The sequence below is a fragment of the Hyperolius riggenbachi genome, chromosome 12 (assembly GCF_040937935.1).
Source record: "Hyperolius riggenbachi isolate aHypRig1 chromosome 12, aHypRig1.pri, whole genome shotgun sequence".
NCBI classification, from domain to species: domain Eukaryota; kingdom Metazoa; phylum Chordata; class Amphibia; order Anura; family Hyperoliidae; genus Hyperolius; species Hyperolius riggenbachi.
This window is the reverse complement of record NC_090657.1, coordinates 17,531,163-17,648,073: the sequence shown is the minus strand read 5'-3', so window position 1 is coordinate 17,648,073 and position 116,911 is coordinate 17,531,163. Positions and strand designations below refer to the sequence as shown.

General features: G+C 46.5%; 1 protein-coding gene across 6 annotated transcripts; it reads left to right on the top strand.

Annotated features, from left to right (window-relative positions):
* The first annotated feature begins 1,829 nt into the window (after nt 1-1,829).
* BPTF (bromodomain PHD finger transcription factor) lies at nt 1,830-110,423 on the top strand. 6 transcript variants are annotated; one of them, XM_068263076.1, is made up of 32 exons: nt 1,830-2,359; nt 33,898-34,720; nt 42,874-43,097; nt 43,468-43,644; nt 44,487-44,666; nt 47,608-47,748; nt 52,014-52,123; nt 55,384-55,739; nt 55,817-55,948; nt 56,681-56,810; nt 56,891-57,023; nt 57,924-58,118; nt 61,734-63,867; nt 66,573-66,697; nt 68,901-69,029; nt 69,135-69,285; nt 70,206-70,323; nt 72,253-72,526; nt 74,664-74,825; nt 74,905-75,056; nt 78,932-79,061; nt 80,711-80,925; nt 82,401-82,617; nt 83,465-84,426; nt 85,406-85,488; nt 85,566-85,791; nt 85,871-86,223; nt 93,468-93,641; nt 94,103-94,295; nt 99,114-99,198; nt 105,572-105,758; nt 109,506-110,423. In XM_068263076.1, the coding sequence occupies exons 1-32, from the start codon at nt 1,945-1,947 to the stop codon at nt 109,537-109,539; spliced, it is 9,120 nt and encodes a 3,039-aa protein (XP_068119177.1). In that variant the 5' UTR covers nt 1,830-1,944; the 3' UTR covers nt 109,540-110,423. The 6 variants fall into 6 exon arrangements, with proteins under 6 accessions (XP_068119177.1, XP_068119175.1, XP_068119176.1 ...); XM_068263074.1 differs by having other exon boundaries at nt 52,014-52,198; XM_068263075.1 differs by having other exon boundaries at nt 52,014-52,198; nt 108,934-110,423.
* Nucleotides 110,424-116,911: the final 6,488 nt, after the last annotated feature.

Sequence of the window (116,911 nt, the reverse complement as noted above, 5' to 3'; positions counted from 1 at the left end):
TAAAAGAGAGTTTAAAGATAGGATATATGAACACCTATATGACACGGGGAAAAAAGGTGAAAAATCTGCGATAGCCAAACATCTTATAGAAACCCACGGTGGTAATAAGAAATTTATCAGATTCACTGTATTAGATAGGATCCACCCCAGCATTAGGGGAGGGGATCTAGATAGGAAACTATATCAGATAGAAGCTAGGTGGATATGGAAACTAGGAGCAGAAGAAAAAACGGGCCTTAATGATTTTATTAGCTATAAAATGTTTTTGTAATATATGATTACTGACTGGTCTTATTTATGTACAGAATATGTGCTTGGTAGGGAGAGGACTACTTTTTTTTCTTTTTTTTGGTATTATTATCAATATATGACCTTCTACTGAGGTAATGTTACTCTTTCACTTATACACTTTTAAAAGATTGGAGATATATACTGTATGTACTTATATTACACTTAGGCACGATTGGAGGAATATGTATTTTTGCTTATATTCACTATATGGGCTTGATGGCATGTATGTAGAAATGATGCTATAGGATAAACTTTGACTATCTATGGATATGCATGTATGTGTGTGTATATATATATATATATATAGATAGATATATGTGTGCTGATCTGCATATGTCATTATGGTGGTGATGGGCTTGTATCCTCTCTTTCTGGACACTATTAGGTTTGACTTCAGGGACATATATATATATATATACATCCCTATCTGTGTATAGATTATGGGTCTGCACTATGAGGACTTATCATATGGTCTTTTGAGCAGTATTGCACTTTATTATGGTGATGAGGGTCTGTAGTGGCTATTGTGGCCTGATATGGATGTGTATATGTATATATATACATATACCTATATAGGTATAGCTACTGTATATACTAAAAAGATTTTCTTAAAAACTTTTTTAGACTACGTACTGGCACATTTTGAGGGTCCATATTGGGTAAGATCGAATTTTGTATTTGAGTCCTCTAGTCTGGCATGCATATAGATCTTCAATGGTATGTAACTATTTGTATATTATATATTGTGTTTTTTAATAGATGTGTACATATACGGTGTGCCTCTGAGGAAGCGGCCTTGGGCCGTGAAACACGTGTCAGGCAATCTATGTGCGATATTGGAATCCGTTGTTATTGAATGCCGGTCTTATGATCTTGAAGAAATTGATATGGAAGAGAATTAAAGACAAAATGTTCATTTAAAACCCTGTGATTATTTTTGGAACCCATTCACACTACACTAGCTTTTTAATATTTAATGAAACCCTATGTGCCTGTTCTTACTTGGGCGATTTGCGCTAATCGCCGCAAATCGGCCGAAAATGCAAATGAGTCGCCTGCACCATTTTCAGGCGATTTCTTGGCGATCGCGTTTCAGTGCTATAGAAGCGCTAAACGCGATCGCGGCAAAATCGCCGCAGTGTTCAGTGGTTTTCCCATGTGAAATCACAGAAAAATCACTCCTGCAAAAACGCTGGCAAAAATCGCCAGCGTATTGCAAGTGTAAATGGGGAATTATGGAGTATTTTTGTCTTTTCACTTACTGTGCCTAAGAGGAGCTCACAATCTATTGTCTTGTCTATAGGTCCCAGACTGTCTCAAAATGCAGTGCAGGTACCACAAGTGCCCTTTGTGTTGAGTTCAGGGGGTGAAATATATATATATCTCAGACATGTTATAATGTTATATAGACTTTTTACTATACTGAGATATCCCCTGCACACAACACCGGCTTCGGCCGCTAGGGAGCAACATTGCGCCTCTCTGCTGCACTTCCAGCAGATCCGCCGCCAGGGGCCGCTGCTGCGCAGGTCACGTGACTGAGGCCTGGGTCCGGCAGCGTCTGGTAAGATGGCGGCCGCGGTGTCTCCGGAGCGAGGCGCCGCCAGGCGGGAGTGAAGCGCTCGGTGTGTGTCCGCAGTGACTGGGCAGAGGATGCGGGGGCGGCGGGGAAGGCCTCCCAAGAGGCCGGCGGCGGCTGTGGCGGTAGAGCCCCCCTCCCTCTCCGGCCCCCCCGGCCTCCGCTCCCGAGTGCGGGGAAGCAGCCGCGGCCGCTGGTCCAGGAAGGCGCCCTCTCCCCCACCGGCCATCGCTCCGCCGGCCTCCCGCAAGAGGAGAAGGGGGAGGGGCCGCGGAAGCCGGAGCCGGGCCGCCAGCACCACCCGCATCGTCTATGATGACAGCAGCGAGGAGGAGGAGCGCGCCCGGGAGACCGAGGAGGAAGAAGAGGAGGAGCCGCCGCCGTACGAGGACCCCCTGCAGCTGCTGGACGACCTGAACGACGAGGACTACCGGGAGGACGACGCGGCCACTTACTGTAGCGACTCAAGTGGCTACAGCGCCACCCCAGGTACGTGCGCGCCCCCTGCCGGTGGTTTGGGGTACCGCACCCTCTCATACTGTACATCCACTGTCCAGCATTGCGAGCCTACTCTCTGATGCTGTGCTAGCTACTGTCCCTTCCATTATTACCACCTTACTGTACATCACTGTTTATCCAGCTATTACAGCTCCCACCCCGGGTACTGGAGCGCCCCCTGCTGACTGAGAGATATGGGTACATCCCCCCCCCCTCCTCCTATGTATATGTACTGTCCATCAGCTCTGTCCCATATACTATACATCACCATTCATTCAGCCACTACAGCACCTCCTCCAGGTACTGGAGCGCCCCCTGCTGACTGAGGGATCTGGGTAATCCTCCCACCCCCATACACTGTGTTTATATACTGTCCATCAGCTCTATCTGATATACTTTGCATAACTATTCATCCTGCTACTACAGCACCTCCCCTGGGTACTGGAGCGCTCCCTGCTGACAGGGATCTGGGTACGTTAGCTCCCCCCCCTATACTGTGTGTGTATATATACTGTCCATCAGCTCTGTCCTGTATACTGTATATCACCATTTATCCAGCTACTACAGCACTTCCCCTGGGTACTGGAGCGCCCCCTGCTGACTGAGGGATCTGGGTACTTCCCTCTCCCCTTTGTACTGTGTGTAGATATACTGTCCATGTGCTCTGTCTAATATACTGTATAAGTGTACATCTCTGTTCAGCCAGCTACTACAGCACTTCCCCTGGGTACTGGAGCGACCCCTGCTGACTGAGGGATCTGGGTACTTCCCTCTCCCCTTTATACTGTGTGTGTGTAGATATACTGTCCATGTGCTCTGTCTAATATACTGTACAAGTGTACATCTCTATTCAGCCAGCTACTACAGCACTTCCCCCGGGTACTGGAGCACCCCCTGCTGACTGAGAGACCTGGGTACCCCCCCCCCCCCATATATAGAGTAAATATAGTGTCCATCAGTGCTGTCCTATATACTGTACATCACTTCATCCCAGGCCTGTGGAGTCGGTGCAATAATCACCAGACTTCTCATTTTATGAAACCACAGACTCTGACTCCACGTATCTAAATTTGCTCCTAGTCCTGAATGTCTACTCGACTCCACATCACTTGCATTGCTATGGAGTGGGTACAAAAATCATCTGACTCCTCAGTTTATGGATCCACCGACTCCAGGTACCCAAAATTGCTCGGACTCCACAGCCCTTATCCATCCAGCTCATGGATCTCCCCAATAACCTGTGCATCAGTGTTGTCCCATATACTGTACATCACTATTCTAGCTACTACAGCGCCTCCCCTGGGTAGATGTGTGCCACTTTGGGTGGGGGTTAATCTGGCAGCTGTACCCACTATACTGTATGATCACTGCCCTCATTACTATCTATTCATCTACTACTATGACGCTTATTGTCCCAGTCTGTATCACGGCTATTCTGTGCATAACTATCCATCCAGTGACTACAGAGTCACTCAAGGTACACAGCTGCCCCTGCTGAGGGATCAGGGTTCTGTAATCTGTCCTATATACAAATATTTACCGGTAATATACATTGTCCATCATATCTATTGCAATACCTGCTGGCCCTTCCTATGTGACTACCATACTGTACATCAGTATCCATCCATTAGGTACACTACACCCCGGGGCTCACGTGTGTGCATTGCTGAGGGACAGAGTTCAGATTTAGCACTTGTTGCAGTGTACATACAGTGCCGATCATTGTTATTTCTGTTTATTTCTGTACTGCTTACCTTCCTCAACTGTTTAACTACTATACTGTACATCACTATCTGTCCATTGTTGTCTACAACTGCCACTGTGGGTGCATGGACACCCTGTACCTAGAGATACGGGTACTGCCTCTACATAAGCTGGCCATCATCACTATCCATTTACTGTCATAGCTACTGTCTATTGTATTAAGTCTTGTCTGTATGACTTGTACTGTATATAACTTTACATGCAAAAGCAAAGACAAACACTTATATCACGCTTTTCTCCCGGCGGACTCAAAGCGCCAGAGCTGCAGCCACTAGGACGTGCTCTATAGGCAGTAGCAGTGTTAGGGAGACTTGCCTGAGGTCTCCTACTGAATAGGTGCTGGCTTACTGAACAGGCAGAGCTTTGCAGCACATACAGTGCCAACTAGAGTATGGGTGTTCCTCCTCTGGAGGGGATCTGGATACTACACCAACTTTAGTGTATAAACATTGCCTACCATTATCCATCCAGCTACTACAGTCCCTTCCTGAATCACTGCTATACTGTACATCACTATCCAGCCAACCTGAGCACAAGAGTGGCCTCTGTAGGGGGGTCCAAGTACTGCACCTGCACTGCTCATCCACCTACTAATGTAGCGGCTATTGCACCTGCCTGAATCACTACCGTATTGTACATCACCATACATGCAAGTCACTAAAACACTTTCCTGGGTATGTCTCCTCACAGGTGATTGGTACTGCACCTTCTGTATATTGTATTTACATTTCCTACATTGCTATCTATCTTCTGCATGTCCCCTACCTGTATCACTGCAGTACTGTACATTATTATCTATGCTGCAGCAATGCGAGTGCCCCCTAGAGGACTGCTCCCATTCTCATAAGCCATCCATCTACTTGTCTTGTGATTACAGTGGGGTGCGAAGGTTTGGGCAACATTGTTAATCGGCATGAATTTCTTATATAAATCATTGGTTGTTATGATAAAGGTCAGTTAACTATATCATATAGGAGAGACACACAGTGATATTTGAGAAGTGAAATTAAGTTTATTGGATTTACAGAAAGTGTGCAATAATTGAACCACTTGAGGACTACAGTGCTAAACCCCCCTAAAGACCAGGCCATTTTTTGCTTAATAGGCCACTACAGGTTTAAGGCCAAGCTGCAGGGCCGCACAACTCTTTTCTCCCCACGGTGGGTCTGATCGCCCCCCAGATGTTTGTTTGTTTTTTAATAAATACTTTTGTTATTATTTTTCTAATAAATATGCCTTTTAAAAAATTTTTGTTACTGTCCATCCCTCCCTCCCCCTGCCATCCAATCAGCGTGATCAGCTGTCATAGGCTTCAGCCTATGACAGCCAATCACTCCCCAGCCTATGGAGGGGACAGCCTTGTCACACGGCTGTCCCCAGTACAGCGCTGCCTTAGATCGCAGCACTGTACTAAGTAAAGAGATGGCTGTTTTGCCATCTAACAGTCTCCCAAGTGGCAAGCGCCGATGGGAGACTGAAGGCGAGACAGAGCTTCGCCTCCCAAGGGGTGGCGCGCGCAATCTCCTGCAGTAGCCGGCCCCAGGACTTGACGCCAATTGGCGTTAGGTGGTCCTGGGGCTGCCACTGCGGTCACTCCTATTGGCGTGAGGCGGTCGTTAGGTAGTTAACCTCCTTGCCGGTTATCCCGAGCTCAGCTCGGGGTAACCTGCGCAGGAGGATATCTCAGGCCCCGCTGGGCTGATTTGCATAATTTTTTTTCCCTACACGCAGCTAGCACTTTGCTAGCTGCGTGTAGGTCGCGATCGCCGCCGATTCGCCGCTACCCGCCGCGCCGAGCCGCCCCCCCCCCGCCCCAGACCCCTGCGCAGCCTGGCCAATCAGTGCCAGGCAGCGCTAAGGGGCGGATCGGAGTTCCCTCTGACGTCACGACGCCGCCCGGTCGCCATGGCGACCGGGGAAGCCCTGCAGGAAATCCCGTTCTCAACGGGATTCCCTGCATACTCTGATCGCCGAAGGCGATCGGAGTGGGTTTTCGGATGCCGCCGCTTAGCGGCTATCATGTAGCGAGCCCTGGGCTCGCTACATGATTTAAAAAAATAAATAAATAAAAAAAAAAGTGCGGCGCTGCCTCCTTGCCGGATTTTTTAGTCCGGCAAGGAGGTTAAACAAACTTAGACAGGTGCATAGATTTGGGCACCACAAAAAAGAAATGAAATCAATATTTAGTAGATCCTCCTTTTGCAGAAATTACAGCCTCTAAACACTTCCTGTAAGTTCCAATGAGAGTCTGGTTTCTGGTTGAAGGTATTTTGGACCATTCCTCTTCACAAAACATCTCTAGTACATTCAGGTTTGATGGCTTCCGAGCATGGACAGCTCTCGTTAACTCACACACCACAGATTTTCAATTTAATTCAGGTCTGGGGACTGAGATGGCCATTCCAGAACGTTGTTCTTGTTCCTCTGCATGAATGCTTTAGTGGCTTTTGAGCAGTGTTTAGGATCGTTGTCTTGTTGAAAGATCCAGCCCCGCTGCAGCTTCAGCTTTGTCACTGATTCTTCGACATTGGTCACCAGAATCTGCTGATACTGAGTGGAATCCGTGTCCCTTAACTTTGACAAGATTCCCAGTGCCTGCAATGGCCACACAGCCCCACAGCATGATGAAACCAGCACCATATTTTACTGTATGGAGCAGGTGTTTTTCTTGGAATGCTGTGTTCTTTTTCCTCTATGCATAACGCCCCCTTGTTATGCCCAAATAACCTAATTTTAGTTTCATCAGTCCACAGCACCTTATTCCAAAATGAAGCTGGCTTGTCCAAATGTGCTTTAGCATACCTCAAGCGGCTCTGTTTATGCTGTGGGCAGAGAAAAGGCTTCCTCTACATCACACTTGCATATATCATCCTTGTGTAAAGTGCGCCGAATTGTTCAACGATGCACAGTGACTCAATATGTAGCAAGATGATGTTGTAGGTCTTTGCTGCTGCTCTGTGGGTTGACTCTGACAGTTCTTCATCGCTTCTGTTAATCCGATTTTTCTTGGTCTGCCACTTCTAGCCTTAACTTGATCTGAGCCTGTGGTCTTCCATTTTCTCAGTATGTTCCTAAGGCCACATACAGACATCAGACCATAGTCTTTGGAAAATGAAAGATCACAGACCAATCTTACCACCCTTCTTGTAGTATAAGAGCCATACTCTACACAGTCTTTTCTATGGAGCTGAACTCCACATCAGGAAAAAATCTTGGCAAGATGCTGCACACACAGATGCTGTACAGACACAAAAGATCAGTATCTGCAAAAGATCTGTTCCTGCCAAAAATCCATTCCTGCAAATTGCAATGATAGTCTATGAGATCTGCAGATCATCATACACACATGATTTAACTGACATTCATCTGCAGATCTGCAGATCTGAAAATCCATACTGGTGGATCTGATCTGCAGATGAATGTCAGTTAAATCATGTGTGTATGATGATCTGCAGATCTCATAGACTATCATTGCAATTTGCAGGAATGGATTTTTGGCAGGAACAGATCTTTTGCAGATACTGATCTTTTGTGTCTGTACAGCATCTGTGTGTGCAGCATCTTGCCAAGATTTTTTCCTGATGTGGATTTCAGCTCCATAGAAAAGACTGTGTAGAGTATGGCTCTTATACTACAGGAAGGGTGGTAAGATTGGTCTGTGATCTTTCATTTTCCAAAGACTATGGTCTGATGTCTGTATGTGGCCTTACTGTGGAAACAGCTGAAATCTCTGAGACAACTTTCTGTATTCTTCCTCTAAACCATGATGGTGAACAATCTTTGTCTTCAGGTCATTTGAGAGTTGTTTTGAGACCCTTTTGTTGCTACTCTTCAGAGAAAATTAAAAGTGGAGGGAAACTTACAATTGACCCCCTTAAATACTTTTTCTCATAATTAGATTCACCTGTGTATGTAGGTCAGGGGTCACTGAGCTTACCAAGCCAATTTGAGTTCCAATAATTAGTTTGGGTTTTGGAATCAACAAAATGACAACAATGCCCAAATGTATGCACCTGCCTAATTTTATTTAAACAATTATTGCGCACTTTCTGTAAATCTAATAAACTTCATTTTACTTTTCAAATATCACTGTGTGTGTCTCCTATATGATAAATTTAACTTTACGTTTTTTATCATAACAACCAACGATTTATATTAAAAATCATGACGATTAACAAGGTTGCCCAAACGTTAGCATCCCACTGTACTTTCCTTATGTATATCACTCCTATGCTGTACATCATTTTACAACCACTTTTTTCAGTGACCACAGCAACACCCCAGGTACTTTAGCACCCTCTGCTTGGGGATATACTGTAAGTACTGCACCCCCTATGTACTGCGCGTACAGCGTCTGTCATTATACATCTACTACAGTATTTCCACTTTATCTCTCTGCTTGTATCATTTCTGTACGGTATATACCCCATTATCCAAACAGTGGTTATAGCACTCCTTACACACACACGCACGCACGTAAGTAGGTACGTACGTAGGGAACGGGTCAAGGGATGATCACTATATCTACCATTCCTTGCGCTTGCCATTGGGTCTCTAGTCTTCTTTTGTAACAATATTTTATTAAGTCAAAAATCAGTGTACAAACTTTGGTATCCAAAAAAGAAAAAAAAAAAAAGAGAAAAAGTACAACACCACAGGATCCAGCGGGGTCCGAGACCATTCCATAATTGTAGAAGAGGAAATACAGGCATCTTATAAACATATACAACATATCAAGTGCTAGAGGATAGAGGGCAGTAGAAGGATGGCCTATGGAAAACGATGTCATTGCATTAGGCTTATAGTAAAAGGGCAAGTAACAGATAAGCCTACGTCTCACTTTTGAACCAGAAGACTGCCCGAAATGTCATTTGTATCTCGTCCCACCATGGTGTTATTATATAACTGCATCAGGGAGAAAGAACAAGAAAAAAAACAACAACCAAAAAGTGTAGTTTGAAACACTCAAGCCTCTATAAAGGGTGGGTGTGTTTCATATATTTGACATATTTGACAAGGGTGACTATGAATCATATCTCCCCATGGCACAGAGGGAGCTTCTTGTTTGTCAGAGCAAGAATTAGTAAAACCTAATGGCTCTAGAATGGTAAAAGACCACTATCTTTTGAGGTGTCTAGCCAATTGGTTGTCCAGTTGGTTGTCCAGTTGAGGGCCCCTTGTCTATATAATGAAGAGACATGTGGAGAAAAGGGGAACAGCACCTCCAGGGTATCTAAACAATCCGTAGTTAATCAGTTTCTCATGATATCCTTATAGATTTCCTTGTCCGTGAAATCATACCATAGCGCCCATGTTCTAGTAAATTTATCAGGTTTTTCCTGTTTTAAGGATATTAATTCTTCTATATCTGCTATCCTCTGGACCCTTTCTAGCCACATCTTAACAGAGGGTGGATTTGATGATCTCCACAAGGCTGGTATGCAGGCCTTTGCTGCATTAAGGAGGTGGCAAGGGAGGGACCCTTTGTAACCTTTACCTGTACCAGGCATGAGATGGAAAAAGAAAGCTTCCGGGGCCCAGGGCACGTCAAATTCTGCAATGGTTTTCACCCATTTTTGTATGGCCTTCCAAAAAGTGATTATAGGGGGGCAAGACCACCATATGTGGAGAATGTCTCCGGGGTGGGTATTGCATCTCCAACACAGTGGTGATTGGGAGTTAAAGATTTTATTGAGGAGAACAGGAGTACGGTACCAGCAAGATAGGAGTTTAAAGTTGCATTCCTGTGTCGTCACGTTCATGGAGCTTTTATGGGCTAGGTTACATACTTTCATCCATTCCTCTCCATCAATTGATCTACCTAAAATGTTTTCCAATTTTTCTAAGAAAAGAAAGGGAGGTGAGGCATTTCCTAATATTAAGTCTAGGTACAGTTTGGACAGTAAATGTCTCTGGGGATTTGCCTGTATGCACATGGATTCTAAAGGTGTAAGAGTTCTAGTGTAGATATCTTTGGAGACAAGCGTACCTATGTAACTGCGAATTTGCAGGTAGGCCCAGAAAGGTATTGGCTCATCCAGGTCAGCATTAAGGACAGCAAGAGGTTTCATTAGAGGAACCTGTACCCCGGTTAGGAAGTCTTTTATAAACAAATCTGGAAGGGAGGGATGATTCTTGAGGAAATTCCGCTGCTCACCAGGAGGAAATGCTTTGTTCATTCTAATTGAGGATAATGGACCTGGTACTGAGGAAAGTTTTGAGGTAGAAAGTATTGAGTGAAATTTTTGAAAAATTGGAGCTAGTATAGGGTGGTTAGATAGATCTAATAATAGCGTTTTAGATATGTCTGAGGGTTTTGTCCACGGTAGCCATTTGAGAGAAACATTGAGGCTTTCATTCTCTAATGTGACCCAGTCTTTTGAGTCAGCATTACAGTGCCAGTCTACTACTCTGGAGAGGAGGGAGGCATGATGGTAGTGTGTCAAGTCTGGCAGGCCTAATCCACCTTTAGGTTTAGGGTATGTGAGTTTGTGATGATGAAGTCTAGGGGGTTTGCCCGCCCAAACAAATTTCACTAATAATTTCTGCATTTGCCGAAGCCAAGCTGTAGGGAGTGAAATAGGTACTGTCTGAAAGACATAAAGTATACGTGGCAAAGCTGTCATCTTTAAGCTTGCTATACGGCCGAACCATGACAATGGCCTCTCTCCCCACTCACCCACGCTCGTAAGGAGTTGCGTTGCTAGGGGTTGATAATTATACTTAAAGAGATCTTTGAGATGTCTTGTGACCTGTATTCCCAAATATCTGAAGGATATTGAGGTCCATGTAAAAGGAAAATTATTTTTGCAAATCTCAACAATTCTCTCTTGGAGGGAAACATTCATGGCAATTGACTTTTGGAAGTTAATCTTTAAATTGGAGAGTTCTCCAAAGATTTTGAATTCCTTAAGAAGGTTGGGAATCGAGATCAGAGGCTGTGTTATATAAAAGATCATATCGTCCGCAAAGGCGGCCACTTTATATTCTTTAGTTCCAATGCATACTCCATGAATGTTAGGGTTTTTGCGTACGGCATTCAAAAAGGGTTCTAAGGAAAGAATGAAGATGAGTGGGGAGAGGGGACACCCCTGTCTCGTACCGTTGTGGAGAGTGAACCTGTCAGACAGAGTGCAGTTTACCTTCACCCTGGCATTAGGATCTGAGTAAAGGAGAGAGATCCATCCCTTCATGCTCTGGCCCAGGCCAATTGCATCCAACAGAGCAGCTATGTAGTCCCACGAGACCCGATCAAAGGCCTTCTCGGCATCGGTGGAGAGAAGCAAACCCCCCACCGAATGCCGAGAAAGCCACCACTGAATATCAAGCGTTTTGATGGTGTTGTCCCTGGCTTCACGCCCAGGGACAAAACCAGTTTGGTCCCGTGATATCAGGTATGGGATATGTATGGCAAGACGGTTTGCAAGAATTTTTGCAAACAGTTTCAGGTCGTTATTTAGAAGCGAGATTGGCCTGTAGCCAGAGCAGTCTTGGGGGTCTTTGCCCTCTTTATGAATTACTGTGATATGTGCTTCTAGGAGTTCTAAGGAATGTTTATCATCTTTTGGGACTGAGTTAAAGGCCTCCAAGAAATAGGGAGACAACACATCGCGGAACTGTTTATAGTACTGAATGGTTAGCCCATCAGGACCTGGGCTTTTGCCTGTTGCTGATTGCTTCAGCGCCAAAGTTAGTTCATCACTGCTTATGTTGTCCTCCATCTCCTCCAGAGCCTGTTCACTCAGCTTCGGAAGGTCATTAGCAAGTAAGAAAGCCTGGATAGCTTCTTTAGAGGTTTCCTGAGATGCAGAATCTAGATTAATATTGTAAAGGTTGCTATAAAACTGTCTAAACCTCTCAGCGATATCTTTTACGTGTAGGGTTGTGGTACCGTCGGCTTTCTTAATAGCGTTGACTTGGAGAGCCATCTTTCTTTGTCTTAAGGTGCGGGCCAATAATTTGCCTGGTTTGTTTCCCTCTTCGTAAAATAGTTTTTTCCTGTATAAAAAGGCCCTTTCTGCTTTTCTATTTAGGGTTACTAACAAAGCCTGTCTGGCCAATTTCAGTTCCTCAGCAGTAGAGTCAAGTGGTGACTTTTTATGCTGGAGTTCTAGGGTCCGTATTTTCTGGATGTGTGTGTCTAGCATAGCTTCTAGTTCTCTTTTTTTTTTGGGCCCCCAACTGGACAAACAACCCCCTAATTACTGGCTTGTGAGCCTCCCAGAGCGTCATGGGATTAATATCATTGGTGTTATTCAAATGGAAGTATTCTCTCAATGCCTGCTCCACTTTATCTTTATTTCCCTCATAAGTCAACAGAGAGGGGTTTAACCTCCAGATCCACTGCTTATGTGAATGTTGAGGTTCATGGAGAACTATGGTAACAGGTGCATGATCAGATATAGAGAGAATACCTATATCTGCTGAGATTAAACGATATAAGTCTCGCTGCATCAGAAAAATTGTATCTATACGTGAGTATTTCTTGTGTAGTGAGGAAAAGTAGGTATAATCTCTGCCTGAAGGGTTTGCTAAACGCCAGGCATCTAGTAGTTGGAGAGAGGTAAGGGACTTTTTAATTTGAGCTATAGATTGAAATGGTAAGGAGGATTTTCCATTGGAGGTGTCTAAAGCCGGTTCCAGCGGGACATTTATGTCACTGCCAATAAGTAATGTACCTTCACAAAACCCCTTTAACTTATAGGTGATAGAGCTCCAAAAACGTGATTGCTTAGTATTAGGTGAGTATACTGAAGCTATTGTGTACATCTCATTATCAATTTTGCCCTTAACAAAGAGAAACCTTCCATTAACATCTTTAAGCTGATCTATTAAACTAAAATTCAATTTTTTGTGAAAGATAATTGACACCCCCTTGGTCTTGCCCACTGGAGCTGTTGCATGGAAAACCTGCGTATAGTATTTATCTCTTAAAGCAGGAATGTGGTCCCGTTTGAAGTGGGTCTCCTGTAATATACCTACATCTGAATTTAGCTTGTGGAGTTCTCTTAGGAGTGAATGCCTCTTATTGGGGTTGTTGAGTCCTTTCAAATTGTATGTTGTGACACGCAGGGGTCCCATGATGGTGCCCAAATTGGCAAGAGCAAGTAAAAATAATGCAATTTTTAATAGAGCTAGCCTATGCTGAAGGAATACAGTTTTTAGCCATCTGTTGTGTGCCATGGGGAGAACACCACCCCTTATCTGTAATACAGTACTGGCTCTAGGCTGCAATGCTCCGCCAGGCCTCCGCAAGGCGAGATCTAAGGCGGGGATCACAGAGCCAAGAAATTACGAACAGTAATCCCTGAGGGGTCTCCAAAATATATATAGGAGGTCCCTCACTAATTGCGCTCGGGATAAAGTTGGGGCTCCTCACCACCGGTCCACTCCCTCAAACAATGAGAGGAGCGAGCCAGCCCGAGTCAGCCCCAGACGGGGAAAAATAGCCCGACCAGCAAGTGCGAGACTTTGGGAGAAGGTAATAGAGAACTGAGGCTTTAAAATGAATCGCCTCGAAATCAGCAGGTGAATAATTTTAACAACTATGACTTATTTTTAGTAAAAACAAAAGTTATATCAACCAAAAAGTGTCAGCTTGCCCCTATAGGCTTCTCTCAGTGCAGGCAGTCAATTACTCATCTTTATATTGTAGATAGGCTAAGGGAAATCGATGCTATGATATCAGAAAATATCGTAAGCAATATGCTAATCATACGCCAACCATCCAAAACAGAGTAGGGATAATGCAGCAAAAAGCGAAGAGGGGGAAAGGGTTAAGGAGCAGGGAGGTTGGGTAGGTGGGGGAGGGGGGGGGAAGAGGGGGAGGTAAGGGGGGGTTTGGGGTGAAATGGGTAGTAGGATGAGGATTAGCATAATAAAGTAGCTGAACATCTGCATTTCTCAATAAGGTGGTTGACAGTCAAATCCCAACCCATGAAACTAAAAACACAGAAAATAATGACCCAACATTGCTCTCAGAACAAAGAAAAGGAAAAGAGGGTGGATATATCTCACTGATCTAGTTTGCCCCATATTAAGCTTGCATAAAACATATACATGTTGGGGCGATTGTGAAGTAGTTACGCTTTAATGTCCGCGAGGCTATAGGAGGAGAAAAACAGGGGAAATTAACCACCTCTAATGTTTAGTACATAGATTTCCGAGCGTTACCCGAAAACAGAACGTCATAGGAGTCAGTCACCAGTGGGTTCCGTGGATGATTCGCTCTCTCCTTGCGAGGCATGTCTCTCTCTATCCTGGTTGCGAGAGGTGCCATATGGAGCACCTCGCTTTGGCCTCATGCCTCTGCCTCGGTATCTGCGTGGCAAGTTGGTAGAGAAGCTTCTCAGGGGTATGATCGCACCTTCATCATGCATTTGACCCAGCACTTCTGGTAAGCGGAATTCCTGGTACCACTCCGGGACTTCCGTATACGGAATCTTTAGATCATCGCAAAACTTCTCCAAGTCTTCCGGAGTGCGTAGTAGGCCTGAACACCCCTCTTTGAAAGCATAAAGAGCAAAAGGAAATCTCCATTGATAGGTAACGTTCGCCCTTCGTAGTTCATCTAGTAACGGCCTTAATGCTCGTCTGTTCTGTAAGGTGATCGGGGAAAGATCTTGGAACAGCTTGACTTCCTCAGAGTTAAAAAGTATGGCATCCTGCAGTCTGGCCTGTTTCATTATCTCCTCCTTGATAGTGAAATCGACTAGGTGACAGACAACATCTCGTGGTGTAGATCCCTCTTTTCCCTTCGGCCGCAAGGCCCGATGTGCTCTGTCCATGACTATGGTGCTTTCCTTCGGTCTGTCTAATAGACCATTAAAGATGGATTCTAGGGCCGAGTGTATGTCTTCTGGACCCACCGACTCCGGTATGCCTTTAACCCTTATATTGTGTCTCCGGCCTCTGTTATCGAGGTCTTCCATCTGCCTGTTTAGTTCAATAAGCTGGGTGTTGTGAGTGACCGCCGCTAGTTGCAGCTCCTCGATAGCGGCGTCTCTGCTATCTCCCGCCTTTTCTATCTCCCCTATTCTGGAGACTAGGCCCTGGAGATCCTCTCTCATCTCATGAACAGCGCCCATCATGCTGTTTTTAATGTCAGCTGCTAGAGACATCATGTCGTGCATTGTGGGAAGCTGCTTCATGTACTGGAACATGTCTGCCGTGCTTACCGGAGGGTTAGGTTGTTCGTCATGGAGGTCGAGTGGGTCCGGGCCTCGTGAAGGAACCGGCGCCATGTTGGCCGCTGCAGCGCCAGCCGAAGTAGTCTTCTGCTGCCTAAAGATAGCAGGTATGTTGCGGCTAGCTTGGGGTCCTTCTTCTCCCTGGGGTTTAGGGATGGGATTCGGCTTGTTATTTTTCCCCGCCATTGCTTCAGAACGCTGACTGCGGTGCACTGAGAGCAGTTCAGGAGCGGAGCTCTCTCTTCACGCCGCCATCTCGCTCGCCGGCCAAGCCACGCCCCTGGGTCTCTAGTCTTCACTCAGCCTTTGCCAGTTGATGTATTCTCCAATGTAAAGCCTCACTGTGGTCATGTGACTTCATGTCTACAACCAGGCTGGAGGATACTTTGCTAGGAAGTGGTTTAGTGAAGAAGGCTATTCTATGAAACAAGAAAATGTAGCTATGCCCTGTATTACCCCTGGTATGATCTGTATGTATGCTCATTTCGGGTGGTCATTAGCAGTGGCAGATAACTCTAATATAAACCAAATCTATACCATAAGCAGCTAGATGTTTTTCCACAATTCCGAGTCATGTTTTCCATCTATTTTGCTGCGTTGTTATAAATAGGCAGTTGTTCTTGGCCTGTCCTACTGGTGTTTAGTGCTGTCTGACTCTCTGATTTGGCTTTGTGCTCAGGTGTTATACTGTAAGGTGTACCTAGTAATTAAGTGATTTTATTCTTGCTGGGTGAATGTTCTATTGTGATGGGATAACTTCTCCTTCCTTTCCCATAGTCCTTGAAGCTGGGTGAGCAGGCAGACACGTATGTGCGACCGCTGGCGTCCTATACTGCCATTCTACTCTGTGTGTGTCACCTGTAGGGGATAAAGGCCACATAGTTGCAGTCCTACTGTCACTTGTTAGCCTTTTCCATGGAGCTCAATAAAAATAAACTGAGATAAACAATTGTATCTATCCTCCTCCTAAAAAATGACTTTATTAGCTATCCCCAGTTTTATTTTATATTTAAATCTACTTTTTAAGTTTTTACTGTTTCATGACCTATTCTCAATGACACCTTCATTGAAGTATGCCAGAGCTAAAATCTATGAACTATTGACTTTTTTTTTAATCTCTTTCCTGCTCTCTAAAGCCATTTTCTGTCAGGAAAGTGTTTTATGGCTGTAATTCCTTATTTGTGAGGGTTATGCTATAGTCCGACCCGGGCATAAACTGCCACTTGCATAGCTGATTTGTATCTTTCAGGCAGAGAAAAAAAAAGGAACACAGCATAGTTATTTGTGCGCTTGGCACTGTACATACACGTCTATCTCATAATGTCACTTGTCACCTCGGATGCCCTTAAACAAACTTTCTTTAGCAGTTACTTAATTGGTTGCTATAAGCTACAGAATATTCCACTTTTCTTCACTGTTGTTTTATGCTGCAGAACTGTTTTGTTTGCCATTTTTTCAAATTTACATCTTCAGTCACATACTCAAATAGCTTTCAGTATGGCTAGGCCATAATCAAATAATTCATTTTTATGTTCAGTTGTCTAAAAAGTGCTGCAGACATCATGGATGCTCTGATAGTGATTTTCAGTCTGCACATCTGCTGAAAGAGCGGATCAGAAAATTCCTCTGTCACTGCACGTGTGTTTGTTCACATTGTTCTGCAGAGTAGAGGGAGGAGCCTCTGGAGGAGAGTTGGGGTGACGCCCACACACGCGCATACACGCTGCTTATGGAGCTGGGGGGACTCCTCAGTGACACGATCCGAAGGAGTTTGGAAGTGAACATGATCAGTGATGGCTATACAGTTTCGTCCCAGCAATTTTCATCTGCAGCTCCTGCGCTGAGACACTTACGTTGCGTGGAGATGTATAATATACATTTTCCCATGCATAGTTGTCAGGGAAAGTGTTGTAAAACATCCCTGTGTTTCCTTTCTCCTAGTATGAGTTTTGAGTTATAGTGACCAATATGATCCATAAAATAGGAGGATAGAAAAGGCCACAGCAGCCGACAGCTGCCACTGTCCGATCACACGGCAGCCGACAGCCACCACAGCATGGTCACACAGCAGACGACAGCCACCACAGCCCGATCCACTGCCCGATCACACAGCAGCCGACAGACGCCACTGCCCGATCACACAGCAGCCGACAGACGCCACTGCCCGATCACACGGCAGCCGACAGCCACCACAGCATGGTCACACAGCAGACGACAGCCACCACAGCCCGATCCACAGGCCAATCACACAGCAGCCGACAGACGCCACTGCCTGATCACACAGCAGCCGACAGCCACCACAGCATGGTCACACAGCAGCCGACAGCCACCACAGCATGGTCACACAGCAGCCGACAGCCACCACAGCATGGTCACACAGCAGCCGACAGCCACCACAGCCTGATCCACACAGCAGCCGACAGCCACCACAGCCTGATCCACACAGCAGCCGACAGCCACCACAGCCCGATCCACACAGCAGCCGACAGCCACCACAGCCCGATCCACACAGCAGCCGACAGCCACCACAGCCCGATCCACACAGCAGCCGACAGCCACCACAGCATGGTCACACAGCAGCCGACAGCCACCACAGCATGGTCACACAGCAGCCGACAGCCACCACAGCCCGATCCACACAGCAGCCGACAGCCACCACAGCCCGATCCACACAGCAGCCGACAGCCACCACAGCATGGTCACACAGCAGCCGACAGCCACCACAGCATGGTCACACAGCAGCCGACAGCCACCACAGCATGGTCACACAGCAGCCGACAGCTACCACAGCATGGTCACACAGCAGCCAACAGCCACCACAGCATGGTCACACAGCAGCCGACAGCCACCACAGCATGGTCACACAGCAGCCGACAGCCACTACAGCCTGATCCACACAGCAGCCGACAGCCACCACAGCCCGATCACACAGCAGCCGACAGCCACCACAGCATGGTCACACAGCAGCCGACAGCCACCACAGCATGGTCACACAGCAGCCGACAGCCACCACAGCATGGTCACACAGCAGCCGACAGCCACCACAGCCCGATCACACAGCAGTCGACAGCCACCACAGCCCGATCACACAGCAGCCGACAGCCACCACAGCCCGATCACACAGCAGCCGACAGCCACCACAGCCCGATCACACAGCAGCCGACAGCCACCACAGCCCGATCACACAGGTCACACAGCAGCCGACAGCCACCACAGCATGGTCACACAGCAGCCGACAGCCACCACAGCATGGTCACACAGCAGCCGACAGCCACCACAGCATGGTCACACAGCAGCCGACAGCCACCACAGCATGATCACACAGCAGCCGACAGCCACCACAGCATGGTCACACAGCAGCCGACAGCCACCACAGCATGGTCACACAGCAGCCGACAGCCACCACAGCATGGTCACACAGCAGCCGACAGCCACCACAGCATGGTCACACAGCAGCCGACAGCCACCACAGCATGGTCACACAGCAGCCGACAGCCACCACAGCATGGTCACACAGCAGCCGACAGCCACCACAGCATGGTCACACAGCAGCCGACAGCCACCACAGCATGGTCACACAGCAGCCGACAGCCACCACAGCATAATCACACAGGAGCCGACAGTCACTACAGCCTGATCCACACAGCAGCCGACAGCCACCACCGCCCGATCACACAGCAGCCGACAGCCACCACAACATGGTCAAACAGCAGCCGACAGCCACCACAGCATGGTCACACAGCAGCCGACAGCCACCACAGCATGGTCACACAGCAGCCGACAGCCACCACAGCATGGTCACACAGCAGCCGACAGCCACCACAGCATGGTCACACAGCAGCCGACAGCCACCACAGCATGGTCACACAGCAGCCGACAGCCACCACAGCATGGTCACACAGCAGCCGACAGCCACCACAGCATGGTCACACAGCAGCCGACAGCCACCACAGCATGGTCACACAGCAGCCGACAGCCACCACAGCATGGTCACACAGCAGCCGACAGCCACCACAACATGGTCACACAGCAGCCGACAGCCACCACAGCATGGTCACACAGCAGCCGACAGCCACCACAGCATAATCACACAGGAGCCGACAGTCACTACAGCCTGATCCACACAGCAGCCGACAGCCACCACCGCCCGATCCACACAGCAGCCGACAGCCACCACAGCATGGTCACACAGCAGCCGACAGCCACCACAGCATGGTCACACAGCAGCCGACAGCCACCACAGCATGGTCACACAGCAGCCGACAGCCACCACAGCATGGTCACACAGCAGCCGACAGCCACCACAGCATGGTCACACAGCAGCCGACAGCCACCACAGCATGGTCACACAGCAGCCGACAGCCACCACAGCATGGTCACACAGCAGCCGACAGCCACCACAGCATGGTCACACAGCAGCCGACAGCCACCACAGCATGGTCACACAGCAGCCGACAGCCACCACAGCATGGTCACACAGCAGCCGACAGCCACTACAGCCTGATCCACACAGCAGCCGACAGCCACCACAGCCCGATCACACAGCAGCCGACAGCCACCACGGCATGGTCACACAGCAGCCGACAGCCACCACGGCATGGTCACACAGCAGCCGACAGCCACCACAGCATGGTCACACAGCAGCCGACAGCCACCACAGCATGGTCACACAGCAGCCGAAAGCCACCACAGCATGGTCACACAGCAGCCGAAAGCCACCACAGCATGGTCACACAGCAGCCGACAGCCACCACAGCATGGTCACACAGCAGCCGAAAGCCACCACAGCATGGTCACACAGCAGCCGAAAGCCACCACAGCATGGTCACACAGCAGCCGACAGCCACCACAGCATGGTCACACAGCAGCCGACAGCCACCACAGCATGGTCACACAGCAGCCGACAGCCACCACAGCATGGTCACACAGCAGTCGATAGCCACCACAGCCTGGTCACACAGCAGTCGACAGCCACCACAGCCTGATCACACAGCAGCCGACAGCCACCACCGCCCAGTGTTCTCCCCAGAATTATTTTCCAGCCGGGTGGCATGAAATAGTAGCCGGGTGGCATGAAAAAGTAGCCGGGTGGGGCGGGATGAGAGAATGCAGGGCATCTCTACTTACAGCATAGGAGGAGGTGAGCCGATGACAGCCGGGTGGTCACCAAATCTAGCTGGGTGGAGCACCCGGCTAAAAGAGCCTGGGGAGAACACTGCCGCCCGGTCACACAGCAGCCGACAGCCACCACAGCATGGTCACACAGCAGCTGACAGCTACCACAGCATGGTCACACAGCAGCCGACATCCGCCACAACCTGATCACACAGCAGCCGACAGCCACCACCGCCCGGTCACACAGCAGCCGACAGCTACCACAGCCTGATCACACAGCAGCCGACAGCCACCACCGCCCGGTCACACAGCAGCCGACAGCCACCACCGCCCGGTCACACAGCAGCCGACAGCCACCACAGCATGGTCACACAGCAGCCGACAGCCACCACAGCATGGTCACACAGCAGCCGACAGCCACCACAGCATGGTCACACAGCAGCCGACAGCTACCACAGCCTGATCACACAGCAGCCGACAGCCACCACAGCCTGATCACACAGCAGCCGACAGCCACCACAGCCTGATCACACAGCAGCCGACAGCCGCCACAGCCCGATCACACAGCAGCCGACAGCCACCACCGCCTGATCACACAGCAGCCGACAGCCGCCACCGCCTGATCACACAGCAGCCGACAGCCGCCACCGCCTGATCACACAGCAGCCGACAGCCGCCACCGCCTGATCACACAGCAGCCGACAGCCACCACCGCCTGATCACACAGCAGCCGACAGCCACCACCGCCTGATCACACAGCAGCCGACAGCCACCACCGCCTGATCACACAGCAGCCGACAGCCACCACAGCATGGTCACACAGCAGCCGACAGCCGCCACAGCCCGATCACACAGCAGCCGACAGCCACCACAGCATGGTCACACAGCAGCCAACAGCCGCCACAGCCTGATCACACAGCAGCCGACAGCCGCCACAGCCCGATCGCACAGCAGCCGACAGCCACCACAGCATGGTCACACAGCAGCCGACAGCTGCCACAGCCCGATCACACAGCAGCCGACAGTCACCACCGCCTGATCACACAGCAGCCGACAGCCACCACCGCCTGATCACACAGCAGCCGACAGCCACCACTGCCTGATCACACAGCAGCCGACAGCCACCACCGCCTGATCACACAGCAGCCGACAGCCACCACCGCCTGATCACACAGCAGCCGACAGCCACCACCGCCTGATCACACAGCAGCCGACAGCCACCACCGCCTGATCACACAGCAGCCGACAGCCACCACCGCCTGATCACTCAGCAGCCGACAGCCACCACCGCCTGATCACACAGCAGCTGACAGCGACCACCGCCTTATCACACAGCACTCGACAGCCACCACAGCCCGATCCACACGACAGCCGACACAACCTGATCACACAGCAGCCGCCACAGCCCGATCACACAGCAGCCCGATCACACAGCAGCCGATAGCGACCTTAGCCCGATCACACAGCAGCCAACAGCCGCCACAGCCCGATCACACAGCAGCCGCCACAGCCCGATCACACAGCAGCCGACAGCCACCACAGCCCGATCACACAGCAGCCGACAGCTACCACAGCCCGATAACACAGCAGCCGACAGCCACCGCAGCCTGATCACACAGCAGCCGACAGCCACCACAGCCCGATCACACAGCAGCCGACAGCTACCACAGCCTGATCACACAGCAGCCGACAGCCAACACAGCATGGTCACACAGCAGCCGATAGCTACCACAGCCCGATCACACAGCAGCCGACAGCTACCACAGCCCGATCACACAGCAGCCGACAGCCAACACAGCATGGTCACACAGCAGCCGATAGCTACCACAGCCCGATCACACAGCAGCCGACAGCTGCCACAGCCCGATCACACAGCAGCCGACAGCCGCCACAGCCCGATCACACAGCAGCCGACAGCCGCCACAGCCCGATCACACAGCAGCCGACAGCCACCACAGCCCGATCACACAGCAGCCGACAGCTACCACAGCCCGATCACACAGCAGCCGACAGCTACCACAGCATGGTCACACAGCAGCCGACAGCTGCCACAGCCTGATCACACAGCAGCCGACAGCTGCCACAGCCTGATCACAGAGCAGCCGACAGCCGCCGCAGCCCGATCACACAGCAGCCGACAACCGCCGCAGCCCAATCACACAGCAGCCGACAGCCGCCGCAGCCCGATCACACAGCAGCCGACAGCCGCCGCAGCCTGATCACACAGCAGCCGTCAGCCACCACAGCCCGATCACACAGCAGCCGACAGCCGCCACAGCCTGATCACACAGCAGCCGACAGCCACCACCACCCGATCACACAGCAGCCGACAGCGACCACCGCCTTATCACACAGCACTCGACAGCCACCACAGCCCGATCCACACGACAGCCGACACAACCTGATCACACAGCAGCCGCCACAGCCCGATCACACAGCAGCCCGATCACACAGCAGCCGATAGCGACCTTAGCCCGATCACACAGCAGCCAACAGCCGCCACAGCCCGATCACACAGCAGCCGCCACAGCCCGATCACACAGCAGCCGACAGCCACCACAGCCCGATCACACAGCAGCCGACAGCTACCACAGCCCGATAACACAGCAGCCGACAGCCACCGCAGCCTGATCACACAGCAGCCGACAGCCACCACAGCCCGATCACACAGCAGCCGACAGCTACCACAGCCTGATCACACAGCAGCCGACAGCCAACACAGCATGGTCACACAGCAGCCGATAGCTACCACAGCCCGATCACACAGCAGCCGACAGCTACCACAGCCCGATCACACAGCAGCCGACAGCCAACACAGCATGGTCACACAGCAGCCGATAGCTACCACAGCCCGATCACACAGCAGCCGACAGCTGCCACAGCCCGATCACACAGCAGCCGACAGCCGCCACAGCCCGATCACACAGCAGCCGACAGCCGCCACAGCCCGATCACACAGCAGCCGACAGCCACCACAGCCCGATCACACAGCAGCCGACAGCTACCACAGCCCGATCACACAGCAGCCGACAGCTACCACAGCATGGTCACACAGCAGCCGACAGCTGCCACAGCCTGATCACACAGCAGCCGACAGCTGCCACAGCCTGATCACAGAGCAGCCGACAGCCGCCGCAGCCCGATCACACAGCAGCCGACAGCCGCCGCAGCCCAATCACACAGCAGCCGACAGCCGCCGCAGCCCGATCACACAGCAGCCGACAGCCGCCGCAGCCTGATCACACAGCAGCCGTCAGCCACCACAGCCCGATCACACAGCAGCCGACAGCCGCCACAGCCTGATCACACAGCAGCCGACAGCCACCACCACCCGATCACACAGCAGCCGACAGCCGCCGCAGCCTGATCACACAGCAGCCGACAGCCACCACAGCTGGTCACACAGCAGCCGACAGCCGCCACAGCCCGATCACACAGCAGCCGACAGCCGCCGCAGCCTGATCACACAGCAGCCGACAGCCACCACCGCCCGATCACACAGCAGCCGCCGCAGCCCGATCACACAGCAGCCGACAGCCGCCACAGCCTGATCACACAGCAGCCGACAGCCACCACAGCATGGTCACACAGCTGCCGACAGCCGCCACAGCCCGATCACGCAGCAGCCGACAGCCGCCACAGCATGGTCACACAGCAGCCGACAGCCGCCACAGCCCGATCACACAGCAGCCGACAGCCGCCACAGCCTGGTCACACAGCAGCCGACAGCCGCCACAGCATGGTCACACAGCAGCCGACAGCCACCACCGCCTGGTCACACAGCAGCCGACAGCCACCACAGCCTGATCACACAGCAGCCGACAGCCACCACCGCCCGATCACACAGCAGCCGCCGCAGCCCGATCACACAGCAGCCGACAGCCGCCACAGCCCGGTCACACAGCAGCCGACAGCCGCCGCAGCCTGATCACACAGCAGCCGACAGCCACCACAGCATGGTCACACAGCAGCCGACAGCCACCACAGCATGGTCACACAGCAGCCGACAGCCGCCACAGCCTGATCACACAGCAGCCGACAGCCACCACAGCATGGTCACACAGCAGCCGCCACAGCCCGATCACACAGCAGCCGACAGCCGCCACAGCCTGGTCACACAGCAGCCGACAGCCGCCACAGCCTGGTCACACAGCAGCCGACAGCCGCCACAGCCTGGTCACACAGCAGCCGACAGCCGCCACAGCCTGGTCACACAGCAGCCGACAGCTGCCACAGCCTGGTCACACAGCAGCCGACAGCCGCCACCGCCTGGTCACACAGCAGCCGACAGCCGCCACCGCCTGGTCACACAGCAGCCGACAGCCACCACCGCCTGGTCACACAGCAGCCGACAGCCACCACCGCATGGTCACACAACAGCCACCACTGCCCGATCGCACAGCAGTCGACAGGCACCACAGCATGGTCACACAGCAGCCGACAGCCGCCACAGCATGGTCACACAGCAGCTGACAGCGACCACCGCCTGATCACACAGCAGCTGACAGCGACCACCGCCTGATCACACAGCAGCTGACAGCGACCACCGCCTGATCACACAGCAGCCGACAGCGACCACCGCCTTATCACACAGCAGCCGACAGCCACCACAGCCCGATCCACACAGCAGCCGCCACAGCCCGATCACACAGCAGCCCGATCACACAGCAGCCGACAGCGACCTTAGCCTGATCACACAGCAGCCAACAGCCACCACAGCCCGATCACACAGCAGCCGACAGCCGCCACAGCCCGATCACACAGCAGCCGACAGCCACCACAGCCCGATCACACAGCAGCCGACAGCTACCACAGCCCGATCACACAGCAGCCGACAGCCACCACAGCCCGATCACACAGCAGCCGACAGCCACCGCAGCCTGATCACACAGCAGCCGACAGCCACCACAGCCCGATCACACAGCCGCCGCAGCCCGATCACACAGCAGCCGACAGCCGCCACAGCCTGATCACACAGCAGCCGACAGCTACCACTGCCCGATCACACAGCAGCCGACAGCTTCCCTCAGCCCGATCACACAGCAGCCGACAGCCGCCGCAGCCCGATCACACAGCAGCCGACAGCCGCCGCAGCCCGATCACACAGCAGCCGACAGCCGCCACAGCCTGATCACACAGCAGCCGACAGCCACCACCGCCCGATCACACGACAGCCGCCGCAGCCTGATCACACAGCAGCCGACAGCCACCGCAGCCTGATCACACAGCAGCCGACAGCCACCACAGCCCGGTCACACAGCAGCCGACAGCCGCCACAGCCCGATCACACAGCAGCCGACAGCCGCCGCAGCCTGATCACACAGCAGCCGACAGCCACCACCGCCCGATCACACAGCAGCCTCCGTAGCCCGATCACACAGCAGCCGACAGCCGCCACAGCCCGGTCACACAGCAGCCGACAGCCGCCGCAGCCTGATCACACAGCAGCCGACAGCCACCACAGCATGGTCACACAGCAGCCGCCACAGCCTGATCACACAGCAGCCGATAGCCACCACAGCATGGTCACACAGCAGCCGCCACAGCCTGATCACACAGCAGCCGACAGCCACCACAGCATGGTCACACAGCAGCCGACAGCCGCCACAGCCCGATCACACAGCAGCCGACAGCCGCCACAGCCTGGTCACACAGCAGCCGACAGCCGCCACAGCCTGGTCACACAGCAGCCGACAGCCGCCACAGCCTGGTCACACAGCAGCCGACAGCCGCCACAGCCTGGTCACACAGCAGCCGACAGCCGCCACAGCATGGTCACACAGCAGCCGACAGCCACCACCGCCTGGTCACACAGCAGCCGACAGCCACCACAGCATGGTCACACAGCAGCCGACAGCCACCACCGCATGGTCACACAACAGCCACCACTGCCCGATCGCAAAGCAGTCGACAGGCACCACAGCATGGTCACACAGCAGCCGACAGCCGCCACAGCATGGTCACACAGCAGCCGACAGCGACCACCGCCTGATCACACAGCAGCTGACAGCGACCACCGCCTTATCACACAGCAGCCGACAGCCACCACAGCCCGATCCACACAGCAGCCGACAGCCGACACAACCTGATCACACAGCAGCCGCCACAGCCCGATCACACAGCAGCCTGATCACACAGCAGCCGACAGCCACCACAGCCCGATCACACAGCAGCCGACAGCCGCCACAGCCCGATCACACAGCAGCCGACAGCCACCACAGCCCGATCACACAGCAGCCGACAGCTACCACAGCCCGATCACACAGCAGCCGACAGCCACCGCAGCCCGATCACACAGCAGCCGACAGCCACCACAGCCCGATCACACAGCAGCCGACAGCTTCCCTCAGCCCGATCACACAGCAGCCGACAGCCAACACAGCATGGTCACACAGCAGCCGATAGCTACCACAGCCCGATCACACAGCAGCCGACAGCTACCACAGCCCGATCACACAGCAGCCGACAGCCAACACAGCATGGTCACACAGCAGCCGATAGCTACCACAGCCCGATCACACAGCAGCCGACAGCTGCCACAGCCCGATCACACAGCAGCCGACAGCTACCACAGCCCGATCACACAGCAGCCGACAGCTACCACAGCATGGTCACACAGCAGCCGACAGCCGCCACAGCCCGATCACACAGCAGCCGACAGCCACCACAGCCTAATCACAGAGCAGCCGACAACTGCCACAGCCTGATCACACAGCAGCCGACAGCCACCACTGCCCGATCACACAGCAGTCGCCACTGCCCGGTCACACAGCAGCCGACAGCCACCACAGCCCGATCACACAGCAGCAGACAGCCGCCACAGCCCGATCACACAGCAGCCGACAGCCGCTGCAGCCCAATCACACAGCAGCCGCCGCAGCCCGATCACACAGCAGCCGACAGCCACCACAGCATGGTCACACAGCAGCCGACAGCCGCCACAGCCCGATCACACAGCAGCCGACAGCCGCCACAGCCTGGTCACACAGCAGCCGACAGCCGCCACAGCATGGTCACACAGCAGCCGACAGCCACCACCGCCTGGTCACACAGCAGCCGACAGCCGCCACAGCCCGGTCACACAGCAGCCGACAGCCGCCACAGCCCGGTCACACAGCAGCCGACAGCTGCCGCAGGCCGATCACACGGCAGCCGCCAGAGGCCGATCACACGGCAGCCGACAGCCGCTGCAGCCCGATCACACAGCACCATAGAGACTTTCCTAGCATGATTACACAACAGCATAGAGACCTATGATCATAGGTCAACAGCATAGAGAACAGCCTGATCATGCAGCAAACTGGCAGCCACCAACGCCTGATCACACCACAGCTGGGAGATCCCCATAGACTGATCCTACTGCAGCTTCCATACCCTTGAGAGCCTGATTACACAGCAGCGGGTAGACCTTTATATTCTGATCATGCAGCATGTGGCAGCCCTGTAGCCTGATCACACAGCAGATTGTAGTCCCATCAGCTGACAGCAGTAGTTGTTTGTAACGTCCGGTCATCCTGTGTGTGACGCCTTGTCTTCTCAGCATTAAGCCATGACACATTATCTCATTATGTGATTTCTATCCGCTTTGTGTCTGTCAGTGAGTAAATGATGGGTGGAGGTCAGTTATCAGGGCCAGTTATATATTCATAAGGCGTTGCTGTTGGTGGCGCTCACCTGTGCCATTATAATCTGTTATTAGAGAGAGTGAACACTCGGTGATAATCACTGCATACCGCGCTCATTACAACTGCAGCTTTTGAGTTTTGTACAGTTCCGGAATACTAGTGACTCATTTGTTCTCCTTTACAAATTTAGGGGAAAAATGAGTGGAAGTGGCTGAATTTAGAACAATTTTTCTTTGGCAAACTAGTTTGAAAGGTGTACAAAAAAGAGGTACCATGGCATGGATGCCCCGAAATGGAGAAATTAAGCTTTAGTGGAGCGTTTTTAAATATCAAAAAAGTAGTGAGCCAAGTAGTGTAGAAAAAAATCCCCATTAAAGCAGTAGGATCAGCCATACTATGCCAGGGAAAAACACATATATAAGTAGATAAATACTTGATCTACTTACATAGCACATGCATTGTACTGTCCACATTTTGATTTCAGTGAATGTTATATAGTAAATGACAAGAATTCTGTTTGTGGTGGGGGCCATGTCTTTTGCCCACAGTTTGAGGCTAAATACTGATGTAATTCCCTTAACTTTCTTTTCTCCTCCAATCGCTGAGTCACCTCAGGCTTGCTTGTAAACACAAGTGAGCAGAGGATCATGTTTCAGCTAGATAGGGAAATAAAGGGAAGAGGAGGAATATATTACAGATAGAGAACCCCCAGCATGCAACTGAATGGCAATGGCTATTAAAGGACCAGTGCACCTAAAGTATGTGATAACTCCACACCAAGACACCAGAAAAAGTCTTGAATGTAGGATTAGCATCTTTATCACTTAATACACTCAGACCAGTTGCTGTTGAAATTTGATTTTTATGGTGACAATCCCGATTTAAAGTGAACCAGAGATGAAGCACCATTGTGTATTTTACCATATGTATCAGTGGGGACTTTAGAGAAAACACCTACCCTGCTCTCTGTTTCATTCTTCACTGCTCAGCCTTCTTCTAATTAGCCCTGATAAAATCCCAGACTGAGCATTCAGTCTGGCTTTGCTCAGGAATCATTATAGCGGAGTCATTATAGCAGAGCCAGAAGGGGGCAGGCTTGGGCTTGAAAAGACATCAGAGAAGACAGACTCAGCTATAATGATTCCTGAGCAAAACCAGACTGAATGCTCAGTTGGGAATTTTATAAGGGCTGTTAAGAAGCAGGCTGAGCAGTGAAGAATGAAACTGAGAGCAGGGTAGGTGTTTTCTCTAATGTCCCCACTGATATCAATGGTAAACTACATGAGGGTGCTTCGCCTCTGGTTCACTTTAAATAGCCCTCGTTGTTTGCTTTCAGTTGCCCTACTAAGCACTGGAATGCCACAGGAATAGGGATGGTCATGTCAAGTAGAACTCATTGAGAAGCATGTGATTTGTTTGATCAGCTGATAGATTTGCAAAGCTCTGATTTGCTGTGATCCCATCCTGCTTTAGCACATAATCATGGCTAGCAAATCAGAGACTTGCATGTCTATCACCTGACCAAACTGATCACATGCTTCCCCATGAGTTCTCCTAGACATAACCATCACTACCCAGGAATAGATATTTTCTGCTAAACTCATCCAAATGATTACAGCTGATCCAAGGTGGAAGCTAGTTAGTCTGTTGTATATCGGAAAGGGCGATTACTTACACCTGGTTAAGTTTACAACTGCTGCTGTTACATCTTTCACTTGACTATAAGTGTGTGTGTGTGTGTGTGTGTGTGTGTGTGTGTGTGTGTGTGTAGTGTATGTAGTGTGTGTGTAGTGTGTAGTGTATGTAGTGTGTGTGTGTGTGTGTGTGTGTGTGTTCGTTTCAGGTTGCAAAACAACAACATGGCAGCATTATCAAAGGGATTGTTATAGAGAAGGATACTGCTGTTGTGCAGAGATCTAACTACTGACATACCTGAGCTATAGGCCAGGGAACTCCAGGAGGAGGCAGGGGAGCCCTGATGATGGGTGTGGCAGAAGGTGTGCAGAGCTGGGATTTCAGGCGCACAGGGATCTCCCCACTGGAGTTTTTAAGACCTAGAAGAATCCATCAGGGGGTTGGAAGACTCCCCAGTGTTGACAACCACACAGCCTGCTGTAGATGAGACTCTGGTTGGCTGCTTGGCATTCTGGTGGTTCTAGTTCCTTATCAGCTGGACAGACTCACAGTGGCAGTAAGGATGTGGCATGTGTACAGAGATGAGAAATGTAGGGGATAGATTGGTCTGATATTTCAGGAAACACTCGGTGGTGTTGCACCTGCCATGTTGAATATTATCATTGAGCAACATCCTGCAGCATGGCTTCATAACAGCCTAGACAGGGCAGCAGCCCTACCAAATGTTACCGCTGCTGAACGTGGGTATTACAAAGCAGTACATCGAATATTAGTAAGATAAAACAAGCACAATTAGATATTTAGAATGTTTTGTTAGAAGCAGAACAGTAGTGGTGTTCTGAAGCCCGAATAAATACAAAAATGTTAAATATGCGTATTTCCTTTGGACCTGTACTTTTTGAAGTTGAAAAAAGAAACCCGTTGTGTAGTTGAGCTTGCCTGCAACTGCGGACGTACCCATGCAGATTTAAACTGAGAGGAATATGGTGGCTGTCATATTTATTTCCTTTTAAAGAGAACCCGAGGTGGGTTTGTGACATCCATATAAGGACACAGAGGCACATTCTTCATACAATCACGAGCCTCTGTGTCCTTACAGTGTGCCCCCAGGCTCCCCCACGTGCTCTGCTGTCCCCCATTATAAAAACCGCTAAGCTAGAGGCACGCAGATTGTCGCTAGTCTGCTGTTTACCTTATGGCTGCCACTGACCGCCGCTCCCCCTCCTCCTGTATAGCGCGGCTCCCCGCCTCCATGAGCTTCCTCCTATTGGCTTACAGAGGCGGGGAGGGAAGCGACACAGGCGGGGGGAGCCCGCGGTATACGGGAGGCGGGGGAGCGGCGCTGAGTGGCAGACTGAAGGTAAACAGCAGACTAGTGACAATCTGCGTGCCGCTAGCCTGGCGGCTTTTATAATGGGGAACAGCAGATTTAGTGGGGAGCCTGGGGGCACATTGTAAGGACACAGAAGCTGGTGATAGTATGCAGAATGTTCCTCTGTATCCTAATATTGATGTCACAAATCCACCGCGGGTTCTCTTTAAGCAATGCAAGTTGCCTTGCATCCTGCTGATCTCTTTGGCTGCCGTAGTGTCTGAATCACACACCTGAAACAAGCATGAAGCTAATCCAGTCTGACTCCAGTCAGAGCACCTGATCTGCTTGCTTGTTCTGGGTCTGTGGCTAAAAGTATTAGACGCAGAGGATCGGCAGGACAGCCAGGCAATTAGCATAGTTTATAAGGAGATATGTATATTAGCCTCCATATCCCTCTCACGTCAGGTGTGTTTGAAGACCACTAGAGCAGCAGTCTAATTTGGGAAGCATATTTTTGCTGTGAAATGGGTGGTCTTTCCTCACACTGTATTACTTTATTAGCCTGATTGGTATTAGGAGTTGCTTTGTTCAGGGTTAGTTTTAGCTGGGCTTTAATGCTGGGAATACACGGTTCGTTTTTGCCTTCGTTTAAACCTTCGTTTCGATTGTGCCTTTTGTCCTTTTCGATCCCGAAATAATCGGTCATACGGTTAATATCACCACCCACGGTTTCGTTTTTTTTTCCGATTCTGATGGTTTCGTTTTTCCAATGATCGAAGGCTGCAAAGAAACGAAACGAAAATCCCTTTTTACAGGGACGGACTAGCATAAACGAATATATAATCGATCTGAACAGCCATCAAGCCTACCAATGGCTCGATTAGATGGATAAAGAGAGATAATATCAAACATGTTCGATCACTAGTCGTTCGTTTTTGGGGTCTATTAATCGAAACTATAATGAGATTATGACTATTTTCACATACGTTTTCAACACTCGATTCGTTTACCGAACGAATCGAAGGTTTAAACGAAGGCAAAAACGAACCGTGTATTCCCAGCATAAATCTGTGTTCTTAATAGGAAGCTGCATAAAGTGAGGAGGTGTATGTAAAGCAGATCATTCCAAATATATTGAGGGTATGGGAGATGAGGGCATGGATGGGAGCAAACTCCTCATCCCTGCCCTCACCACCTGCCTGGACTACTGCAACAGCCTCCTCTCAGGCCTCCCACTGAACTTCATCGTCCCACCACAATCCATCATGAGTGCAGCAGCCAGACTCCTCTACTCCTCCCACCGCTCCGCCCTCACGACTCCCCTATGCAAATCCCTACACTGTCTTCTGATCTGCTTCAGAACAAGCTTCACATACGCACCTGGCCATTCACTCCTCCAACAATCTCCTCCTAACCACACCATGCATCTCGCATTCCCATGCGTGACTACAGGACTTCACTAGAGCTGCCCCCATTCTGTGGTACTCTCTCTCATTGCCCATCAGGGTTGCCCCTTCCTTCAACACCTTCAAGCAAGCGCTCAAAACTCACCTCTTCAAGAAGCCCTACCCCACCTCCCCAGTGCCATAACTCTTAGCTGAGAAGCTCTCGATGCAACTCCCCTCCTTTTGTGTCACCAACCTCTCTCTTTAGTTTGTAAGCCTTTGGGAGGGCCCTTCCTCCTTGTGTATCATACTTAATCATGCACTCTGCCCACAGAATAATATGAACTTGTATTATTGGGATGACTACTCTAGTGCATGATCTGCCATTGTGTGTCTTACTGCTTATTACCTGTATTGGGCTCTATTCACAAAACTTCTCATAAATGACTTATTTATCAATTGATAAAATTACCTTTCTGCACACTTACAAGCAAAATAATCACTCCAAGTAAGTTGTTCCTGATTAACTTCATTTCAATATTACTTTTCTTACCTTTATTATATTATATTTTTGCTCTTTTGAAGCTTAATGGTGACCCGAGGTGAAAATAAACAACAAGATAAACAATTGCATCAATCCTAGAAATGGCTTTTTTAGATACCCCACAGTTGTATTTAATGCTGGATACACACGGTGCGTTCGCGCACTCGATTTCCCGCTCGATTCCTGTCGATTCGTTTATTTCCAACATGTCCGATTTGGATTTCGATGGATCATTAGGTCGATTCGCATGCAAAGTATGCCAAATCGACCTAACGATCCATCGAAATCCAAATTGGACATGTTGGAAATAAACAAATCGACGGGAATCGAGCGGGAAATCGAGTGCGCGAACGCACCGTGTGTATCCAGCATTATATTTAAATCTACTTTTTAAGTGTTCATGGTTTCATTGTTTCTGTTCAATGACACATTCATTGAAGTATGCCAGAGCTAAAATCTATGAACCATTGACCCTTTTTATGTCTTTCCTGCCTCTGAGAAGCCATTTTCTGCTGTAGTCTGACCCAATCCTGAATCAGACAGGAACTGCCACTTACATACCTGATATTTAACTCTTTCAGACAGAGAAAGAAAAAAAGGAACACAGCATAGTTATTTGTGTGCTAGGCACTGTACATACACATGTCTATCTCATCAGATCACATGTCACTTCGGGTATCCTTTAAAAATGTAGCATAGATAAGGGGAAAACAGAGATAAACAGGTTAAAAAGCGTTGTGAATTATGCCCATTGTGTTGCCTGTTGCCCCTATTATCATTGTCTATAACCTTATTTATTGTCTAGCGCTGCGTAAGTATTTTGTATATCAATCCAGTAAATAGTTAGTGGGATATTTGTGCATATCTTCCAGTTTTTATTCTTATGTGTTCAGTTTCTTTCTCTTACTGGTCTGACATTTAACCAGCTTTGTTTTTTTGTTTTTTTGTTTTTTACAGGAAGGAGAAAACCGAGAGTCCATAGGCCTCGGTCCCCAATCTTTGAAGAGAAGGATCTCCCCGCTCTGGAGTTTCCCAAGTCTTCTGAAGATTTGCAGCTGCTGCCAGAGCACCTTTTGAACGTGATTGCAATCTACGAAGTACTGAGAAACTTTGGCACGGTGCTGCGACTCTCCCCCTTCCGCTTTGAGGACTTCTGTGCAGCCCTCGTCTGTCAGGAACAATGCACCTTGATGGCCGAGACGCACGTTGCTCTTCTAAAGGCTGTCCTTCGAGAGGAGGACACCTCTAATACTACCTTTGGACCAGCAGACTTGAAGGACAGTGTGAACTCTACCCTCTACTTCATCGATGGCATGACCTGGCCAGAAGTCCTGCGTGTTTATTGCGAAAGTGATACGGAGTATCATCATGTGCTTCCTTACCAAGAGGTGGACGATTATCCGTATGGACCTACTGAAAGCAAGGTGAAGGTTCTGCTCTTCTTGGTGGACCAGTTCCTCACCACCAACATGGCCCGGGAGGAGTTAATGTCTGAAGGAGTCATCCAGTATGACGACCACTGCCGGGTGTGTCACAAGCTGGGTGACTTGCTGTGCTGTGAGACCTGCTCGGCTGTCTACCACCTGGAGTGTGTAAAGCCTCCTTTGGAGGAGGTGCCAGAGGACGAATGGCAGTGTGAGGTCTGTGTGGCCCACAAAGTGTCCGGTGTCAATGACTGTGTTCCAGAGATTCAGAAAAACAAGCCTTACATAAGGCATGAGCCCATCGGCTATGACCGCCACCGGCGGAAATACTGGTTTCTAGCCAGGCGCATCATCATGTAAGTGAATCTTTTCCCTATCTTTTGGGTTGATTTATAGTACAGTTGTTCGGTGTAGTGTCATGTTAGGTGGCTTTTATTTTTTGCTAGGGGCACAGCACTATGGGTATATGCCACAGCTAGAGGTTGGGGGTTTGTGGGTAACTCATCAAAATGGTTGCAGAAATCTTTCCCTTGCAAAACACCCTTGTAACGTTGTTACTGTAGCCTTATTCGACAATAATAGTTGCGTGACAGTAACTGCATGTGATATTGGAACGACTGGGATGGAACCCCTGACACTTGTCTAGTGTAAATGTGCCCCCCCCCACCTTCCTTGCGGGCATTTTTACCTGTCTGCTGTTTCCCGCCGCGATACCCATTCATCTTTGGCTTCCTCCATTTGTGCTCACGTGCTGCCGGTGTATAGCGCGTTGTGCATGAGTGACGTCACACACGCCACATGGTTTAGATCGGCAGCGTGTGAGCACAAATGGAGGAAGCTGAAGACAGATTGGCACTGCTGGATGCAACAGCAGACGGGTGAAGTATAAATACATTTACACTGAGGGGCAGCACCCACCGCATGTGCCGTCACAAGGCCAATTCCTGAGAGATTCCATGCTGAAATTGATTGTGAAATTGGCCTGTGGTGTATGGGTATCTGACATATCTCATTCTGATCAGAGAGGAATCTGCCCATCATCACTAGATGTATGGGCCCCCTAAAAGTGGGTTAGCAAATGGGCAGGACAGCACTGACTTTTACAAAGGGAGAGGCGTACATGGAGCCACTATTGCTAAGAATTGGAACATCCCTAGAAGCTAAAGCTTTGGGAAAAACACAAGAATTGGTACATCCCAAGTAGAGAGTGCCATTTATAATGATTCTCAATCTTTATTAGGGGTAGGAGGAATTCTGCATTAAATATTAAGTACACGAACAGTGGCAGGGTTCTCCCCAGGCTCTTTTAGCCGGGTGCTCCACCCGGCTAGTTATGGTGAGCACCCGGCTGTCATCGGCTCACCCCCTCCCATGCTGTAAGCAGAGTTGTGCAGAAAAGCTCCGGCCTTCCATTCTCTCATCTCGCCCCACCCAGCTACTTTTTCATGCCACCCAGGTGGAGAAGATTTCTGGGGAGAACACTGAGTGGAGTCAGCCATCTGTCTAGGGCAAATGTTTAACACCCATCTGATAACTTTTAGAACAAGCGGTGTTTTTATAAGATGTAAATTACAAATGTTATTCCTTTTGAATTGCCAGTGCAATGACACTTCATGGAATTTTCCTTTAACCTCCCTAGCGGTAACCTCCGTGTCAGGCTCGGGATGGGAAAAAAAAGCCAGGAGCGGTCATCCTGAGCCTGACTCGGGGTAGCCGCTGCCCGCCGGGAAGGTTTGTGCAGAGCCTGCAGCGCAGTAGATGTTTTCTCCTTCCTCGGCATCCAAACGCGGCAGCCATTTTTCTTTTGGTCATCTGACGCTCTGGATTCCTCGGGTGAGACTGCCATTTGTCTTCATGGCAACAGACGGCAATCTCACTATAGGGGTGGAGCTCCACCCGGAGGACAGAGGGAGAATTGCAGCACTGGATCCCAGGGAGGTAAGTGCAGGGCTGCCGCAGATCTCACTGTGGTGTGATATATATATATATATATATATATATTTGTTTCCCTGCTTTTAGGGTCTAAAGCCCTATCTACACGATACGATTCTTTGTGCGATTCGATTACAATTCTATTTACTGACAGAGGCGCTCTACCTGGTTCATGACCTGATTTTGCACCCTCCAAAAATCGTTTGCCTGAAGAAGCGGGACTGTTACCCGTGAAACGCATTGCACTTTTGGAGTTACTAATAAATATTACTTTAGACTGTAAGTAACCTGTCCATTGTCCGGCCTTTTTTTTTTTCAGAAGGGAGGTGAGTCCACCCCCTTCCCCCTTTTTAAAAATTTTAACAAATTTTATTCTGCTTGGCGCCTCTGCTATTGTATTTCAATACGATTCTATTACGATCCGATTATATCTGACATGTCCGATCAGGATTCGTTTCCATTCGATTTGCCATGGTTCTGCAATGGCAAATCGAATTGAATCGAATCCCGATCGGACATGTCTGATTTAATCGTATCATAAATAGAATCGTAATTGAATTGCACAAAGAATCGTATCGTGTAGCTGTTACACCCTACGATCCAGAAATAATGATACCACCAGGGAGGTTAAGAAGGGGAGTTTATACTTGGAAATGCTTTCAGGAAACGATTTTGTGTTACTTTTCCATTACAGGAAGTCCTGGTGGTTCTTGCTCTTCACCAGTTAAAGGGTGTCTCCGCTCATCCTACTTTCTCGCCTGTGTTCGATGTTAGCCGGGTGTTTGTAATAGAAAAACAAACAAACACAAAGCAAAAAACTGAAACCAAGAAGAGAAAAACAAGTTATATTTTCCAGGTGTGGTGCCTCCTCCAGGTCCAGGGGTTTCGGTGCTGCAGAAGTGGCCATTCTGAAGTGCGGAACCTCCTTCAATTTACCACACTTTTTGCCAGGGCTGTGGAGTCTGAGCAGTTTCTTGGTATTCGGAGTCAGTGACTTAATAAACTTAGGAGTTGGATAACTTTTGTACCTGCTTCATAGCCCTGCAAGGGTGTTGGAGCAATTTTGAGTACCTGGAGTTGGTTATTTCATAAACTGAAATCAGTCAGATGATTTTTGTACAGACTCCACGGCCTTCTTTTGCCCACCCCTCCCCACATTAATGCTACACCCAGATGGTGGGTTAATGCTGAAGACATTTCCCACACAAGGGAAGGGTGCTCACTGGAATAGGAGAGAGCTGTGCGGGGCTCCTGCTAAGAAGAAAGTTGGCAGATAAGATAGAGAGGACTGGCATAACATGGGTATCCTTTAACAGGGGCCTAGATTTCATACCTGCACTGCTAGTTACTCATTACACTATCAATACTGCCTATTATAAATTGCACGGTGTCAGCATTCATGCAGTGTTGTGGCAGATAACTGTGGCACACCCTGCCTTTTAATGCTGAGACCAGAGAAAGTTATATAACAGTCTCTCTCTCTCTCTCTCTCTCTCTCTCTCTCTCTCTCTCTCTCTCTCTCTCTCTCTAGCGCTATCTGTGCAGAGCCACAAGCTTTCAGCACAGTGCTGCTAGCATCAACCTTCTACATGGTACAAAGCACTGCAGATGGTGTCTGCCACATTACATGTCGGCAAGTGTAACAGGGCTGAAGTTTTCGCACACTGTGACATCATGTACACAATCTATAACCAGAACACTTTAAGATTCAAAGAAATCGCATATGGGATGACAAACAAATAATGGTTTCTATTTTTCATTTATTTATTTATTTTTTATTGAATTTGTAGAGTTCATAATGTAATGGGCAAAGGTACATCCATTCTTTTATAGGAAATACTTAGTCCTTTTCAGGGCTGAGGAGTCAGAGTTGGAGCAATTTTGGGTACCTGGAGTCAGAATCGGTGGTTCATAAAATGAGCAGTTGGATTGGACAGACCAGCTCATGCATCACACATTAAAGTGTACTCGAAGTGCCATGCGCGCTCCCGCGGCCGATCGCGCGCGTGCACGCGCGCTCCCGGCCCGCGGTTCGTTAGCCAGGGAATCAGTGAATCGGGCTATGGTGCCCGATCACTGATTCCTCTCCCCCGCTAAAAAAAGCGACAGCTTCTCTCGGAAGCTGCGCCTTTTCTGGCTGTTACCTCCCCCGTGCGTCGCTCTAAGCGTATGTTACGCTTAGAGTGACGTCATGTAAACAAACTCATGGCCGCCATCTTGTGGCCAAAAAGTAATACTACAACTAAAAGTAAAAAAAAATTAAAATTAACACCCATTTACATTATAAACATATTGTTTACATCCCACCCTCCCAAAACTACCCAAGTAAAATGTTTAACCACTTCAGGATTCGGCGTACGCTTAACTACGCCCCTGAATCCTGAAGTGGATTGCATGGAAACGGACGCTCGTATGAGCGGCCGTTCCATGTCAGTTCACGGAGCGTGTCTCCGTGAACACCCTGCGAGCTGCCGATCGCGGCTCGCAGGGTAAATGTAAACACACGGGGAAGATCTTCCCCGGTGTTTACATATATACGGCGCTGCTGCGCAGCAGTGCCGTAGAGGAGATCGGCGATCCCCGGCCTCTGATTGGCCGGGGACCGTCGGCACCTGATAGGCTGAAGCCTATCCTATCCGGCGCAGGACGGAACGCCGTCCTGCGCCGCTCACAGAGGGAGAGAGAGAGAGAGGGAGGGAAGGGGAAGGAGGCCAGGAAGCGCTGCGGAGGGGGGCTTTGAAGAGCCCCCCCCCGCAAGCGCAAGCAGCCGGCGGTGATCAGACCCCCCCCAGCAGGCCATCCCCTTAGTGGGGAAAAAGGGGGGGGGGAAGTCTGATCGCCCTGGCTGCTAGCTGATCGGTGCTGTGGGCTGGAGAGCCCACGCAGCACCGATCAGCAAACCACCCCCTGGCACAGAAGTGGTTAATATAAAAATAAAAAAAAACATTACAATAAAAAAAAATGTAAATATTTATCTAAGGGTCTAAACTTTTTAAATATCAATGTAAAGATGATATATTTCTATATTCTTTTTATTTTAACCTCCCTGGCGGTAAGCCCGTGCTGAGCACGGGCTATGCCGCCGGGAGGCACCGCTCAGGCCCCGCTGGGCCGATTTGCATAATTTAATTTTTTTTTTGCTGCACGCAGCTAGCACTTTGCTAGCTGCGTGCAGTGCCCGATCCCCGCCGATCCGCCGCTATACGCGTCGCCGCAGTCTCGCTACATGAAGAAAAAAAATTTTTTTTAAACGTATTTGCTGCCCCCTGGCGGATTTTGACAAACCGCCAGGAGGGTTAAACTTGTAAATAGTGATAGATGCAAAATGGAAAAAATTCACCTTTATTTCTAAATAAAATATTGTCGCCATACATTGGGATAGGGACATAATTTTAACGGTGTAATAACCGGGACATATGGGCAAATACAATACGTGAGTTTTAATTATGGAGGCATGTATTATTTTAAAACTATAATGGCTGAAAACTGAGAAATAATGATTTGTTCTGTTTTTTTCTTATTCTTCTTGTTAAAATGCATTTACAGTAAAGTGGCTCTTAGGAAAATGTACCCCCCAAAGAAAGCCTAATTGGTGTCTGAAAAAACAAGATATAGATCAGTTCATTGTGATAAGTAGTGATAAAGTTATAGGCTAATGAATGGGAGGTGAACATTTCTCAAGTGAAAACGACGGAACGTGAATGGGTTAAAGGGAACCATCGCAAAAATCTTAAAATTTAAAACACATACTAATAAGTAATACATTTCTCCCAGAGTAAAATGAGCCATAAATGACTTTTCTCCTATATTTCTGTCACAGTAGGTAGTAGAAATCTGACATTACTGACAGATTTTGAGCTAGTCCATCTCTCCATAGCGGAGTCTCAGCATGGCTTTTATTCTTTATGAAGACATTCCCTGAAAATGATGAATACAAAGATGCTGGCCAGTCTCCCTGCTCACTGCACACTATTTTGGCAGTTGGACGGAGCAACTGCCATTCACTAAGTGTTTTTAAAAATAAAGAAAACCCTGAGAAGATGGGCTAGCCCAACATATGTGGAGCGCTATACATTACCTGTTCCTCGGTAATGTCAGATTTCTACTACCTACTGTAAGTGACGGCAACATAGGAGAAAAGTCATTCATGGCTCATTTTACTCTGGAAGAAACGTACTTCTTATTTGTATGTGTTTTAAATTTTAAGATTTTTGTGACTGTTCCTCTTTAAGTAAGGAGAGGGAAGCCTCTGAATCCTATAGAGGCTTCCCACATTGTCCTCCAGTAACCCATTCCCCTTTACGGAACCTTCAAAGTTTTCCGACAACGGCTTGTTTGCAATATTTTCTTGGCCACGCTCTAAGCTGAAGTGGCACTCTGCCAGTGTGCCGGTGTTCCGGAGGGTCATGGACAGTGGTGGAGGACCAGCGGACAGTGTGGGAAGCTTCTGAAGGATCCAGATACTCCTCTCTTTTTAGGTCCGTATGGAATTTTTCCCCGGAGCTTTGGCTTGGGTTTGCTTTTCTATATATACTTCCTGAGCCTTGGCTTTGATTCACCTGTTTTTCTGCTGGAAGCTCCAGTTATGGAACCTCCTCACATAAGACCTACCTGTATTTGTTAGATCCCCCATGTAATGGCCACTGCATGGCCGAAGCATGAAATATGGACAGTTATCCCTATAATGACCAGAACAAGGGACTAGAACTCGGGAGGGAATCGCTACATTGGGCTTTAAAGGATACCCGAAGTGACATGAAATAGATGTGTATGTACAGTGACTGGCACACAAATAACTATGCTGTTTTCCTTTTTTCTTTCTCTGCCTGAAAGAGTTAAATATCAGGTATGGAAGTGGCTGACTCAGTCCTGACTCAGACAGGAAGTGACTACAGCGTGACCCTCACTGATAAGAAATTCCCCTTTTTATCTCTTTCCTGCTCTCAGAAGCCATGTTCTGCTAGGATGGAGTTTTATAGGTGGAATTTCTCATCAGTGAGGGTCACACTGTAGTCACTTCCTGTCTGAGTCAGGACTGAGTCAGCCACTTACATACCTGATATTTAACTCCTTTCAGGCAGAGAAAGAAAAAAAAGGAACACAGCATAGTTATTTGTGTGCCAGGCACTGTACATACCCATGTCACATAGTTATTTTAGTTGAAAAAAGACATATGTCCATCGAGTTCAACCAGTACAAAGTACAACTCCAGCCCGCCCCCTCATATACCCCTGTTGATCCAGAGGAAGGCAAAAACCCACCCACAAGGCATGGTCCAATTAGCCCCAAAAGGGAAAAATTCCTTCCCGACTCCAGATGGCAATCAGATAAAATCCCTGGATCAACATCATTAGGCATAACCGAGTAATTCTAGCCATGGATGTCTTTCAACGCAAGGAAAGCATCTAAGCCCCCTTTAAATGCAGGTATAGAGTTTGCCATAACGACTTCCTGTGGCAATGCATTCCACATCTTAATCACTCTTACTGTAAAGAACCCTTTGCTAAATAAATGGCTAAAACGTTTTTCCTCCATGCGCAGATCATGTCCTCTAGTCCTTTGAGAAGGCCTAGGGACAAAAAGCTCATCCGCCAAGCTATTATATTGCCCTCTGATGTATTTATACATGTTAATTAGATCTCCTCTAAGGCGTCTTTTCTCTAGACTAAATAAACCCAGTTTATCTAACCTTTCTTGGTAAGCGAGACCTTCCATCTCACGTATCAATTTTGTAGCTTGTCTCTGCACTTGCTCTAAAACTGCAATATCTTTTATTGCAGTTTTAGAGCAGGTGCATGTCACTTCGGGTATCCTTTAAAATGTACAAGAAACCAGCAGTAGGTGATTGAGTTTTGGATAGGGATTTTCACTTATATTACTATATTATTATTTAGTATTTATATAGCGCAGACATCTCACACAGCGCTGTACAGAGTATATATTGTCTTGTCACTACCTGTCCCTCGGAGGAGCTCACAATCTATTCCCTACCATAATTATATGTCTATGTATGCATCGTTCAGTGTATATATCCTAGTCTAGGGCCAATTTTTAGGGGAAAGCCAATTAACTTATCTGTATGTTTTGGGGATGTGGGAGGAAACAGTAGTGCCCGGAGGAAACCCTCACTTACATGGGGAGAGCATACAAACTCCTTGCAGATGTTGACTTGGCTGGGATCTGAATCGGGGACCCAGCGCTGCAAGGCGAGTGCGCTAACCACTACTCCACCGCGCTTCCCCACTACGCCGCTGTAATTATTGTGGGATTCAAGAGTCAGCCTGTAGACTTCAGGAGCCAGCTGGAACCTTTTTGGTGCTTGTTACATTGACGACATTTAGAGGAGAAACTGAAAAGCTAGATGTCAGGTATGATTTGCATTGAGCTCTGGCTAGCAGGAACTCGTGATTTGGCCAGCTCCACTACTACACATCTATTTTCAGTACGTTATTGAAGATGTGGCTTACACTAGTACTCTATGATGACCTAAATACAATGAAATATGCAAGTACTTGAGATCCTCTGTGCGTTACTTTCCAACAGCTGTCCTATTGTCCCTTTGTCTTTCTTCCTTCAGAGAAGAAGATTCTGAGAATGAAAAGGACAAGAAGATCTGGTATTACAGTACAAAGCTGCAGCTGGAAGAGCTCATGGACTGCTTGGACAACATCTACTATGAGGCTGACCTGTGTAAGACCCTGCAGGACCTCCGAGAAGAGATAGAAAGACACATGGCCATAACTGAAGAACTAACCAACAAGGCCAAGGGCAATAACCGCTCCTTCCTGTCAGTAGTAAACGGTAAGTTCCAGTTGTCCTAGGCTGTTAAAGGAGCAGTTAAAATGTGACAGAACCAACAGATTTTGGACTAGTCCATCGCCTCAAGGAGGATTCTCAGGGTTTTTGTTTTCAAAAGCAATTCCTGAATGGCAGTAGCTAAGACTTACTGCCAAAATAGTGAGTAGAGAGGCTAGCTAGTATCTTACCATTTTGGCAGGAAGTTTTAGCAACTACCGTTCAGGCAATGCTTTCAAAAACTAAGAAAACCCTGAGAATCTCCCATGAGGAGATGGACTAGTCCAACGCCTGTCATAGAGGCCCTTTAAGCAGCTGTTTTTTGGTGTAGGTGATGCTGACTTTTGGTGATCATATGGCTTGTTATCTTTTACAGATGAGATCTCTGAGCGACTGAAAGCCAAGAAAGAAGAAGAAGAGAAGAACAAGACCCCCACAGATGGAGAAAAATTAGGGGAGACCACAGCAGCTGAGGGAGAGACCAACAAGGATGCAAATTCTGACTCGAAACCAGAGGATGGTGGCGATAGTGAAGAAAAGACGCAGAAAGAAGGTGAGGCTTGTTCCACAGGATATAAAGTGGCTCCATCCATAGATAGATCTATATAAGCAATGAAAGCCTCCTGCTGTCTACTCCCTCTTTATCTCTGTTTCTCCCAGTGCTTTGTGTCCCGCACTATCTCTGTTTCTCCTCTGGCTATTTGCCCTGCTTTCTTCCTCCATCTCTCTTTTTTTGCAAACCCCATTCTTGTCCACCCACCATCTCCTATTCCTGTCATGTTTTCTTCTTTCTCCATTCCTCCTCGGGTTCTCTTCTCCATCATCTTTTTTTCCCCTCTGGTGCTTTGCACGTGCCATCTCCCCATTCTTTCTTCCACTCTTAGCTTTCCACCATCTCTCCACCAAAGCTTTCTGCTCTCAACCATTTTGTATTCTTACTGCAATCCCATCCCTCACCAGCTCCATTCCTTCTCTAGCTGTCTGTCCACCAATATAGCGTCTCTTTCTCTTGACATCTGGTCTGGTACTCATCATGCTCTGTGTATCTCACCACCTGCTATTAGAGTTGTTATGAGTAGCTCTGCCGATCGCAATCCTGTTATGTTCACTTGCGTTCATCGTTCACACGATTCCTTCTAAGTTTGAAGGAGAAAGCATGGGAGTGACGTGGAACATGAGTGAATGCGACAAGCGCATTAGCTGGAACTCCGACTAGAAGTTTATCTTCATGGGTGGAAACAGGGCGTATTGCATATTGAGAATGAATATTGTATTTGTGAAATGTGCCCCCTATATAGAGGGGTCCGCTTTGTGCCGTACTGCTAGTGATCATCTAGTTGAGTGTGACATTTTCCTTTTTGCCAAAGCCCCTTCATGTTCCCTTTCTTAATGCAGATACAACAGCTAGTGATAAGAACAGCACAGAGCAGTCCACACCATCCGACGGCAGCAAATCTACAGAGACTCCATCTAAAAACTCAGAGAAGAAGACTACCACTGCTAAGAGCAGCATAGAGTCAGAGAGCAGCAAAACTACTGATCCTGCAACTTCTGCCACCTCCACCACTGTACCAGGTACTGATACAATGCATTATGCAGTGTTAGCGCATGTATATAACAGAAGTCCTTATGCAGAAAAGATGGAGTATTCTTCCACCAAGTAACACCTCTGCAAATTCAAGGTCCACATCCGAGAAGGCAACTGTCGGACTAATTCAAAGCAAGACACAATGCCGCTTCTTGGTGGATATATCTTCAGGAAGGGGGTCTACACCATTATCTGTAAAGGATTAGAGCAACCAAGCTTGTGGTAGTACAATGCTGCCACCTACTGATCATTTCTGGATGTGTGCTTGTGGAGAGTGAGCCTAATTTGTCTTCAAATCCCCCCCAGCAGTGACTTCCGCACAGGAAGTTAACCTGCATCGCTGAGACACAAATGACTCCATTAGTGCATATGTGAGTTACCTGCAGAACAGGAGCTGCAGGTGGGGCACGGTTGGGAATTTGTCTACATGGAGAACTTTTTTATGCATAATTAACCACTTGATGACCCACCCTTTACCCCCCCTTAAGGACCAGCGCTGGTTTGATTGATCTGTGCTGGGTGGGCTCTGCAGCCCCCAGCACAGATCAGGGTGCAGGCAGGGAGATCAGATTGCCCCCCTTTTTTCCCCCCTATGGGGATGATGTGCTGGGGGGGTCTGATCTCTCCTGCCTGCTGTGGGTGGCGGGGGGGGGCACCTCAAAGCCCCCCTCCGCGGCGAAATTCCCCCTCCCTCTCCTACCTGCTGCCTCCCCCTGGTGTTCCGGGCTGCACAGGACGCTATCCGTCCTGTGCAGCCAGTGACAGGATGTGGTCTGTCACATGGCGGCGATCCCCGGCCGCTGATTGGCCGGGGATCGCCGATCTGCCTTACGGCGCTGCTGCGCAGCAGCGCCGTACAAATGTAAACAAAGCGGATTATTTCCGCTTGTGTTTACATCTAGCCTGCGAGCCGCCATCGGCGGCCCGCAGGCTATTCACGGAGCCCCCCGCCGTGATTTGACAGGAAGCAGCCGCTCGTACGAGCGGCTGCTTCCTGATTAATTAGGCTGCAGCTGGCGACGCAGTACTGCGTCGCTGGTCCTGCAGCTGCCACTTTGCCGACGCACGTTATGAGTGTGCGGTCGGCAAGTGGTTAATATAGGATGTGTTTCTTTAAAGGCATATAGAAACAGTAGGTCAAATTTATCTGGAGCAGAGCTGATGCAAAAATGAAGCTGTTGTCTGATAAAGTATTGTGATTGGATACTGAGCACCTGTTTTGCATGTGATTTGCATCTGATTTCTCCCATTCTGTTCAGTTGACTTTCGTTAAGTCTGCCCCATTGTGCTTGTACTGGGGCTATAACAAGACAGACCAGCAAGACCTCTGATGTGGAAACTACAGGGGAGAAATGAGAACATCACGTCCTTATTGCTGTCCATATCCCAGATGTAGGCGCCACTTCTTGTAGCATGCTCAGTGACAAATAATTGTCTGAGGTGATAGACAGCAATAAATATTAACAGTGGCTCCAAGCATGTCCATCCCAGCCTCCCATTTTATTAACTAACCGCTCCCTCTAGTCACATTAGTATTGTCCTATTGTTTAAAGTGAACCAGAGTGGGAACATTAGAGAAAACACCCACCCTGTTCTCTGTTTCATCCTTCACTGCTCAGCCTGCTTGTTATCAGCCCTGATAAAATCCCCCGACTGAGCATTCAGTCTGGCTTTGCTCGGGAATCATTATAGCAGAGCCAGAAGGGGGCAGGCTTGGGCTTGAAAAGACATCAGAGAAGACAGACTCAGCAATAATAATTCCTGGGCAAAGCCAGACTGAATGCTCAGTCTGAGATTTTATCAGGGCTGATAACAAGCAAGCTGAGCACTAAAGAATGAAACAGAGAGCAAGGTAGGTGTTATCTCTAATGTTCCCACTGATATATATGGTGAAATACGTTAGGGTGCTTAGTCTCTAGTTCACTTTAAGTTTGTCCCTAATTGGTCACATGACCGCTGCTGGTCCCTGTTGTCTGACACACACACACACACACACACACACACACACACACACACACACACACACACACACGGGTTGGTGTTCTGTATTGGGCATGCTACTCTCTCACATCTAAACGGAGAGTGGTTTTGACAACTCTGCTATGCTTCCCCCACCCCTTTTCCCAGAAGTCACCATGTCATGGTTGTGCGCATGGACTGCACAGAGCAATAGCAGAGCATATAACATAAAATCTGCCTTAGGCTCCCTGCACACTGCAAATTCTTTTTGCGTTTCCGATTTTCCCTGAATACATTCAACAGAAAAACGGATCAAAAAATGCAGCATGCAGTAAAGATTAAAAATCTGAATCGGATGTTAAAACCGATTAAAAGGCAGAATTGGAATCGCATGCCGTGTGATAAGGGAGCCTTAATTAGATGCAACCCAAAAAAAAAATTGTGCACATTTGTACTTTTTAAATTGAAAGTACCTATCTGGCTTCTGGCAACCTGCATCAATTAGCTTCGTATTGCCAGGAAAGCAAGAGTTCCTTGCCCAGTGCAAAACATCACGTGATGGGATGGGGAGAAGAATTTCCATAGTTCACAAACTATTGTTCAGCCCACTCAAGCTACATCTGACATTCAAACTGGAAGACGGAGTAGCAAACCAAGAACTGAAAAAATGAACAATGCAGAAATGGTTTGTGTGTAATGCATGAAACGTTTTGCATTTAAAATTGCAGTCTATTCAATACAACATGCATTAAAAGCATGAGCCTTAACTAGAGCTTTATTATCATTTTATCATTTATGCGACTTGATAGGGGAATGGAAGGAGCTAGCTTAATAAAATATGAAGTACTTTAAAAAAGGAAAAACTGGAGCTGTAGTGTATATAAGGCAATAGCTGATGGGGAGTTGGGTGACAGGAATCTTGCTAGTCATGCTGAACAATCTCTTCTCTCTGTCAATTTGAATGTGTAGAAGCTGCTTCCAGTACTAGTGTGCCGTCAGCATCACAAGCAAGCACTGATGACAACCACACAAAGACTGCTGCAACTGACCAGCAGGGGGAGACAGCCAGTAAAGAGACTCAGCCAACTGTTACTAAGCAAGAAGACTCAAGTGAGTATATCCTCAGGCAGGAGAGTGGGCAAGAGGCCCGAGTACATCATCTCACTGCAGAAGCCGCTGCTGTAGGTATAGCTAGCCACTGCAGATTAAACCTACACACTTGGTTCTAGGTATTCCATAGTTTAAAGGGAAATTAAAGTTAAAGCCGACCTGTACTCAGAACTTCCTCTCTGCTCTAAAAGATAAACAGTATAACCACCTGTAATGAGAAACATTTGTTTGTTACAGCTTACAGAAATCCTGCAATCAATCTGCAGTGTCTACTTCCTGGTTTCATGGAAGCAGAGAAAGGGTTAACCTGTGTCTACATATTAGCTGTGTCTGCCAAGACTGCTGAATTTCTGTGCTGACACATCTGAGAGCTCAAATTACACTTGTGATTACTTACAGATGAGGTGGAATTAAAAAGGCTCTTCACTCTAAAAACACACTGGGTGCATTTCTCGTAGTTCTGGTCCACTTTAAGCATAAAATACAATAAATGTCTTCCCACCTGGTTCTCCTATCTGTTTTTGTCTCAACGTAATGTCACGTGTCAGAACAACAGTTGGCTGATGGTGTAATGGTTAAGGGCTCTGCCTCTGACACAGGAGACCAGGGTTCGAATCTCGGCTCTGCCTGTTCAGTAAGCCAGCACTAATTCAGTAGGAGACCTTTGGCAAGTCTCCCTTACACTGCTACTGCCAATAGAGCGCGCCCTAGTGGCTGCTGCTCTGCTCTGGCGCTTTGAGTCCGCAAGGAGAAAAGCGCAATATAAATGTTATTTGTCTTGTCTTGTCTTCAACAGTTTTCCTCAGGTTACGTTATTATTATTATTATTTATTGTATTTATAAAGCGCCAACATATTACGCAGCGCTGGACAATAAATATATACAATAATACAAGGATGACAGACATAACAAGGTTATACACATAGAACAAAGTTATACATACAAATTGTACAAAATACATGATCATGCAATATGGGCTGGTTAGGTAGGCCCAGTAATACAAGTACAGGCTCTCATAGGACAGGAGCACATGATCCTGTAAATTACACTATGGAGTGGAGGACCCTGCCAGAGGCTTACAATCTAAAGGGAGGGGTGGAAACACTAGGGGGGGCTGTTAAATATTCCTTAGAGAGTTACTGTGTAGGAAGTGGGTAGGCCATCATAAAGAGGTGGGTTTTGAGGGCTTGCTTGAATGTGTTGAAAGAGGGAGCAAGTCTGATGGGTGGTGGAAGGGAATTCCAGAGGGTGGGGGTGGCTCTTAAGAAATCCTGCAGGCGGGCATGGGAGTGTGAAATGCGTGGGATGGTGAGGCGAAGGTCGTTGGAGGATCGGAGGGGGCGACCTGGTGTATACCTGTGAACAAGCTCAGAGATGTAGGTAGGGCAGGTTACTGCACACCTAGTACTAAAAGCAGCTATATTGCATGGAAATGTCATATTCAGGTCAGCCAGAGAGCTGTGCAATTGAGAAAATAAGCTTTCTTTTGCTTGCAAGTCATTACAACTATCATATAGATCCTAGATAATCTCCCTGCTTTATTTGTTGTGTAAACAATTGAATCTGACTGCCCAGTCATAACGCGCTACTAGACGGTGAAAGCTGTTAACAAGAGTTTTGATTATTATAGTATGACTGGTCTGTTGGAGCAGAGGGAAATGTTGACTATAACCGCTTTAAAGAGAGTCTGAAGCGAGAATAAATCTCGCTTCAGACCTCATAGATAGGAGGGGCATGTGTGCCCCTGCTAAAACGCCGCTTTCCCGCGGCTTAACGGGGGTCCCTGATCCCCCAAATCCCCTCGGTGCAGCGGGGGAGCGCTTCCTGGTTGGGGCAGGGCTAACCGCCGCAGCCCTGCCCCACACGCGTCTGTCAGCGCGTATCTCTGCATCTCCCCCGCCCCTCTGTCTTCCTTCACTGGGGGTTTGGGGGTGAAGGGACCCCCGTTTAGCGGCGCTATTGCGGCGGTTTAGCAGGGGCACACGTGCCTCTGCTAACTATGAGCTCTGAAGCAAGATTTATTCTCGCTTCAGACTCTCTTTAAAGCAGCAGGGAAAGCCATACTATCCCAGGAACAAAAACACTTATATGAATAGATACATTCTTGTTCTACTTACATAGCATATGTATTGCACTGTCCACATTTTTATTTCAGTGGATTGTATATAGTAAATCGTATTGTCCTGGCATTTTCCATTGTATTCCTTCCGAAGCCAACCCTGATGTAATTTCCTCCCTTATTTTTTTTCCTCACCTCTGCACTGTCATATCTAGCTTGCTTTGTAAACACCAGAGCACAGCATAGATCATATTTCAGTAGATCACTGAAGTGCCTTCAGCCAATCAGTGAGAAGCAGAAAAGTGGGAGGAGTGATGACAAGCTTCCTTGTTGTGGCAATGTGCCGAATAGCCACGCTGACTGAGATACGATTTATTACAGCAGAAACATTCTGATTAGAGTGTAGGGTAAGGTTGCAGGCTGCATAATAAAGAGCAGTGGGTAAATGGAATTAGAATTTGTGGCTGACAATGCTGTTTTAACCTCATAAGCGTTAAGCCGCTCAGGAGGTTTTGCCAGTTTGTGTCCCCAAGTTAATTAATGCAATCAAATGGGTGTAAAACATTTACTAGGCTAGCTAGTACAAGTGTCCTGCACCCCCCGATCCCCCCGTTTATACATTACCCAGCCTGGATCCAGTGATCGGCGCAGCCTCCCCGCACAACTCCGGTCTTCACTATGGGGAGGATCGCACATGACGTTGCCGACGTCATGATGTCATGCGCGAACCCGATCCTCCCCATAGAGAGACCGAAGCTGTGCGGGGAGGCTGCGCAATCACTGGATCCAGGGGGGGGGGGGGGTGATGTATAAGCGGGTGGTTCGGGGGGATCAGCAGCAATCGGGGGGAGCTGGACACTTGTACTAGCTAGCCTAGTGCTAGCTAAACGGTTTACACTCATTTGATTAAAAACAATGGTGCATGAGCCAGCCTGGGGCCCCGGGAACTCTCACTGCCCGGGGCCCCAGAACCAGCATCTAACACCATATGTGAGCGCAGCCAAAACCTTGGAGCTGCCACCCCCAAGGCCTGTCTCCTACTGCTCTAAAACTTACCAAACACACAAATGGAGAAACTCACTCCCAAACAGTTCTCTGCTGCTTTATAAAGCCTGCAGGCTGCTTATAAGCCAATGAGAAGTGCACACATATAATACACCTAGCTTGCAGTGATTAATCAAGCAGAAGCTGAGCAAGTCAGCCAGTCAGTTGGAGAGGGCTTCAGTTGCATATAGACAATGGCTATATGACCAGCAGGGGGCACCAGCGTGCAGGATATTCCCTCTCATCTGCCCCCCTCCTAACTAAACTGCATGGGATATTACACTCATTTGATCACATTAGTTATGCATGGGGGGCTCCTGGGGCCAGCAAGCGGTATGCCCAACACAGTGTCTGGCATACCACTAAGGAGGTTAAAGGAAAACTGTAGTGAGAAGAATGTGGAGGCTGCCATATGTATTTCATTTTAAACAAGACCAGCTGCCTGGCAGCCCTGCTAATCTATTTGGCTGAAGTAGAGTCTGTATAACGCCAGTAACAAGCATGCAGCTAATCTCGTCAGATCCGACATTGTCAGAAACACCTCATCTGCTGCATGCTTGTTCAGGGCCTATGGCTAAAAGTATTAGAGGCAGAAGATCAGCAGGACAGCCAGGCAACTGGTATTGCTTAAAAGGAAATAAATATGGAAGCCTCCATATCCCTCGTTACAGTTGTCCTTTAATTGTGCACTTCACTGTACAGAGGAATATCGAGGCGTGTTCCACATATATTCGGCAATTACTGTAAATGACCGGTCCTGCTACGCTGCTAGTTTACATTACTGTCAAGGAGGAGACCTAGTCTGATCTATGGAAATATTAGCAGGGCAATAACTGAAACTATATGCTGCCTGGAGAGGTGCAGCAACATAGGTTGGATCTAGGCCTGACATAATGGTGCAAATGAAAAGGGACTTGTATGAAACACAGCAGGAGAACAGAAGCAGCGTAGTCATTTTATAACCTATAGGGGAAGGATGCTTCATTGTGCAGAAAATGGCCCTTTGTGCAGCAGAGCATCGCACACACATGGCCTTGGCACAGCAGATATTATCCTTGTCTTCTGTCTGAAGAATTTACGCTCCATCCCCTTTGTTGCATATTGTAATTTTAGTAGATCTGATCCGTCATACCAGATGTCTTGTTCTCTGTTTCTTCTCTAGCTCCTGCCGAGGCAAATTCAGAGAAACCCTCTGCAGAGATTGCGGAGACTCCTGCAGCACCCAAGGCCCCTTCTAGGATGGTGACGAGGCTAAGGAACCCGGACAGCAAGTTAAGTCTGTTGAAGAGTCACCAGTTCAGTGCAGCGGTCCATGAAGCAAATCAGATTTGTAAGGAAGGCAGAGAGGTTTGTGTTTTGCTTCGGCTGACTGGTCCAGCCGTACTTGGAGGAACACTTGATTTCCCCCCTTTTGGTTCTTTTCTGGTTTCAGCTGACTTATCAGGGCCTCAGGCCCTCTCTGTGTCTTCCTAAGTAATGGTCTGCTTTATGGTGCCTGTAGAGCTTCTCAGAAGTGCTTTCCTGGACTCTTTCATGGTGGCGGATCGCTTGCAAAATGGAGGTTTGAGGAGCTTCTCTGTGGTTTCTTCAATCTCGTGTCTGCATCTCCCATTTATTTACAGCACACCTGAAGTGAGAGGGATATGGAGGCTGCTACATTTATTTCCTTTTACACAATGCATATTACCTGGTTGTCCTGCTGAGCCTCTGTCTCTAATGCTCTTAAGCCATAGACCCTGAAGAAGCATGCAGATCAGGTGCTCTGACTGAAGTCTGACTAGATTAGCTGCATGCTTGTTTCAGGTGGACTTCCAGGCAACTGATATAGTTTAGAAGGCAATCCATATGGGAGCCTCATTATCCCTCTCACTTTAGTTGTGCTTTAATAAGATGGTGCCTCTTACTGTAGTGGCCAAAAGAAGGGCTGCTCCATTCTGTAGTTGTATTATAGATGTTATTCAACTGAGAAAATAACATCTTAGCAGTTCACTTTTCTCCTGAGTTCTCCAACAGGAGATCATTTTTCTGTAGTTGACAAAAAAAAAGTATATCAGACTTATCTCGAGTTTCCTTGCTTGCTGAAGGTTCAAAAGGTATTTTATTGATAAGGTGTGAAAACCTCTCCTAGGAGAAAACTCAGGAGAAAAGGTAATTGATAAAGGGCTTCTTTCCACTGGGAGTTGCGGCCGTTACCAATTCGGTAACGGCTCCCGTTCTGCTGCAAAACCACAGCCAGAGTCGCTAAGCCGTGCCCTGCATGGCTATGGTGATTGGCTGCGTGCTGCTGAAATCTGCAGCATGCCGTCCAGATTTGTGCCGAAGTGCAATCTGGACAGCAGGACATGAAACAGGCAGCCTTTCACTGTGCAGCTCACCTGCAGGAAAACGCTGCGTATTCAGCCTGTATTTGGGGCATAGTGGAAATAGGCCCTAGGGGCACTTGAATCTTTGTTTTTAAGCATATTGAAGGTGTTCCAATGTCATGGGTTTTGTATCACTATAGCAACAGGAATGCCATGTTAATATCTGCAATAAAAGAATGAAGAAGAATGGGAAAGGCTGGCTTGAAGTCTACAAGACTTCATTTCGAGTGTTCAAAATTGACAGGAAGTGTTCAAAATTGACAGGAAGTGCATTACATTTGTATGGCAGCTGCAATTAGCACCTCTACTCTAGAACTATCTGTAATATCCATATTTGTCCACTTATATAAAATAGGTGACCCAACTGTGAAGTGGACTAAACCCAACCAAGGCCTGGGGCCCACTAGCAGTGCTTTTCTGAGGGCTTATGATTTGAAAAGCTCTTGTTAATATAATGCTGTGTGTCTGATCCCACTTGAGGGATGGGGTTTTTTCTAAAACCACCCACAGCATTAAATTAGCAAAAGCTTTACAAATCTCAAGCTGTTAGAAAAGTGCTGTTAGTGGGTCCCATGTGTAAGAGTTGGTCAGATGGGCTTTCAGCCACTGTCTTACTAGACTCTTAGACCAGAATATTTTTATCTAAAGAGTATTCTCGTAGTTCTATACAATTAATATACAAAAATGAAATAGAACAGAGTTATAACAAGTTTTCCGTTAACAAAAACTAATCCATATATACCAAACACTCTTAAGCTGCACAATATAAGATGCCTTTATGAGTGTGTGCACCTTTACTGAGTTTTTTAAGCCGTATTTGTACGCAGTTTGGCAGGGGACTTGCCGTTTACCCACAATGCATTTGAGTCACATGATTCATAATGAATACTTCATTTTATGAGTAATTAAAAGTAGCCAGTTACTTACCTAGGGCTTCTTCTAACCCCTGAAGTCCTCCTGTTCTCTCGCTGTCATTCTGGCTGCTCTGTTCCTCCGCTGTCCCCCTCCGAATACTCCTTGCTGCACGTCTTTTCCATCATTCTTTGCTTGCGCAGTAAGTAAACCTTGCGTGTGACTAGTGACCCACCGAGTCGTTCAGCTTACAGAGGAATACCCCGGGACAACTGAGCAGTGCGGAATGACGGCAAGGGACCAGAAGGACTTATGGGGGCTATAAAGGAGTTATCAGGGTTTTTTAAATGAAATTATGTGCTAGGTCGGCCTGACGTCATCACCGGGGAACGGGCGGCGGCTGATGGCGGAACTGCGACAAGGGACATGCCGGGAGCTTGGGGCTGGACGAAGCCCCGGGTAAGTAGCACTTATTTTCATTAAAAAACAAACAAACTGATAACGCCTATAAGAAGCCCCGCGTAAGTAACTGGCGGACTTAAAGCGCCAGAGCTGCAGCCATTAGGACGCGCTCTATAGGCAGTAGCAGTGTTAGGGAGACTTGCTCAAGTTCTCATACTGAATAGGTGCTGGCTTACTGAACAGGAAGAGCCGAGATTCGAACCCTGGTCTCCTGAGGCAGAGCCCATAACCAGTACACTTTCCAGCCACTGCTGGACATGCACAGTTGGAATACACCTGCAGATGAACTTCATACCCCTCTCTATTCTACCTAATAAAACCTGTCTTGCAGGACTGGACCAGGAGGGGTGTGTGTGCGCGCGGCGGAAGTGTCCCTGCGGCAGGCACTAGGACACTAGAGCCCATTTTTAAACAGCCTAGTTTTTTATAACTGTGTACAACAGACTTTTTCTAAATGGCATAAAAAAAAAAAAAAGCTTGGAGCAAAAGCCATAGTAGTTTACAGACTCTACTTCATAATCATTAGAAGCCCATTTGCTATGACATTACACTAAAGCATTATCATCCAAAGAGGAAAATGTCATCTCCATTCCCTGCATCCTACCTTTACTTCAGTACAGACAGATGTCCTTTTATGTAGATGTAACAGAACAGTCTTCATTGTAGGCATAGCTACCTGTGTCATCCTGATCGTAGGTGTGTAGCATTAACTCCATGTAGGAAATAAAGCTGATCCATCTAAGGTGGCATCCAGAGAGTTGACATGACTATACACTAGTCAGTGTCCGCTTCAGCAACATGGTGGAGACAGGCCGAATCAGCTTTATGAACTTTTCCATGGTTTTGCCCCTACAGGTCCTGGTGGTGAATTCTCAAGGGGAGATCTCCCGACTCAGCACCCGAAAGGAGGTGGTGATGAGAGGCATTCTAAGCACCTACTTCAAGCTGGGCCAAGAAGGCAAGTATCGCGTCTACCACAATCAGTACACCACCAACTCCTATGCACTGAACAAGCACCAGCACAGGGAGGACCATGACAAGCGCCGGCATCTGGCCCACAAGTTCTGCATGTCACCCATGGGAGAGTTTAAGTGGAATGGGACTGTGCACGGGTCCAAGGTACTTACCGTATCTACACTGAGGCTGACCATCGTCCAGCTGGAGAACAACATCCCTTCACCGTTCCTTCATCCCAACTGGGCATCGCACAGGTAATGTATACTAGACAATCGGCTCCAGTCACCAGTCCCATAAATATGGATCCTAACATAGCGACTTGTCTCCACAGATCAAACTGGATCAAGGCTGTCCAGATGTGTAGCAAACCCCGCGAATTTGCACTGGCACTAGCAATACTTGAGTGTGCTATCAAACCTGTAGCCATGTTGCCAATATGGAAGGACTCATTGGGTCACACCAGGTAATAATGCTTCAAAACATTCTGATTGTTACTCTTTTTTTCATACTGTAACAACTTTCTCTTTCCGATTTTTCTCTTCTGGATTTATTAAGTTTGGGCACTTTTTATTTCATTAAATGTTATACTAATTAATTTTGCATCAGAATGTATTGTAAAAACACAGTGGTTAATACGAAATAAATTCCAAAGATACTTTCTGCACCAATTCCTCGATACTGATCTCCCCAGAAACTTCACAACTTGCCACAGCTCCTTAAAGACTGACAGCTATGATATGATAGGCTGTCAGTCGCCAGGGAGGTGGGGCTTCAGCTGTCAGTGCAATCAGTTTGCATATCCATATGACTCTCAAAATGGGCAGTGGGTTCAGACTGATTGAACATGAGCAGGCAGCAGGAAATCACAGAGAACTGGGTGAGGATCAGTGACCTGGCGTAGAAGATTTTTCTTTTGTTTATTTAGCAAAACAGCTTTTTTCCCCCCCTCTTCCTTATCCAACCAGTAAACTGTTGACATTTATCCTTAGCATGCCTGATCTGCTGATCTCACAGCCTCCTGATGAGTGATGCTGTCTGCTCTCCTGTGTACAGTTCTCTGCTCTTCTTAGATTCCCAGAGGAACGTCAGATAACATTGAACACACTGAGCAACTGTCTTTTCTGCGTGTGTGAGATTGACTTGTGTAGCTTTCTATGACTGTTAGAAGCAATGATATCAAAATGTTGGTGTACAGGTTACACAGGATGACGTCCATGGAAAGAGAGGAGAAGGACAAAGGGAAAAAGAAGGAGCGGAAACAGGAAGATGAAGAGACTATGCAGCAGGCTACTTGGGTGAAGTACACCTTCCCCATCAAGCATCAGGTAAGGGTTCCTGAGGTTCTGGGCCTGTTTGGAAATTCTTCACTACATTTGATACTATGAGTCATTTTCTCTCTTTTCAGGTATGGAAGCAGAAAGGTGAAGAGTACCGGGTCACCGGCTATGGCGGTTGGTGCTGGATCAGTAAAACGCACGTTCAACGCTTCGTACCCCGCTTACCTGGAAACACCAACGTCAACTACAGGAAAATGCTTGGTACGTTGTGGAGTTCAGTTCCCTCTCATGTGTCCTAAAGGAATTCTCAGCAACATGCTACTTTTTGTTAAAGTACCCCTAAACCAAGGCCTCTCAAATTATTGAACCCCGTGGTGGGCTCGATGACCTGCTTCTGAGTGTGCTGGCGCTGCTTGTTTGTCCTCGGGATTTCCAAGTATTTTCGATGGTTTCTTCAAGTCCAAAACCAGGCTGTTTCCCCAAGCAGTATCACGCGATTGAGAATTGTGAGATCACAGCAAAAGCAAGCGCTTGTCCGTGAGCATTTTTCACTGCGCAAGTGCAGTGCAAAACTGGCGCCTGTTCAGTTCATAATTGCTCTGCGCTGCTCGAATTGCTCTGCGCAGTAACAAAGTAGCTGTGGTGATAAGAGTACCTATGGGCAGGGAGTGCAGCGCCAACACTCTGAATTAGGTTAGCTAGCCCACTATGGGCTTGAAACAGTAGGTTTTCCCCGATTCATAGGGTCCTTTAAGGGCTCCTCAGCTTCCCTCCGCCAGCATTGATTAGGCATAGAACAGTTGTCTGCTCAATATTTAATTGCATCTAACATAAATGCCTTAGTTTTAATATATTACTATAAGATTTGGCGGCATAATGCGCGCGAACGTGATCTGTGTGCGCTCCCGCGACAGCTGCGGGTGTACTCTTATCGGCAGTTAATGCAAAACGATTGTTTTAAAATATCCTTTTTGCATTAACTAGTTAATGTTTAGGATCTATAGTGTTATTGGACACTCTTATTTCAAGACGTCTTCATAGTTTGTATTTGGCGTATGAAGATTAATTGAGCAATGTAACAAATTCTATCACTGAAGTAAACTTCTAATGAATATGGTCATGTTATTAATTTACTTACCATTGTACATCTCCGTCTTTTAGAGAAGGGCGATGAAAAGCCTGACAACAAGATGGAGGTGGATCCGCCCAAGGATGAAGAGGATAAGAGGGCTGCTGCAAAAGCCCGTGCTGTGAAATTAAAAGAGGAAGAGGACCAGAGGGACCAAATTAAAAGACAGATTGAAGCCAGTGAGAGGGAAAACACAACAGACAGCGACTCGGGGACTACAGAGAAAGGTAAATGCTGTCTGCTGGACTACAAGCTCAACTTTCCTCGTTGATGAGGTTAAATGCCAAGTCCAGGCAGAAGCAAAGCTGAGGTGGTCAACTTTAGTTGACAGCATACATTGTTCGGGGTTTGACCTAACATTCTAACGCTAGAGGTTTCTCTAGTGTGTCCACTGTTACCCGGTCCAGACTCTTGATACCAGTAATTAATGGATGCTAAGTTGACCACAGTAGTGTCAGCTTGCCGGTGTTTAGTGTTCAGTGTCTGAATAGTAGTTGGCAGTCCCTTATAAGCTAGTGCTCAATGGCGCCACTCACATATCAGTGTTGTGGCCGACTGTGTAGCAGGCAGAAAGTCCATTCAGGCTTGTGCTGGTCGGCAGCTCCCGATTGTGGCTGTCTTGCTAGCATGTGAACAGATCAAGCTGTCCCACTCAGGACTTTGGGGGGGGGAAGGTTGAGGGAGAAAGATGAGTGTGACTCATTCAAGCAATATATATTCATAATAAAGCTTTGCATGCTAACTTATATGAAGTCTCTCTGAATGAGGTACAATGATACAGAAGATTGTCGGCCTGTGCTGCTCATTTTCAGTGTAAGGACTGACTACAGGAAAGAACTGAAGAGGCTAATTTGCATATACAATTACAGCAAACTTTTATGAATAGGCTTCTCCTATATTAACCACTTAACGACCAGAGGTGTTTTCCCTGATCTGTGCTGCTTGGGCTCTCCAGCCCACAGCACAGATCAGGAATGAGCCAGGCTATTTTGGCCTAGCGGGGGTGGGGGGGAGAGCTCTCCTCAAAGCCCCCCTCCGCAGCGATTTTCATCCTCCCTCTGTTTGCCTGCCTCCCCCCGCTCCATCCCCTGGGCGGCACAGGATGGCGATCCGTCCTGCGCCGCCTCTGATAGGCTTCAGCCTATCGGAGGCCGGCGATCCCCGGCCAATCGGGCTGGGGATCGCCGATCTCATTTACGGCACTGCCGCATGATGTTAACAGCAGGGATTTCTTCCCCGCGTGTTAACATTTAGCCTGCGAGCCGCGATCGGAGGCTTGCAAGGCTGTTCATGGAGACATCCTCCGTGAACTGACATGGAAAGTCCATCCATGCAAAACCACATACGACCTGCCGCCGCCTATCGGCGTTAGGCGGTCGTTATGTGGTTTAACGATACTACGGTAGCAGCAATTTTATTGTCTTTTATTTATGAAAGTCTTTGCATCAGTGAGGTTTAGTGTAGAAAGGTTTACTTGTTTATATTTATCTGTAATGGCATGACTCAGCTTCTCCAGCTACAGGCAGGAATGGCCACCACTAAACAAAGACAAATGCTACAAATACAGTCATCATTTTCAGGCATATGTATGGGCTGCATACATTGTTTGTATAAAAATTGTATTTTATACAGTATTCTGTGCAGTAACAATGAGTGTCAAGATTGGAAGCTTTTCCATCTGGGAAGATTACCACCCTCTTGACATTCCAAAAGTGATAATGGGGGGCTTACACTCAACATAACTGTTTACCGGGACTTAGAGGAGCTGTAGTGAAAGTAACATAATAAATAAAATTGCTTATTTAAAAAAAAAAATATTCACTTATAAATGTCATTTTTTTGCCCATTGTAAATTCTTTCCTCTCCCTGATTCTGAAATTCATCACTGATGGTGAAATCTTTAGCCTGCCAGCTGATCTCTGTGTAAAGGGATACTTTCCTACAATGCAACGAGGACATTATTTCCCACAATGCAATGAGGTTCACAGACAGGAAACTGTCAGGACCATGAGCATGACATCATGCTGTGGGAGGGGTTTCACTACAGTATCAGCCATAACGATCCTCTTCCACAATGATCTATTTAAGAAAAAGTAAAGATTTCTTGTGGGAAAGGGTGTTTCAGCTATTGATTGGAATGAAGTTAAATCCTTGGAAGTTCCTCTTTAAAGGAGTACTGTAATGAAAATAAAGAGTTTAACTTCCCTGAGGCTTCTAGACGTCCTGTGCTGGCATGTTTTGTCCGTTTTTTTTTTGTTTTCCCCATTACAGTACTCCTTTAAAGGTAGCCTTAAGTCAGGAAAAAAAATGAGTTTTACTCACCTGGGGCTTTCCTCAGCTCCCTGCAGCTGTTCGGTGCCCACGTAGAGTCGCTCCGATCCTCCTGGACCCGCCGGTGGCCACTTCCGGTTTCACCGTCAGGACCCGACAGGCTATAGCAGTATAGGGGGAGCTATTGTGGCTGGGAAAGCGAAGAATCACTCGTGTTCCCAGCCTGTAGGGTCCTGATGGTGAAACCAGAAGTGGCCGCCGGCGGGTCCAGGAGGATCGGAGCGACTCTACGTGGGCACCGAACCGCTGCAGGGACCTGAGGAAAGCCCCAGGTGAGTAAAACTCATTTTTTTTCCTGACTTAAGTGTCACTTTAAAGAACACCTGTGAAAGGGGAAAAAACAACAACCTTTAAGTAATTACTAAGGTAGAGGGCAGCCTCTGGATGACCCAGTTTTCCCATGTCATCCTGGCGCTTTGAGAAAAGCGCGATATAAATGTTCTGTGTCTTGTTTTGGACCCTCTTCTAATGCGTGTTTATGCTCCTCTCTGTGTACAAGGTCTGCCACACTTAACCTGTGCAAGTCTTGTCCGCGCTAGCAAGGTAGCATAGAGCCACTTGTGCATGGAGGAAAAAGCCATGCAGGAGCTGCTCCGTGCGCAGATGCAGAGAGGACTCGCGCAGTGCAGCCATGCTCCTATACAGAGGGGAGAGCGGCTGCAAGAGAAAATCCAACAAGCTCTTGTTCGATTTACGTAGAGGGTCCAAACCCTGAATCAGCAGGGTCAAGTACTCGTGGGTAAGAGTAATATCCAGAGGCTTCCCTCTCCTAAGGCAAGTGTGTAACTTTTATTCAAATTTTCCCTTTGAATTCACTTTCATCCATGCCCTGTCCTTCAGCTGATTCTCAGGTCGTTAGTAATGTGTGATGCCATGGACTGCTTTCATAATGATTCTAAACACTGATCACTTAAAGAGAAACTGTAACAAAAAAAAGTTCCCCTGGGGGGTACTCGCCTCGGGAGGGGGAAGCCTCAGGGTCCCAATGAGGCTTCTAACTCCCCTGTAGCTGCAGGCAGTCCAGCGCTGGCTCCCCCAAAGTGTCCCGCAATCCTGGCTCGAAAAGCCTGATAAGCTCTAATTTATTTACCTTTCCTGGCTCCAGTGGGGGCGCTGTTGCGGCTCTCTGCACGAAGATAGGCGAAAATAGCCGATCTCCGTCTGGTCCGCTCTACTGCATAGGCGCAGGAGACTTGCGCCTGCGCAGTAGAGCGGCCCGATGGAGAGCAGCTATTTTCGCCTATCACCGTGTGGAGAGCCGAGACTGCGTCTGCGCTGTAGCTGAGGAGGTATATATTTACATCGCCGCCGTTCCGGCAGGATTTTCGCCGCTGCCGTGGGACAGAGGACGGCGAGGGAATCCTCAATAGGATCCGGAGGCTTCCCCCACCCGAGGTGAGTACCCCCCAGGGGAGGTTTTTTTTCATTACAGGTTTTAAGTATATGAGACAAAATATTACAATTTTCTCATTCCAGTGTTTAAGTTTTGGTAATATCTCTTGTCCTTACAGATCAAGAAGATCTGGAGCAGCCGAAGGAAGAGCCAATGGAGATGGAATCGTCATCTGTGAAAGAGGAGGAATCCTTCCCAGATGCTGATCTGATAAATGTCAGCATGGGATTTCAGATGAGGACCTGGTATAAAAAGAAGGTGAAAACCGCTCGGCTTGATGGCCTTCTTGATAGGAGGGTCAAGCAGTTTACACTTGAAGAAAAACAGCGGCTTGAGAGACTTAAATTGAGTAGTGCAGCTAAACAGACTGGGGTTGTTGGACTGAACCAGCAGGCAAGTATAACTGATGGCACCAAATGCGAATTGGAGGTGGATAACGAGTTAAATGTTGCCGGGAAACCTGTAGCTAGAAAGCTAAACATGGACCTTGCCAATACTTCAAAGGCAGAGCTTCCCATCCCTTGCACCGACAGAACTACGGACTCAAAACCTCAAGACCCTGGAAAGGTCTCTGGCTTGGCTTCCGAGCCTCATACAGGTGAATCGGAGTCCATGCAAGATGCAGCTACCGTGGCACAGAAGGAAAAGCAGGATGGGGATCAGGCTAGTTCTTTTCAGAGTGTTGACGTTCCAAACAAGATTACAGAAACCAAAGAGGAAAGACAGAGCAGTGTAGAAAGACTTGCTGAGGAACTTTCTCACAAATCTCAGAGAGGTGACAGCACCTCAACGTTAGGCTTAAGCCAAACAGAAGACCAAGGTTGCCTCAAAAACTCTTCACCTGCTCCTTGTGATATCATAAAAGAGACAGACTGTTCAAAATCCGTATCTGTAACTGATAAACCGGTGGTGCCTGGGAACAGCAAAGACTCTTCTGTAGGTGGGGTTGAGGAAAATCGTTGCAGCCGATTAGACTCCAAAAACCAGGCAGTCACAAATTCTGAGCTGGCATCAGAAAATTGCCATACGGCAGGAACATCTGACCTAGACTCCCAGGTGGATTGTACAAATAAGTCATCTAATGGAGAGAAAGGCAGAGGTGAAAGGACTAAGGTTGCAAATAAATGCACAGATTGCCATGACTCAAAATGCAATAATGTTCACACACAGCAGGTAAAGGTGGAAGGGACCCCACAAGTAAATGGCAAAGATGTGTTCTTGGAAAAAAGTTTTGACCGAAGCTTAATTGAAGACCGACTAGTGATGGAACCTGAGACAAAATCCACTGATGTCTCACGGACTATGTCTGATCATGAAATGAGATTGAAAGAGCCTACAAAACCTTTCATGAATGGGGATGTCAACGTAGCAGATGGAGAGGTCAAAAATGGAATTTCTGCTCCATTATTACCTATTACTTGTAAAGATTCCAGGGACACAGAGGCTGGAACAATTTCTTCCAGCTCTCAAAAGTCAGTTGAGACTAGTTTTAATGAGGGTAAAAAGCTTGATGGGTCTAGTGACACGGTCACTCGACCCCCACTCAACCCTGTTAGCCGAGAAGGGGAAATGGAAACTGACAACGCTCAGGGTAGAGTTTCATCTCCTTTGATCTCTGGGGAAGAGTCTAGTCTCAGTAATGATTCTACTGAGCAAAATGGTTTGCCAATGGATATAGTCAATGGGGAGACCAAAATCCAGTCTCTTACGCAGGTGACCACTACGACTTCCACTGTGTTAACATCTCGGACTGTTGTTGAAGTGAGTGATGGAGGAAAGACTTCCACGCAGGTCTCGGCGGTTGTATCTTCTACAGAAAATAAGTCTGTGAGTAGCACAACTACAACCACTACTGTAACTAAACTCAAGGCTTCAGACAGCGTCATCATGTCTGTTCAAGAGCATAGCAAAACTGTAGTAACCACAACTGTGACGGACTCTGTGACCACCCCTACAGAGGCAATATCATCGTCAATGACTGTGAGCAAAGAGTACTCCACCAAGGATCGTGTCCGACTCATGAAGTTCACTAAGTCTAAGAAATCAAGGTCGGGGACAGCTCTTCCTTCATATAGAAAGTTTGTCACCAAGAGTAACAAAAAGAGCATATTCGTCCTACCAATTGATGATCTTAAGAAAATCTCAAGAAAGGGAGGTATCCGTGAAGTCCCTGGGTTTAGTTATAACGCTAAGCCAGCTCATGATATTTGGCCGTACCCTTCACCACGGCCGACATTTGGAATAACCTGGAGGTATGTATCTTTCCCTTTTCTCATTCGGATTGTTCTTATTTATGACTGAATGCTGTAGTGCAGCTAACAAGCTATCCCATCAGTAGCCAGTTAATGGAGAACGGCTCCAGAGAATCAGAGGCTCTTTAGTACACCAGGGTTTGCTTTTTGTTAGCCAAAACCAATATTTGTATTTTATTTTGGATAGAGTGAGGAGGAGTTAAAAAAAAGGTTGGAAATGCTATCTGTGCCTTAGGAATATTTACCCAGGCCTTGTAGCTTACTCACCAGATTACTAATAACAGTAGGGGAAGTGAGGTCACAGGGGGAACCTAAAACAACTGAAGCCTGTTCTCTTAGTAGTATGGAGAAGAATTAGAAAAGCTTCTGTTAAAATGTTTTAATTTTTTTTTTAAAAAAAGGAGTAAGTGGTGAGCATATCTCCTAGTAGATGGACCTAAGCAGTCTACTTCAAAAAGACTTATCACTTTATAAAAACCTTAAAATGCTACGTTTTGCATGATGCAGCCTTCTTCCTCAGACACAAAAGGGAGTATCTCAGCTAGGAAATCAGTGGGCTGGGCAACTCAGTCCAGCCAATGCAATGATTGCTTGGCTAAGATACTCCCTTTTTGCCTGAGGAAGCAGGCAGCGCCCTGCGGAATGCTTCGCATTTTGGAGTTTTTATAAAGTCTTAAGTCTTTTTAAAATAGACTGCTTGGGTCCATCTATTAGGTAGGAGGCAAGTTCACCACTTACTCCTTTTACCTTTTTTGTTAATACATTTAATACTTGTTGGAGCTTCTGTTACACTACTAGTTTCTCCCCCTTTATATTAATGTGTTTTTTTTTTATTGAAATGTTTTAATTAACAATAAAATGTTTTATTAATTTTTTTTTTATGATCATGTCCTATATTATTAGATTTCCTATGGGCCCTTTCCCACTAGCAATCGCAATTACAAATGCCAGCAATTGCTTTTTTTCATTAATTTTGTTATGCAATTGCGATTTTCCATTTGCATTGCATTATCCCTCTTAAAGAGACTCCGTAACAAAAATTGCGTCCTGTTTTTTATCATCCTACAAGTTCCAAAAGCTATTCTAATGTGTTCTGGCTTACTGCAGCACTTTGTACTATCACAGTCTCTGTAATAAATCAACTTATCTCTCTCTTGTCAGACTTGTCAGCCTGTGTCTGGAAGGCTGCCAAGTTCTTCAGTGTTGTGGTTCTGCTATGAACTCCCCCTTCCAGGCCCCTCTATGCACACTGCCTGTGTATTATTTAGATTAGAGCAGCTTCTCTCTTCTCTCTTATCTTTTACAAGCTGGATAAATCGTCCTCTGAGCTGGCTGGGCTTTCACATAGTGAGGAATTACAGACAAGGGCAAAGCTGTTTGCAGGAAGAAAAGAGCAGCCTGAAACCTCAGTGCATGAGAGATGCAGGGGGAAAGAAACACACAAATGATCTCTTGAGATTCAAAAGGAAGGCTGTATACAGCCTGCTTGTGTATGGATGTATTTTCTATGTGTGGACATACTGTACATCAACCTACTTCCTGTTTTGGTGGCCATTTTGTTTGTTTATAAACAAACTTTTAAAACCGGTTTTTAACCACTTTTAATGCGGCGGGGAGCGGCGAAATTGTGACAGAGGGTAATAGGAGATGTCCCCTAACGCACTGGTATGTTTACTTTTGTGTGATTTTAACAATACAGATTCTCTTTAAAATCGCTCCAGAATGCGATTGTGATTTGTAAATCGAATCACTATAGTGGAAAATACTTCTCATGATTTCTATGATAAAGTAGTAACCCTAGCGATTTAAAAGTCACAAGCAATTTTGCGATTCAGCTGTGCAGTGGAAAAAGGCCCGAAGGCTTATTTATCAAGGGGACAAAAATGGAATTTCAACAGAAGCCCCAAGCAGAATGGTGTTTGGTTGCTTTGGCCAAAGACCCCATTACTGCTCCACTTTTACACGAGAGATAGTCAGTGAGATTGGAACAAAGCTGCTGCGGAATTTGATTGGTTCATTTTCAAGCTGCATACGTTTGCATAATTCTGCATCATATCTATTTGCATGGCATTGGCCATCCTGAATGTACACTAGTCTTCAGCCTCATAACTTTTTTCTGTTACTTCAGCAGCGATCCTTCTTTTAGAATGCACAGAATTGTTTAGTAATGTGGCTGTGTGGGTGTGTAGGTTTGGTGCATGATGTGTTAAAGGGAACCAGAGGCCCCAGAAAAAAGCTATTCTACATACCTGGGGCTTCCTCCAGCCCCATATGCACGGAACGCTCCCACGCCGGCGTCCTCTGCTTCCTGTATCCGGCGGTACCGGGTCCCGTAGTTTCGGCCAGTCGGCGGCAGGACGCGGCCAATTGTCCGCATCACAGGGGCTCCCGGCATACACTTACGCGTGCAGCCGCATACTGAGCAGCCGCATGCGTAAGGGTATGGAGGGAGCCCCTGCTCATGCGGACAATTGGCCGCGTCCGCCGGAAGTGACAGGACCCGGTACCGCCGATACATTAAGCGGTGGACGGCGGCGTGGGAGCGATCCGTGCGTATGGGGCTGGAAAGAAGCCCCAGGTATGTATAAAAGCTTTTTCTGTTTTTAAACCTGTTTTTAAACTGAGTTCCTCTCTGGTTCCCTTTAAGGAGTGTGTTGCTGCCACAAGTGTATCTTTCTGTAGTACTGATAATTGTATGTCCATAGATATCGGCTCCAGACAGTGAAATCTCTGGCTAGCGTGAGCCTTATGCTGCGTCTCCTCTGGGCCAGTTTACGGTGGGACGACATGGCTGCTAAGCCGCCTCCCGGTGGTAGTATCACACGTACAGGTATGTGAAATGGTCAGCCAGCCCACAATTAATCAGATATTTTGGACTGTACTAGAAGTTTGCACAGAAGTAAGGCCGGTACTTCAGGACTTGAGGCTGATATCATCATCCCGTTGCATTTCTTCACATATTCCATGTTACAGTGGTGTTAGAGACTCTAAAGCCTTCAAAAAATTAGGTTTTTACTTTAAAAACCTCTTTAACATAATTGCCCCACCTAAAACTCTGCATCCCTGCAGCTGAAAACTTGATCAATCACCCCTATCTCCCGGGGCAGAAATTCACGACTTTCCTGGATTTTGCTGCCCGGGGGAGGCAGAGCTTTGGGCTGTAGCTCTGCCTCCGTGCTGATCACCGCCTCTCCCCTGCCCCTCTCAGTGAAAGAAGACTGAGCGGGGACGCGAGTAGAGGCAGAGCTACAGCCCAAAGCTCTGCCTCTATGTGGAAGGAGCCCCAAAATCAGTCCCAGGGAGTTTGGGGTGATCGAGTTTTCAGCTGCAGGTATGCAGCGTTTCAGGTGGGGCAATTATGTTAAGGAAGTTTTTAAAGTAAAAACCTGATTTTTTTTTTTCTTAGGTACTAGCACTATTCCTTGTACACAGGTCAACTAATTGTGCTTAGTTTGAGTTGTATGCTGCAAGGAAGGACTGAGGTTAGGAGCACACTAGACAGAACCGCTAGCATTGTGGAAAACGCATACATATTTTCCCATAATGAAAGTCTATAAGCTGCATGAAAAGCATGGGTTTCTGCACAGCCTAATGTGCTTCTAGACTGAAGTCTAGAAAGCAATTTTATTTATAATAGAGCAGTCACTCTAAAGGCGCGTACACATGCCATACCGCCGGCAATGACGGGTCCATCAGACCCTCCCACTGGGCGGACGTTCAGCCGACAGTAGCACGTATACGCTCTGTTGGCAGACTGATAAGGCTGTTTCTGAACGATCCACTAGATTTTGTTTATTTTAATTCATGACTCCCAATGTCTTTAAGAACCCAGCCTCTGTGTTGCCTGCAGTCACCCAGTGCTCAACAATTGGGAAATGTGGCCAAAATCAGGGTAATTGCATCTCAGAGGTACAATTTATTAAAAAAAAAAAATCTAAAAACCATAAAATCAGAACATAAAACCCACATCGAGGGACTATGCACATTGGACCCTTTTGCATAAAAACGCCTACAAAGTATTGATTCCAAAATAAAGAGCACCTTATTATCGCTATTGCAAACAGAGAAAGTGCCAATATGTATAGACAGGAAGTTAACCCTTTCTGTGCTCCCAGGAAGTTACCGAACTGTAAAATCTTAGTTGAAGTTCAATAAGTTGTAACAAGAAAATGTTTAAAATTTGTTATGCTGTTGCTTACCTTTTTAGAGCTGAGAGAAAGTTCTGAGTTCAGGTCTTTAAGGTCACAAATATACTGAATATATTATATTTCCCTACCTTTTTTTTTTCTAGTTAGAACTCTTACAGCTATTTGAGATGACCTAAAAACAACTGATAAAATATTTCTGACATTTGTCTCTCTCTATCCAGCTCTGTGCAATGTCCCTTCCCCTATTGTGCTGTAGCACCCTGAGTAAATGGAATACACTCATTCTTTCTATGGACAAGGTGTTTAACCTCTTGAGGACTGTGGTGTTAAAACCCCCTAGTGACCAGGCCATTTTTTTCTAATTGGGGCACTGCAGCTTTAAGGCACTGCAGGGCCGTCCAACTCAGCACACAAGTTATTCCCCCCCCCCCCTTTCTCCCCACCAACAGAGCTCTCTGTTGGTGGGGACAGATCGCCCCCAGGATTGTTTGTTTGTAATATATTTTTTTTTTCCTATTAAATTTTGCTTTTTTTTCCTGAACCCTCCCTTCCCCGTCAGCCTATCACAGCGGATCGCTCCTGAGTCCCCCAGGGGGATAGCCATTTCACACGACTGACCCCACTACAGTGCTGCCTTAAATTGCAGCGCTGTACTAAGTAAATAGACGGTGGTTTTGCCGTCTAACAGTCTCCTAGTGGCGATCGCCGCTGGGAGACTGAAGGCGGAGCCCCGTCATACGGAGATGCGCTCTGATCTCTGGCAAATCCTCGCCCCAGGACTTGACGCCAATTGGTATTAGGCGGTCCTTAGGTAGTTAAAACAATGTAAATGAGCAATTTTTGGTAAGTGATTTTTATTTTTGATTTATTTTTAATTTCTGACAGAATCAACGGAAACTAAGATCACCACGACTGAAATCATCAAAAGAAGAGACGTCGGCCCGTATGGGATCCGGTCAGAGTACTGTGTCAGGAAGATCATTTGCCCAGTGGGCGTTCCAGAGGCACCAAAGGGTAAGATGACAGGCCTCTCCCTATGCTGTCACTGCTTGTTGGCATTTATTCTGCACGGACAGCAGCAGAGCGATGGTTCCTTACTTAGCGTTTGTCTTCCTGCAGAAACCCCAACTCCACAGAGGAAAGGCCTGCGATCGAGTGCTTTACGGCCCAAAAGGCCTGAAACTCCCAAACACACGGGACCAATTATTCTGGAGACGTGGGTCCCCGAAGAGGAGCTGGACCTGTGGGAGATCAAGTGCTTTTCAGAAAGGTTATCTTCTGCTTTATGTAAAGATGACTTACAGCTCACTGCACCTCCTCCTGAGACCACTACGGTATCCTGTATTGTCCCTATAGACTTCATGTAGAGATTCAGTTACATTTAATACCTATGTGGCCCAGCATGTCTACTGTTCTATTATGTCAATCTATTTCCTCTCTAGCTCTTCCCATTCTTTTTTTTTTTTCATGATCCTGAATAACCTTTTATGGAGTTGATACTATCACTACTCCTCTTTTCAATGTTTTTCCTTAAAGAGACTCTGAAGTCTCCAAAAAATGAGTTTTTTTACTTAAAAAAACCTCTTTAACCTAATTGCCCCTCCTAAAACGCCGCATCCCCACGGCTGAAAACTCTATAAATCACCCCTAACTCCCTTGGGCACATCGCGGGGCTCCTTCCGCATAGAGGCAGAGCTTTTGGCTGTAGCTCTGCCTCTACACGCGTCCATCAGCTCAGATCGCTGCCTCTCCCCGCACCTCTCAGTCTTCCTTAACTGAGAGGGGCGGGAAGAGGCGGCGATCAGCGCTGATTGATGCGCATGGAGGCAGAGCTATAGCCCAAAGCTCTGCCTCCTTAGGGTAGCATTATCCACGACCAAGAAAGTCCCAGATTTTGCTGGCGGAGTTGGGGGTGATTTATGGAGTTTTCAGCCGTGGGGATGCTGCATTTTAGGAGGGGCAATTATGTTAGAGTTTTTTTTTAAGCAAAAATCTCATTTTTAAGAGACTTCAGAGTATCTTCAATATGTTTTTATCGACCATAAATACTGCTTAGCCTTACTGTCTCGATGGGTTCCCTACTTTACAGTAGTTTGTGCCATTTTCCTAATCTTTTCTCGCCTTGCCCTGACGCCGTTCCAGCTCTTTACATGTTATTTGTCCTGCATGATGTCTGTATTTCTCATTTAGAGTGGAGAAGGAAAAGGGCCAGTCTGGTGAGCAGGGGAAGGGCTCTGACCAGAAGAAAGAAGATGGCAAGTCTCAGATGGATTCTCAGTTGAAGCAGCAGCGTCTCTCTGCCCAGCAGGTGGCTTATTTACTTACTTTTAATTCTCAAAGCGGATCGGAGACACAAATTGAATGCTGGGAGAATGCTCTGAAGTGTCTGAATGGCAATCTGTTCTTGTTGCTTGTGGTATCCAATCACACTTCCTTTTTGGGGGGGGGTATTAAGGTGGCCATACATAACTTGCCGTAAGGCCAGACAGACCATGGGATACATCCATCTCTGATTGAGGGACCAATTTCCTGCCCACTCACAGCTCAGCAATCCTAATGGATTTCAGCATGAAAACGTCTTGCTGCCTCCAAGTGTAAATGTGTCCCCGCATGTGCAGGCTGACCTGTCCATCACCATGAATCCTGGCCTCTTCCCGTGTCCAATCGCCTGAACCATGTGACACCAGGGGCGTTGCAGTGATGTCGCTACATGCGCCTAGTTTCACATGCTGCAGGCGGCGATGTTGAACACTGGTAGACACCAGGATTCACACTGGTGTGACAGGTGAGCCTTCAACATTGCACAGGGCAGGGGGACACCAGCCACGGGTCTTTCAGTCATTGCGATATTGAACGCTGTAACCACCGCTGTTCACCACATCAAGCACATGTGACAGATTTTCAAAGCATTACCAATCGATTATTTTGACCAATTACGTCCAGAAATCGAAAGATCGATTGGGTGGCAATGTTGCGGCACCAAATCCTTTCCAATTTGGTATAATTATTGAATCGGAAGGTTGGTCAGCCCGCAATATCAAGTAATGTATGGGAAGCCTTAGACGGATATTGAAAACTTCAAAATTTGACAGGCTATCTCAGTGGTGTATTTGTCTGAGTTGTGATAGGCCTGCACAACACCTGATACCTACAGCTCTAGAGAGTTGTGAACTGGCTATTGACAATACAATGGGCCTGATCCACAAAGCTTTTCTGTTAAATTATCTCACCTTATTTATTAACTCACAATTTATCTCTGCTTAAATGACTTAACTCATGATTTACCTCTCTTTATCTAACTTAAAGAGAACCCGAGGTGGGGTCCTGACAATGCAATCCACATACAGAGGCTGGGTCTGCCTATACTGCCCAGCCTCTGTTGCTATTTCAATCCCCCCTAAGCCCCCCCTGCTCTCTGCTATCCCCCATAAATCACAGCTGTGCTGTCGACACAGTGTTTCTCTACTGTGAGTCTGCCGCTCCCCCCACCTCCTGCATAGCTCCGGTCCCCGCCCGCGTCCCTTCCCTACCCGCTGATTGGAGGAAAGGGACGCGGGCGGGACCGGAGCTATGCAGGTGGCGGGGGGAAGACGTAGAGCGACGGTACCGATGTAAACACAGCCCGCATAGCGCGGCTGTGATTTATGGGGGATAGCAGAGTGCAGTGGAATTTAGGGGGGATTGAAATAGCAACAGAGGCTGGGCAGTATAGGCAGACTCAGCCTCTGTACGTGGATTGCATTGTCAGAACCCCGCCTCGGGTTCTCTTTAACTCATGGTTTAGCTCTCCTTATTAGACATAACTCATGGTTTAGCACTCCTTACAGTTACGGTGAAAAATCAGTACCCTTTGTGAACCAACCCCACTGTTCTGCAGATACAGAATACCACAACCATTCCATGACCCAGCTTCTTTCCCTAATCTTATTCTCACCCCCTTTCCTGAAGGTAACTCTAATCTCCCTCCTTAGCAGTTTTCTCTGACCTACAAAGTTATGTCTTTTTTCCATCACATCTAAATTGTTAAGCTCAGGTTGACTTTAGAGTCACTTGAAATCTTTGCACAGTTGTTGAGATGATTTTTGTGATTGTCTGGTTTTTGAAATGTCAGTAGGGACATTGTTTTGTGATAGGTTGGAGTGGGCAATGCAATACTTTATTGTGGCATTCTCGTCCTTTTTAGCTAGGTATAAACTCGTCCTTATTCCATCTAACACTGAACAATATTTGCCTTTAGAAACGCTTGGAGCAGCAGAAACAGCAGTCGTTGAGCGCCACCAGCACAGCTTCCTCCACCTCCTCCACCACCACCACAACCAGCAGCACACTCACACCACTTTCCACGGCACACAAGGTTGTGATGAGCTCACTTGGTAGCCCGGTTACCCCAGGGACAAAAGTGGTGCTTTCTACAAAGTTGACCTCTCCTGCCACAGTGTCCTTTCAGCAAGGCAAGAACTTCCACCAGACGTTTGCCACCTGGGTAAAGCAAGGACAACCGACGACACCAGGTAAATCACGCAAATGAAAGTTCTTGCAAGGGCTTTTGCTTGGTAAAGCTTAAAGTATACCCGAAGTGTCATGATGAGATAAACAGGTGTTTGTACATTGCCAAACATTTTCAAAACTAGTGTGTTCCTTTTTTTTTTTTTTTTTTTTTTTGTCTCTGGAAGAGTTAACTTTCAGACATATAAGTGATAGTTTCTCTCTTGTCAGATCCTTGTCGTATTATAGAGTGATCCTCACTGATAAAGAATTACAACCATAAAACTATTTCTTAGCAGAGAAGAGCTTCTGACTGCAGGGGAAAGATAAAAAAGGTCAATAATTCAGGTGTTTTAGCTCTGGGACACTTAATAGACTACCACTGAGAAGAGACCTTCTTTGTAAATGTTTAATCATTAAATAAAACCATAAAATATCTAAAAAATATAATTTTTAGTAGTAGAAGGATAGATACAATTGTTTATCTCATCAGTTTTTCACTTCGCGTTTACTTTAAGGAGCCCTGCAGTAAGAGGAATATGAAAGCTGCCATAATTATTTTTATCAGGACCATTTTCCTGGCTATCCTTCCAATTATTTTTATCAGGACCATTTTCCTGGCTATCCTGCCAGTTATTTTTGTTCCCGTGGTGTCTGAATCTCACACATAAAAGAATGGTGCAGCTGGCATGGTGAGTTTGCACATGGCACCGAATCTGCATGCTCATTCTGGGTCCATGGCTGATCGTGTAGAAAGCAAGCAGAGGATCTGCAGGACATCCAAGCTTGGCGCATTGTTTAAAAATAGATAAATATGGCGGCCTCCATATTCCTCCCGCTACAGGATCATCTATAAGAAGACTTGAGCTAAAATTTCTCCTGCAACTCAGTCCTTTGCTATATTGTACATATCTAAATGTGATCTTTTCATAACGTAACTATTTTACATACTGTATAACTGCACTGTGTCCTCTCGTCTTGCTGGCCAGAGCTGCAGTATCAGTTTTCTGTGCTTTACGGGGGCAGCTATAGAAGATACATTAGACAGTGAAAAGCAATGTAGCGTCCGCAGCAGCAGGGCCGGGAACATCGGGCCCTGCAGGTAATATCATTTCCTGAATTTCCAAAAGAAAACAAGGGAGTTTGGAGTGGCGCACCTTTCCCTCCTGTTGGGTGCTTGACCTGGGTGCCAAGCCACGTCACCTCAAAGTCCACAGTCACAAGATCAGGTCAGCACACCGATGTCTCAATGCAGTGTTCAGTTTATTGCATAGTCTCTGTTGACTTATGCAATAAACGGAACACTGCATTGAGACATCGGTGTGCTGACCTGATCTTACTTGTGAATTTCCAAAAGAGATATGGGGTTTCCCCTGATGTAAATTCTGCAGCTCTGACCACCAGCATCATAAGAGGACTATATGCAAAGGGAAAGCTACAGTACTTATGTATGTAGAAATTGCCAGAGATGGATTCGAATACTGGAAAATGTAGTTCAGGTTTGCTCTAAAGAGGAACTTTACTGAGATATTGTAGTAGGGGTACAAATAAGTGAATACTTTGCAAAGTCTGAAGTTAAATAGAAAATAGATCAAGAAGTGAGTGATAATTCGCCATGCAATTAGCTTATGTCCACCGCGAGCTTGCAGGCCACCATCTTATATGCTGGCGGCCAAGGAAAAAAACAGCACCAACTGCCACTATCTATAAACACGCTCTATTAACAATGTGAAAAGGTAAGGTCACACGTGGAGATACTGTTTTCTTGGCAGCTGGAAACAGCCATCATTTCCCACAATGCAACAAGATTCACAGACAGGAAATGGTCTTGGCCATGGCCATGACATCACTCTGTGGGAGGGTTTTCACCACAGTATCAGCCGTGCTGACGCCCCAATAATCTATTAGAGAAAAGGTAAAGACTTTTTGTGGGAAAGGTGATGTCAGCTTCTCCCTGATTCGTATTAAGTTCAATCCTGGGATAAAGTTCCTCTTTAAAGTATAACGGCACTTCCACATGAAGAGACAATTAGCTTTAGTGTTGAAGAATATTGTAAACTCTTGACTTGGCTGACTTTAATGCAAGAGTCTCTGTGCTGAGGGCTGTAGAACGTTTCAGTAGATGTGCTGGCCAGACGTACTGTCTTATAAACTGTCTTCCAGCTTCCAGCACAGAAGCCTCCTCCACCTCTTCCATGACTACATCTGGCCAAACCTTCCAGATCAGTGGAAGCTCAGTGTCTATGGCCGGGAAGGTGCTCACTAAGCTGCCTCTGCCAGCCAATAGCAAGATAGTAGCGTTGAATGTGCCCACCACACAGGGAGGTAAGAGCCGTGCTGACGACAGGCTCGGGCAGAGGTTGTGGGGGTCTCACCGTAAGAATTTATTTTCTTCTTATTTCAGGGGTGGTTCAGGTGCAACAAAAGGTGCTAGGAATAATTCCATCCACCACTGGAGGGCAGCAGACCTTCACCACCTTCCAGCCACGGGCAGCAACAGTCTCCATTCGGCCCAACAGCCTGGGCACAACGTGTACAACAGCGACCACCCCGCAGGTAAACACCAGTGAGATTCAGCATGCATGGCATCCGTCAATGAGCCCAACAGAGAGTGTCTAATTATACATTTAGCAGGTTGCTTGTGAGATAGGAGCCCATTTATTGTGCACACTTGTACTTCCTCAGTGAGCATTCATTGGTCAATTGTTGCTGGCAGTGATTGGACTCCGTGTTCTCCCCAGGCTCTTTTAGCCGGGTGCTCCACCCGGCTAGTTTTGGTGACCGCCCGGCTGTCATCAGCTCACTTCTCCTCTGCTGTAAGCAGAGTTGTGCAGAAAAGCACTGACCCTGAATTCTCTCATCTTGTCTCACCCGGCTACTTTTTCATGCCACCCGGTTGGAAAAAATTTCTGGGGAGAACACTGGGACTATACAGTATATCTGTGTTCTGTACCAAAGCTCCATGTTCTTGTTTGCAAGAGAGAAAAACGTGTATCTACAGTTTTCAAATAAATTTGCCCATCTGCTTATTTGTGCATTTTTTACCAACTTTCAAGTTATGCAAAAGCCATTAGTGAACAGAGGCAAAATCTAATGGACAAGGAAATGTGAACAGTGCATAGAAGCAAAGTGATGGACAGAATACCTGTTTAGTGTGCCTAATGTGCTTACCACTGAAATACAGCTAGCTTCCTCTCCTCTGTGGATTCAGCCAAGGAGGAGGCCAGTCAAATGTGAGCATGTGACACCCAAAGTTCAGAGAACAATAGATGCCAGACTACATTTCCCAGCATCCATACATTACAATTGAAAACCTGTCCCCTGATAGAATACTGTACATACTTGTAGTTAACAGGAAGTACATGTTGAGCAATTGTAGGAAACCATTTTTGCAATGAAGTTTTCACTTGTCTCCATATTTCCAAGAAAATATAATGAATTTTATCAAAATATACATTTAATGGAAATTAAAATTCTTAAAAATTGTTATTGTCATGCCCATATAGTTCTAATATTCTCATCTGTGTAAAATGTGACATTTGTCTCTCAAACTAAGTTACTGATAGTCCTTTACTCTGCATGCATAGCAAAGCATAGCAGTGTTGACTCATCTTTTATTTGGGGATGGATCCCTCTCTCCCCTGGGTCACTTAAAGTGAACCCGAGGTGAAAATTAACTGATGAACAATTATATTTATCCTCCTACTCCTAAAAATGACTTTTTTTTTAGACAGCCCAGGATATTATTTTATATTTGAACATTTGGAAAGTAGATTTAATGTTTTGTTGTCTCTGCTCAGTTGCAGTCTATAAAGTTCCCCTAAATAAAAATACATGATCTATATTGATCCTTTCTCTCTCCCTCTGCTCTCCAAAATATGTAGAAAAATATATTCTGCCAGGAAAACTTTTATGGCTGTAATTTGCTTATCAGTGATGTTTACTCTATTCCCAACAAGGTACCGACAAGACAAAAGCTGCCACTTCCATCCTCAAAAATGACCTCTTTCAGGCAGCAATATAAAACAAAACACCCTGATTATTAAAGAGAATCTGTATTGTTAAAATCACACAAAAGTAAACATACCAGTGCATTAGGGGACATCTCCTATTCCCCTCTGTCACAATTTCGCCGCTCCCCGCCACATTAAAAGTACTCAAAAACAGTTTTAAAAAGTTTGTTTGTAAACTAACAAAATGGCCACCAAAACCGGAAGTAGGTTGATGTACAGTATGTCCACACATAGAAAATACACCCATACACTAGCAGGCTGTATACAGCCTTCCTTTAGAATCTCAAGAGATCATTTGTGTGTTTACCTTCTGTCCCCCTGCAGCTCTCATGCACTGAATAGTGACAGGCTGTGAGGCTGATTGTTTCTTCCTGTCTGTAATTCCTCAGTATTTGTCAGCCAGCTCTTTTCACAGCCTAAAGCCCAATCTACACGATACGCTTCTTTGTGCGATTCGATTACGATTATATTTACGATCCGATTAAATCCGACATGTCCGATCGGGATTCAATTCAATTCGATTTGCCATTGCCAAACAATGGCAAATCGAATTTAATCAAATCCCGATCGGACATGTCGGATTTAATCGGATCGTAAATAGAATCGTAATCGAATCGCACAAAGAATCGTATCAGGTAGATGGGGCTTAACAGAGGATGATTTTTACCCAGCTCTCTTCTCTGGAGCAGAGACACTGCTGGCTTATGTAAATAACACACACACACGGGAGTGTGCATAGAGGGGACTGGAGAGGGGTGTGCAAAGCAGATCACAGTGAAGAGTTGGCAGCCTTCCAGACACAGGGCGACAAGTCCGACGGGAAAGATAAGATGATTTATTACAAAGACGGTGAAAGCAGAAAGTGCTGCGGTAAGCCAGAGCACATTAGAATAGATTTAGGAACTTGTAGGATGGTAGAAAACAGGATGACATGTTGTGTACTGTACATACTCGTGTACATCTCATCATGCCACATGTTACCTCAGGTACACTTTAAGGTGACCATATATCTGTAGATTTGACAGCCCATTGTCCATCAGATTCGATAATTATGGCCCCCAACTTTTCCCTGAAAAACCAGGGAAAAATGATTGACCCCCATATAAGCCGGGGGTAGGAAATGCTGGATTGGTGCAGCCCCCCAGTGTGTCCCAGTATAGCTAGTATAGTGCCCAGTATAGGTAGGTAGTGTCCAGTATAGCTAGTAAAGTGCCCAGTATAGCCAGTATAGTGCCCAGTATAGCCAGTGTAGTGCCCAGTATAGCGCCCAGTATGGGTAGGTAGTGCCTCAGTTTAGCTAGTTTAGTGCCCAGTTTAGCTAGTTTAGTGCCCAGTTTAGCTAGTATAGTGCCCAGTTTAGCTAGTATAGTGCCCCAGTATGGCTAGTATAGTGCCCCTGTATGGCTAGTAACGTGCCCAGTTTAGCCAGTATAGTGCCCAGTATAGCGCCCAGTATGGGTAGGTAGTGCCTCAGTATAGCTAGTATAGTGCCCAGTTTAGCTAGTTTAGTGCCCAGTTTAGCTAGTATAGTGCCCCAGTATGGCTAGTAAAGTGCCCAGTTTAGCTAGTATAGTGCCCAGTTTAGCTAGTATAGTGCCCAGTTTAGCTAGTATGTGCCCCAGTATGGCTATTATAGTGCCCAGTTTAGCCAGTATAGTGCCCAGTTTAGCCAGTATAGTGCCCAGTTTAGTCAGTATAGTGCCCAGCATAGGTAGGTAGTGCTCCCCCGCGGCCGCCGCTGCTATTACCTGCTTAGGCAGCAGCCGCTTCCTAATCCGCATTCCCCTTCTGAACTTTCAGAGTGTATCACAGCAGCGCGCCCGGCCCTGCTGCTGCGACGATGCAGAGTGCAGGAAAGAGTGCGGCTCCCTATAGCGGCGATCTGTATCGCCGTTACCAGGGGAACCTCTCTTTCCTGCCCCCTGCATCGTCACAGCAGCAGCGCCGGGCGCGCTGCTGTGATACACTCTGAAAGTTCAGAAGGGGAATGCGGATTAGGAAGCGGCCGCTGCCTAAGCAGGTAATAGCCGCGGGGGGAGGGGGAGGAGCGGGGCGCGGACCACCCACCACTAGACCACCAGGGAAGACTCATATAAGCCGACCCACCAACTTTTGACCCCCTTTTTGGGGGTCAAAAATTCGGCTTGTATGCGAGTATATACGGTATGTGTTTTGTTAATACTGTGTATCTGTTTTGTTACTCAAAAATGTGTGTAACCTTTTTGATGTATTTTTCAAAATAAACTTGCGTTAAAAAAGAAAGAAAAAGATTTGCAAAACATGACGAGATGTAGATGTACATATTCACTCATCTGTAGTAATGGACAACAAGGAACAAGCCTTTGTTCAGTCTGATCACTTTTCTTTCTATCTTTGATTGAATTATCCTGTAAAGCTGTAAATGGTGTTGTTTTGTAGGTGATCACCGCAGGCGCCCAGCTCCGACCTGGAATGACTGTGATCAGGACGCCGTCTCTGCCCCAGTCTACTATGGGGAAGCCAGTCATGAGGACCCCACTCGTGGTGCAGCAAGGGATCATCCAGTCTGGTAGTGTATCCCTGTCACTGTTATACCACACTTCACATGTCCCAGTGGTCATTTCTGCCTGCTGCTCTCTGTAGTCCTACTGATAAGACCACACTCTGTGCTGCTCTACACTCATGCTCCGCTTATGCTCAAAGTACCAGCTGCCAATGCTATTCAGCTTATTCCTGTTGCAGTAAACCTGGAGAGGGAAGGGGGTGCAGATACTTGCCTCAAAGGGGGGGGGGGGGGGGAAACTCCCCATCTTCCTTCACCAAGCTGTTTAGGAACAAGGACCAACGAAGCATGGCAACACTAAGCCTGCACAATACCATAGTCAGGCTTTGGCAGAAAAAAGCCAGGTTCAGTTGGGTCCATGCTACTGCGCATGCGTGAGACGTTGTCAGCAGTCTATAAGTGGTTTTGCAGAAGTACCAGCACTGGAACGGACCAGGCAGAGGTCGGGGCGAGTCTCTGGATCATCCAGAGACTTCCCTCTATTGAGGTAAGTACCCAAATTGGACACTTTTTCCCTGCAGGTGTCCTGTAAGTTAGAAATGCTCTCTTTTTAATCTTACATCTAGATTCCAGTGTTTTATGCATATTTTCCTCTCTCCAGCAAAATATGTAAACTAGCCCATATTTTCAGAAATGAATAGTGTCCTGGTGCCTTTTGTCCCATTACGTGGTGTGTGTGTGTGTGTCAGCTAGTACTTGCTAGCCCCTCCTTGTCTAATTGCGTGGTCTATGTGCCTGTTATCTAAACGTCTTTGCATCAGCTCTTCGGTGGTGTCCTTGCTGACCTCTGAGTCTTGCGGGTGGCGCTATGCTTTACTTATTTGGGAGGGACAGGAGAGGGAAGGAAAATCTAGCTTTGATTCCTTCTTCTGCTCAAGAGATTTATGCTAACAAAAGTACATCAAGGGGGGGAGGGTTAATGATCTACTCTTTCAGCAGTTATGCAAGATGTAATTTGGTGGCATAAAGCATAGCATAAGAGATGTCTGTTTGAAACACAGTGGAATGGCAGTTAACCTATGCAAGCTGTAAAAATGTTTTTCATTAAAGAGAAACTCCGACCAAAAATTGAACTTCATCCCAATCAGTAGCTGATATCCCTTTTACATGAGAAATCTATTCCTTTTCACAACCAGACCATCAGGGGGCGCTGTATGACTGTTATTGTGGTGAAACCCCTCCCACAAGAAAAGTTCAAACTTTTGTGGGAAATAGCTGTTTACAGCTGTTTTCAACTGCCAAAAACCATGCAGCAGCTACATCACCTGCCAACAGTAAAATGTTCACTGGAGTTCCTCTTTAAGGTGTACCAGAGACTTTGATACCATAAAGATTTATACTCCCCTGAGGCTTCTTTCAGCCTCTTGCAGTGCGTGGGCTTTCTTAGTGTCCATCTTTTCCGCCACTGAGCCAGTCAGGGCTACTGTGCATGTGTGCCTCCTTGGTTGTGCATGCTCAGTAGTCCTCGACTACCGGGGCTGACTGCGGAAGAACAGATGGGACACTGAGGGAGGCCATGGCCTGCAGGATAGAGATTGCTTTGTTCTCTTTATCGTCCGTTATAGGCTGTGTTTTAGGTTGCCTATTTTTTTATGTAGAAACTGCACAATTTACACCTCGGTGCAATCCCAGCATTCTTCACTTTTGCTCTCCAGGTCAGCCGCAGCAAGTGGTGACTCAGATCATCCGAGGTCAGCCCGTTACCACCACTATGCCCCTGGGCACAACGGTTTCCAGCGAGGGACAGAAGGTTGGCACACCAGTGCAGCAGAGCCAGCCTCAAGCCACGACCCCTCAGGCTGTGCGACCTCCACCACAGCAGCAGCAGGTCAGACTGACCATGGCACAGCTCACCCAGCTCACCCAGCAGGTAAGGACGCAGCAGTACCCTACATAAACACAGTCCTCATGCATTATACATCTGTAGACGTAAACTTAGTTCTTTATATCTGATGTGGATTCTTTATGAACCGTATGGTAACGTCTGACACCGCATGGCTGGAATTTAAGAGAGGATAGCAGTTATGTCATGTAGCCCCTGCAATCAAGAACCTTGAAAAGAAAGGTATAAAGGAAGAAAGAGAAGGGGAGCAGGAATAGCTGGGTCAAGAGACATTATGTTGCACTCCATGGCATATTCTGGTTATACACATCTGGGGAAATTAGACACCAACATTTTATATATATAGCCCAGGATAGTTCAGAAGCTGCCTGCTTGTGTTGTCTTACCGATTCTCTACTATTGGCCTAGCACATGCTGTTCTCCGCTCTGCTCCACTTTAAGGCTACTTTCCCACCAAGACGTTGCGTTTTAGGGGACGTTGGTCGCATAACGTGCCCCTAATGCAACGCATGGTGGTGTTAAAGTTGGACGTCAGATTGAGCCACGTTATGCAGCTCTCAAAGCAGCCGCTCCAGGTTAGTAATAGGAAGTCCGGATCTTTTTAAGGATTCGGATCATTTGAATCGGATCATTGAAATGATCCGATCTTTGAACCAAATCATTTGAATCATTCTTTTTACTAGGGAAGCAGACTGGGTGAAATGACTAGCAGGACAGGACTTTCCCTGCACTGTACATTCTGTATGTTCCTGTTTCTTCCAGACAGACAACCACTGTGAACTGAATCTTTCGTAGTGATGATCCGGATGACTCGACATGAACCGGTTCATGATCCGGACAACACTACAGTCCCACCAAGAGTCTCCTCAGTGCAGTGAATATTAATTAGCCATGTGGCTGGCTGCAAGGAGGAGGGGCGACCGCCTCCTCCAACATTACTGAGCATGTGCAAACAGTCTAACGTGGCTTAGCCCAGTATGACGTACAGCATGCAGCACTTTGTTTAAACGTGCTGCGTTACTATGTAACCCAACGTGGGCACTGTGAAACAGCACATTGATTTTACAGTGCTGTGAGTTAGGCTGCGTTACTGGCTGCTGTAACGTGGGACTTTAACGTCCCACTGTGAAACCAGCCTAAAAGTAACAAACTCTAATTAGAAGTCTATAGACCATCACCTTATAAATATGGAGATAAGTATGGGATCTGCAAAAGTGGTAATATTTATGGGAGTGGCAATCAGAAGCAGGCAGACAGTGAAGTGGTAAACATTTGAGCTTTGTCTCTTTTTAAATACACTGATCAGCAGAGAAGCGCCATTATGTCATTAGAAATAAAGTTGTTGTTTTTTTTTTGTTTGTTTGGTTTTTTTTGTGTGATCAAGCGATGATGAATGCTATAAATGAATGAGTTTCTAATTGACAAACACTAGAAGTATGCAGGAGAAGGAGGGCTCTTATCTGCCACTTACACCGTGTTTTGTGACTGTATGCTTTGTCTAGAGCGGGAACCAGAGCATGACCATTGTGATCCAGGGCCAGGCTCCAGGCCAGCTTCAACTCATCCCGCAGGGAGTGACTGTAATCCCCAGCCCAGGGCAGCAGCTGATGCAGGCCGCAATGCCAAATGGCACTATCCAAAGGTTCCTGTTCACTCCATTACCACCAGGGACAACTGTGACAACGGCAGCGACTTCCACTCCTTCCACCACCACCACAGGTATGTGATCGACACTCTGGTCTGCCACCGGGGGGCAGCAGATCAATGAGGGCTTTAGTGTGTTGCCTGCAATGTGCGTTTTTAAAAATGCTGGTCTTGCTGGATAATTTTTCTAAAACGCACATCATGAAAGTCAATGGTGACGCAGAGATATTGCGTTTTAGTGCTTTTTTTTTAAATATATATATATATATATATATATATATATATATGCATTTTGTAAGCGTTTGGTTTAAAAAACCAAGTTCGATGTATTTCCGCTTCCTGTTGACTTCATAGTGATATGCATAAAAAAAAAAAAAAAAAAAAAAAAAAAAAAAAGCATACAAAATGCATATGAGATTTATATATGCGAACCGCAAACACTCTCAAACGCAAGAAAAACTCCTGTGCGAGATAAACGTAAACGCACAGAAAACGCACTTTAAAATGCACAAACGTGTATGCAGTCAAACACTACCTTTCCCGCACTACCTAGTGTGTACCCGCAGGTAAAGCCAGCCACTGCTGGTCAATTAGCCTGCTGCTGGTTAAAGTGGACCTGAACTTGGCACTTCATCTCTGCTCTAAAAGAGCAACAGCATAATAACCTTCAAAGACTCTACATCACATTATGTTGTATTCATCTAAGGCCCTAATTCTATTCCCAACTAAACTTAAATTATTTTCAAAACATTAAGATGAATGTGTCAATTTTTCCACAATAATGAGTGTGCCCAAATATGCCTTCAGTCTGGTCAAAGAGTGTCCAAACCATTGCAGAGGGTGCAGCAGATTTGATTTCCTTTTATTTTATTTTTTGTTCATGAAAATATAAAGATTTCCTTTTAACCCTTTCCCTTTGCAGTTACTACTTCCGCAGCACAAACAGCAGTGGCCCAGAGCCCAGCACAGACCTCTCAGCCAGCTCCGCCTCCACTCGGTCCAACCCAATCATCTCAGCCTCCCTCTACAGCTCAGACGCCGATGACTACTGCTGCTCCTCCTCCCCATCAGCCGGCAGTCAAGTCCCAGGTTCTTCCTCAAGTTTCATCCCAACCGCCGCCAGCATCCCAGCTGCAGTCTGCTGCGTCGCTGGAGGCCAGCCAGCCAAGGGAACAGCAACAGGCAGGAGTTACCGCTCCGCAACCTAAACTGGAGGCCACACAGCCCAAAGATTCCCAGCTGGCTACTTCCATCCAGTCTATGGTACCATCCGAGACTAAAACATTGACTGCTCAAGTCCCTGTCCAAGCTTGCTTACCACAAGTCCCTGTCCAAATGCCCCCTCAGACCTCCTTACAGGGCCAAACTCAGCTAGTGAACCGACCACCAGTTCAGACATTATCATCTGCTGTCAGCCAAGCCCCAGGCTCCATTCAGATGACTTTGCCGGCATCTTTCCATATTCAGTCCCCACTGCCTCAGCAGCAGTCCATTCAGTCAAAGCCTCACCTGCAGCCAGCCAATCAGGTGACTGTACAGACTCCACAGCGAGCCCAGTTGCAAATACAACCCACCCAGACTCAGGTCATTACCATGCCACAGTTTCACCAGCCGGTACAGGTCCACCTCCCGTCACAGGTCGTAGCCCAGCTCCAGCAAGGAGGACTTTCTCAGCAGATCAAACTGCAACTGCCCATCCAGATCCAACAGACTGGGGCAGCACAGCAACATCAGATTCAGAATGTGGTGACTGTGCAAGCGTCAAATGTCCAAGAGCACCTACAGAGGATAAAACAGATCCAGGAGCAGAAGAAGAAGCAGCAGGAGGTGAAACGGGAGCATGCCGTGCAGGGGAGCAGCCAGAGCGAGATCATTCAGAAGCAGGTAATGCTCAGGGACACCTTAGACAGGCCAATTACTTTTATGAATAATTTAAATTGTATTAATTTACCAGGAGATCTCTGGAGTTATCAGCTTTGCCTTCAGGACAGTGGATTTTACACCAACGAATTAGTTGTTACTCCCTTAAAATGTACCCTCTACACAGGAAACTGCCCCCTAAAAGAATCCCTAAAGATTGCTTCGGTTGATCCAAAGTGTGTACCAACCTCAAGTCTCCGCAAAAAGAATTGAATAAAACCAATTCACTGCTGTCAAAAAGGTTTACCATTCAGGGTAACAGGCTTGCTTCCTTGTTGTGAGGAGCCCTGTCATGTCATATTATGCCTAGCTTTTTCTGTTAACTCTAGCCTACCGCTTCTGCTAATATGCAGTTAACCTGCACTGCCCAGTCACCTCTTCTTGGGTGAGAAACCTAGGTTGCAGATTATTTCCCATCAGCCTGTGGAGTAGGCAGTCATCATTCTGTGTTCTCACATAACGGCTAGGTTAGAGCAAGGAGGCAAGCTTCTTTTACTGCCAGAGGTTCACTTTGGATTGCTCTAAGGGAGTTGTACTTATTTTGATGTCCTATATGTGGAGATTGAGTTATTTTTCAGGAATTAAGTCCACTTCGAAGCCCATTTCCTGCTTCTTACAACCTCCTGTTAACATATTTCAGTCTGTATAGCAATACTGTCCTATCTGAAAGTGGGAATGCACTTGAAAGTTGATCTCCAGTTTCCAGAGATAATGCAATCCCTATTAAATCATGTCTATACTTTAACAAGTTGTGCTATAGATACACATAGTGGTGGTCGCTCTGGTGTTTTGTCAGGTCATCTCCTAGTAGCTCTGCATATTTTATGGTGAAGGCTGCATTACTTTTGCCCTCAGCTGAGATGGGAGTGAGTGCTTCAGATGCTGCATACGTAGAGCCAGATTGTGCTGTAGCAGTGACCCGTAGCATGGCTTTGTCTCCCAGGTTGTCATGAAGCAAAATGCTGTCATCGAACACTTGAAGCAAAAGAAGATGCTGACGGCAATGGAGAGGGAGGAGAACCAGAGGTAGGCGGCTTTCACGTTGCTTCTTTCACTTTGTTAAATTTGAGCCTCTCATTTTGATGATCTTGTTCGTCCTCCAGAATGATTGTGTGTAACCAGGTGATGAAATATATCCTGGACAAGATAGACAAGGAGGAAAAGCAGGCCGCCAAGAAGAGGAAGCGGGAGGAAAGTGTGGAGCAGAAGAAGAGCAAGCAGAACGCTAGCAAGCTGTCTGCCCTGCTCTTCAAACACAAGGAGCAGCTGAAAGCCGAGATCCTGAAGAAGAGGGCCCTGCTGGACAAAGAGCTGCAGATAGAGGTCCAGGTGAGGCAAGGCTGACTTCTTTTTGAGTGGCCGGGACATTGGTTTGTTTTGTGCTCTAACTTTTCAAACTATGTTGCAGGAGGAGCTGAAAAAAGACCTGAATAAGATTAAGAAGGAAAAAGAGAGGGCCGAGGCAGCGGCTGCAGCTGCCGCAGCTGCTGCAGCCGCTGCACCACCACCCCCTCCGCCATCGCCGCCACCACCACCCCCACCTTCCATTCCGTCACCACCTCCACAATCGGCGCACAAGTCAACCCCCACCTCTCCAACCTCCACCAGCATGTCTTCCCACAAAAGGAGGAGAGAAGAGGAGAAGGAGGCCCCTGCCCCTTCCAAGTCAAAGAAGAAGAAAATGATCTCCACTACCTCAAAAGATGCCAAGAAAGACAACAAGGTCTACTGCATCTGCAAAACGCCCTACGACGACTCCAAGTGAGTGTTTGTCCTTATTTTTACTGTCATTATAGTGGGGAGGGAGTCGCTTTGCTGCATTGTTTATAAGCTGCTTTATGGGCCAGGTTGATATATAAGGGTTTTATTTACCTGGCTCAGAGGGATTTATATTAGTGATCTGCAAGGGTCCAGATCAGGGCAAGGCCTGACAATAAGCAAGAGGGAGACTGAGCAGGTTGGAGTAGGGAATGGCTGAAACCACTGGAAAATTTTTGGAGGGAGGTGCTTAATTTGTCAAGAGATTTTTCTTTGCGTCCTATTTTATTTTTTTCTGGCAACAGAAAGAAAGGGAATCTTTCCAACAAGTACAACAAACAGCCAAGGCCGGATTTATACATTTAGAGCCCATAGGTACTTTCCTGTTGCTCCCCTTCCATGCAGCCCCCTACATTCCATGTATACTATCCGTGTACAGCAATCCAGAGGCTTCCCTTTTCCTAGGTAAGTATCTCTTTTCTGTCTTCCCAGCTGCCTCGGGTCCTCCTTAAAACTACGTCTACACGTAGTGATCCGGCTTATCAATCGAGCTGCTGATGCGGCTCGATTGATAAGATCCGACAGGTCGGATCTCACCACCGCTGATTCCCTGCTCGTTCCCCACGAGGGGACAATGGCAGGGAATCGAGCGGAAGATAAGTAGTGCCGGCGGCGACGAAGGCGGATCGAATCCGACGCGCAGGCGAGCAGGAATGCGGAAGAGTCGATCCGGCGGCTAATCGAGCCGTCGGATCGCTACGTGTAGATTAGGCTTAAGCTTTCCCACGTTTTTTATGAATTCCCTCTCCATAGTAAGCACTGCTTCCATGAAAATGAATCTGTCCATGGATTGATTGAGTCTGGCCTGATGCCATTCCTGAAATATATTTCCTGATTGGGGAATGTCAGTAGATGCACCGCTATGCCCAGCAGATACTGTGCAGGCATCTAAATGGGATTGGATCTGATAAGCTAGCTACAGTAGCTGTGTGTTGCCTGATGCAATCCAAACCATCTAATTTTTTTCTTTTTTTTAAATTCTTTAAAAACCATCTAAATTTTAATTGCAGTTTATTGTTTATGTCCTTATTTTTACTGTCATTATAGTGGGGAGGGAGTCGCTTTGCTGCATTGTTTATAAGCTGCTTTATGGGCCAGGTTGATATATATAAGGGTTATATTTACCTGGCTCAGAGGGATTTATATCAGTGATCTGCAAGGGTCCAGATCAGGGCAAGGCCTGACAGCAAGCAAGAGGGAGACTGAGCAGGTTAGAATAGGGAATGGCTGAAACCACTGGAAAATTTTTGGAGGGAGGTCCTTAATTTGTGTCAGTAGATGCACCGCTATGCCCAGCAGATACTGTGCAGGCATCTAAATGGGATTGGATCTGATAAGCTAGCTACAGTAGCTGTGTGCTGCCTGATGCAATCCAAACCATCTAATTTTTTCCTTTTTTTTTAATCCTTTAAAAACCATCTAAATTTTAATTGCAGTTGTTAGTGTTTGGGACAATATTCTAGCATGGGCAAAGGTGTCTGCTGACGTTGGCTTCTTACTCTTCAGCGATTGGCTGAATTGGTAAATCCTCAGACTGCTATAGTAGTTCCCACTCCAAGCTACAGTGGGTCACCGGCTCATATTCCCCGCCCCCTTCCATTATAGGGCGCAATGCGCTGATCAGCAGAACACTTAGCAGTGAGTCTGTATAGTGTTTACAGGTAAGCTGTCACCTGAGGCAATCATAACAGATTGAGTGACGTTTCTCCCATGTTTAATTTTATTTTTCCTGTGTCATAAATGGACCTGGCTCCTACAACTGACATTGGCTTCTGGATTGCAGTCGGGCATCTGTATTCCCTCTTTGTCCACCCTCTGGAGACTTAAAGAGACACTGAAGCGAAAAAAAATATGATATAATGAATTGGTTGTGTACTATGAATAATTACTAGAAGATTAGCAGCAAAGAAAATATTCTCATATTTTTATTTTCAGGTATATAGTGTTTTTTCTAACATTGCATTATTCTATAATATGTGCAGATTACACAACACTCAGCATTCAAAATGAGTCTTTCAGAGCAGTCTGTGAACTAATGACCTCTCCTCTAGCAGAGGAAAAGTAAATAGTCCAGGAACAGTTGAGATAATAAAAGTCAGATAACAGCCCTCTCCATGACTAACTTAGTCGGAGAGCTTAATGGCTTGTTTGCATAGAGATAACAACTGGAGTTTCTCAACTCTTCCTGTACTGGAAACCATTACACTGATGTATCTGATCTTAATGTTTTATTTCTTAGCTGTACTACACATACAAATCATAATATCATTTTTTTTTTCGCTTCAGTGTCTCTTTAAGACTGTCACTAGGCAGACAGACCTAAAAAAGGCTGCAGGGTTAGATTTTGTCAGATTTCCTCTTGAATCTAGATGGTTGAGTTGTACGAGAGAGCACAAAGTAATGCAGATCTAATTATTTTTCAGTTTAGGAGCACATTTTTAATTGTAAAATTTGGTATGAGCTGTGGGGTTTCTCATTGGGATCCCTGTCGTTACTAGAGCTATGGAAGTCCTGCTGTCTTGTTCTTCTCTGGCTATAAAACTGTGTGTGCCTTTACTGGAACAGTATGCAGATCAGCAGGCACCAAGCAAAGCCAGAACACCTTATCTGTCCTCATGTTCCAATGTTAAAGTAAACCAGAGACAAAGCATCCTCATGTATTTTACAATATATATCAGTGGGAACATTAGAGAAAACACCTACCCTGCTCTCTGTTTCATTCTTCACTGCTCAGCCCTGATAACATCCCTGACTGAGCATTCAGTCTGGCTTTGCTACAATGACTCGGCTATGATGATTCCTGAGCAGAGCCACAAGGTGGCAGGCTTGGGCTTGAAAAGACAGCAGAGAACACAGACTCCGCTATGATTGCTGAGCAAAGCCAGACTGAATGCTCAGTTGGGGAGTTTATCAGGGCTGATAACAAGCAAGCTGAACAGTGAAGAATGAAACAGAGAGCAGGGTAGGTGGTTTCTCTAATGTTCCCACTGATATATATGGTAAAATACATCAGGGTACTTCGTCTCTGGTTCACTTTAAAGTCAGAGGATCAGAATAACAGGCATGTTAGATTTTGTATTTTCTTAGTAAGATGTCACAAGCCTCCATAGCTCAGTAATAACACCACTGGAATGATTTGTGATGGTTGCAGAGCTGTAACTACAACTCCCAGTCTAATCTGAACGCAGAGCAGAGTCTTGTGCTAGGAAAAGAGACTCAGTAGTGGGTTCCACTAGAATCTGGTGTTTAGACTGTATAGGAAGGAGGAGGAGATAATGTGCCTTACCAGTTCCTCATCTGGTCCCTCGTTAGCTGCACTGAGGGTCATATGATAGGAAGGTAACAATGATCAACCTCAGTGAAGATTGTTATGGACAAATGGGCCCTGTCTAGTCTTCCCCTTATCAGCTGAGGCTGCTGGCTCCTTGTAGTATTGCTTGTTTGGCAAGCTGTACACACACTATTGCTGTTGTTCACAGGGGTTGGGATTCAATCCCTCGGGCAACAGTTTGAGTCCAAGTGCTGCATAGATGCATCGCTAACCTATAGGCTAGTGATGTGTTCTGTTGCTAGAGCCTCTAGCTTTGGATAGTTGTAGAATGACAGCCTCTAGCTCTGGGTAGCTGTAGCGTGGTAGCCTCTAGCTCTGGATAGCTGTAGCGTGGTAGCCTCTAGCTCTGGATAGCTGTAGGGTGGCAGCCTCTAGCTCTGGATAGCTGTAGTGTGGCAGCCTCTAGCTCTGGATAGTTGTAGGATGACAGCCTCTAGCTCTGGATAGCTGTAGTGTGGCAGCCTCTAGCTCTGGATAGTTGTAGGATGACAGCCTCTAGCTCTGGATAGCTGTAGGATGGCAGCCTCTAGCTCTGGATAGTTGTAGAATGACAACCTCTAGCTCTGGATAGGTGTAGGATGGCAGCCTCTAGCTCTGGATAGCTGTAGGATGACAGCCTCTAGCTCTGGATAGGTGTAGGATGGCAGCCTCTAGCTCTGGATAGTTGTAGAATGACAGCCTCTAGCTCTGGATAGGTGTAGGATGGCAGCCTCTAGCTCTGGATAGTGATAGGATGACAGCCTCTAGCTCTGGATAGGTGTAGGGTGGCAACCTCTATCACTGAATTGCATTCTCATCTGTAGGATGGCAGTTTCTAGCTCTGGATTAGACTCTGCTAGGGGATGGCAGCCTCTAGCACTGCAAGGCAGCCTCAGCTGTAGGGTGGTAGCCTCTAGCTCTGGATAGCTGTAGGATGGCAGCCTCTAGCTCTGGATAGTTGTAGGATGACAGCCTCTAGCTCTGGATAGTTGTAGGATGACAGCCTCTAGCTCTGGATAGCTGTAGGATGGCAGCCTCTAGCTCTGGATAGTTGTAGAATGACAGCCTCTAGCTCTGGATAGTTGTAGGGTGACAGCCTCTAGCTCTGGATAGGTGTAGGGTGGCAGCCTCTAGCTCTGGATAGTTGTAGAATGACAGCCTCTAGCTCTGGATAGTTGTAGGATGACAGCCTCTAGCTCTGGATAGTTGTAGGATGACAGCCTCTAGCTCTGGATAGTTGTAGGATGACAGCCTCTAGCTCTGGATAGGTGTAGGATGGCAGCCTCTAGCTCTGGATAGTTGTAGGATGACAGCCTCTAGCTCTGGATAGGTGTAGGATGGCAGCCTCTAGCTCTGGATAGTTGTAGAATGACAGCCTCTAGCTCTGGATAGTTGTAGGGTGACAGCCTCTAGCTCTGGATAGGTGTAGGATGACAGCCTCTAGCTCTGGATAGGTGTAGGATGGCAGCCTCTAGCTCTGGATAGTTGTAGAATGACAGCCTCTAGCTCTGGATAGTTGTAGAATGACAGCCTCTAGCTCTGGATAGTTGTAGGATGACAGCCTCTAGCTCTGGATAGGTGTAGGGTGGCAGCCTCTAGCTCTGGATAGTTGTAGAATGACAGCCTCTAGCTCTGGATAGTTGTAGGGTGACAGCCTCTAGCTCTGGATAGGTGTAGGATGACAGCCTCTAGCTCTGGATAGGTGTAGGATGGCAGCCTCTAGCTCTGGATAGTTGTAGAATGACAGCCTCTAGCTCTGGATAGTTGTAGGGTGACAGCCTCTAGCTCTGGATAGGTGTAGGGTGGCAGCCTCTAGCTCTGGATAGTTGTAGAATGACAGCCTCTAGCTCTGGATAGTTGTAGGATGACAGCCTCTAGCTCTGGATAGGTGTAGGATGGCAGCCTCTAGCTCTGGATAGTTGTAGAATGACAGCCTCTAGCTCTGGATAGGTGTAGGGTGGCAGCCTCTAGCTCTGGATAGGTGTAGGGTGGCAACCTCTATCACTGAATTGCATTCTCATCTGTAGGATGGCAGTTTCTAGCTCTGGATTAGACTCTGCTAGGGGATGGCAGCCTCTAGCTCTGTAATGCAGCCTCAGCTGTAGGGTGGTAGCCTCTAGCTCTGGGTAGGTGTAGGGTGGTAGCCTTTAGCTCTGCATTGCATTCTCATTTGTAGGATAGCAGCCTCTAACCCTGGCTCAGACTCACCTTGAGGATTGCTGCCCCTAGCACTGTAATGCAGCCTGGGTTGGGTCTAGCAGGGTTCCTTTGAATTGTGCTTGCTCACTGATCTTTGCTGTAACTTGCTGCCTGTTGTATCAGGGACGGGCATGTTAGAACGGGATATGGTAAGTAAGCTCTAACCTTACTGTTGACAGAGCCACCATCCTGTCCACCATGACACTGTCCTCCACGTGTCGCACTCATTCTTGTGGTATGGGGTCATTCTGTTGTGTGTTTTGCATGGCATCTCCAGAGTTGGGGTGGCTACTTGTAATGATTCCGATTTGTGATTGGCTGGGCTTGCACCATGTTGAAGACATTGTGACGTTCACTACATTACTGCCTAACTGAATGTAGAATTTGAAGGAAGCAAACTGCAAGCAGGTCCATCATCTTTCCTTAGGATAGAATATTGGCTTCTTCCAGGAAGCAGATGCTGCTGTCTTCTTCTGTGTCGCTAGAAGCCACACTTGTCCACGTGTTTCCTGCCTGCAGCAGTCACCATACATATTGCACATGGCAGGCACCGTATTATGCTTTGTGTTACTTAAAAAGGGAAGCGTGGGATGGTTTCTTAATCTACATTTGTGTACGGTGACCAATTAATCCTGACGTGAAGGTGCTCGGCTTTTGTTGCCTGATATCTTTCTGTCGAGTCACAGATGGTTCGAGTTGTCCCGTTTTTCTCTATTGGGGTTTGCAGGAGTGAGGTGTAGCCCCTGGTGTTTGGTTGAGCAGGTATGCCGAGCTGAGAACTTCTTAGAGCAGAAACCACACTACCTGATGCACTCTAGATAGAAGAAATTCGGTGGAGGGGTGGTCCCTGTACGTGGGAGAGCAGAGAATTCACCGCCAGATCCTGTTAGAGGTAGCAAAACTGTTAACTGGTTTAGCCCTCCGGGAAGGAGTTCCCTTATAAAAGGGTTGGGAAAAAAACAACTTTAGACTAGGGGAGTCCCGTCATGCAGATTTTGCATTATAGCTTAGCTGTTAGCACAATCAAATCTGTCTGGTAGTGAATTCCTTAGGTTTTTTTGGTTTGTTTTTTGGGGGTTTTTTGTCCACTGGCTGGCTGATGTAGATTGGTATCCTTATATGTGCTTTTTAAAGTGGACCTGTCGCCACAAATGGATCCTAAGGCTTGGCAGTAAATGTTTCGCTAAATGAACTTGTTCTCTGGAAGTCTGTGACTATATGGAATTGAGTGTAGCACTAGAGTCGCTCTGGGGCAGCCATGTTGAATTGATGGTTAGAAAGGTATTTAGTAGGAACCGAAGTCAAGTCAGCGAAGAGAGAAATGGGTGTGTCTCCATAGTTCCATAAAGTCCTGCTACACTGGGCTCCAGCACCATATGTGGCCAGACCCAGTAACAGCGGATTCAGTGGAGATCCGTGCATGTTGTCATATGTCAGGAAATTGTCACTGTCACCGTGTGGATTTGAGTCACCTGCATAGGAGTTGTCATCCATTTCCATCCATTGTGGAACAGCAGCCCCTCTCCCCCCAGTGTGGGCATTGACTACCCCAAACACCTCTCTTCCCCACTCACCACCATGCAAGTTGTGGCCTGTGCATACCATGATTAAGCTGTGCCCCCGGCATGTCTTCTCTGCAATGACCTGTTGTGTCGTTGTGTTGTGAATGTGTTTCTAGGTTCTATATTGGCTGTGAGCTTTGTGCTAACTGGTATCACGGAGATTGTGTTGGCATCACAGAGGCCGAGGCCAAGAAAGTGGATGTGTACATCTGTAATGAGTGTAAGCGGTCACAAGAGGGCAGCAGTGAGGAGTTGTATTGTATCTGCAGGACGCCCTATGACGATTCACAGTGAGTTTTGGTGATCCTTCTTATGCACTTATTAGACAGCTGGAGCTGCGCAGTAGATGCTTTGTCTCCTGCCTTCACCTTTATTAACCTGGCCAGAAGCATGTTCTCACTCCTTTCCTGCCAGCAGAGGGCGTTATTTGCCCCCCCTCTCCGGCCCCCCCTCTGGCAGTAAAGGATTCCTGTTAATATATGGTGCATGTTTTCTGGACTGACAAGCGCTCAGCATCATATCTGTATCTGCTTCCTGTCTGGGAAACAAGCTGTGAAATCACTTCTGTGTTCCGGGGGGCTTTGGTGGCCTCTACTGTCCGACTATGTGTACTACAGCTGTGGCTATGTGCTGCTTTTGTGTAGGGAGCAGTTGCACCTTAGAAACCTTTTTGCCCTGCTTGTGATGTACTGTGTGCAGCTGCCTTTGCCTCGCCCCCTATTCTTACTATTTCTATGTTTTACACCTGCAGGTTTTATATCGGTTGCGACCGCTGCCAAAATTGGTTCCACGGCCGCTGTGTGGGGATATTGCAGAGCGAGGCGGAGTTCATAGACGAGTACGTGTGTCCAGAATGCCAGTCCACAGAGGAAGCTATGACTGTGCTCAGCCCGCTCACTGATAAAGATTATGAAGGACTCAAGCGTGTGCTCAGATCACTGCAGGTAGGCCGCAGCCACAGAGGCCTCCCCACGAAGTGTTAAAATTCAGTGTGATCACAAAACAGCCCGAAACTCTGGCCATGAATCTAAATACTACAAGGGGTGTTGCTTTTAAAGTGGACCTGAACTCTTGTACATGACAGAAGGAAATGTAGAGAAATGCACCCTGTATGTATTTAGAGAGTTTAGGCTGTCTAATTTCCCCTCATCTGTGACTAATCACAAGTATAATTTGATCTCTCAGCTCTGTCAGCTCAGGAGTCTCCTCTGCTGCAGCTGAGCTGCTGTTTGTAAACACAGGATGATAAAAATATGTCTGCTTCCATGAAAGTAGGAAGTAGACACACTGCAGATTTGTTGCAGTATTTCTATCAGCTGTAACAAACAAATGTTTCCCTTTAAAGGTAATTATGCTGTTGCTTATCTTTTACAGCAGAGAGGAAGTTCTGAGTTCAGGTCCGCTTTAACACGAGAGTTGTACAACCTCCGTGGGGAGTTCAGACAGAGGTGATGATACACATAATATGCCATGATCATCCACATTAAACGAGGCAGATCCTCAAAGCAATTACGTTGATAAGCGTACATTATAAGTGGCCTAAAACTTGTCACATTGTACATGTACCTCTTATCCATACAGGCAAAGGACCGCTATAAGTAGAGTTGATTAGCGGCATGCTCATTTTTCAGCTTGGTGCAGATGTCGTCGTAGATTGCATGCAGCTCAGAACTGTTCCAATCACATGCAGTTACAGACAGTTCTGAGTGGCCCAGTTTCAGATTGCATGCAACTGGCAGCAAAATTCCCAATCGCCCTTAAAGAGACCCCGTAAGAAAAATTTCATCCTGTTTCCTACCATTCTACAAGTTCCAAAAGCTATCCTAATGTGCTCTGGCTTACTGCAGCACTTTCTACTATCACCATCTCTGTAATAAATCATCTTATCTTTCCCCTTTCGTACTTGTCACCCTGTGTCTGGAAGGCTGCCAAGTTCTTCAGTGTTGTGGTTCTGTGATGCATCTCCTTCCTCCTGGCCCCTCTATGCACACTTGCCTGTGTGTTATTTAGATTAGGGCAGCTTCTCTCTGCTCTCTTATCTTTTACAAGCTGGATAAATCATCCTCTGAGCTGGCTGGGCTTTCACATACTGAGGAATTACAGACGGGCAGAGCTGTCTGCACTCTGCAGGAAGAAACAGCCTGACACTTCAGTGGATGAAAGCTGCAGGGGGAAAGAAACACACAAATGATCTCTTGAGATAAAAAAGGAAGGCTGTATACAGCCTACTTGTGTATGGATGTATTTTCTGTGTGTGGACATACTGTACATCAACCTATTTCCTGTTTTGGTGGCCATTTTGTTTGTTTATAAACAAACTTTTGAAAACTGTTTTTAACCACTTTTAATGTGGCGGGGAGCGGCAAAATTGTGACAGAGGGTAATAGGAGATGTCCCCTAACACACTGGTATGTTTACTTTTGTGCGATTTTAACAATACTGATTCTCTTTAAAACTAACATCTCTATATCTGAGTAGTATCTTGTGAGCAGGTTGTGGTCTAGCAACTTCCTGTGAACTAGAAGTCCATTGCCTCATGTAAATATATGGTTTCTGCTGTAATGCAGGCATACTGGGAAATGTAGTCTGTTATAATTCCTACCTTGTGTGTCACATGATCACACTTGATTGTCCTGCCCACCAGTGGAATCTAGCATGATCAGGAATTGAGCTGCAAAGGCATTTTATTTACAAGTTGTGAAAATATCACCTAGGAGAAAACTCAGGTGAAAAAGTGAATTGCATATGGCCCCTGGTATTGTACAGTCCTGGTCAAAAGTTTTGAGACTATCAAAATATTGGAAATTAGAAAAGTTGGTGCTTAAAGTGTAACTGTCGGGCATAAAATAAAAAATCAATACTTTATTTTTATCTGGTAAATAAGTAATAAGGATGCTAACCAGGCAATCCAAAAGTTACACATCATTATTACTTTTATTGTTTATAAATGATCATTCCCCAGTTTACCTGACTCTTATTTGGTACGTTGCCACACAAAGGAAGTTGCAGGGCATGCTGGGTTATCCTTTTTTGCTTCTGTACATTTAGTTAAGTCTGAGGGGAAATAAAGAAGCAAAAAGAAAAGTAATAGAGATTTTAACTTTTGGATTGCCTGGTTAGCATCCGTATTACTTGTTTTCCAGATAAAAATAAAGAATTGATTTTTATTTTATGCCGACAGTTACACTTTAAGTTTTTATTATGGCAATTTGCATATACTCCAGAATGTTATGAAGAGTGTTCAGAGGAATTGCATAGTCCTTCTTCTTTGCCAATAAAATTAACTAAATCCCCAAAAACCCTTTCCACTGCATTTCATTTCTGTCATTAAAGGACCTGCTGAGATCATCTCAGTAATCGTCTTGTTAACTCAGGTGAGAATGTTGACGAGCACAAGGCTGGAGATCATTATGTCAGGCTGATTGGGTTAGAATGGCAGACTTGACATGTTAAAAGGAGGGTGGTGCTTGAAATCATTAATCTTCCATTGTTGACCATGGTGACCAGCAAAGAAACGCATGCAGCCTATCATTGCATTGCATTGCATTGCATAAAAATGGCTTCACAGGCAATTGCATCTAAGATTGCATCTAAATCAACAATTTATAGTATCATCAAGGAAAGAGCTTCAATTCTTGTTAAGAAGGCTTCAGGGCGTCCAAGAAAGACCAGCAAGCGCCAGGATTGTCTTCTAAAGAGTATTCAGCTGCGGGATCGGAGTGCAACCAGTGCAGAGGATGCTCAGGAGTGGCAGCAGGCCGGTGTCAGCACATCTGCACGCACAGTGAGGCGAAGACTTGGAAGATGGCCTGGTGTCAAGAAGGGCAGCAAAGAAGCCACTTCTCTTACAATAAAACATCAGGGACAGATTGATCTTGTGCAGAAAGTATGGTGAATGGACTGCTGAGGTCTGGGGCAAAGTCATATTCTCAGATGAAGTCCCTTTCCGATTTTTTGGGGGTATCTGGAAAAAGGCTTGTCAGGAGAAGAAAAGGTGAGCGCTGCCATCAGTCCTGTGTCATACCAACAGTAAAGCATCCGGAGACCATTCATGGGTGGAGTTGCTTCTCATCCAAGGGAGTGGGCTCACTCACAATTTTGCCAAAAAACACAACCACAAATAAAGAATGGTACCAAAACACCCTCCAACAGCAACTTCTTCCAACAATCCAACAACAGTTTGGTGAAGAACCATTCATTTTCCAGCACGATGGAGCACCGTGCCATAAGGCAAAAGTGATAACTAAGTAGCTCGGGGACCAAAACATTGAAATTTTGGGTCCATGGCCTGGAAACTCCCCAGATCTTAATCCCATTGAGAACTGGTGGTCATTCCTCAAGAGATGGGTGGACAAACAAAAACCAACTCATTCTGTGAAACTCAAAAGAAGTGATTATGAAAGAATGGGTTGCTATCAGTCAGGATTTGGCCCATAAGTTGATTGAGAGCATGCCCAGTCGAATTGCAGAGGTCCTGAAAAAGAAGGGTCAACACTGCAAATACTGACTCTTTGCATAAATCTCTTGTAATTGTCAATAAAATCCTTTGAAACGTATGAAGTGCTTATAATTATATTTCGATACACCACATAAACAATTGAAACCAAGATCTAAAACCAGTTTAGCATCAAACTTTGTGAAAACTAATATTTTTGACAGTCTCAAAGCTTTTGGCCAGGACTATACAATAAACAGATTTTCTCTCCATCACTTTGCTTCTATATACTCTGTGTAATCTCTTATTAACCGTATTGCTATGACAATTTGCCTTGTTCAGTTTCTGGTGTAAGTATTTGTTCACATGACTTCAAAGAGCCCTGCTGATGGAGTTAACAGGCCCAGTGGATGGGGTTGCTGATGAGGCTTGACTCATGACAAGGCACTTAAAAAGGCGTGTGGTGTCTGAGATCACAACCTGAAACTCTGATGTGAAAAAGTGGGTTTTGACCAGTTACTTTTGATAGTAATTTTTTTCGTCCGCTAATTGGTGAGCTTTCTACACAGATAAAAGTTCTGTGCACTGCACTATTTTCCACTTACTCCGATCTCTGGAACGGTTGGATGCTTTGACATGCAATTTTCACTGCAGGTAACTTCCTGATCATGTAATTTATTACCATCTGCTCAGAGTATCAGCAAAGAACTCTGAGGCACCCAAATCGTGATCATCTATAATCTACTTAAAGCTAATGGGAACCGTTTTTTTTTTTAAAGTCAGATACTCACCTAAGGAGAGGGAGGCTCTGGGTCCCATAGAGCATTCCCTCTCCTCTCCCAGTGCCCGCTGCTGTCCTGGCTCCCCCGTAGCGGTATTCGACCGTTTCGGTCAAATACAGCTGTCTCCCAGCCAAAGGGAGGCTTCAGAAGTGCTTCGGGAGCCCGAGTGCTGCCGAAGACGTGCCGCACTACACTGCGTGCGCGCGCGCCCTCTATGAAGCGCCGCCTGTCTTCGGGAGGACTCGGCTCCCGAAGACCCCTCGGCGGGGGATACGAATGGAGGAGCCAGCGCAGCACCAGGGACACCGGGAGAGGAGAGAGGGATGGCTCTAGGACTCTTTAGGACCGAGCCTTCCCTCTCCTTAGGTGAGTAACTGCCTTTTTTTTTGAAAAAAAAAATACGGGGTTACATTAGCTTTAAACAGATCTGTTGAGGGTAACTTGCCTTCAGTGGAGACAAAGGCTCATACGACCACAAAACTTTCTGCACACCTAGACGACGCATGGCACTTTTATAACTCCATGATTTTCTTTCCTCCATGTAGGCTCATAAAATGGCCTGGCCCTTCCTTGAGGCTGTGGATCCAGAAGATGCCCCCGATTATTATGCTGTGATTAAGGAACCGATGGGTGAGTCCCAGTGAGCAGGAATAACCTGATGTGCTTCTCACTGTGCAATAGCATCCTCTAGTTAGTAGCTGGAAAGTGTAGGTAGAAATGGAGAGGTTTTTGCCCCTTTTAGTGTTTTGAGCTACAACTGAGCTTATCAGTAACATGGAGGGGTGGGAGAAGCTAGTAAAGGGATTTGTAGAGATGAGTAGCAGATTGGAAAGGGTGGGAAAAGTTTTTTTGTAGAGCAGAGCAGCAGGTGAGGAGAGATAGGAAAAGCTTGTGTAAAAGGGAGCAGCAGATGAGACAGGGTGGGAGAAGCTAGCGTAGAGATTTGTAGAGAGGAGCAGCAGATGGGAAGGGTGTGAAAAGCTAGTGTAGAGATTTGTGTAGAGGAGCAGCAGATGGGGAGGGTGGGAGAAGTTTGTGTAGAGATTTGTAGAGAAGAGCAGCAGATGGGGAGGGTGTGAGAAGGTAGTGTAGAGATTTGTAGAGAGGATCAGCAGATGGGCAGGGTGTGAGAAGCTAGTGTAGAAGAGCAGCAAACGGGGCGGGTGGGAGAAGCTTGTGTAGAGATTAGTAGAGGGGAGCAGCAGATGGGGAGGGTGGGAGAAGCTAGTGTAGAGATTTGTGTAGAGGAGCAGCAGATGGGGAGGGTGGGAGAAGCTTTTGTAGAGAGGAGCAGCAGATGGGGAGGGTGGGAGAAGCTAGTGTAGAGATTAGTAGAGAGTAGTAGAGAGGAGCAGCAGATGGGGAGGGTGGGAGAAGCTAGTGTAGAGATTTGTGTAGAGGAGCAGCAGATGGGGAGGGTGGGAGAAGCTTTTGTAGAGAGGAGCAGCAGATGGGGAGGGTGGGAGAAGCTAATGTAGAGATTAACCATTTAAGCCTTCTGGAAGTAGAAGCTACGTCCAGAAGGCCATGTGCGCACCCACGCCCGATTGCGCGCCCGCGTGCTTCCGGCCGCGGATCGTTAGCCCAGGAATCAATCAATTGGGACATGGTGCCTGATGATTGATTCCTCTCCCCAGCAGAAAAAGCGACTGCTTCTCTCAGAAGCCTTGCTTTCTCTGCCTCTTACGTCCCCCTACATCCCTCTAAGCGTACATGTTACGCTTAGTGACGTCATGTAAACAAACTCGAGGTTGCCATCTTGTGGCCAAAAAGTAAAACTACATCTACATGTAAAAAAAAAAATCACATATTTACATAAACCAATTACTATTTACATCCCACCCTTCCAAAAATACCCAAATAAAATGTTAATTTAAAAAAAAAATTACAATAAAAAAACGTAAATATTTACCTAAGGGTCTAAACTTTTTAAATATCAATGTAAAGATGACATTTTTTTTTTTTTTTTAACTAGAAGCTTGTAAATAGTGATGGATGCAAAACATAAAAAATGCACTTTTATTTCCAAATAGATTATTGTCGCCATACATTGGGATAGGGACATAATTTAAACGGTGTAATACCCGGGACTATAAGGCAAATACAATACGTGGGTTTTAATTATGGAGGCATGTATTCGTATGAAACTATAATAGCTGAAAACTGAGAAATAATGAATTTTTTCAGTTTTTTCTTATTCTTCCTGTTAAAATGCATTTACAGTAAAGTGGCTTTTAGCAAAATGTACCCCCCAAAGAAAGCCTAATTGGTGGCGGAAAAAACAAGATATAGATCAGTTCATTGTGATAAGTAGTGATAAAGTCATAGGCTAATGAATGGGAGGTGATAATTGCTTGGATGCATAAAGTGAAAATGACTGAAGTCTGAAGTGGTTAATAGATGAGGAGTAGTATTGAAGGATATATACTGATGTAGTTAATTTTAGGCACTGCAGCTCTGTTGCTGCAGTTGAAGAGAGAGAGATTGTTGGTAATTTCTGTGAAAATGTGGAGGGGGGGGTGGTATTTTGGAGATGTGCGGGGGGGGGGGGGGATGTCATCACCTAGAGATGTTGTGGTTATGGATTAGGAAGGGGGTATGTGGTGTCAGAGGTAGCATCACAACAGCGTGCTTCTGAGGGTAGCATACAATAAGGGGAGCTGGAGATCTGAGTTTCCCCTCATGTGATTTATGGTAAAACAGGCTTGTAGCTGAGTGAATACCACAGTGTATGGCACGCCCTTCTGTCCTGTAATATGAGGTCTCTGTGTTTTTGATAAGGACACGGCTTGCTGGCCATTTACAATAGAATTATTGTAGAGTCTGAATGCTGAATATGTCCGGAATGGGGCTGGGCGCCAGCAGAGAGCCGTATTGAGCCGCATGTCATGAATCCTGTCTTACTGGCAGTGGAGCAGAGGGAGGTCGCATGAGTTTTACGGGGCAGTAAAGCTATTGGTTGCTTGTTTAGTGTCTGCAGCCTGGGCTGCTGCTTTATCACACTCCAGTGACTGAGATCACAGGACTGGTCTCTGCTGGCCAAGGCTTTATAGCTCTCCTGGGATCACAGGAAGCCCAAACACTGCTCAGGAATGTGTTGTAACTGCTCTGGCAATTAGTGTTTGCTCAGTTGTCCTTCTGCAGGTTTTATTAAGCTTGTCAGATGGGCAACCTTGCTGGACTTCAGGCCCTCTCTTAAGGTAATTGCGGAATTAAAAGCCGCTGTACACACTCTGGATTTTCGGCAGATGCGGTAGTTATTTTTTACCCCTGGCCAAGTTTCATCTAGTGGAAGGTGAGCTCCAGGGGGCCTAGCAGTGTTTGTGATTGGATTCTCCATAAACATTCCTGATCTTCCCCTAATTAGTAGAAAGACAAAAAGAGAGAACACTCGAGAGCCCCCAATAGTGTATTATTGTTGATATAAGGTAATCTTCGATTTGTACAGCAGATATGGATATACTCACAAGTCTGGGTTGCCGACCTCAGGCAACCACTCTAATCGCATATGGGGATATTAAGCCTGTCCCCACTCAGGCTAAGAAGTCGCTCTCCATAGAAGAAAAATAAAGGTGTACACACCCCCATCCACCAGGTGGATAATGATATTTGTAGTAGTTACACAGGCGCCAGCAGAATAAAAAATTAGTAGTCTATTAAAACCACATAAAAAATTGCGGGACCGGGGTGGATCCGTCTCCCCAATATATATGACACAACCACCATATATGGTATGCAGAAAAATATATATTTAATCAGTACTCCACATAAAATTATGCAACGCGTTTCGTGGATCCCAAGCCTGCTTCCTCAGACAAATCCAAGAGAAGGAGTAACTCCGAGGTTGTCCAGAGGCGCAGCACCGATCTGCACAACCTCGGAGTTACTCCTGCTCTCGTATTTGCCTGAGGAAGTGGGCTTGGGACCCGCAAAAAGCGTTGCATAATTTTATGTGGAGTACTGATTAAATATATTTTTTCTAGATGCCATATATGGTGGTTGTGTCATATATATATATATATATACATATATATATATATATAGTGGAGGAAATAATTATTTGACCCCTCACTGATTTTGTAAGTTTGTCCAATGACAAAGAAATGAAAAGTCTCAGAACAGTATCATTTCAATGGTAGGTTTATTTTAACAGTGGCAGATAGCACATCAAAAGGAAAATCGAAAAAATAACCTTAAATAAAAGATAGCAACTGATTTGCATTTCATTGAGTGAAATAAGTTTTTGAACCCCTACCAACCATTAAGAGTTCTGGCTCCCACAGAGTGGTTAGACACTTCTACTCCATTAGTCACCCTCATTAAGGACACCTGTCTTAGCTAGTCACCTGTATAAAAGACACCTGTCCACAGAATCAATCAATCAAGCAGACTCCAAACTCTCCAACATGGGAAAGACCAAAGAGCTGTCCAAGGATGTCAGAGACAAAATTGTAGACCTGCACAAGGCTGGAATGGGCTACAAAACCATCAGCAAGAAGCTGGGAGAGAAGGTGACAACTGTTGGTGCGATTGTTCGAAAATGGAAGGAGCACAAAATGACCATCAATCGACCTCGCTCTGGGGCTCCACGCAAGATCTCACCTCGTGGGGTGTCAATGGTTCTGAGAAAGGTGAAAAAGCATCCTAGAACTACACGGGAGGAGTTAGTGAATGACCTCAAATTAGCAGGGACCACAGTCACCAAGAAAACCATTGGAAACACATTACACCGCAATGGATTAAAATCCTGCAGGGCTCGCAAGGTCCCCCTGCTCAAGAAGGCACATGTGCAGGCCCGTCTGAAGTTTGCCAATGAACACCTGAATAATTCTGTGAGTGACTGGGAGAAGGTGCTGTGGTCTGATGAGACCAAAATTGAGCTATTTGGCATTAACTCAACTCGCTGTGTTTGTAGGAAGAAAAATGCTGCCTATGACCCCCAAAACACCGTCCCCACCGTCAAGCATGGGGGTGGAAACATTTTGCTTTGGGGGTGTTTTTGTGCTAAGGGCACAGGACAACTTAATCGCATTAACAGGAAAATGGACAGAGCCATGTATCGTGAAATCCTGAACGACAACCTCCTTCCCTCTGCCAGGAAACTGAAAATGGGTCGTGGATGGGTGTTCCAGCACGACAATGACCCAAAACATACAGCAAAGGCAACAAAGGAGTGGCTAAAGAAGAAGCACATTAAGGTCATGGAGTGGCCTAGTCAATCTCCGGACCTTAATCCAATAAAAAACCTATGGAGGGAGCTCAAGCTCAGAGTTGCACAGAGACAGCCTCGAAACCTTAGGGATTTAGAGATGATCTGCAAAGAGGAGTGGACCAACATTCCTCCTAAAATGTGTGCAAACTTGGTCATCAATTACAAGAAACGTTTGACCTCTGTGCTTGCAAACAAGGGTTTTTCCACTAAGTATTAAGTCTTTTATTGTTAGAGGGTTCAAAAACTTATTTCACTCAATGAAATGCAAATCAGTTGCTATCTTTTATTTAAGGTTATTTTTTCGATTTTCCTTTTGATGTGCTATCTGCCACTGTTAAAATAAACCTACCATTGAAATGATACTGTTCTGAGACTTTTTATTTCTGTGTCATTGGACAAATTTACAAAATCAGTGAGGGGGTCAAATAATTATTTCCTCCACTGTGTATATATATGACACAACCACCATATATGGCATCTAGAAAAAATATATTTAATCAGTACTCCACATAAAATTATGCAACGCTTTTTGCGGGTCCCAAGCCCACTTCCTCAGGCAAATACGAGAGCAGGAGTAACTCCGAGGTTGTGCAGATCGGTGCTGCGACTCTGGACAACCTCGGAGTTACTCCTTCTCTTGGATTTGTCTGCCACTGTTAAAATAAACCTACCATCCATTGAAATGATACCGTTCTGAGACTTTTCATTTCTGTGTCATTGGACAAACTTACAAAATCAGTGAGGGGTCAAATAATTATTTCCTCCACTGTGTGTGTATATATATATATATATATATATATATATATATATATATATATATATATATATATATATATATATATATATATATATATATATATATATATATATATATATATATATATATATATATATATATGACGGATCCACCCCGGTCCCCCAATTGTTTATTTGGTTTTAATAGACTTCTAATTTTTATTCTGCTGACGCCTTTCCCTAATTAGATTTGCTTTAAAACTCGATAAAATAAAGATTTTAGATATCGTAAATGCAGCCTAAAGTGAAATAAAGTTGGCCAGTTTAACTTACCTGGGGCTTCTTGCAGCCCCTGCAGTCGGTCCTGGTCCCTTGTCGTCACTCTTCCATTCAGCAGCTGTGCCCTTCTGAAAGCTGTATGTGTAGCTCCAGTCTGCCTTCCTCCAGATCAGTCAGTAAAATTTGCTACGCAGAATGCTCCCGGCTACAGGAGCACCATGGAAGAGGTTCCCCTAGCCCGTAACTGACCCAGTCTGACAGCTTTTGGAGGGGCACAGCGGCTGAATAGACCAGAGCAGAACAACGGCGAGGGCCCAAGATGGCTACAGGGGCTGAAAGAAGCGCCAAAAGAAGTTAAACTGGCCACTTTTATTAAGGCTCCCTTTAAGATAATTTTGAATATTCCGATGAAATCATCATTCTAGCCTCCTTACACTCAGTAGAGCTCCTGAGAGAAGTTGATGCTTCCTTCTGCCCCAACTGATGGACATCACAAGGCTGAGCAAATCTACCACAATAGCCACAAAGGGTACAACATGTCTTTTTGTTTACATTTTCAGAGAGTTTAAGAGGTCATAGCATGGTCACATGGGGTGGGGGGTTCTGAGTAGCAGCACCCTGGTGACTATATTCTCTGGCGGCTCAGTGTAATCCCTTTTTGAGAACAAGTGTAGCAGGCACATCATTCTATGCAAGATGTTTTATTATCTCAGCCTAATAAATCTAAATTTTGCTAAGTGCATTCATTGGCTGTTTGTGTTTTTCTGGCTATCTCAGACTTATCCACCATGGAGGACAGGATCCGGAGCCGATATTACAAGAAACTGACAGATTTTGTTGCCGACATGACCAAAATATTTGATAATTGCCGCTACTACAATCCCAGCGAGTCCACGTTCTGCCAGTGTGCTGACGCTCTCGAGACCTTCTTTGTACAGAAGCTGAAAGCGTTCAAGGCCAGCAGGTAAGTGACCACTACACGGTCAGCACTTTCTAGCGGCTCCACCGAGTGGCCATCTCTGGTAGTTCCATGCTCTGACGCTAACATCACTGGAAGCACGGCTGATGGTCTAACCCTGGCTTCTATTAGGAGAAAATGACCAGCAGCTACTTTTACTTGAGGGGGTCACACATTCCAGGCTTAGGAGCTTTGCAAATTGTTCTGGTTATTAATGGGTCCGTACTCCTCTAATGGATAGGTGAACTATTGCTACCTAGATTAATAGCAGCTTCGTGACGTGCTATTGGCAATGGCTAATAATAAGATTTCTCATTTGTAGCTATTTAAACATTTCTTTTTATAATTTTTTTTTAGAAGTTACTGGCAGCAAAAGTTTCTAATACTTAACCTTCAGTTTTGTTATCTCTGGAAACAGTAGAAAGGCAGCTTTGTGCTTGAAGTGAATGGGAACCGCATTTTTTAAAAAATGAAGGGAATACTTACCTAAGAAGAGGGAAGGCTCTGGGTCGTATAGAGCCTTCCGTCTCCTCTCTCGGTGCTCTCTGTCCTGTGCTGGCTCCCCCCCCCCCCCCCCCGTTTCAATCCCCCACCGAAAGGGTATTTGGAAGACTTCGGGAGCCGTGTCCTCCCGAAGACGTGCTGCTCCATACTGCACAGGCGTGAGCGTGCAAGAGAGTGTGCTTGCGCAGGCGCAGTACAGGGCCGCCCTTCTTCAGGAGCACTCGGGCTCCCTGAAGACTTCTGAAGCCTCCTTCTGCTGGGTGAAGCAGTATTTGAGTAATTTAGTCAAATACTGCTACCGGGCGAGCCAGCACTGGAACGAGAGGACCAGGAGAGGAGCCGGAAGGCTCTATAGGACCCAGAGCCTTCCCTCTCCTTGGGTAAGTAGCTGTCTCATTTTCTTAAATGCGGTTCCCATTCACTTTAACAGTTTAAAGGACTTCCATCACAAAATACATGTAAACACATACAAATAAGTACGTTTCTTCCAGAGTAAAATGAGCTATAAATGACTTCTCTCCTATGTTGCTGTCACTTACAGTAAGTAGTAGAAATCTGACATTACCGACAGGTTTTGGGTTAGTCCATCTCTTCATGGGGGATTCTCAGCATGGCCTTTATTATTTATGAAGACATTCCCTGAAAAGGATGTATACAATGATGCTGGACATCCTCCCTGCTGGTTTCACACTTTTTTGGCAGTTGGACGGAGCAACCACCATTCGCTAAGTGCTTTTGAAAAAAAAAAAAATACTCCCCATGAGAAGATCAGCTACTCCAAAACCTGTTGGTTCTGTCAGATTACTACTACCTACTATAAGTGACAGCAACATACTAGAAAAGTAATTCATGGTTCATTTTACTCTGGAAGAAATATACTTGTTATTTGAATGTATTTTCAATTTTACGATTTTTGTGATAGTCTTCCTTTAAGGAAGACTTAAGTCATAGAAAGCTTGCAGGCTTATAGTCCAGTTTGTCATGTATATCGTTGTGACTAACTGGACGTTTTTTACTTAAAAATTCAGTCATATGCAGATTTTCTCATTATTTTATTTTACTGCTGCTAATGAAAGTAAATGGAGATTTGCATGTGATGTAAAAATTTATGGTGCAAGATGTAAGGGTTTTGTTTTTTTTGAGCTTTTAAAAAAACGGATGCAATTTTGCTTTATTTAGCAGAAGCCTGCTTAAGTTCCCTTGTAGGACACATGTATGACTACTAGATTCTCGGCCTAGATGGCTAAAGGCATTAGGAAAAGGACCTGTAAATCCTGGCATGCTGATTGGCCAAATGCAAAAACAATATCTCATGCCATTGGTCAGGTTTCAAGCACTTTGAAGACAATGAGGCAGATTGATCATAACTAGTACAAGAAAAAAAAGAGCCAGTGATATATATCAAACAGGAAATGGACAACGGCAAGACTCTGGACCAGTCCAAACTCCTGTACTCGGATTTCTATTGAAATGCTCAAATCGGTCTGCAGAGGGACACTGCACAACAAGAAGCAAGAGGGGGGGGGGGACATTTTAGAAGCTGCATGAACTCTTTAGCAGCACATGTTCCTAGCATAATTGGCACACTTCACCTAGCTTACTAGCAGTAATGGCTTGTGCTATTCATTGGTGGTCAGATGCCTGTATCAGGGTTGGTTCACACTGCTTTCTGCAGGATGGCTGGCGACGGCACCACCCGATAGCCTTTGCCACTGAGCAGAAAAGCATTCAGCATCGGTTCCCGGCGTTTCCTCCTGGTGCCGCGTTTTGAACCCCTAAGGGGAACACGGAAATGTCAAACACAGCCGACACTGGTCGCTACATGTTTAGGAGGAGACGAGATGACTGGATCTACTCTGGCGTTTACGCGAGTGACGTAAAAAGCTGTCACCATTGTTTAAGATATGCTTCCATTCATTTGAATGAAATGCTGGTTGATACCTTTGAAACGAAACCTTTGTCGCCCGCTGAAAATTCTGCATTTATTGCCCGTCTGAACCAGCCCTTATAAAATAGGATAAAATTAATAAGCCAACCATATTTTATCCCTTTTAAAGGATACCCGTACGGACATGTGACATGATGAGATAGACGTGTATGTACAGTGCCTAGCACACAAATAACTATGCTGTGTTCCTTTTTTTCTTTCTCTGCCTGAAAGAGTTAAATATCAGGTATGTAAGTGGATGACTCTGTCCTGACTCAGACAGGAAGTGACTACAGTGTGACCCTCACTGATAAGAAATTCCCCTTTTTATCTCTTTCTTGCTCTCAGAAGCCATTTTCTGCTAGGAAAGTATGTTATAGTTGGAATTTCTTATCAGTGAGGGTCACACTGTAGTCACTTCCTGTCTGAGTCAGGACCGAGTCAGCCACTGACATACCTGATATTTAACTCTTTCAGACAGAGAAAGAAAAAAAGGAACACAGCATAGTTATTTGTGTGCTTGGCACTGTACATACACATGTCTATCTCATGTCACATGTCACTTCAGGTATCCTTTAAGCACTCTTTTTAACACTTGTAAGATGCACTTGCTCTGCAGTAATCTCTAATCCTCTGTCTCCTTCCTGATGGCAGCTAATGACTGGGCTGCCCCTCCTCTGCTGCTGCCTGCGCTCTCCTCACTGCATGCTGCATTCCGTCACTGTACACTGTCTCTCTTTTCTCTTGCAGATTATTGTAGCCCGGATGTTGGACGTTGTCTCCATCTGTGTTTTGTTTTTTGGCTCAAACAAACCCGCCTGCTCCTTTCCCTCCTACCATCTCTCCAACACGCATGGTCACCTGTTGCACGGCCGGACAGTCACGCCGCCATTTGTTTGTCATGTATTTTTTCTTCATACTGTACCTTGGATGTCGGGCTCAAGTGCCTCAGAGTGTCTATTTAAAAGCTCTATCGCTGTTCCCTGGCCGGGGGGCGGCAGTCCTTGTACCATATAGTATATATTTTTGTACATAGACCATCACGTTCCCCGACACACTTGTGAATTCCCTTTTGTTGCAGATGTCATTGTGTACGCCATTTTCATCATGTTCATTTTTGGTTTTATTTCCGTAATTTTTTTTTCCACCCAGATAACCAACATTGACTGAACTTTATGCTGGTTTATGGGATAGACTGTTTACAGTGGTTGCAAATCAGAGTTCTCAATTCTAATGTTTAGAAGATCCTACCCCTCTTTTTTTTCCCATCTGGCAGTCATAGATCAAAGAATTGTAACTGTTAAATCCTGACGTTTTCACAGGTCACACAATAACAGACTCAAGTCAACTTCTTAATCTTCACTGGCGCTATCAAGATCTTGTCCCCCTGGTTGCAGAGTTTAGAGAGTTCGAAAAACTTTGTACTCAGTTTATTAGGCTCGAAGACTTAATTTGTCCAAAGGACAAGGAAAGGAAGAGAGAAGAGTTGGGTGTTGAGCCAACAGGACTGACTGAATTTTTTTTGCGGCACAAGCAAGGGAGGGGGGAAAACAAACGGGGGCTGAAGTTTGGAATATGTGAGCTAAAGTAAAGCTATCAGGCGTTGGATTCAGCGATGGAGTGTGATGTGTGCTCCATGGATCATGATAAATGGCATGTTCTTCAATGAAGAAACTGGTTTAAAGAACTCACAGAATTCTTTGTATTTATTTATTGTTCAGAGACACTTTTTTATCGCTACTCTCATTTGTCGACTAATTATTTTTTCTTATTAAAATGTTAAAAAAAAAAGAAAATTTGTTTCTAAAATGAAAAAAGAAAAAAAAACAAAAAGAAAACAAAAAAAAGCAAGAGAGGGAGCCGACAGATTTTCTTGCCTGTTCCAATGAGTTTGTCTTGTATTTTAACACGATTCCTGTAATTAAGTAAAACAAAACAAACCCCGTACAAGCCTTTTCTTTCTATGAAAGGAGCTGCTGATCTGTACGTTCCCCAGAGCCAGCGTTGTCACTGGACCTTCTTCACCCCCAAATACAAACCATGAAAGGAGAGTTGGCGACCATTGTGGGATTAAGAGACTAAAACTGTTATGTTCCCCTGCAGAGCCCTGCTGGGCGACCCCATTTCAAGGTATCTTGTTTGTAAAAATTTGTCAGAATCATTTTTTTTTCTTTTGTATGTAAAACTCGAATACTGGATGTATATGACACAATAAATGGAGATCACCTCCCTAGACCTATGGAATCTATGTGTCCTTCATTTATGGTAATAAAGTTTCACTTCTTGTCTCTGTACATAAGGGGAGGACACAGCTCAGCACATATTCCAGTATTGTACAAGGTAAGATTGCATCTGATACGTGTAAGTAAAAGGAGGTTTGTACAACACGTCACTTTCTTTTCAGTATTGATATTTAGTATTATTTGTGGCTAATGATATTGGCGCCGTAAAATGGCCTCCAATATCGGCTTTTGTGTCCATGTAATGTGTTTAAAATATATATTTGTATAGCAGTACAGAAGATGTCTGTGCTTTATAAAAAGCCTAAACTTGCACTATTGACATCTATATATGAAGTCCTGACCTATTACTGGCTGTAACTCTCCCCCTGCTGCCTGATTTGCACTCTGATCATTCTTTCTGCTCTGCTCTCTGATCATTCTCTCTTCTTTCTGCTCTGCACTCTGATCATTCTTTCTGCTTTCTGCCCTGCACTCTGATCATTCTTTCTGCTCTGCACTCTGATCATTCTTTCTGCTCTGCACTCTGATCATTCTTTCTGCTCTGCACTCTGATCATTCTTTCTGCTCTGCACTCTGATCATTCTTTCTGCTCTGCACTCTGATCATTCTTTCTGCTCTGCACTCTGATCATTCTTTCTGCTCTGCACACTGATCATTCTTTCTGCTTTCTGCTCTGCACTCTGATCATTCTTTCTGCTCTGCACACTGATCATTCTTTCTGCTTTCTGCTCTGCACTCTGATCATTCTTTCTGCTCTGCACACTGATCATTCTTTCTGCTTTCCGCTCTGCACTCTGATCATTCTTTCTGCTCTGCACTCTGATCATTCTTTCTGCTCTGCACACTGATCATGCTTTCTGCTCTGCACTCTGATCATTCTTTCTGCTCTGCACTCTGATCATTCTTTCTGCTCTGCACACTGATCATTCTTTCTGCTTTCTGCTCTGCACTCTGATCATTCTTTCTGCTCTGCACTCTGATCATTCTTTCTGCTCTGCACTCTGATCATTCTTTCTGCTCTGCACACTGATCATTCTTTCTGCTTTCCGCTCTGCACTCTGATCATTCTTTCTGCTCTGCACTCTGATCATTCTTTCTGCTCTGCACACTGATCATTCTTTCTGCTTTCTGCTCTGCACTCTGATCATTCTTTCTGCTCTGCACTCTGATCATTCTTTCTGCTCTGCACTCTGATCATTCTTTCTGCTCTGCACACTGATCATTCTTTCTGCTTTCTGCTCTGCACTCTGATCATTCTTTCTGCTCTGCACACTGATCATTCTTTCTGCTTTCCGCTCTGCACTCTGATCATTCTTTCTGCTCTGCACTCTGATCATTCTTTCTGCTCTGCACACTGATCATTCTTTCTGCTTTCTGCTCTGCACTCTGATCATTCTTTCTGCTCTGCACTCTGATCATTCTTTCTGCTCTGCACTCTGATCATTCTTTCTGCTCTGCACACTGATCATTCTTTCTGCTTTCTGCTCTGCACTCTGATCATTCTTTCTGCTCTGCACTCTGATCATTTTTTCTGCTCTGCACACTGATCATTCTTTCTGCTTTCTGCTCTGCACTCTGATCATTCTTTCTGCTCTGCACTCTGATCATTCTTTCTGCTCTGCACACTGATCATTCTTTCTGCTTTCTGCTCTGCACTCTGATCATTCTTTCTGCTCTGCAATCTGATCACTTTTTCTGCTCTGCACACTGATCATTCTTTCTGCTTTCTGCTCTGCACTCTGATCATTCTTTCTGCTCTGCACTCTGATCATTCTTTCTGCTCTGCACACTGATCATTCTTTCTGCTTTCTGCTCTGCACTCTGATCATTCTTTCTGCTCTGCACTCTGATCATTCTTTCTGCTCTGCACTCTGATCATTCTTTCTGCTCTGCACACTGATCATTCTTTCTGCTCTGCACACTGATCATTCTTTCTGCTTTCTGCTCTGCACTCTGATCATTCTTTCTGCTCTGCACTCTGATCATTCTTTCTGCTCTGCACTCTGATCATTCTTTCTGCTCTGCACTCTGATCATTTTTTCTGCTCTGCACACTGATCATTCTTTCTGCTTTCTGCTCTGCACTCTGATCATTCTTTCTGCTCTGCACTCTGATCATTTTTTCTGCTCTGCACACTGATGATTCTTTCTGCTTTCTGCTCTGCACTCTGATCATTCTTTCTGCTCTGCACTCTGATCATTCTTTCTGCTCTGCACACTGATCATTCTTTCTGCTTTCTGCTCTGCACTCTGATCATTCTTTCTGCTCTGCACTCTGATCATTTTTTCTGCTCTGCACTCTGATCATTCTTTCTGCTTTCTGCTCTGCACTCTGATCATTCTTTCTGCTCTGCACACTGATCATTCTTTCTGCTTTCCGCTCTGCACTCTGATCATTCTTTCTGCTCTGCACTCTGATCATTCTTTCTGCTCTGCACACTGATCATTCTTTCTGCTTTCTGCTCTGCACTCTGATCATTCTTTCTGCTCTGCACTCTGATCATTCTTTCTGCTCTGCACTCTGATCATTCTTTCTGCTCTGCACACTGATCATTCTTTCTGCTTTCTGCTCTGCACTCTGATCATTCTTTCTGCTCTGCACTCTGATCATTTTTTCTGCTCTGCACACTGATCATTCTTTCTGCTTTCTGCTCTGCACTCTGATCATTCTTTCTGCTCTGCACTCTGATCATTCTTTCTGCTCTGCACACTGATCATTCTTTCTGCTTTCTGCTCTGCACTCTGATCATTCTTTCTGCTCTGCACTCTGATCATTCTTTCTGCTCTGCACTCTGATCATTCTTTCTGCTCTGCACTCTGATCATTCTTTCTGCTCTGCACACTGATCATTCTTTCTGCTCTGCACTCTGATCATTCTTTCTGCTCTGCACTCTGATCATTCTTTCTGCTCTGCACACTGATCATTCTTTCTGCTCTGCACTCTGATCATTCTTTCTGCTCTGCACTCTGATCATTCTTTCTGCTCTGCACACTGATCATTCTTTCTGCTTTCTGCTCTGCACTCTGATCATTCTTTCTGCTCTGCAATCTGATCACTTTTTCTGCTCTGCACACTGATCATTCTTTCTGCTTTCTGCTCTGCACTCTGATCATTCTTTCTGCTCTGCACTCTGATCATTCTTTCTGCTCTGCACACTGATCATTCTTTCTGCTTTCTGCTCTGCACTCTGATCATTCTTTCTGCTCTGCACTCTGATCATTCTTTCTGCTCTGCACTCTGATCATTCTTTCTGCTCTGCACACTGATCATTCTTTCTGCTCTGCACACTGATCATTCTTTCTGCTCTGCACTCTGATCATTCTTTCTGCTCTGCACACTGATCATTCTTTCTGCTTTCCGCTCTGCACTCTGATCATTCTTTCTGCTCTGCACTCTGATCATTCTTTCTGCTCTGCACTCTGATCATTCTTTCTGCTCTGCACTCTGATCATTCTTTCTGCTCTGCACACTGATCATTCTTTCTGCTTTCTGCTCTGCACTCTGATCATTCTTTCTGCTCTGCACTCTGATCATTCTTTCTGCTCTGCACTCTGATCATTCTTTCTTCTTTCTGCTCTGCACTCTGATCATTCTTTCTGCTCTGCACTCTGATCATTCTTTCTGCTCTGCACACTGATCATTCTTTCTGCTTTCTGCTCTGCACTCTGATCATTCTTTCTGCTCTGCACTCTGATCATTCTTTCTGCTCTGCACTCTGATCATTCTTTCTGCTCTGCACACTGATCATTCTTTCTGCTCTGCACACTGATCATTCTTTCTGCTTTCTGCTCTGCACTCTGATCATTCTTTCTGCTCTGCACTCTGATCATTCTTTCTGCTCTGCACTCTGATCATTCTTTCTGCTCTGCACTCTGATCATTCTTTCTGCTCTGCACTCTGATCATTCTTTCTGCTCTGCACTCTGATCATTCTTTCTGCTCTGCACTCTGATCATTCTTTCTGCTCTGCACACTGATCATTCTTTCTCCTCTGCACACTGATCATTCTTTCTCCTCTGCACTCTGATCATTCTTTCTGCTCTGCACTCTGATCATTCTTTCTGCTCTGCACACTGATCATTCTTTCTGCTCTGCACTCTGATCATTCTTTCTGCTCTGCACTCTGATCATTCTTTCTGCTCTGCACTCTGATCATTCTTTCTGCTCTGCACTCTGATCATTCTTTCTGCTCTGCACACTGATCATTCTTTCTGCTCTGCACACTGATCATTCTTTCTGCTTTCTGCTCTGCACTCTGATCATTCTTTCTGCTCTGCACTCTGATCATTCTTTCTGCTCTGCACTCTGATCATTCTTTCTGCTCTGCACACTGATCATTCTTTCTGCTCTGCACACTGATCATTCTTTCTGCTCTGCACACTGATCATTCTTTCTGCTCTGCACTCTGATCATTCTTTCTGCTCTGCACACTGATCATTCTTTCTTCTTTCCGCTCTGCACTCTGATCATTCTTTCTGCTCTGCACTCTGATCATTCTTTCTGCTCTGCACACTGATCATTCTTTCTGCTTTCTGCTCTGCACTCTGATCATTCTTTCTGCTCTGCACTCTGATCATTCTTTCTGCTCTGCACTCTGATCATTCTTTCTGCTCTGCACTCTGATTATTCTTTCTGCTCTGCACACTGATCATTCTTTCTGCTCTGCACACTGATCATTCTTTCTGCTCTGCACTCTGATCATTCTTTCTGCTCTGCATACTGATCATTCTTTCTGCTTTCCGCTCTGCACTCTGATCATTCTTTCTGCTCTGCACTCTGATCATTCTTTCTGCTCTGCACTCTGATCATTCTTTCTGCTCTGCACTCTGATCATTCTTTCTGCTCTGCACTCTGATCATTCTTTCTGCTCTGCACACTGATCATTCTTTCTGCTCTGCACACTGATCATTCTTTCTGCTTTCTGCTCTGCACTCTGATCATTCTTTCTGCTCTGCACTCTGATCATTCTTTCTGCTCTGCACTCTGATCATTCTTTCTGCTCTGCACACTGATCATTCTTTCTGCTTTCCGCTCTGCACACTGATCATTCTTTCTGCTTTCCGCTCTGCACTCTGATAATTCTTTCTGCTCTGCACTCTGATCATTCTTTCTGTTTTCCGCTCTTCACACTGATCATTCTTTCTGCTCTGCACTCTGATCATTCTTTCTGCTCTGCACACTGATCATTCTTTCTGCTTTCCGTTTTGCACTCTGATCATGCTTTCTGCTCTACACTCTGATCATTCTTTCTATTTTCCGCTCTGCACACTGATCATTCTTTCTGCTCTGCACACTGATCATTCTTTCTGCTCTGCACTCTGATCATTCTTTCTGCTCTGCACTCTGATCATTCTTTCTGGTTTCCGCTCTGCACACTGATCATTCTTTCTGCTCTGCACACTGATCATTCTTTCTGCTCTGCACTCTGATCATTCTTTCTGCTCTGCACTCTGATCATTCTTTCTGCTCTGCACTCTGACTTTCATTCGGCTCTGCACTCTGATCTTTCATTCGGCTGCCCACCCATTTCTCTGATTTTTCGTTCGCCTGCACTGGTCTTTCATTATGCTCTGCACTCTGATCTTTCATTATGCTCTGCACTCTGATCATTCTTTCTGCTCTGCACTCTGATCATTCTTTCTGCTCTGCACACTGATCATTCGTTCTGCTTTCTGCTCTGCACTCTGATCATTCTTTCTGCTCTGCACTCTGATCATTCTTTCTGCTCTGCACTCTGATCATTCTTTCTGCTTTCTGCTCTGCACTCTGATCATTCTTTCTGCTTTCTGCTCTGCACTCTGATCATTCTTTCTGCTCTGCACACTGATCATTCTTTCTGCTTTCCGCTCTGCACACTGATCATTCTTTCTGCTTTCCGCTCTGCACTCTGATCATTCTTTCTGCTCTGCACTCTGATCATTCTTTCTGTTTTCCGCTCTTCACACTGATCATTCTTTCTGCTCTGCACTCTGATTATTCTTTCTGTTTTCCGCTCTTCACACTGATCATTCTTTCTGCTCTGCACTCTGATCATTCTTTCTGCTCTGCACACTGATCATTCTTTCTGCTTTCCGTTTTGCACTCTGATCATTCTTTCTGCTCTGCACTCTGATCATTCTTTCTGTTTTCCGCTCTGCACACTGATCATTCTTTCTGCTCTGCACACTGATCATTCTTTCTGCTCTGCACTCTGATCATTCTTTCTGCTCTGCACTCTGACTTTCATTCGGCTCTGCACTCTGATCTTTCATTCGGCTGCCCACCCAGCACTCTGATTTTTCGTTCGCCTGCACTGGTCTTTCATTATGCTCTGCACTCTGATCTTTCATTATGCTCTGCACTCTGGTCATTCTTTCTGCTCTGCACTCTGATCTTTTTTTCTGCTCTCTGATCTGCACTCTGATCTTTCATTCTGCTGCCCACCCTGCACTCTGATCATTCTTTCTGCTTTCCGCTCTGCACTCTGATCATTCTTTCTGCTTTCCG

Coding starts and splice junctions, on each gene's coding strand:
- BPTF (XM_068263074.1), top strand. CDS start 1,945: ATGCGGGGGCGGCGGGGAAGGCCTCCCAAGAGGCCGGCGGCGGCTGTG. Junction 63,868..66,572: donor ACATTTGGAATAACCTGGAG/GTATGTATCTTT, acceptor GTATGTCCATAG/ATATCGGCTCCAGACAGTGA. Junction 86,224..93,467: donor ACGCCCTACGACGACTCCAA/GTGAGTGTTTGT, acceptor ATGTGTTTCTAG/GTTCTATATTGGCTGTGAGC.